This window comes from Dendropsophus ebraccatus, chromosome 1 (genome assembly GCF_027789765.1).
Source record: "Dendropsophus ebraccatus isolate aDenEbr1 chromosome 1, aDenEbr1.pat, whole genome shotgun sequence".
Classification (NCBI taxonomy): Eukaryota; Metazoa; Chordata; class Amphibia; order Anura; family Hylidae; genus Dendropsophus; species Dendropsophus ebraccatus.
The window spans coordinates 17,464,164-17,608,342 of NC_091454.1; the positions used below are offsets into that span (position 1 = coordinate 17,464,164).

General features: G+C 42.7%; 2 protein-coding genes and 1 long non-coding RNA gene across 4 annotated transcripts in view; 1 reads left to right on the forward strand and 2 right to left on the reverse strand.

Moving 5' to 3' along the window:
- The first annotated feature begins 1,089 nt into the window (after positions 1-1,089).
- LOC138772423 (uncharacterized) lies at positions 1,090-61,027 on the forward strand. Its single transcript, XR_011359767.1, has 3 exons — positions 1,090-1,309; positions 2,007-2,131; positions 60,881-61,027. It is a non-coding gene; the product is annotated as an uncharacterized lncRNA (long non-coding RNA).
- A 13,390-nt stretch (positions 61,028-74,417) lies between these two features.
- Positions 74,418-76,026, reverse strand: LOC138772429 (potassium voltage-gated channel subfamily A member 1). The gene has a single exon (XM_069952816.1). It carries the CDS (start codon positions 76,024-76,026, stop codon positions 74,557-74,559), a length of 1,470 nt encoding a protein of 489 aa, XP_069808917.1. The 3' UTR covers positions 74,418-74,556.
- A 61,860-nt stretch (positions 76,027-137,886) lies between these two features.
- The window catches only part of LOC138789600 (potassium voltage-gated channel subfamily A member 2-like), a 38,351-nt gene continuing 32,058 nt past the window's right edge, over positions 137,887-144,179 (reverse strand). Inside the window, exon 2 of one of the 2 annotated variants that reach the window (XR_011362741.1) lies at positions 137,887-138,061. The gene's annotated coding sequence lies outside the window, so the exon portion shown is untranslated. The remainder of the gene's footprint in view (positions 138,062-144,179) is intronic. The other variant, XM_069968330.1, reaches the window with a different exon arrangement.

The window sequence follows — 144,179 nt, forward strand, 5'->3', positions numbered from 1 at the left end:
GAGAGGGAAGCAGGGAAGACCCTCTGTACACTTACACATACAGGTACACAGTGTACACGTTAAGCCCCCCACCCCCACTTCCTGTATTGTCTTGCCGAGGCTGTTACAAGAGACTTTTTCAACCTAACAACAGGCAGTGGGCAGCAGATTTTTTTTGGGGGGGGAGGGGTTTACAAATATGTAAGGAATCTCATAGGCTATGAAATGGGGGGAGGTTATTTGAACACTTCCGGGTTCAGTGCTCAGAGGGGTTTGGGGGCCTCATAAAGAATGAATGGAGTGCAGGCCACATTGGCCATGCAGGTATAGTAAGTACTCCATTCATTGCAGGGACAATTGTGTCCCCATTCTTAGGATCGGTGGGGGTCCTGGCATTTGGACCGCCACTAATCAGGTTGTTAAGCCACCCAATACACAATGGATGCCAAACTCCTTAAGTGGACACTAAACTCCAGCATTCAGCCAATGGACCCATATGGATATGATCCGCATATGTATAATCCCTATATGACATACATGTTAAACATAGGACAAGTGCGTGAGTGTAGCCTGATATAATTCTGACAGCATGCCGCCACCACTAGGGGGAGCTACGAACATCCGCGTTCCCTTAGAAGCCTCTATTGCAGATTCCTATAAAAATCCCAATCCCAGTAAAAGGCTTGTTGCTGAGCAGAGTTGGTTACTGACCATATTTTAGCAGGCAGCGGAAAGCTAGACACGATTCCATAACAACCCGTAACCTAAATTGGTTGCTATGGACAAATCGTCCAATTTTCCTTTTAATAGTTTTGTTAAATCTCCTTAATATGCAGCCACTTAATAACAAGCAGAATGACTTGTCGTTGTGTGGATATAGTAATGGTAATAACAATATCTACTGTGATGACATACAAATCCTGTAAAAAAAAAAAAAAAGTTGAAAGCCGTAATTAGACCCCATTGTAATGATGGCGCAGCGCCGTATTCCCGGGATGCAGCTAATGCTCGTCTGTGATCATTTACAGCATTTACTTATTGTGGTTTCCATGGTAACGCATTTCAACTCCAGACAGGCATGGGCATGTGGGGAAGTCGTGTAGGCCTCGTTCTGCACTGGCAGCATGTATGGGCACAACTCCCAACGTTTCAGATGGTTATAGAGGGAACATATGGTCCTTTGTATGAACGATTCACAATGCCATGTCGAAACATTACAGTAATCTCCTGGGCCTCAATACAGAATCTGTAACATGCCCCCACCCCAGCTACTTCTAACATGGCAGGGGGGCTTTTGGGCCCTCTTGATACCAAGACCCTGGTGCACATGGTACCTATGTATTTCCTACAGCCACATCTATACACCGATCAGCAATAACATTAAGGCTCCATTCATACGTCTGTAGTGCAGTTGGTACATCTACGGATGTCCATTTGTAGCTGTCTACAATGACCCATTCATTAGTGAACAGTGATCTGTGCCACAATTACAGTCCGTATGCATCACGGTCCCGTAACATATACGAATGTGTGAATGGGGACATTCAAACATATGGGTCCGTAGTCTGATGGAGGACAGATTTCACCGGTGTATGAATGCAGCCTAAATATACCTAGCGAATAATATGTAGAAGGTCCATCAAGACCTGGACTCCACAAGATCTCTGAAAGAGTCCTGTGGTATCCAGCAGTAGATCCTTTAAAGGGGTTATCAAGCGCTACAAAAACATGGCCACTTTTCCCCCTCTCTTGTCTCCAGATTGGGTGGGGTTTCAAACTCAGTTCCATTGACGTAAATGGAGCTTAATTGCAAACCAAATCGCCTGAACTGGAGACAAGAGAGGGGGAAAAGTGGCCGTGTTTTTGTAGCGCTGGATAACCCCTTTAAGTCTCCTTCACAGATGATCCATCGGATCAGATCTGAGGTCACTATTTTGGTAGGCAATATGCACTGTATGACAGTCCTATGGGGTTAACCGAAACTACTGTATAAACCTAAAAAATATTTTTTTTTTTTTTACTTTTAGACTTCCGATGCCTATATATAGAAGAGCCCCTATAACAACAAATTACTGCTTGTATGGTATGTCCCGATCCTTGCCGCCTCCGTGGAGTCGCCTCCCCATCATTACAAAGATGTGCAGTGAAACAGGTCAGCGCACAATCTACTTCATCACTTTCCTAATCCTAAAACAGCTTGATGTTTTATGCGCGGCGCTCATTCAGAGCTCACAGATAGTGTAGTTTCAGTTTAAGCTCTTCGACTTCCGGATGGTGATTCCAATTGAATGTTTCGTGCTCGTGAGGATTAAACGCATAGTCAGTGGCAAATCACAGAAACATCTGTATAAGCATCCTCCTTCCATCCAGGGCTAATCCAGCGGAGGGGGGCCGGAAATAATGAATTAATTCAACATGTATGATATATTTCGCAGGCAGAGCACACAAAAAAAAAATGCATTGGGGGTCTATGAAAAACATACTGGGATATGTCTGTGATTTCAATGGTGGTCGTCCTATCATATCAATCACTTTTACTATGTTCCATAAGGACAGGGATGGGGTAAGAATAGAACTCCTGGTGGACGTGGCTGTTTGGTGGACGTGGACGTTCTGCTGCCACTAGTGGCTGTATGAGGAACTGCAGGGCTGCTCAAGCCCCGGTCCGGAAAGAGTTACATATGCATGCTTAGGATGCCCATTGTTAAAGGGGTTATCCAGCGCTACAAAAACATGGTCACTCCCCCCCCCCCCCCCCCCCCCTCTTGTCTCCAGGTTGGGTCGGGTTTTAAACTCCGTTCCATTGAAGTAAATAGAGCTTAATTGCAAACCGCACCTGAACTGGAGACAAGGGGGGGGGGGGGGGGGGAAGAAGTGGCCATGTTTTTGTATCGCTGAATAACCCCTTTAAGCTAAGTGTGCACATATGGGGGGTCCAGAGAGATAGCTGTCAGTGTCTGGCTTAGGGCTACGATCAGCTTTACCTAAAAATTCCAGTAACAAGGTTAAAGGGGTTATCCAGCGCTAGTAAAACATGGCCACTTTTCCCCCTCTCTTGTCTCCAGTTCAGGTGTGGTTTGCAATTAAGCTCCATTTACTTCAATGGAACGGAGACAAGAGAGGGGGAAAAGTGGCCATGTTTTTGAAGCTCTGGATAACCCCTTTAATTGTTGGCTATATATTGCGGTGCACAGAAGACGCTATGACTCTCTCCATGTATAATTTAGGACTCACTAATCCTCTTGATCCCACTGTGTATGAAGTCATAAGCAACCCCCTGGAATGTTAATGCATTTATCTCTAAGCATCTTCCCGTTGTGTAGACCCGGACACCCCCTGTCACCATTGTTGACTAGATCAAGAGTCTAATAGACTAAAAAAAACGAGAGCGTTTAAGATTCCATGGTAAAAATTTGCTTTACTCAACTTGTCCTTCCTAATTCAATGACCTTTTAGAGATGAGGAGACGTCTAGGCTATGTATATGCAAATTTCAGCTGATGAGTTAAACCCAATGTTTTGCTTTTTTTTTTTTTATATATATATATATATATATTTTTTTTTTTTTTAAACTTTTTTTTATTTCAGTGATTTTTTTTTTATCTTTCAAACTTGTCTCAGAAATGTATCTGTAATTTACGTCTATTTAAAAATCTGAAGTCTTCCAGTACTTATCAGCTGCTGTATGTCCTGCAGGAAGTGATGTATTCTTTCCAGTCTGCTGCCACCTCTGTCCATGTCAGGAACTGTCCAGAGCAGGGGAGGTTTTCTATAGGGATTTGTTACTGCTCTGGGCAGTTCCTGACATGGACAGAGGTGGCAGCAGACTGGAAAGAATACACCCCTTACTGCAGGACATACAGCAGCTGATAAGTACTGGAAGACTTGAGATTTTGAAATAGAAGTTAATAACAAATCTGTGTAACTTTGTGACACCTGTTGATTTTTTTCGCCGGGTAAATAGGAGTTGAGCTGCAGTAACCCGCTGCCACCACTGCACAGTAGATGGCGCATTGCTTCAGCACAGTCCACTGGAAGAAGTGCTGGGCCGGAAGGGGTGTGGGGGTCAACACCTCAATAATCAGACATTGACGGCCATCCCTGTGGGTAGGTCAGCAATGTTATAACCCCAGAGAACCCTGGTGTCCAGCAATGTATGTATTGGCAGGAAATCCCATTCATGGCCCCTATATCAGTGCTCATATGGACGTGCAGTCAAGTGCAGAAATTGCATCTGCCACTGATTTCTAATTAGGCTTTTGCTGTCAGGTTCATCGCTAGAAATATTCATTGTTGCTTAGCAAATCCTACATGCCTGGAATACCATGGAACCTTGCACCTTGTTACAGGATGAAGTCATCTGTTTTGCTGGAATCTCAGTTCTGCTTTAAAATGCGACTTTCGTCTACACTGCAGAAAGGCGTCATCCGCAGGGTGCTAGAGATGTGATGAGAGGCATGCGTAATTTCTGTACTCTCTAAAAGGCGCCCACATAAAGGCATTGTATATTGGGGGGCATAGGACACTGGGGTGTTGGCCTCGGGCACAATTCTTAAATGGGGGATAAATCTGATCATTTAGGTACATGGAAGATTGTCTGCAAGGTAAGTATTGCATCACCTAACTCTGCTCCACTGTAAAGTCATTAACGGGGAATAACTAAAGGGGGTGCAAAAGTAGCAGCTGCACCCAGGACTTGGTGTTGGAGGCCCATTGAATTGCAATCAGTAAGGTGGATACTATGTACTCTGCTGCCACCTAGTGGTAATTAAGTAACATGGTCAGAGCAAGTCACTTGCAATGGTTAGATGCCGACATGGGGATAGAAAGCTTAAAGAGACTCTGTCAGGTCAGCGCTCACTTGCTCCTTGTTCCCCGCTTGCTGCCGTCGCTATTACATGTGTCGGCAGGGAGCGGGTAAGAGCCGGGGGAGCTGCCTGGCCTAGATTGTCCTTGCAGCCCATAGAAGATAGCGGCGGTCTATCCTGGCCGTTTCTTTTTCAACATGTTGAAAGAAACCGATCAGCCGGCTGATTGTTGGCTTCTATAACACAAAGCGATAATGGGCCTTAACGGTCGGTATCGTTCGTATACGGCCGATAATTTCTTTGTGTAATAGGGCCTTAAGGGTAGCATAAATTAGTGACAGAGAAGCTGAACAGAATGATGTATCACTTACATTGTTCTGTGCAGAGATCTCCTCCTGGACAACATGGACAATAACTAGAGCTCTCCATTATGTGCATAAGCTCAGTAGTCCTGGATATTCATGAGAAGTGGAAAACTCCGCCCACCAACTGCTGATTGGCAGTTATCTATCCATGCTGTGTATAGGCAGTCAACTGTCAAGCAGCAGCTGGAGGGCGGGGGGAGGGGTGTGGCAAGAATCCTATTCTGCATATTAGGAGAACGGCTGAACAAAATGATGTAAGTATTACACCGATATGTTCAGTATTTCTGTCATTAGTTTATGCTGCCTTAGATCACATGGGGCATCAGCTGTTAGCCCAGGGATACCAGTCCTATCCAAGGGGGTTCTATAAATACTTCTCAAGGGGTAGCCCACACGGCCATATTTTCAAGTATCCCTTGAAAGGCCACATCACGATTGTCTAGCCAGTAAGGAGGAGTTATACACTGGGTCTTACTGCATTTCAGGACCAGTTGGGGCTTCAGGCCAGGCCTGTTCATCAGGGTAGTTGAAGTAGCTACAACTAGTCACCTGTATCCCATTGTTGGATATTGCAGAACATTAGTCTAACTCAGGGGTGTTAAACTCGCAACCCTCGAGCTGTTGCAAAACTACAATTCCTATCATGCAGAGACAGTGTTAATTTTTCTTAAGGAGAGCTAATTTGCATACCTTTTCCCATAATGCATTGCATGTGTGTCTCTTCAATGAGAACCAGCATCCTCCATAACAGAGGGTGAAAAGCAATGACTTGTATGTTCATCTGATACTGCAGGAAAGTTTTCATGAATAAAACCTTAATAATAATTTGTTGGTTGTCGCCAATAAATTTTATCCTGGATATTCGGAAAAAGCAAATAAATTACGATTGTGAATTTCCGTTTTGAGGGATGTTTTATTAATAAGAGCAGAATGAGAGACGATGAAAACCTCAGGTGTCAATAACCTTAGCGCTATGGTCTGCCGGCGGTAACAGGAAACTGCAGGCTCATTTTTCTGCATTCTGTTCCTATTAATAAAACATTTCACGTTGGGCAGAGACTCCAGATTATACAAATAAGAGGCGGAAGGAATATTACCGGAAAGAGAAGATGTCCGATTACTGTTTACATGGAACATAATACTTGTCTTCATTGTCAGAGCACACAGTGATGTCACAGTACTGCAATAATACTGACAGTGATGTCACAGTACTGCAATAATACTCACAGTGATGTCACAGTACTGCAATAATATCCACAGTGATGTCACAGTACTGCAATAATACCCACAGTGATGTCACAGTATAGGAATAATGGACACAGTCATGTCAAAGTGTAGAGTCTCACTACGTGTTTTCTTCTTACACCTTGGTAAGAGTGTATCGCTCTTGTGTCACAGGTTAGGACAGGTCGGCTGCTGTTCCTTACTCCAACCACTAGATGTCCCACTTTCACAGCACTGCTGCAGATAACCTTAGCTCTAGCTACACACACACACTTCTATTCTCTAGTAACCACTTCCTGTAGTCTTTAGCTATGGACATCGGAGCCAAGGGAGATCTCACCCTTGCCTATGCTGAGGACAGACTAACTGAATAGGACAGTCGACCACCTTACAAAAGGGACGGACAAGCTCAAGACTGATCCTACAGTAGAGCACAGTGAAAGTTCAGCCGCTCTTTACTGACAAGCGCTCAGGGAAGCACACTACAAGCCAGCTCCACCCAGAGCAGAGACCTGGGACTCGTACTACCCCAGAGGACGGGTCACCTTGCACTGTGGGGCAGAAGGTTAGGTGAGATAACTAGACTAAATTTCTTCAAACACTTCTCAACACTTCACCACATCCCGGCAGAATGCAAAGCACATTAGGCAAGAGGCCCTTCTATTCGCTCCCTATATCCTGTTGTTGTTTCCTGAGCACTGTTTGTAACTGTTTGCACTAAGATACCTTTTTCAAGTAAAGTTTACAAGTTGTTTAAAGTGGGACTCATTCTGTGTCATCTCTGCCACCGCACTTGTACCAACACCTTGCACCTCACACCTGTCCGAACCAAGATCCGGTTACCACGTGTCCGGGGGTGGGTGTTACCGCTCCTGCCTGCCGTGACAAGTAGCCTCCAAAATGCCAGAACCCACCAGCAGGCCCAACATCAGTACCAGCTACCCGGGCCACGGCAACAGTACAGGGATAATAGACACAGGTATGTCACAGTTGTAGGATAACGGACACAGTGATGTGACAGTACGGGCATAATGCACACAGTGATGTCACAGTTGCACACATAAAGTTATATTATAAGAACAGTGTGTACAGTGATGTCACAGCATAGGAATAATGGACACAGTGATGTCACAGTCCAGGGATAATACACACAGTGATGTCACAGCATAGGAATAATGGACACAGTGATGTCACAGTACAGGGATAATACACAGTGATGTCACAGTACAGGGATAATACACACAGTGATGTCACAGTACAGGGATAATACACACAGTGAGGTCACAGTACAGGGATAATACACACAGTGATGTCACAGTCCAGGGATAATACACACAATGATGTCACAGTACAGGGATAATACTCACAGTGATGTCACAGTACAGGGATAATACACAATGATGTCACAGTACAGGGATAATACACAGTGATGTCACAGTACAGGGATCCTACACAGTGATGTCACAGTACAGGGGGGATAATACACACAATGATGTCACGGTACAGGGATAATACACACAGTGATGTCACAGTACAGGGATAATACACAGAGTGATGTCACAGTACAGGGATAATACACACAGTGATGTCACAGTACAGGGGGGATAATACACACAGTGATGTCACAGTACAGGGGTAATACACACAGTGATGTCACAGTACAGGGATAATACACACAGTGATGCCACAGTACAGGGATAATATACACAGTGATGTCACAGTACAGGGATAATACACACAGTGATGTCACAGTACAGGGATAATACACCCAGTGATGTCACAGTACAGGGATACTACACAGAGTGATGTCACAGTACAGGAATTATGCAGACTATGATATCACAGCTCACCTGCAGACATTATAATGCCACAGTACATGATTGGTGCAGTGATTTCATAGCCTAGGAACAAGGCAAGAAGTATTATAGGGATGATGCACACAGCAAGGGTTAATATGGGGCTCTATAGAGATACTTACGTTAAATATGCTGCAGAGTTTTGGTGTGGAATTCGCACCGAAAATCCGTGACAGTCCGTGTACACATACACACTTATCCATAGATCCTGATCCGGCTTTGTTTGGCATATGCATTGTACAGGAATCCAGGATAATGTAAATAGTCCCTCTCCCCAGTCACTGTTTCGGGAGACAGAATTACTAGAAGTCAGTCCTCTTCTGCCGCTAGAATAGAGCGAGTGTATACCGTACAGGGCTACACAGTTTGGACAATCCCTTTAAATTAGAAGGGTCTCCAGAATAAATAATGATCACAGAGATCCCAGATATTAGGAGCCACCAAGATCTGCTGTAATTTACAGAGAAAAAAGAGGTTCCGTTTCCCTGCAGCACCACCGCAGGAGAACTGAAGCATTACATGTTGTCCACTAATATAAATAGGCTGTGTAATACATGGATAGGCTGGGTCCTCCAGAGAGAGAGACACTCTTTGCAGCTGAGCTGCAGTAACTAGACCACTACACACTAAACAGAGACAACTACTTCCAGCCCTGTACAATATGTAATGCCAAACAACTGATCGGAAGTGGCAACTAATTTGTACTGGGGTACCTAAGGCCCACCACTAGAACTAATTCTGGGGGCCTATGTTAAAGGGAGGGTATTTTGGGGTATCACGCCAAGATATATAACTTACTAATATAGTGGTTCACCCCTGACAGGAAGTTGAAAATAGAAGAACTACAGAAGGTGTATTGTCTCCAACTCCTCCTTTTTCTGTAGGCAACACATTATCCTCTAATGTCAAAGGAGGCGTAGCTGGATTTTGTCCCTAAGCCCTAGCTCCACCCCCTTAGTGATGTCACCATCTCTGACCAGCCCCTCCATCCTACATCACTATCTCTCCTAAATAAATATAAATATATATATATATATATATATATATATATATATATATATATATATATATATATATCTTTAAAGAGACATTTAGGGAGAGTGTGGTGTGATTATAGCCTGCTGTCTTGTACTGAATGATGCTACAGAAAGATCAGACAGGGAGTGAATGCAGCAGGTGCTGTAACCTCACTAGTGGGCAGTAGTTTGCAGTGAAATTAGATGTTCTTTCACAACTCTGGGCAGGAAACTGGCAGGAGTGCTTGGGGAGGGGAATAGGCAGGGTGGGAGGATAATGATGTACAGCCAGGGGAAGGCAATGCATTCTGGGAATAAAAGTACTGACACAGGAAGTACAGAACTAAAACTGCCCAAAACAAATAGAGTTTTGGTGATTTCAGATGTGAGGCAAACAGGTAAGCAAGGATATATATATATATATATATATATATATATATATTTGTGTCTGATATCTGAGTACTCCTTTATCACATAGAGTCAAACAAGAAGAACCCTAGAACACTGGTCTCTTCTCATATGGCCTTTGGGCTTCCTCAGGCACTAGGACCAGGTGTCACTTTAATATCAGCACCCCTAGAGTTACCCCGCTGAAAATAGCCATGAGGGTGCACAAGGTGCGGAGTCCATACATTCTCCATGCAGAGGGCCCTGCCTGTCACACTATTCCTGGCCTCGTGCTCCCGGGGAAGTGACACCGCTATTAAAATAGTTTTTATAATCCTGTTTACTCTCAAACACAGCGCTAGAAAGACTGTGGTGTTTCCTGTGTCAGATGTCAGCATCAAATTGTGCGATGACTGATATATTCTTGGAATCAAAGCATCGTTACATAGAATGTGCCGGCAGCTTGCTTCATGTAGGAATAAAGAAGATTGGAGGGTGTGAATCACATTATAGGGATTATATATGGGGGGGGGGCAACATTACACAAACCCCAAGGACACTGAGGGATAGAAACAAACATCAGGAGGAGCAACACTCAATCTCTACCCTAAATGTGACCCACCTCCACTGTGCCTATACTAGTAATAATGCTCCCCCAGAGTGTGTACACTAGTAATGGTGCCTCCATAGTAATAATGCTCCACCAGTGTGTGCCCCCATAGTAATAATGCTCCCCCAGAGTGTGTACACCAGTAATGGTGCCGCCACAGTAGTAATGCTACACCAGAGTGTGTACACTAGTAATGCTGCCCCCATAGTAATAATGCCCCTCATAGTGCCTACATTAGTAATGGTGTCCCCATCCTAATAATACTCCTCATAGTGCCTACACTAGTAATGGGGTCCCCATAGTAATAATATGCCTCATAGTGCCTACACTAGTAACATTGCCCCATAGTAATAATGCCCCTCATAGTGCCTACACTAGTAATAGTGCCCCATAGTAATAATGCGCCTCATAGTGCCTACACTAGTAACATTGCCCCATAATAATAATACTTCTCATATTGCCTACACTAGTAATAGTGCCCCATAGTAATAATGCGCCTCATAGTGCCTACACTAGTAATAGTGCCCCATAATAATAATGCTCTTCATAGTGCCGCCACTAGAAATAGTGCCTCATAATAATAATGCTCCTCATAGTGCCTACACTAGTAATAGTGCCCCATAATAATAATGCTCTTCATAGTGCCTACTCTAGTAATAGTGCCACATAGTTATAATGCTCTCCCAGAGTGTGTACACTAGTAATGGTGCCCCATAGTAACAATACTCCTCATAGTGCCTACTTTAGTAATGGTGCCCCCATAGTAATAATACTTCTTAATTGTGCCAACAATAACAATAGTGCCCTATAGTAATAATGCTCCCTCAGAGTGCCTACATTAGTAATAGTGCCCCCATAATAATAATTCTCCTCATAGTACCTACACTAGTAAGAGTGTCCTCATTGTAATAATATTCCTCATAGTTCCTACACTAGTAACAGTGCCCCATAGTAATCATACTCCCCATAGTGCCTACAATAGTAATGGTGCCCCCATAGTAATATTACTCATCATAGTGCCTACACTAGTAATAGTGCCCCCATACTAATAATACTTCTCATCGTGCCAACAATAACAATAGTGCCCTATAGAGATAATACTCCCTCAGAGTGCCTACATTAGTAACAGTGCCCCATAGTAATAATTCTCCTCATATTGCCTACATTAGTAATAGTGCCCCATAGTAATAATGCCCCTCGTAGTTCCTACATTAGTAATAATGCCCCACAATGTCTACAATACTAATAGTAACTAATATAGTAAAAATGCTCCTCGGAGTACCTAAACCAGTAATGGTGCCATATAGTAATGATCCTCCTCATAGTGTCTACACCAGTAACATTGCCCCATAGTAATAATCCTCCTCAAAGGGCCTACATTAGTAATAGTGCCCTATAGTCATAATACTCCTCATGGTGCCTACACTAGTATAGTGCCACATAATTATAATACTCCTCATAGGGCCTACACTGGTAATAGTGCCCCATAGTAATAATTATCCTCATAGTGCCGACACTAGTATAGTGTCACATAATAATAATACTCCTCATAGGGCCTACACTGGTAATAGTGCCCCATAGTAATAATTCCCCTCATCGTGCCTACACTAGTATAGTGCCACATAATAATAATACTCCTCATAGGGCCTATACTGGTAATAGTGCCCCATAGTAATAATTACCCTCATAGTGCCTACACTAGTATAGTGTCACATAATAATAAAACTCCTCATAGGGCCTACACTGGTAATAGTGCCCCATAGTAATAATTCCCCTCATCGTGCCTACACTAGTATAGTGCCACATAATAATAATACTCCTCATAGGGCCTACACTGGTAATAGTGCCCCATAGTAATAATTATCCTCATAGTGCCGACACTAGTATAGTGTCACATAATAATAATACTCCTCATAGGGCCTACACTGGTAATAGTGCCCCATAGTAATAATTCCCCTCATCGTGCCTACACTAGTATAGTGCCACATAATAATAATACTCCTCATAGGGCCTATACTGGTAATAGTGCCCCATAGTAATAATTACCCTCATAGTGCCTACACTAGTATAGTGTCACATAATAATAAAACTCCTCATAGGGCCTACACTGGTAATAGTGCCCCATAGTAATAATTCCCCTCATCGTGCCTACACTAGTATAGTGCCACATAATAATAATACTCCTCATAGTGCCTACACAAAAAAAAAACTAAGAATAAAAAAAGAAATCCCATTACTCACCAAACTCCTCTGCATCACTTGCTGCCGAGACATTAGACAGGATGACTTTTTCGGTAGTTCTGATCTCATTTCCAGTGAAGCTGTACATCTATAGAGGAGAACCTGACTCTACGAAGAAGGTAAATTAAACTGTTACACATGTCCGCCATTCTTCCATGTCATTTCACTGATGTCTTAAGAATCTTATAGAACTCACCCGCTATTCATCGTCTTCACAGCCATCTCTGTTGTCAGACAGCTTTGATCAATGACCACTGAAATCTACCATGCTTTACACTGCAGCTCCACTCAGACAGCTAAACAACCAGTGAGAGAGAATAAAACATATCTACTGCTTTGCAGATAATAGGAAAAGTCAATGTAGGAAAGTCAGTGGGCTTATGACTCAATAATAATAATAATAATAATAATAATATTCATATACTATAGATACTGCATACATTCAGGAGAACAATGTACTGTATAACTATAAGGCTATGGCAACACGTGGCTTTGTCATTTTCCTTCTCTAAGCTGTCACCTTCACGTCTAGTGCCCATTCATATCCTTAAAATACTCAAATAAAACCTTTTGTATCCAGTAAAGATATAGAATTGATAAAACGAAATCTCTCTGCTGCCCTCTGCTGGTGGCTACTGGTACTGATACAAATCTGATAGACAAACAAGATGTAGATTTAAAGGGGAACTCCATTAAAAGTTTGTTTCTCTTCTATAAGTATTTAATATAGAAATATTTTCTAAGCATTCTTGGGGGGATAAGTCTACATTGCTGCGGAGATCCAGAGTTTTTACAATAATTGACACTAATAATGCAGATAATCTTCATTAGTTGAGATGTTGGCTGCAGAGGTTGTATTATTGCTTCTTGAACAATCCTATGTCTTGCCTTTTTTTCCCAGTTTTAAGGGTTAACCAAAGATTAAAAGTTGCCCCTAGAAACCAATCAGATTCCACCTTTCATTCCTCACAGACTCTTTCCTGCCCTTTCACCTGTTTAAAGGAGAAGTCCAGTGAAAATTTTTATACAAATCCCCAATATACACTTATTATGGGAAGTGCTTATAAAGTTCTTTTTTCCCTGCACTTACTACGGCATCAAGGCTTCACTTCCTGGATAACATGGTGATGTCACTTCCTGGATAACATGGTGATGTCACTTCCTGGATAACATGGTGATGTCACTTCCTGGATAACATGGTGATGTCACGACCCGACTCTCAGAGCTGTGTGGGCTGTGGCTGCTGGAGAGGATGATGGCAGGGGGACACTGAGGGACACAGGGCACTGGAGGGACACTGAGCATCCCTCTGCCATCATCTTGTCCAGCAGCCACAGCCCGCACAGCTCTGGGAGTCGGGTCGTGATATCACCATGTCATCCAGGAAGTGACATCACCATGTTATCCAGGAAGTGACATCACCGTGTTATCCAGGAAGTGACATCACCATGTTATCCTGGAAGTGACATCACCATGTTATCCTGGAAGTGACATCACCATGTTATTCAGGAAGTGACATCACCATGTTATCCAGGAAGTGACATCACCGTGTTATCCAGGAAGTGACATCACCATGTTATCCTGGAAGTGACATCACCATGTTATTCAGGAAGTGACATCACCATTTTATCCAGGAAGTGACACCACCATTTTATCCAGGAAGTGACATCACCATGTTATCCAGGAAGTGACATCACCATGTTATCCAGGAAGTGAAGCCTTGATGCAGTAGTAAGTACAGGGTAAAAAGCACTTTATAAGCATTTCCCATAATAAGTGTATATTGGGGATTTGTATAACTTTTGGGGGGCAATACAATACTTTAATAAAAAATTTTGCCAGACTTCTCCTTTAACTACGATACCCATCTCATCCCTGGTACTGCTTACTCTTCCGCTGACAACTCGGCCTGCTGACTATGATTACCTGGCCTGTTAAACTCCCTAATTCCCTCCAGATGGTTGCCAAGCCAAAGACCAGCTGTTTTATGCAGTTTGTGTAACTCCCATAGATGTTAATGGGAGCTATGTAAACAACATAACACCACAAGCTACACTGTTATGGTAAAGCGTAGCGTGTGGTGTTATGCAATTCCCATTAAGTCTATTGGCGTTAAGCACATTTCATATATCAGTCTTTATCTGTTATATAGTGAGCGTTCAGTGAAAACAATGCCGTATTAAAGACCACTAGATTATATGTACTGAAAATTTGTAAAAGGAAAAAGAAACCATTGGGGTTTACTAGCTGACTATTTGAATTTGCTCAGTGTTTTCAGATGGAGGCCTTTACAATCACACTTTGGATATATATATATATATATATATATATATATATATATATATATATATATATATAGTTGAAAGAAGACAAGAGTCCATCAAGTTCAACCTAGGGAAATACTACTGTGTTGATCCAGAGGGAGGCAAAAACCTCTATGAGACAGATGACAACTGCCCCATCACAGAGATGGGAGGCAGACTAGATGGAGCAGGGGCGGCTTTTTCTGCTGACAATCATCTATGTTTCTATCTGTTACGCGATTTCCATCCAATCTATGACAGGTAACATTACATATCTCAGTCTTTATCTGTTTTCCGCTTCTTGTCCAATGGCTGCAACCAGACCAGAGGAGGATAGGGGGCCATTGACTCACATCTATAAGACATGGATGGAATAGCCCTTTAAAAGGGTTTTCCACTTAAACATAACTTTTGATATGTTGCTGCCAATGGTGAGACTAACAATTCCTTTCATACTTGTCATTATCTATTCAGTCTCCTTCCCACAGTTCTCAGCTGCTGCTTTCTGCTGAAGACACAAACATCTGTATGTGAGCTATTCTCTGTCTTCCTCTCATCCCCCCTTCCTTCTGAGACGGCTGATGTAAACAAGTCTCTGTCAGGCTTTATCTGCAACTTTGTTGCTTCTATGTAATGCTGGGAGGGTTAATCTGAGGTCAAATTGATGATGAACTCATTGTGATTAATCCTCCCAGCATTACAAAGAAGCTAAAATGTTGCAGATAAAGCCAGTCAGGGATTTGTTTACATCAGTCGTCTCAGAAGGGAGGGGGGAGACAGAGAAAAGCTCACACACAGATTTTTGCATCTTCAGCAGAAAGCAGCAGCTCAGAACTGGGGGAAGGAGACTGAATAGATAATAACAAGTATGGATGGAATTGTTAGTCTGACCATGGGCAGCAACATATCAAAAATTCTGTTTGAGTGGAATATCCCTTTAAGTGCAAAATAGCCATTTACAGAACTTTTTACAGAAATGATTTAGTCCTGTAAGGAAAGATATTCATTCATCCATCCTTCTCACACCTACACATGAGTTATTCTTTCATACTGTTATGGAAACCTGTGTGTTCTCCTCCGATCACTGTAGCCGGGTCTATTTGATATTATGTCCATGTAGAATGTGTTTTCATACTTGTGGTAACAACCTCTAGGACTGTACAAGACCTGCTCTGTTTTCTTTCAGCCGTCTTGGCCACGGACCACAGGCTACTGTACATAGGGATGTGGACACAGACATTATGTGGAAAGTTCTGGAAACTTCCCCGAATGTTTTCTTTCATGTCTGGCTGCCTCCTGCCCTTATAAATGGGGCCCATTATGTCTAATGGAGAAGGACTCAGACTCATCCACATTATATATATATATATATATATATATATATATATATATATATACACACACAAAAGTAGGTGGAAAGTATGTGTAATAGGGTTATGAAGGGGGGAGATTTATCAAACATGGTGTAAGGTGAAACTGGCTCAGTCGCCCCTAGCAACCAATCAGATTCCACCTTTCATTTTCCAAAGAGTCTGTGAGGAATGAAAGGTGGAATCTGATTGGTTGCTAGGGGCAACTGAGCCAGTTTCACTTTACACCATGTTTAATAAATTCCCCCCATTGTGTAAAGTGAAACTGACTCAGTTGCCCCTAGCAACCAATCAGATTCCACCTTTCATTCCTCACAGACTTTTTGGAACATGAAAGGTGGAATCTGATTGGTTGCTAGGGGCAACTGAGCTGGTTTCATTTTACACCATGTTTAATAAATCTCCCCCTTCATAACCCTATAACCACCCTGTACACACACACACATATAACCACATATACTATTCACCCTGGTTCCTTACCCTATTACCATCTTTCCTTTGTTATTGCTGTGTGACAGCTGCTTATCTTGGTTCAGGCAGCACAATAGAGCTGGCTGTGACATTGATCAGCAGTTAATCACTTGATCGTTGTGCAGCTCGTGTACATAATCGATTGAGCCTTCTAATGGCTCTGCAAACAAGCTCATCTGCTGCCTACATTGGGCTATGTAGAAGTTTATTGACTTAAAGGGTTAGTTCACAGAAGAAAAAAAATCTTTCAAAATCAACCAGAAAGTGCCAGAGATTTGTAATTTACTTCTATTGAAAAATCTCCGGTCTTCCAGTACTTATTAGCTTCTGTATGCTCTGCAGGAGGTGTTGTATTCTCTCCAGTCTGACACAGTGCTCTCTGCTGCCACCTCTGTCCATGTCAGGAACTGTCCAGAGCAGTAGCAAATCCCCATAAAAAACCTCTCCTGCTCTCCAGACTGAAAAGAATACACCACTTCCCGCAGGACATACAGATGCTAATAAGTACTGGAAGACTGGAGATTTTTTTTAGTAGAAGTAAATACAAATCTCTGGCACTTTCTGGCACCAGTTGATATGAAAGAAAAACATTTTGGTGAACAACCCCTTTAACGACATTAGACTTTGGCCTCTTGTCTACTGTTTGCTTGGTGGCATTCTTGTGCAGTGTTCATTGTTTACCGGGCACAGTGCCATACTTTTAGTAGTGGCTGTGCCTGGTATTGCATCTCATCTACTGGATGAGACTGAGCTGCAGTACCAGCTACAGCCACTACTAGAAGTTTGGAGCTGTGTCTCTTAAAATGTAGGGGGATCGCCCTTGCTTAAAGGGGTTCTTAAAGGGAATCTAACTTGCTGATATGTCCCTAAGGATAAAGGTAAGTTTCTATTTCCATGCAGTTTGTAGTTAAATCCCTAGGTGGATGGCCTATCTGAAGCATAGTCATCAATTTTATATAAGCTGAGAACTTGTTTTTAACGTACCTCTAAAAAACTAGCTTTGGATTCTGATTGGTTGCTATGGGCAAGTGATTTCCTTTGTACCAATTTCAATACATCTCCAACATTTGTCAGCTGAAATGTTGGAATTGGTCTACCCTTTAGGTAGATTACTAACATAACCAACTGTATTGTACTGCCTGGACCAAGATAAGCAGCTGTCACACAGCAATATCAAAGGAAAGACTGCACTAAGCTGAGGAACTATATCCAGTATAGCCATTATTAATTTATTTTAATTATTTCTTACAATAGACCAATTGCTCAGCAGCCGGGCAAGGAAGAGGCCTACGGTGATATATTGTGTGGTCTGAGCATTTAGGTACCCTTCAGTGTTAACTGAGTTGCTTGTAAATTAAAGGGGTATTCCACGTCGATGCCCATGGAGAGACCAACAATTCATTCCACACTTGTTATTATCTATTCAGTCTCCTTCCCTCAGTTCTGAGCTGCTGCTTTCTGCTGAAAACACAAAAATCTGTGTGTGAGCTTTTCTCTCTATATCCTCCCTTCTGAGACGGCTGATGTAAACAAGTCTCCAACTTGCTTTATTTGCAACATTGCATCTTCTTTGTAATGCTTTGAGGGTTAATCACAGGGAGTTAATAAGTAAGTTGACCTTGGAATAACCCTCCCAGCATTTCAAAGAAGCTACAATGTTGCAGATAAAGCCCGCCAGGGACTTGCTCACATCAGCCGTCTCATAAAGAAGGGGGAGAAGGAGGAGACAGAGAGAAAAGCTCACACACAGATTTTTGTATTTTCAGCAGAAAGCAGCATCTCAGAACTGGGGGAAGGAAACTGAATAGATAATAACAAGTATGGAGGGAATTGTTAGTCTCATCATGGGGAGCAACATATCAAAAGTTATTTAAGTTTATTTATTGTATTTACAAAAAAAAAGTATTATATTGTAAATATTTAATTATTGGACAATGCTTCACAGAGCTGAGGTTTTGCTACAATGTATCAGTGAAGTCAGCATCTTTATAAGCTAGTTCAGATCCTACCGATACACAAGATTTCAATTCACTGTCAGCAAGCGGAGATATATATCAGGTTAAAAATAAGAAATTCAGAAAGTGGCAGATCCCTTTGTATTGCGTTTGCTTTGTACGGTGTAATTTCTCTTAGTGTCCACTAGAGGGCGCTGATGTTCCATTACTGTAATATTACTCGGCGTCTTCTTGTTTCCTATTTGGCCGGGTCACGTCTTAGCGCACATTTAAAGTGATTATTCTTGGTCATACAATGTGACCTTGTGCTTACACTGACACGTGAACATACAAGAGCAGCACTGTCGTCAGTCCATGGAAGGCCAAATGCTCAACGCTTCTCCTATTACGCATTGGTGGATAATAAAAAGGTTTCTGACTCTTGTCCGCTGGGTTCACTTTTTACAACTCTGAGGTTTGGCAATGACAAGCTTTGCTTCTTATTAGTTTGGTAATTATTGTGTAAGGATGGTGCTGCCCCCTAGCTGTCGTATGGGTGTATCAAACATGGAGCAAAGTGAAACTGGCTCAGTTGCCCCTAGCAACCAATCAGATTCCACCTTTCATTCTCCAAAGAGTCTGTGAGGAATGAAAGGTGGAATCTGATTGGTTGCTAGGGGCAACTGAGCCAACTCTACTTTCCACTATGTTTGATAAATCTCCCCCATGGTCTATAGTGAGACTGGCTCAGTTGCCCCTGGCAACCAATCAGATTCCACCTTTCATTACTCACAGACTCTGTAGAGAAAGAAAGGTGGAATCTGATTGGTTTCTAGGGACGAGATGCAGCCCATATTAGATGGAGTTCTTTCAACTGTTGGGTTGCAGCTGTGGCCACTTGTGGGTCGCATCTCAACCCCATACAGGTACCTTAACGCTTAAAGGGGTAGTTCACAATTTTTCTTTCTTTCAGATCAACTGGTTCCAGCAAGTGCCAGAGATCTGTAATTTATTTTTTTTTTTTTTGTAGTCCCTGGCAGCTGGTGGGGGTGGTGGGGGGGGGTTAAGGTCAAGAGGAGAGGAATAATTAAGGTGATTACTGTCAAAGTTATATAGCCCAAGGATTGGCGTGGTAAAGGAATTACTACGTATTTTTGAAGGTTGTGACCGGCGGGGTACGCGCGGGGCACCGATCTTTGTCCACTTAGATATGGGGTAGATATGGGGGGTGGCCGCGTGGGGGTGGCGCTTGGGTCCGTTCGGGTGGGGGTCGCTCCCCGGGTTGGGCCGAGTCGGATCGATAAGTATGTTACGTGTGTGTTTATTTGTGGGTATGTATATTCATGTATTGTAGAGATCTGTAATTTACTTCTATAAAAAAAAAATCTCAAATTTTCCAGTACTTATCAGCTGCTGTATATCCTGCAGGAAGTGATGTATTCTTTTCAGTCGGACCCAGTGCTCTCTGCTGCCACCTCTGTCCATGTCAGGAACTGTCCAGAGCAGCAGCAAATCCCTATAGAAAACCTCTCCTGCTCTGGACAGTTCCTGACATGGACAGAGGTGGCAGCAGAGAGCACTGTGTCAGACTGGAAATAATACACCACTTCCTGCAGGACATACATCAGCTGATAAGTACTGGAAAATTTTAGATTTTTAATAGAAGTAAATTTATAGAAGTGATTTAAAAGGAAAAAATATTGGTGAACTACCCCTTTTTAATACAGCACAATCACTGCAGTGTGACAAAGAAATTATTATTATTATTTTTTTTTTGCTTAATTTTAGTGAATAATAACCTTTTGTACAGAGATATAGAATGTGTTTTGTATTATATTTAAAGGGGTATTCCAGTGATCATAGCGATGACTTGGTGGACCCCAAAGGTTCCAAAGATCAAAAAAGTTCAAAATTCTGTAAAAAAAATAAAAATAAAAAAATTCAATATTGGAATCAGCATGTTGTTGTCGGAGACCTATAAAGATTTTAAAAAATAAAAAATAAAATTATGAAGTATTCACATCTCTCGTTCTTCAGATTATTGTTGGCCGATATCGCCCCATGTAGTTGGGTCAGAGAGCAGCCGATGAATGAGCAAACACTCCTGCATTGTCCGATCGTTTTTGTCCTGCTTAAAAATCAGCTGTCAGCTACACATCTGCCCTGTAATAGGGAACGTGCGGGCAATGCACACAGCAAAAACAGCGCCACCCCTGTCCTCAGGTTGTATGTGGTATTACAATTCAGCTCCATTCACTTCAATGGAACTGAGGGCAGAGCTAGCTGATTACTGATTGGGTGAAATATTAATGTATATTAAAGGGGAACTCCGGTGAAATAAAATTCTTTTAAATCAACTGGTGTTAAAAAGTTATACAGTTTTGTAAATTACTTCTATTTAAATATCTTCAGTCTTCCAGTACTTATCAGCTGCTGTATGTCTTGCAGGAAGTGATGTATTCTTTTTAGTCTGATACAGTGCTCTCTGCTGCCACCTCTGTCCATGTCAGGAACTGTCCCCATAGAAAACCTCTCCTGCTCTGGACAGAGGTGGCAGCAGAGAGCACTGTGTCAGATTGGAAAGAATACACCACTTCCTGCAGGACATACAGCAGCTGATAAGTACTGGAAGGCTTGAAAATAAGAAATAACTTATTCTTCTTATAACACTATATAACATGTACAGTGTATAATCTGCCATTTACATGTATTAGATGTGGAATGTTTGATGAGGCTTTAAGTAGGAATCCTCCACCAAATCCTGATGGTGTGAACAGACCCTGAATGCGTCATTGAACTTCTGTATAGCTTCACATGACACTGAACATAAACCACTCACCAGCATTAGCAATGGGAGGAACTCCGCAGATCAATGGTAATACCGACCATTCTTCATCTCCTCCATTCTTAGCAGCTCAGTATTTGTAGAATGCAAACCAGACATTCTGTGCGGGGGAATCCTGCGCCACGGTGACAAATCGCCTGACAGTTTCAGCAGATGCTACATCAACACTCCGGCTAATATCGCGTTTCAAACACAAAATATCTAATGTGATAATCTGGAAACTAAAAGACAAAACACAAAACTGACAGCCTACACAGGAGCCACAAAACGGAGAGCGGGGGAGGCACGTGTATAGGGGGCGATGGATGGAGAGATAAGAGATAGATAGATAGATTTCTCTCTGTCTCCCCCTTCTCCCCCCTCCCTTCTGAGACGGATGATGTAAACAAGTCCCTGGCAGGCTTTATCTGCAACTTTGTAGCTTCTTTGAATGTTGGAGGGATTTTTCCCAGTAATTAAACACACTACAAAGTTATATAACTGTGTAATATGCGTCAATCACCTATCTGCCCCACTTCCCTATCTCCCCCCCCCCCCCTCAATCCCCCACCAGGAAGTGAAGTAAACTCACTCTTACCTAATGACTGTTGACCCCAGGCTTTTCTGTGGCAGCCATTTTGTGACAATGACATCATCAAAAGGGAGGCGGGTCTAAGCAATGTTAAGCCAGACTCAGATTGCTCAGCTCTGATTGGCTGAGCAAGATGTAAGCAATCTAACAGTTTTACAGAGTCAGTTAGACATCATAGGAGACAAAATGCATCATGGGAAAGCCTAAACCAGGAAGTAAAGAAAAAAAAAAGACACCAACTGGAGCTTCAGGGGCCTGCAAACAGCGGGAAATTCAAATGGAGACAGACTCAGGAGGGATGGTAAGTGTAAAAAATATGTTTATGATTGATTTTTTTTAATCAGCACTGGAGTACCCCTTTAATCTGAGGATAAGCTGCTGATGAACTCACTGTGATTAACCCTCCCAGCATTTCAAATAAGCTACAAAGTTGCAGATAGGGACTTGTTCAGAAGGGGGGGGGGGGAGGGGGAGATTACCACACCAAGAGGGAGTCTTATTGGCTATGCACTGCTTTCTGGGAAAAATATATGCAAAGTAGCTCTACTCCCCAAATACAAGAGTTTGTGTTAATGCTCAAAATCATAAGATAATGTTATTCAAATCCTATTTGCAATTAGAAAATGTTTGGAGGAGTGAATGTGAATGTATAGATTATTAGATATATTTTTCACTTACCTTTACTCCCTGCACTGTGGATGTTTACTCAGCTCACTCAGTGGAAGAAATGAACGTTATAACTACTTGTGTGTTATTAGTTTAGTTACCTAGATAAGAAACTTCAGGTAATTCATGTTATTAGAAGGGTTCATTTACTTTAACTTAGCTTTAGATATGAGATAGATAGATAGATAGATAGATAGATAGATAGATAGATAGATAGATAGATAGATAGGAGATAGATAGATAGATAGATAGATAGATAGATAGGAGATAGATAGGAGATAGATAGATAGGAGATAGATAGATAGATAGATAGATAGGAGATAGATAGGAGATAGATAGATAGATAGATAGATAGATAGATAGATAGGAGATAGATAGATAGATAGATAGATAGATAGATAGGAGATAGATAGATAGATAGATAGATAGATAGATAGATAGGAGATAGATAGGAGATAGATAGATAGGAGATAGATAGATAGATAGATAGATAGATAGGAGATAGATAGATAGATAGATAGATAGATAGATAGATAGATAGATAGATAGGAGATAGATAGATAGATAGATAGATAGATAGATAGGAGATAGATAGGAGATAGATAGATAGGAGATAGATAGATAGATAGGAGATAGATAGGAGATAGATAGATAGATAGATAGATAGATAGATAGATAGATAGATAGGAGATAGATAGATAGATAGATAGATAGATAGATAGATAGGAGATAGATAGATAGATAGATAGATAGATAGATAGATAGATAGGAGATAGATAGGAGATAGATAGATAGGAGATAGATAGATAGATAGATAGATAGGAGATAGATAGATAGATAGATAGATAGATAGATAGATAGATAGATAGATAGATAGATAGGAGATAGTTAGGAGATAGATAGATAGGAGATAGATAGATAGATAGATAGATAGATAGATAGATAGATAGATAGATAGGAGATAGATAGGAGATAGATAGATAGATAGATAGATAGATAGATAGGAGATAGATAGATAGATAGATAGATAGGAGATAGATAGATAGATAGATAGATAGATAGATAGATAGATAGATAGATAGAAGAGAGCTAGATAGATAGATAGATAGATAGATAGGAGATAGATAGATAGATAGATAGATAGATAGATAGGAGATAGATAGGAGATAGATAGATAGGAGATAGATAGATAGATAGATAGATAGATAGATAGATAGATGATAGATAGGAGATAGATAGATAGATAGGAGATAGATAGATAGATAGATAGATAGATAGATAGATAGATAGAAGAGAGCTAGATAGATAGATAGATAGATAGATAGGAGATAGATAGATAGATAGATAGATAGATAGATAGGAGATAGATAGATAGATAGATAGATAGATAGATAGATAGATAGAAGATAGATAGGAGATAGATAGATAGGAGATAGATAGATAGATAGATAGATAGATAGATAGGAGATAGATAGATAGATAGATAGATAGATAGATAGATAGATAGATAGATAGATAGATAGGAGATAGATAGGAGATAGATAGGAGATAGATAGATAGATAGGAGATAGATAGATAGATAGATAGATAGGAGATAGATAGATAGATAGATAGATAGATAGATAGATAGATAGATAGATAGGAGATAGATAGATAGATAGATAGATAGATAGATAGAAGAGAGCTAGATAGATAGATAGATAGGAGATAGATAGATAGATAATAGATAGATAGGAGATAGATAGATAGATAGATAGATAGATAGGAGATAGATAGATAGATAGATAGATAGATAGATAGATAGATAGATAGGTAGATAGATAGATAGATAGGAGATAGATAGGAGATAGATAGATAGATAGATAGATAGATAGATAGATAGATAGATAGGAGATAGATAGATAGATAGATAGATAGATAGATAGATAGATAGATGGGAGAAAGATATATTTACTTTATAGACCACAGGCTGATTCACCTTGGTCTCCCTTGTTTCAGGGATACTCTGATCCCATTTAGCCAAGAAGACATAGGGAAGCCGTCTCATTTGGTGGTGCCACTCTAACGTATGTCTTCGTAACTTCCATAGACTTCAGTAGAGAGGGCCACGTGGCTGTCATGACTCCCATATGTGGTTGCAGTAGAGTCGCTTGGGGCCTGGGCTTTCAGAGGTGAGATGGCGGTCCCCATCAACCTTAATCCAGTCTTAGACAAGACTAAAAATATGTTGTCGGCATTCATTCAGCCCTGTATTTGGGTTTCCATCTTCACACCCAGTCATAAACTGAAGTGGATTTTTCCATTCCTTACCCATAGACAATAACGTACAGTTTGACTAATGTCCGTCTTCTTGAATATTTGCCGGTCAAAATATGCGAAATGCGTAAAAGCTGGCATTCTGCTGAGCGCAAGGCTGCTGGAAAAAGGCCAGTTCTGAGGTAAAAATAATCATGAATAAAGCAGCCTGTCAGCATTGGGCTGCTGGGTGGATGAGTCGATGGGGATCCAGATGTCTTGGATCATGGTCGGCTGTGTGTTTGTGTAGTTGAGGAGTGGGGGGTGGGGGTGACGAAAACATCACTATGAGATATCTGTTTCGCCTGGTCCAGGTTTTTTCTTGTCTCATGAGGCAACGATGAAATAATATTGTGAAAATACTGGAAGCAATAACAGGGCTGTGGGGTGGCATATGTACTGGAAAACAAGATGAGGGAACAAATATACAAAAAGTGGGACTGGAGACTGGAGAAAGCGGGTTATCACAAGATTTAGGCCCTCTTCTTGTGTCAGGAATACATAGATTTCCTGACCCATACTATTCTATTGGGCACGGACACCTTTCAGAATGAAGGGTGTCCATGCCAGAAAATAGGACAGGAATATATAGGACATGTCCTATAATTGTCCAGAATTCCAGCACTGATTCCACACAGAACCCTATAGAGACATTTAGAATTTTAGACAGCTCTGCATTCACATCTGGAAACTGGACTGCTAAGCAGCAAGGTCCAGAGCAGGTGCCGCCGGTTGGTGACACTGGCTACCTAACCAGGAGCACATACAGTTAAATGTGTTGCAGTGTTTGACAGGGCAAGGAGCCATTGGCTTCCAGCCCTGTCAAACACACTTGTGGCCAGAAAAAGAAAAAAAAATACATATATACATATGGCTTCTATACTACAAGAGGCAGATCTATATTAGACATTGAATATACCAACCATGGGATATTATTGATAATTACCATACAACCAATGCAGGAAGACATGGCAGCTGCTATAGGGCCCCTGAAGGAAGGGGGCAGGGCCATGGTAGTGTTACACCCCAGTTAAAGGGAACCTGTTTCATGCTGGCATCAGAAAGTTAACTATTCTTTAAATTGAGTTTTATGTTAAACATATAAGTTAATCCTTTTTAGTGTTTGTTTTTTTTTCATTCCAATTTTTCAATTTGTTATCTATATTTAATTTTAAAATAATTGAGCAGTTTCCCTTCTGGCCACTAGGCCTAAAAGCTAAGACTTCCTGTTCTGTGTAGTGTCCTTCTTATCATCAAAGAAAGGAGTACAGTGAGAGGTGAGACCAGTCTATAGATAACAGAGGTATACAAAAAAGCTCTTACTTACAACTCAGCCCCCTGCCCAAGTAGAATTACATCTATAAAGGTCACTGAGAATGCCCAGAAGCCTTTTATTATTCTTTATGTGGCAGGTCCTATCTATTGTTGCCTATGGTCCATGTTGCTTGCTGTAAAACATATTATGAAAACTAAATGCTGGTAAATATCCCATAGCCTCTATAATAATGTACAAAAAAATTAAAGGGAATCTTTCAGCAAGACAATGCCATCAAATCTATCCCCATCATGGTATAGAGGAGGAAGAGCTGAGCAGATTGATATATATCTTTGTTGGAAAAGATTCAGTATAACTTGTAGCATGTTGATTGAAATCCCTGATCATTCTGTGTTAAGGAGTCCAGTGGGCGGTGTCACTCTATGGCAGGACTCTTTAGCATGGAAACAATCAATAAATTACTAGTTATACTGAATCTTTTCCTATAAACATATATATCAATCCGCTCAGCTCCTTCTCCTCTATAACATGATGATGATAGCTTAGGTAACATTTTCTTGGTGACAGGTTCCCTTTAACCCCTTAACGACAAAGGGCGTATAGGTACGCCCTATTGCCGGTAAGGGCGTTCAGAGCGGGGCCACACGGCGACCCCGCTCTGAACCGCGGCGGTCCCGGGTGCCGCTTGTAGCCCGGGACCGTAGGTATTAGCGGACACGGTCCGATCGCCGTGCCCGCTAATACAGTAATCAGATGCAGCTGTCAAACATGACAGCTGCATCCGATTACCGGATCCAGCGTCTCCCTGGTGTCTAGTGGCAGAGATCGCTCCTCCGGGATGTTATCCCGGAGGAGCGATCTCCGTTTCTGAAGCCGGCCGGGGACCGCTCCAAGATGGCGGCGTCCCCGACTCGGCACTCGTTTACTTCCGGCTGCAGCAGCCGAAAGCAAACGAGTGCCTATCTCATGGATCTCTGCAGCATATCTATGCTGCAGAGATCTTAATGAGAGATCAAAGTGTATATACTAGAAGTCCCCCAGGGGGGAATAACCCTAACCGCAGGGGGGAATAACCCTAACCCCAGGGGGGAATAACCCTAACCGCAGGGGGGAATAACCCTAACCCCAGGGGGGAATAACCCTAACCCCAGGGGGAATAACCCTAACCGCAGGGGGGAATAACCCTAACCCCAGGGGGGAATAACCCTAACCCCAGGGGGAATAACCCTAACCCCAGGGGGGCTTCTAGTATATGTGTAAAAAAAAAAATATATAGTGTTGTTGTCAATAAAAAGCCCCCTCCCCTAATAAAAGTCTGAATCACCCCCCTTTTCCCAGGTTATAAATAAAAGTAAACAAATAAATAAATAAACAAACATGTTTGCTATCGCCGTGTGCGTAATCGCCCAAACTATTAGTTAATCACATTCCTGATCTCGCACGGTAAACGGCGTAAGCGCAAAAAAATCCCAAAGTGCAAAATTGCGCATTTTTGGTCGCATCAAATCAAGAAAAATTGTAATAAAAAGCGATTAAAAAGTCGTATATGCGCAATCAAGGTACCGATAGAAAGAACACATCATGGCGCAAAGAATGACACCTCATACAGCCCCATAGACCAAAGGATAAAAGCGCTATAAGCCTGGGAATGGAGCGATTTTAAGTGACGTATATTTGTTGACAATGGTTTGAATTTTTTACAGGCCATCAGATACAATATAGTTATACATGTTATATATCGTTTTAATCGTAACGACTTGAGGAACGTGCATAACAAGTCAATTTTACCCCAGGGCGAATGGCGTAAAAACACATTTCCCCCAAATAAACAAAATGCGTTGTTTTTTTTCAATTTCACCACACTTTTAATTTTTTTCTGGTTTCGCAGTGTACTTTATGCAAAAATTCAGCCTGTCATTGCAAAGTACAATTAGTGACGCAAAAAATAAGGGCTCATGTGGGTTTCTAGGTGGAAAAATGCAAGTGCTATGGCCTTTTAAGCACAAGGAGGAAAAAACGAAAACGCAAAAATCGAAATTGGCTCTGTCCTTAAGGGGTTAAATACAAATTACAATAATAAAATAGAAAAAAATTTGAAATATAAGAACCTTTCAGTATGTGTTCTAATCCTGTCAGTGTGAGCATTCTCCAACCCATTAAAAAAGAAGACACTGTGCAAGAATGTCCCGATATCAGGAATGATGATGTCATGGAGGGGTAAGGACCCAGCAGGGCCCTAAAGAGATACTGTATGTCTGTGAGAATCAATAGAGCCTGAACTCTAATAAATAAGCGGTAAGGCAATAAGTGATCAATGTCTTTTCTAGTAAACAGTGATGACTCCATCCCCTCCCCCTCCTCCTTACCTGTTACTTACAGCACTGGGTCATCTTGTCTTGTTTAACCCTTCAGATCCTTGATCCATCATGGACAGCAGCCGACTTCAGGGACCATGTGTATGTGAATTCTTCATAGTGTGGACATTTTTTTTTCTTTTTCTTTTTTCAAAGTTGAAATAATTATATACTTTATATACAACCTCTGTATTCAGTGTATGTGTGTGCAAAAAGAACCCATACATACCAGTGTTGGGCCATCCCCCAACCCCCTGCATCTTAATATTGGTTGTTACCATTGTACACAGAGGACAGTGGACGGAGACATGAACCAAAACCAATAGGGGACCTTGGCACCCCCAATGCTTTATTCACATTTGGTCCTGAGTAGTCAACTTTTTGGGTTGTGGATCTATCGAGCAACTAGGACTGTAAAAAAGTCTAACTTTGGCTCTGGAGGTCTATAATATCTGGTCCAATTTGGTTGAAAGGTAGAGAAGTTTTTCTAGCCAATGGTCATATTGAGGTGTGAGGCAGCGACGGGTGACAACAACATTGTATGTGCGGAACCATCAACGATTTAGGCGTATACCTTCTTTAGAGGCTGAAATTGGAGGCAGTTTATTGACAGGGACTGGCACAGACAAGCAGACACGGACAGGTGAACCCTACGTTGGAACCTGCCCCCTGTCCCTGCCTACTTACTTCTATCTGCCCTATGCGGTAATGGGGAACTGGGCGACAGTCCCTAACCTGAAACACAGAGTAAAACAATAAGAAATGGTAAACAGATGGGGTCATAACTTACAGTACCAAATCAGAACCCAAAAAGCAGAGACCAGTGTCAGGCAAGAAGGTCAAGGCAGGCGGAAAACAGGAATGGGTCGCACAACGTTATCCAAGGACTACGCCAAGATCCCGGCATAGTCCTAACAGTTATAGAGCAGGAATAGCTGAACAGATTATTATATAAAGATTCAGTATGAACTGTAGTTTATTCATTTAAATCTCTGGAGTCTAGTGGGTGGGGCTAATCAGTGATTGACAGTCTTCTATGTAAAACCCACTTGACTCCCAAGCTCAATGAGAAGTCTAAATTAATAAATTACAAGTTATACTGAATATTTTTCCCACAAAACTATATATCAATGTACTCAGTTCATCCTGTTCTAGAACATGGTGCCCACAGACTGAATCAGATGTTCAGGGTGACAGGTTCCGTCCTTTTATCACGGTGTAAACATCCCAGACAGCTTTTGTGTTTACTGAACATTTGTCAGCTCCGCCGAAAAGACTGGGGCAACGTGAGCAGTCATTTAATTTCCCATTTTCTGCAACTCACTTTATAGCTTTGCTATACAGACTGGGACAAAATTAGCAGAGCCAGCTCATTTCATGTTTTCTGCAGCTTATTTGTCAGCTTTGCTATATAAACCGGGGCAAAACTAGCCAAGCCATCTCAATGAATGTTTTCAATACCTCATTTTCTAGCTCCGCTGTATGGACTAATGCAAAACAAAAAGAGCCATCCCTTCATTGTAGAGTGCCATAAAGCACATAACCCAATACAGGAAGAAAGTGTGTATCTCCAATATGGCCGCCCTCAAATCATTTTTTTAAATAAAACATTTAGAAAAAAAAGGATCAAACCCACTATTTTCCATGACTTGTATTAAATTAGTAAACCTAAAATGAACATATAGGACATCCCCTTTAAGGCGTTCCCTTTACATTGGCACCGGTCTTGCATGGGTTAACTGGGAACCAATTTCGCCGGCGCTGCATTACATTCTTAGCTTGACTACTATTTATTCTGTGCATGTTATCTGAGTTTATTGTCAGGAATATAAACACTCTCACCAGGCATGAGTGGCTCCACAGGGATTTGTTTCATGTTTGAAAGCAACTTATCAAGGGTATCAAAAGGATAAAAGAAGCTTTTAATTACTGAAATTGCTGCAGAATTTAACATTCTCAATGGCAGGATTTGTTCTACGGTCGGAATTCGTCAACTGTTCCAGACGGTTTCACCTCGGATCCGCCATCACTAAGTTGTGCAAGTAAAACTTAATGAAATTCCCAAAGGGGTTGTCTTTTTTTGTTAGAATGGTCCTCCAAAATACGCTGATCAAATTGGGACCTCCAGTGATCAGCTAAAATCTGCTGGTTTAACTTGCGCTGCAGCACCCCCACAGGCAATAAGAGGAATTGCATTGTAATCAAATGCATAGATCTGCCAGGTCTTACAAAAGTAGACACTCTTTGTAGCTACTCTCTAGTCTAACAAATAGACACAGATCCAGAATGAGCATGTTTTTCTGTCGACTACTACAAAAGCTATATATATATATATTTTTTTTATTTATTTATTTTTTTTTCTCATAAAGGCTACGTTCACACAGAGCAAAAGGAGCGGATTACGCAAGGAAATATTTCCGCCTGAAATCAACTGACGCTGAATTCCGAGCAGAATATAAGCAGAATGTAAGCAGAATCCCTGCGTATTCAGCTAGGAAAGTGTTCAGCTCGTAATCAGCTCTTGACAAATTCAGCGCGGAATACTCGAGGAATCCGCGCTGAATCCGCATGCATTCAGCGCTGAAATTCAGCGAGTATTTGGCGAGTAAACTAGACTATACCAGAACATATACTAGAATCCTCCTCCCCCCCTTTTCCCCATTTCCGCGCTGATTCAGCGAGTAATTTCCGCTTGTATTACGCTTGTATTCCGCGCTGAATACGCGCGTATTCTGCGCTGAAACAGAAAATCAGAGCCCCATTGATTTGTATAGGCTTCCGCTAGCGGAAGAATGAACATGTTCATTCTTCTGGCGGAAAGCGGATTAGTTCAGTGCGGAAATTCCACTGTGTGAACTGCAGAGCAGAATTTCCATTCAACACAATGGAAATTAGCTCTGCACCTATTTTAACGGCTGAAATTTCAGCGCTGATTCAGCGCAGAAATTCAGCTGCTTTTGCTCAGTGGGAACGAGCCCAAACACCATCACTTTTGTCTATGAGGCCTGTTTGATACTGCAGCTTAACCTCATTAACATGAATGTTATAATATCAGATATAGCCTATAGCAATTTTCACCAAATGAATAAAAAAAAACTTTTTCCAATCCCGGACGAGCCCCCATTTTAAAGGGAATCTGTCACCAAGACAATATTATCTAATCTATCACCATCCTGTTACAGAGCAGGAAGAGCTGAGCAGATTGATATATAACTTTATGGGAAAAGATTCTGTATAACTTCAAATTTGTTGATTGAAATCCCTGATCATTCTGTGATAAGGAGTCCAGTGGGCGGTGTAACTCATTGGCAGGACTCCTTAGGATGGAAACATCAGAGATTTCAATCAATAAATTACAAGTTATACTGAATCTGTTGTCATAGATATATATATATGTATCTGCTCAGATCTTCCTTCTCTGTAACCTTATGCTGATAGCTGAGGTAGCATTTTCATAGTGACGGGATCCCTTTAAGTCCAGTTGACAGCAGAGTACTAAGACCTAAACAGATGACACAGTGAATGTGTCAGTTTGCTTAGTAATGTTCCACAAGCTGTGTGCCAGCACTCAGACTCCACTTAAAAAAAAAAATTCTAAAGGCAGAGGAACCCCTTAAAGAGACAGTGTTCATATATATATATATATATATATATATATATATATATATATATATATATTTTATATACGTTTTTGTAAAATGTGTTAGTGTCGTCCATCGGTTGTAATAAGCGAGCAGTAGCAATGAGATCTGCCGTATCATAATATTAAGAAAAACCACGGCGTCTTTCAAAGCGGAGTGCTGGTCATTCTCTATAAAGGCTCCGCCCCCATATTTACCACTTAAAATGCTTTATAGATCGCACCGAATGTGCTGCACTTTACAAAGTACAGCTGACTTGTATTATTCAGCACAAGCAACTGAGCACTTAGAGAATGAACTGAGGTCAGACAGGAAGACGGAGCCAGCAAATGCTTCCGAATTACTGGAAAAGACTGACAAGACGATGGCCGGACACCAATTACCTTCAATGGACTGAGCAAATTGAAGAAGTGAGCGATACATAGAGAGAGTGCACGGATTATGCAGGACGTTTAGAAGGAGTCAACTAAACCTGCAGTGTCAGCAAAGATGGGAGACCATGGGAATTAGCGGACATGTAAACAGCGATTATGACACACCCCACAGATATAATGAATGTAATGCTGTAAGTGCAGTGAAGACTGACACAAAGGTATAACTAATGATAGGTAGACAGATAGATAGATAGATAGATAGATAGATAGATAGATAGATAGGAGATAGATAGTAGATAGATAGATAGATAGATAGATAGATAGATAGATAGATAGATAGATAATAGAAGATAGATAGATAGATAGATAGATAGATAGATAGATAGATAGATAGATAGTAGATAGATAGATAGATAGATAGATAGATAGGAGATAGATAGATAGATAGATAGATAGATAGATAGATAGATAGAAGATAGATAGATAATAGATAGATAGATAGATAGATAGATAGATAATAGATAGATAGGAGATAGATAGATAGATAGGAGATAGATAGATAGATAGATAGATAGATAGATAGATAGATAGGAGATAGATAGATAGATAAATAGGATGATAGATAGATAGGAGATAGATAGATAGATAGATAGATAGATAGATAGATAGGAGATAGATAGATAGATAGATAGATAGATAGATAGATAGATAGGAGATAGATAGATAGATAGATAGATAGATAAATAGGAGATAGATAGATAGGTAGATAGATAGATAGATAGATAGATAGGAGATAGATAGATAGATAGATAGATAGATAGATAGGAGATAGATAGATAGATAGATAGATAGATAGATAGATAGATAGGAGATAGATAGGATGATAGATAGATAGATAGATAGATAGATAGATAGATAGATAGATAGATAAATAGGATGATAGATAGATGGATAGATAGATAGATAGATAGATAGATAGATAGATAGATAGATAGATAAATAGGATGATAGATAGATAGATAGATAGATAGATAGGAGATAGATAAATAGGATGATAGATAGATAGGAGACAGATAGATAACATTACATACTGTAAAATCCATTAGATGGGTCACCACTTTTAATGCTGTGTTCGCACTGAGCAGTTGTTGCAGTTTTATCACACATCTTTTGCATTGTTGAACTTGCTAAGATACAAGGGTGTTCGGCAATTAAAAACAGAAACACATGTTAAAAACACAACAAAATGTTCATAAAAAAGGGGGCACATGTGCCAGTCATAAACATTGGGCAGTCGGCACGGTGCCTAAATAAGCGGTCAGCATGTGTCCTGTCCGGGTAAGACGGATGAGCTACAACTGCTGGCTGAGAAACCAATATCAGGACTAATTTGAACTCTAGTGAGATCTAGTTCAACAGCAGGAATCCTAAAATTCTTCACCTTTGTGACATAGGAAACTGAACCCTCCCAGTGACCCCTCCACCCGCCTGATGCTGGACTTCCAGTCTGGTTACTGCTTGGGGTTTAGACAATCAATATACAATACATTTCTGCATATAAAAATTCATAAAAAGTGAAAAACTATTTTGCTTAAGGGATTGTCACCTCCCTCCACAATTCACACTCAGTAGGGGGCAGCAGAGAGCATAAGAAAAAGTTCTTCCTAGGGCCCAGAGAATATGAACTCTCTACTCCACCCTGGGGCATTAAGGGAGTTTAGTAACTAATACACTCTACATTTATGTGCTCTAACCTGGGGCATTAAGGAAGTTTAGTAGCTAATACACTCTATACCTAGGCGCAGAGTGTACTTTTTACTTAACCTTAATGCCCCATGATAAAGCACATATGTGCTCCACCCTGGGGCATTAAGGGAGTTTAATAACAAATAAACTCTATACCTATTTGCTCTATCCTGGGGCATTAAGGGAGTTTGGTAACAAGTACACAGTACACCTATGTCCTCCACCCTCAGGCATTAAGGAAGTTTAGCAACAAATACACTCGGCAGCTATGTGCTCTATCCTGGTGCATTAGTGAGTGTAGTAACAAATATGCTATACCCCTGTGTGCTTCACCCTTTAGTTTAGTAACAAATTCACTCTACACCTATGTGCTCCACACCGGGGCATTAAGAGAGTTTAGTAACAAATACGTTCTACACCTATGTACTTCACCCTGGGGCATTAATGGAGTTTAGTAACAAATACATTCTACACTTATGTGTTCCAATCTGGGGCATTAAGATAGTTTAGTAAAAAATACACTCTACACCTATGTGCTTCACCCTGGGGCATTAAGGGAGTTTAGTAACAAATACATTCTACACCTATGTGCTTCACCCTAGGGCATTAAGGGAGTTTAGTTACAAATAATATAGTAACTATAATGTAAAATCACAACGACAGCTGGGCCCCATCTCTTATATGAACAGTGTCATCCAGGCAAGGCTTCACGGCAGTTGGGCTCCATCTTCCAGGTGGGTAGAGTGCCCGACTGCCATAAAGCCCTGCCCTGCTGCCACTGTCCACCAACAAAATAAAGGACAGACAAGTGTTATATAGGTATATATTGAATGTGCAGCATCTAAGCTTGTGGATAGTGTGTGTGTGTGTGTGTGTGTGTGTGGAGGGGGGGGTAGACAATATCATTTTAAAAACCCAAAATACAGCATAACTATCATCTTAAGCAAACATTATGATGTTTCCGTTCCAATGTTTCTAAAATATCCGTGACCCCTTCCACCGCCCCTGGACAACCAGCACTTTCACCCCGTTTGGTCATTGCTATTTCCATTCCAGCTTTACAACGGCTCGAAATGTCAGGGTCACACGTCAGATGGGAAGGTGAGAATGGCACGTGCATGTATGCATCCCCTCTAAACACTGTTCACTATAGTGCGGTATTATATATATATATTTTTCTTTTATATTACACAAAGAGCACATCAAGTCCAACAGGCGGAAGATTTCACAGGACTGAAGGCGGAATCTATAATTGATGACTGTAGTGAGGGAAAGTGGTTCTAGAAAGGTTTTTAATAAAACTACTATAAAAAAAATGACGGATGAAAAAAAAATTTTGGGTTTTTTTTTTGCATTTTAGCAGTGAAATTGCCAGAAATTGTGGGTGTTGTGATGTCACTATTCACAACCTGTGTCACAACTATTCATCAACCTGTGCAGTTACGGTCACAACTAGACCACCAGGGATCATAACACTGTCCCCAACGTTCAGGATCAATCTTCTACATACAAGAGATACTGTAATAAAGCTTATGGTTGCTATTGTGTTATTAGTTAGATTGTGCAATGTACCAGCATCTACCACTAGCCCACCAGGGATCAGGACTCTAGTTGTATGACTAGAACATTAGCCATTGAATAGCTTTTTGTACTACTAGTTCTATAAGTATCACAACCTTCACACCACTAGTCCACCAGGGATCAGGACACTTTGTGTTTTTAGACCAGAAAATAGTGAGGATGTACAGTATTTCTACCATTAGTACAATTAGAATGAGGATGTTTGTTCCACTAGCCTCAATGGATCAGGACCCTGCAGTTTTAAGCTATGTTCACACAACGTGAGAGACCGGCCGTTCCAGGACCCCGGCGGATCACGGAGCGGTCGGTCTCTGCACGGATCATCATCTTCTGGCCGCAGGGATCTGATACGGGCGCTCGCATCGCGTGCTAGCATCAGAACCTAACACAGCACACAATGAAGCAAGCCGCGGCGCCGCACAGGATCCCGGCTGGAGCGTATACTATGTGTATACGCTCTGGCTGGGATCCCATACGGGGCCGCAAAGAACTGACATGTCAGTTTTCTGTGGCCGCGATTTAATGAATTGCGGCCGTAGGAAACCCTTTCAGTTCACACAATGAAGCAAGCGGCTCCGGCCGCTTGCTTCATTGTGTGCTGTGGGAGGCTCTGATGCGGGCGGGCGCACGCTGCTGCACCCGCATTAGAAACCTGCAGCCAGAAGATCATCCGGCCGGTACTGCAGGATGATCCGTGCAGAGACCGACCGTTCTGTGACCTGGCCGGTCTCTTCACGTTGTGTGAACATAGCCTTAAAAGGATCAGAAAATTTGTACAGCTAGCCCACCAGGGATCAGGACACTGTTTGTGTCACTAGGGTATCATCCAGTAAATAACTAATTGTACCACTAGTCCAATAAATAACAGAACTTTTGTAACACTAGTAATAAATTAATAATATTTGTACCACTAGTTCAATAAGGATCAGGTCATTTTACCTCTCTAGACCACCAGGAATTGGACCACACTCTGTAACACTAGGCCACAAGACATTGGAAAATTGTTCCATTGACCTCTGGGCAGATATACAGGTTTTAATGGAAAATTGCTATATATGCATGTTGTACTATTAGACTGGTCAGGATGAGACCACTAGATTACCAGGGATAATGGGCTATTAGATAGATATAGATAATAGATAGATAGATAGATAGATAGATAGATAGATAGATAGATAGGAGATAGATAGATAGATAGATAGATAGATGATAGATAGATAGATAGATAGATAGATAGATAGATAGATAGATAGGAGATAGATAGGAGATAGATAGATAGATAGATAGATAGATAGATAGATAGATAGATAGATAGATATCAAAAGGAAAAGAAGCAGCACAAGACGTTGTAGGTGCCAGCAGGCGAGACTTGACCAGACCTCGTAATAAATATATCAGGAAATCCCACGGCACTCTGTAGATTCAGGTGAATCAAAGTGAATTTATTGTAGTAGTAAATCACAGCATACCATGTGCGCAACGTTTCGGCAGCTTCTCGCCGCCATTCTCACGCTTGAGAATGGCGGCGAGAAGCTGCCGAAACGTTGCGCACATGGTATGCTGTGATTTACTACTACAATAAATTCACTTTGATTCACCTGAATCTACAGAGTGCCGTGGGATTTCCTGATATATAGATAGATAGATAGATAGATAGATAGATAGATAGATAGATAGGAGATAGATAGATAGATAGATAGATAGATAGATAGGAGATAGATAGATAGATAGATAGATAGGAGATAGATAGGAGATAGATAGATAGATAGATAGATAGATAGATAGATAGATAGATAGATAGATAGATAGATAGATAGAAGATAGATAGATAGATAGATACAGTGTCGGACTGGGGTACCTTGGCCCACCAGGGAAATTTGATTCTTGGGGCCCACCCAATATATAAAGACATAATTAGCGCCAAACCTTTCACGTTAGTACAGCAACTTTGCATAGAGCTGTGTATGTGACCAGCAACGCTAGTGCACTGCCAGTCACTTATACAGTTGTTACTGATTTATGCAGTTGTGGTAAAACTGCACCACTTATGTAGAAACTTTAATGAAATTCCAACAATATTGCTGTAAAAACACATAAAAAATGTCATGTGTGAACACAGCCTCAGAAGATGAAGGAAAAAATGACCATCTAGTCTGCTCCTCTATTACAATCTCCAGCAGAGGAGACCCATGACTGTTTATTCTAGCCTCACCATAAGGTGTTGGGCTGGAATAAGACTTTAAAGGACCATCATGAAAGGCATATCAGTGGTCAGCGTGTAAACCTGGCTTTAAAATGTAATCTGCCATTTTATACATCTACTAGTAGAAGAGAGAGAACACCATGCGGCGCACATAGCTTATTACTGCAGAACAAATGTGTGCAAGTGGCTAAACTTGCTGCTCACCTTGGGCGGTCATGCTACAAGCCCAACACCGCCAATCACTTTAGCGGTGGTTTATACACCTTGATGCCGCTTGCAGCCCTTTCAACAGAACCAGGAGACTTGGACAATAATTCAGCAGCGAAGATAGCACCAAAGTAGTAAAAAATCTTGTGACTTTATTAACTCCCTCTTGTGCAATGTTTTGCCTTACTCAGAGCTAAAACGAAACATCGCGCTAGAGGGTGTGAATAAAATCACAAGAATTTTTACTACTTTAGTGCTGCCTCTGCTGCTGCTCCGGAGGGGGTGCAGTCTGGTGAGGGGGGGGGGTATTATCCTACCTATCACTGATACTACTGCTACGGAGGGGGTGCAGTCAGATGAGGGGGGGCATAATCCTACCTATCACTGATACTGCTGCTCCGGAGGGGGTGCAGTCAGATGAGGGGGGCATAATCCTACCTGTCACTGATACTGCTGCTGCTCCGGAGGGGTGCAGTCTGGTGAGGGGGTATTATCCTACCTATCACTGATACTACTGCTCCGGAGGGGGTGCAGTCAGATGAGGGGGGCATAATCCTACCTGTCACTGATACTGATGCTCTGGAGGGGGTGCAGTCAGATGAGGGGGGGCATAATCCTACCTATCACTGATACTGCTGCTGCTCCAGAGGGGGTGCAGGCAGATGAGGGGGGGCATAATCCTACCTATCACTGATACTGCTGCTGCTCCGGAAGGGGTGCAGTCAGATGAGGGGGGCATAATCCTACCTTTCACTGATACTGCTGCTCCGGAGGGGGTGCAGTCAGATGAGGGGGGCATAATCCTACCTATCACTGATACTGCTGCTCCGGAAGGGGTGCAGTCAGATGAGGGGTGCATAATGCTACCTATCACTGATACTGCTGCTGCTCCGGAGGGGGTGCAGTCAGATGAGGGGTGCATAATCTTACCTATCACTGATACTGCTGCTGCTCCGGAGGGGGTGCAGGCAGATGAGGGGTGCATAATCCTACCTATCACTGATACTACTGCTGCGGAGGGGGTGCAGTCTGGTGAGGGGGCATAACCCTACCTATCACTGATACTGCTGCTCCGGAGGGGGTGCAGGCAGATGAGGGGGGGGGGGGGGGTGCATAATCCTCCCTATCACTGATACTGCTGCTCCGGAGGGGGTGCAGGTAGATGAGGGGGGGCATAATCCTACCTATCACTGATACTGCTGCTGCTCCGGAGGGGGTGCAGTCAGATGAGGGGTGCATAATCCTACCTATCACTGATACTGCTGCTGCTGCTCCGGAGGGGTGCAGTCAGATGAGGGGGGGCATAATCCTACCTATCACTGATACTGCTGCTCCGGAGGGGGTGCAGTCAGATGAGGGGGGCATAATCCTACCTATCACTGATACTGCTGCTGCTCCAGAGGGGGTGCAGTCAGATGAGGGGGGCATAATCCTACCTATCACTGATACTGCTGCTGCTCCGGAGGGGGTGCAGTCAGATGAGGGGGGCATTATCCTACCTATCACTGATACTGCTGCTCCGGAGGGGGTGCAGTCAGATGAGGGGGGCATTATCCTACCTATCACTGATACTGCTGCTCCGGAGGGGGTGCAGTCAGATGAGGGGGGCATTATCCTACCTATCACTGATACTGCTGCTCCGGAGGGGGTGCAGTCTGGTGAGGGGGGCATAATCCTACCTATCACTGATACTGCTGCTGCTCCGGAGGGGGTGCAGTCAGATGAGGGGGGCATAATCCTACCTATCACTGATACTGCTGCTGCTCCGGAGGGGGTGCAGTCAGATGAGGGGGGCATAATCCTACCTATCACTGATACTGCTGCTGCTCCGGAGGGGGTGCAGTCAGATGAGGGGGGCATAATCCTACCTATCACTGATACTGATGCTCCGGAGGGGGTGCAGTCAGATGAGGGGAGGCATAATCCTACCTATCACTGATACTGCTGCTCCGGAGGGGGTGCAGGCAGATGAGGGGGGGGGGTGCATAATCCTCCCTATCACTGATACTGCTGCTCCGGAGGGGGTGCAGTCAGATGAGGGGTGCATAATCCTCCCTATCACTGATACTACTGCTGCTCCGGAGGGGGTGCAGTCTGGTGAGGGGGACATAATCCTACCTATCAGTGATACTGCTTCTGCTGCTCCGGAGGGGGTGCAGTCTGGTGAGGGGGGCATTATCCCACTTGTGTCTGTGTCTGCTGCTTATATCTTTATTTTTGATACAATCGGTACAATAGTTGAGAAGAAGTTTGCACTCTGGAGGTCCCAGTTGTGCAGGAGATCCGTGAGGCTTGGGCAATGATCAGCTGAGTCAGGATTCTCACATCACAGATGATAGGAGTTGTAGTAGACGTAGGAGTAAGACAAATCAATGGATAATGTGTTTCTAAGGGAATCCTCAATAGATCTGATGATCTCATCTGATGAAACACGTCATCCATTGATTAAAGTATTACTGTTATATCAACTACAACACCTATCATCTGTGATGTGAGAATCCTCAGCTGATCAGAGCCCAAGCCTCACGGATCTCCGGCACAACTGGACCTCCAAAGTGTGAACTTCTCATCACATACATACAGTATACATATATACACAAATAGACATACTGCAGACATACATACAGTATACATATATACACAAATAGACATACTGCAGACATACATACAGTATACATATATACACAAATAGACATACTGCAGACATACACACGGTATATATATATACACAAATAGACATACTGCAGACATACACACAGTATACATATATACACAAATAGACATACTGCAGACATACATACTGTATACATATATACACAAGCAGACATACATACTGTATACATATATACACAAATAGACATACTGCAGACATACATACAGTATACATATATACACAAATAGACATACTGCAGACATACATACTGTATACATATATACACAAATAGACATACTGCAGCCATACACACTGTATACATATATACACAAATAGACATACTGCAGACATACACATGGTATACATATATACACAAATAGACATACTGCAGACATACACACTGTATACATATATACACAAATAGACATACTGCAGACATACACAAACATGCAGACACAACACACCTTACATATATACATCTAATCATACTAACACACACAGACTCACCAACATGGATACACAGATACAAAAGCATGCAGATTACACATATAAACCATCTATAGAACTACATTACATAATATACACTATATACATGATAGAAAACACACACACACACACATATATCACTCACATGCATAAACACATGACACATGTACAGACACACACTGATGACAAAGATAGACAAGAATATACACACACACTCACATGTTTAGCAGGGCAGGAAGCTTCAGTCTTCTTGTCTCCATCTTCTCTTCTCCCAGCCAGGCCGGGCAGCCTGCAGCCTCTCCCCCTTGTCCTGTGCACCGACTGCACACAGCAACAGGAGAGTCACATGATTGCAGAGGGGAGGGGGGACAGGGGCCCTGCTGCTGCTGCTGCTCTCGGCATCTTGTGACAGGCAGGAAGAGGGCAGCGCTGAGGATGGGAGCAGATGTAAGGGAGTCAGGTGAGCAGGGGGGAGGGGAGGGCCCATGATTGCAGAAAGAACGGGCCCTGATACGGTGCTTAACTTACCCAGCAGTGTGGGAGCTCCCGATACCAGGCAGCTCCCAAACGGGAGGCCCCTCTCTGGCTTAGGGGAAGGGCCCTGCAAGAGGGAGGAGGGGGTGGGGCCCACCGGGGGATCCCCCGGCTCCCCGGTGGCCCAGTCCGACCCTGGATAGATAGATAGATAGATAGATAGGTAGATAGATAGGTAGATAGATAGGAGATAGATAGATAATAGATAGATAGGAGATAGATAGATAGATAGATAGATAGATAGATAGATAGATAGAAGATAGATAGATAGGAGATAGATAGATAGATAGATAGATAGATAGATAGAAAGATAGATAGATAGGAGATAGATAGATAGATAGATAGATAGATAGATAGATAATAGATAGATAGGAGATAGATAGATAGGCTATAGATAGAGTGTAACATAAGCAGCTTGTACCAAGAAAGGGAGTCAGGTCCTAGACACCAGCGACTGACATAACTTGTGAGGTCACATTACGAGGCCTCCGTTTTGTTCTGTCACTTGAAAGCAGTGAAATGACATAGTGGTGCGAGTTCATCGGGGTAACCCTGATACGGTTTTGTCAGCTATCTATTTCAGGAACTGTCCAGTACATAAGTCAATACACGGCTGCCCTGCATCAGACTCATTACCGCCTGTCTCGGGTAACGCTTAAATCCATTTTACCTAGGTGACAGAGCTTCACTTTAAGTTACGGAAAAGACCGAGCAGTAACACAACCGACTGCAGAGGAGAGTGTAAGGTGAATGCAGGAAGCTCAAACATGTTCACCAGGCCCTGAATAAGATCGGTTATCCAGGATGAGAAAGAAACATTGCAGCTTTATTACAAACACAGCGCCACACCTGTCCTCAGGTTGTGTGTGGTATTACAATATAACCCTACCAATCAGATTCCACCTTTCATTCCTCACAGACTCTTTGGAAAATGAAAGGTGGAATCTGATTGGTTGCTAGGGGCAACTGAGCCAGTTTTACTTTACACCATGTTTGATAAATCTCCCCCCAATTTCCAAGTTTCCCCACAGATTAGACTTTATTACTGGGGGTCCCAGCAGACGTGACTGCTTATGTCAAGGGACTTGTTTAATAAGCAGTGTTTGTCCAATATGGAGAACCGCTTTAAGGCTATGTTCACACGTCGTATTAGACTGGCCGCTCCGTGACCCGGCCAGGTCATGGAACGGCTGGTCTCTGCCCGGATGATCTTTCCGGCCGCAGGGTTCTGATGCGGGCGCATCAGCACATGCCCGCATCAGAACCTCCCACAGCACACTATGAAGCAAGCGGCCGGAGCCACACACTTCATTGTGTGAACTGACAGGGTTTCCTACATGTCAGTTATTTGCGGCGCCGCTCGGGATCCCGGTCGGAGCCTATATGATGTGTATACGCTCCGGCCGGGATCCCATAGGCAATGTTCAACACTACATAAAGTACAGCCATTGTTGCCAATGGCAACAGTGGCCGTACTTTTATGTAGTGTGAACATAGCCTAAGGTTGATAAACTGTGTCCATGGATATTTTTTTTTTTTAGAAGCAGCAAGCAGCAATACAGTTTATCAGTGTTTATTTATATGGGTGTGGTGCTGTGTCTGGAGGAAAGCAGCCATGTTTTTCTAATCCTGGGCAGCCCTTTGTACAGAAGACTAGTCATGGGAGAGCATAGTAAAGGGGTACTCCATGAAAAAAAAAAATCTTTCAAATCAACTGGTGAGATTTGTAATTCACTTTTATTAAAAAATCTCCAGTCTTCCAGTACTTATCAACTGCTGTATGTCCGATAGAAAGTGGTGTATTCTTTCCAGTGTGACGCAGTGTTCTCTGCTGCCACCTTTGACCTGCCATCTGCTGCCACCTTAACCCTTTGAGGACCAGGCCCAAAATGACCCAGTGGACCGCGCAAATTTTGATCTTTGCACTTTCATTTTTCCCTCCCCCCCTTCTAAGAGCTCTAGCACTTTCCGTTTTCTATCTACAAGGCCATGTGGGGGCTTGTTTGTTACAGAAATAGGTGTACTGTGTAATGGCATCTTTCATTCTCCCATAACATGTATGACGGAACCCCAAATATATTATTTATGAAGATATAAATTGGTGAAATGGTGAAAAAAAAGTTGCAATATGATAACGTTTGGGGGGTTCCTGTGTCTACGTAATGCGCTATATGGTAAAAGCGACATGATACCATTACTCTATACGTCAGTCCGAACACAACCATATGCAGGTTACACAGATTCTCTAATGTTATATATATTTTTTTAATTAAATCCATTTTTTTGCAATTAATTATTAATAAAGTGGCCCTATTGTGACGCTTATAACAGTTTGATTTTTTCACCTATGGGGCTGTATGGGGTGTCATTTCCGCCATGATCTCTAGTTTTTATTAATACCATATTTGTGAAGATCGGACGTTTTGATCACTTTTTATAAATTTTTTAATATATAATGTAACATAAAATCGGTAATCCGCGCACTTTTTCCCCTCTTTTCGTGTACGCAGTTGGCAATGACGCTTGTTATATTTTAATAGATCGGACAATTACGCACGCTACGGTATATCATATGTTTATTTATTTTTATATGTTTTATTTATATAATGAGAAAGGGGGGTGGTTTGAACTTTTATTGGGGGAGGGGCTTTGGGGTAGTGAAATAATGTTTTTTACTTTTTTTTTTATTTTTTTTTACACATTTTAAGTCCCTTTGGGGTCCGTCCGTCCCTGTGGGGGTCCCGATCGGTAAGTGACAGGGGACTCCCCCTGTCACTTAAACGCCGCGGCCGCCCCGTGATCACAGCGTTTAAGGATTTAATGTCACGCTGCAGCCTGTCATTAATGGTGAGGCACGCTTCCAAGCCCAGGATGTACCGGTACGCCCAGGGTCGTCTAGGCACAGACTTCCAGGGTGTACCGGTACATCCTAGGTCGTTTAAGGGTTAAAGGGGTTATCCATCGAAAATCTTTTTCTTTCAAATCAACTGATATCAGAAAGTTATATAAATTTGTAATTTTCTTCTATTTAAAAAATATCAAGTCTTCCCATACATATCAGCTGCTGTATGTCCTGCAGGAAAGGGTGTTTTCTTTTCAGTCTGACACAGTGCTCTCTGCTGCCACCTCTGTCCATGTCAGGAACTGTCCAGAGCAGTAGCAAATCCCTATAGAAAACCTCTCCTGCTCTGGACAGTTCCTGACATGGACAGAGGTGGCAGCAGAGAGCACTGTGTCAGACTGGAAAAAATACATCACTTCCTGCAGGACATACAGCAGCTGATAAGTACTGGAAGACGATATTTAAAAGAAGTAAATTACAAATCCATATAACTTTTTGAAACCCGTTAATATGAAAGAAAAAGATTTTCGCTGGATAACCCCTTTAAGCGTTCTTCTATTATGGACAGCCATCTCCATCCCTCTGGATGTAATATTAGTTAGCACGTTCTCCCCATTGCCTTGTTCTCTCCCGGTAGCTTCTGTCTCTGCTATTAATAATGTTCTGTTCCGCTGTTTTTCTGTAACACACATGCTGTCATCTCTGATGGTTACGCAGCCCCTTGGCTGGAGATCTGTGCTTCCTAGCTCTGTTCTAGGAAAAGGCACTGCCAAAAAGCACGGACTGTGTGAGTGCCGCAGCACAGCCAGCTGATTCCTAGTATTCCGTCTATAGATGCTTCTCTTGTATATTACTGCTATTTGTAGAATTGTGGTCAGCTATGATTCTTCGGGGGTTCCATCCATCTTGTATCCAGCAGCCACTGAGAGGTAAACACTGGGGTATCTGGGGCCCACCAGAGGAAATGATCATGGGGCCCACCAATGAAGAACCAGTGAAAAAATTACTTCAGTAAGTATTACTGCAGGTTCTAAAGCTGGGGGCCCACCGGAGGATTGTCCGCTCCTCTGGTGGGCCAGTCCGGCACTGGGGGCAAATGAGGTAATCGTCCCTTGGTCTCCACTATGTAAAGACCTCCAGCAAGGTGTCCAAGGCAGAGTATCTACTAATAAAATGCTTTGATGTGGTTGTTGCCATAGGTTGCCTGCGGAGGTCGGCACTTTGTAGAGCTCATTGAATGTTACTGCTTTTAAAGGGAACCTGCCATGCTAAAAATACAGTTCAATCTGCAGCCACCATGTTATAGAGCAGGAGGAGCTGAACAGATAGATATATAGTTTTGTGGGAAAATTTTCAGTATAACGTGTGATTTAGTTATGTCAACCTCTGTTTAGTAGTCAAATGGGCAGTCCTACTCTGTGATGGATAACATCTCTGTGCCTATCCTGTAACTTTTTTTTCTCAAAACTATATGTCAATCTGCTCAGCTCCTCCTGCTCTATAATTTGATGACTGAAGATTGGATTTGATATCCAAAGTGACCGCTTCCCTTTAAGGTCCCATTTTATATTATATTTTATATTATATATTTATACTATATTATTTGTGCTCTGTATAGGGGATGGGCAAAGATCCAGCGCACATTAGGGTCCTTTTACATGGTAAGGCTTATTGCCAAACATCGTCAGGATTGATCGTGCATTGTGAAGTGGAAGGCTTGCTTGTCCGTGTGACTAACTAGTACTGGGCGGATCAGTCTAAATGTCCCGGTTCGGCAATGTTCTCTGAACCCGAACACTTGGCGTTTGGTTCCCTGAGGGTGCAGAAGTTGAATGAAGGCCAAGGGCTGCCAGGAAAAATGGATGTTCTAGGACTCCCCATGGCGGCAACCAAATTCTCCAGCTGCAGGAAACCAAAAAGCCAAGTGTTCGGGTTCGAAAAACGTTGCAAAAAAACAAACAGTTTGCAGATTGGCTCAACACTAGTGCTAATCTTTCTCTCCACCAACATTATCTGTCTGTGGAGAGTCAGGAGGAACCAATGCAACTTAGGGTCCTATTCAACGGGCCGAGCAGAGCCCGATCAACATGTAAACGAGCGCCGATCTGCTAGATTGGCGCTCGTTTACTGGGCCTATTCCACGGCCCGACAATCGATTAGCGAGAGCTGCGCGGTTATCGTTACCGATGTCCTTGCAGCCCTTGTTTCATACATTACCTGTCCAGACAGCAGGTCTTCTTCTCCCAGTCCCGCGCCGCAGCAGCTTCGGAACGTCCTGTCTGAACTGACAGACCGCTCAGCCAATCACTGGCCGCGGCGGTCCCGGACAGTGATTGGCTGAGCGGTCTGTCAGGTCAGACAGGCCGCTCCAAAGCTGCTGTGGCGCGGGACTGGGAGAAGGAGAAGACTTGCAGCCTGGACAGGTAATGTATGATGCTTGTGAAATCGATGCGCGATGCGCGGGTGGCAACCGATTTTAGGTTTGAACCTAAATTAATGATCAGCCGATGACACAATCATAGGCTGATCGTTCTCTCTATTTCACGGAGTGATAATTGGCCGAATCGGGCCGATTCGGCCGATTATCGCTCCGTGGAATAGGCCCCTTAGTCAACCAAACCCATCGAAGGTGGCTGCTTTGGCCAATTCTAGCCTAAGATGTATGGAGGTTTTGGGTATCGTAGCAAACTGGGAAAAGTGGTCTTGGCTTCTAGCACCATTGGTCTTGGCATCACCTCAGACTGCCCTTCCCATTTGGAAGCATTGAAGACCTTCAAAAAGGGATGGCAAAGTTGGATGATCTTTGCTGTTCACCATTGGTACCTTGAGTCTCTACGTGAACATATATGTGTTTATGGGAAGAGTTCTCATTGGAAAGGACATTATTTCTATCATTGCCATCAAGTAGAAGGAACCAGATTTGAATATTCATTGGAGGATTCCATAAGTTAATATAGGAATGTTTGTGTTGTCCGGGTGCCAAGAACATTGCAGCCCCCAACCACCTCCCGTTTACAGCAGAACCCCCTCGCGGACACGTTTGATATTCCAGCCGGTGGTATTTCTCATTGGACCAAAGTTAGAGAATCTCATAAGCCTCTTCAATTAGGATCCTAAGTCTTCATTCATAAGATGATGGTATATATAGCTTGTGTTGTCCAAACAGGACGGGGCTGCTAGGCATAAAGACAGGAGTTATAGGGGCAGGGGATATTTTTAACCCTCCATGAATAACACAATAAATTAACCGTGACAGCACATTCCCAATGAAAGGGCACCTAGAGGACTTCAAGGCTGGTCCATCACATTGGAGGGGGACAGACGTTATGTCAGGGCCGGGGCCCCAGTGGTATTGTGTTACCAGAAGCCAACGCAGTCTGTGGGAAAAATCTCTGGAAAAACTGGACGGCTTCCCCGTTTTCATGAACTTTTTTGAACTTTAATGTAACGATGGTCTCGGCCTAGTTCCCTATGGGAAATTCTCATCCAGATGTTGTAACCTACCCGCATTGTGACAACAGATGAATGCCGACATCAGTCCGTGGCAATCTCTGACCGTTATGGCTGGAGCATGGACACATGAAAAGATAGATAGATAGATAGATAGATAGATAGATAGATAGATAGATAGATAGGAGATAGATAGATAGATAGATAGGAGATAGATAGATAGATAGATAGATAGATAGATAGATAGATAGATAGATAATAGAGAGATAGGAGATAGATAGATAGGAGATAGATAGATAGGAGATAGATAGATAGATAGATAGATAGATAGATAGATAGATAGATAGATAGATAGATAATAGAGAGATAGGAGATAGATAGATAGATAGATAGATAGATAGATAGATAGATAGATAGATAATAGATGATAGATAGATAGATAGATAATAGATGATAGATAATAGATGATAGATAGATAGATAGATAGATAGATAGATAGATAGATAGATAGATAGATAGGAGATAGATAGATATGAGGCAGATAATAGTAAGTGTAGCCATATAACCAGTCTGGTTCCTCCCCCTGTTGTTGAGGAGTGCGGCACCAGGCTCGGCCCAGACCTTGGCTGGCAGAGAATGCAGCAGTATTGATCACCGGTGAAATGGAAGGGATAATGATACCCAAGGGCGTTCTCTTCTAGCTGCCTTAGCAGAACACCCTCTGTAGCCCTCAGGAAATTGCTGGATCACTGTACCTAATAGAAATCTCATTCTGCTTGACGGTGCAGTTTCTGGGAGGACGGCAGTAAGGAATAACCCTAAAGTTTAGTCAGAATACGTCACCGCCTTCCATGTGAGGTTGCCACCCATCCCGATACTGGTTATAGTCTGATCCCCCCGCTGCCTTCTCTCTGATAGCTGATCACTCCTAATCTCCTCGCTTCCTTCCTCGTGTTATAGGTGTCATCCTGAACTCATATAACTTCTCTTGCTTTCTGTTGTATTAGTTGTGGAGGCCTGAAACAAGTCTATGCCGCATATAATGCAGTATACTGTATAGCAGCTTATCATAGTGCCCATAGGCCTCAATGCAAAATCTATAGCAGGGTCCTCACCTTCTATATGGCATTTATAGTACTGGCGTCTGCTTTAAAGAGTCACTGTCGTATTTTTTTTTTTTGCAGAAATCAATAGTCCAGGCGATTTTAAGAAACTTTGTAATTGGGTTTATTAGCTAAATCTGCCATTATCTGCATGTAAAAAGCCTTTTCCCAGGTCTCCCCCTCCTTCCTCTTTTTCATCCACTCTGAAAAATCTGAAAATTGTGACTTGTTGCAGGAGTCGTACTCTGTCTGCTCTAGGGAGAGGGGAGGGGGGAGGAGGAAGGAGGGAGTTAGCCGGCAGCAGAAAGCAGATAACAGAGGATTACAGGCATGGAGCTGGGTGACAGCTGTAATCCAGCTCAGACAGGTCACTGGTGATGGTCAGAACAGATAACGGGTGAGGGATTTGTAGATTAACTCTTTGTTGTCCTGTTTTGGTATTTTCTTTAGCTCTCTCCATAGGAGAACAATGAAGACAGGGGGGAGAGCTTCAAACTGCTTTTTCATGATAAAAATGCATTTTTCGGATAATAAACCCAATTACAAAGTTTCTTAAAATCGCCTGGACTATTGATTTCTGCAAAAAAAAATTCACGACAGTGACACTTTAAGGGATACTCTGGTGAATTTTTTTTCAACTGGTATCAGAAAGCTTTGTAAATATATATAGATTTAAATACCTTCAGTCTTCCCATACTTATAAGCTGCTGTATGTCCTGCAGGAAGTGGTGTATTCTTTCCAGTCTGACACAGTGCTCTCTGCTGCCACCTCTGTCTATGTCAGGAACTGTCCAGAGCAGCAGCAAATTCTTTTCTGCTCTGGAAAGTTCCTGACATGGACAGAGGTGGCAGCAGAGAGCACTGTGTCAGACTGGAAAGAATACACCACTTTCTGTAGGGCATACAGCAGCTGATAAGTACTGGAAAATTTTTAAATGGAAGTAAATTACACATCTCTATTAGTGATGAGCGAATACTGTTCGTATAAGCGTTCAAATCCCCCAGCTTCCGGTTTCACACTTCAAATGGTCAAATAGATGTTTTTCACTAATCGAATAATTGTTCCCATAGACTTTAATGGGATCGGATATTCGATCGAATATTCGAATATCTCACTATCACTAATCTCTATAATGGTGGTTTTACACGGAGCGATAATTCGCCCGATCGCACGATTAACGATTTTGAATGAACGATTTTTTTTTTTTATAACGATCAGCGTTTAGACGGAACGATACATCGTACGGAAAAATCGTTTTGCGATCGCTTAAGCCTATCTCATACATAGGTGAAATCCTTGAAAGACTGTTTACATGGAACGATCTGCGAATTTTTTGCGAACGATCAATGACGATTTGAGAAGTTGTTGAAAGATCAAAATGAACAATTCTCGCTCGTCGCTTGATCGTTCGCTGCATTTACGCTGCTACGATTATCGTTCGAATTCGACCGTTATCGTGCTAATTCGAACGATAAATCGTTCCGTGTAAAACCACCATAACTTTTTAAATCCAGTTGATATGAAAGATTTTTTTTGTTGTTGTTTTTTTGCTGTAGTACCCCTTTAAGTGTTTAATTTTAAAGGAGAAATTAAGCATTACACTGTTTTATTTCAAATCTATGGGTGTTCCATGGTGGAGGACAGGACAGGTCTGAACAGAGGACCTTCTATGAACCCTGAATTCACCAATTGGGTGTATAAAAAGTGTTGCTAATGTAGACCTTTCATCATATCCAAAAGTTTACTCCAAACAATCCATAGACATTCGCGGAGAATGACATCATCTTCTTAACCACTATCAGGATCAGAGATGGGCCAACCTATGATGTAAGATTAGGCTACTATGATATAAGATTAGGCTAATTCATTCCAGACATAGCGCCGCACCTGGCTATAGGATGTGTCTGGTACTGCAGCACAGCTTTATTGAAGTGAATGAGGCTGAGCTGTGATACCATAAATAACCTGTGGATGAGTGTGGCGCTGTTTCAACAATTTGGTTTTGCCCTCCACACAACCCCTTTAACTATATCCAATGAATCAGCTACTTAGAATAATCCTATTAATATCATATAAGAATCTATTGCCCATGATCGATAGCTTCATTCTATGACGGACCATGGGAATTTATATGATGACGTGTCTCATATAACGCCAATGGTCTGATCCAGTTACTATGCGGAGACTAATGTCCGGCTTCCCTATGAATAGTGATTCAGCAGCCGTCTCATTTTGACCCCATTCTGTCTGATCACAGCCCGCAGATGATGTACGTGATCTGCGTGGTTTACGAGACGTAATTTATGTCCAGAAAGGGGAAGCGGATTCAGAAGGTTGTGCAATACGTCAATACTGGAAGGCAAGTCAGGTCGCCGAATGCAGATTTAGCCGCGTATTCCCGCTAACGTCTGCGCGGTACAACTAATGCTGCATGGTTCTATTCGTCTGCATTACGTCCAAAACCAAGCGGGCCGCATTTGATTACCTGTGGCTGAAGAAGTTGGAGGCCGCCCTAAGGCTGCCTGGAAAACATGGATACAGCCATAGGCAATAGACTGTATCCATGTTTTCCAGGACTCCAACTTCTTCAGCAACTGGTAATCAAATGCCGCCCGTTCGGGTTCAGACGGAACTGAGCATGCTGATATTCCGCATTTTCCCTCCCATTGTTGATAGCTCTAGGTTATCGACCACGGCTCTGCTGTAAAAGCAGTGGTCTGGCTGATGTATATGTCGCTATTGTATATATATATATATATATATATATATATATATATATATATATATATATATATATTACAGTGTATATATATATATACACTGTGGGGGAGGTTTATCAAACATGGTGTAAAGTGAAACTGGCTCAGTTGCCCCTAGCAACCAATCAGATTCCACCTATCATTTTCCAAAGAATCTGTGAGGAATAAAAGGTGGAATCTAATTGGTTGCTAGGGGCAACTGAGCCAGGTCTAATTTACACCATGTTTGATAAATCTCCCCCTATATATCTAAACATCTACATTATAGCTATATGTACACACACACTCCATCCAGACCACTGCTTTTAGAGCAGAGCTGTGGCCGGTAACCTAGACAAGGCGCTGTCAGTTATGGGAGGTAAAGAGCAGCATATCAGGAGAAGGAGGCAAGTTTGCTAAATGAATTTATTTGCAAAAATTAAAAAGGTCCTAGAGGCAATAATAACTTTTGATATGTTGCTTCCCATTATGAGACTAACAATTCCTTCCATACTTGGTATTATCTATTAGCTCTCCTTCCCCCAGTTCTGAGCTGCTGCTTTCTGCTGAGGACACAAAAATCTGTGTGAGCTAATCTCTCTGTTTCCCCCTTCTCCCTTCTGAGACGGCTGATGTACACAAGTCCCTGGCAGACTTTATCTGCAACATTGTAGCTTCTTTGTAATGCTGGGAGGGTTAATCTGAGGTCAAGTTACTGATGAACTCCTTGTAGTTAACCCTCCCGGCATTGCAAAGAAAGCTGCAGATAAAGCTTGCCAGTGGCTTGTGTACATCAACTGTCTAAGAAGAAAGGGGGAGGAAGGGGAGACAGAGAGAAAAGCTCACACACATATTTTTGTGTCTTCAGCAGCAGCTCAGAACTGGTGGAAGGGGAGCGAATAGATATTAAAGTATAAAATGAAATGTTAGCCTCACCATAGGCAGCAACATATGAAAAGTTATGTTTGAGCAAAATATCCCTTTAGCTATGTAAGTTGAGGTGGGAATATCCCTTTAAGGCCCTATTACACAGGCCAAATATGTCAGGCTGATATTAGACCATGTAATAGGGCCAGCAACCATACTATGAACATTTCCTAACGCTCGGGTCTTCAGTACTACAACAATATTGCAACCATGCTGCCATCTTGGAGAGTTGCACTTACAATAGTGAAATAGTGAAAATCTCTCCCGCTCTGTAGCCCAGGGGTAGATTCATGTAAATAGAATTTGCTGGAAATTATGCAGAAGAAGAATGGAACCCTCCAACCCACCAGTAAATCAGTCCTGGAATAACTGCGTGGTCCATATCTAAGGATCAATACCCAGCATGCACGTGAATCCATACCAGAGCTCAGATAAATGAATTACTACAGAGTAGTTACCCCATCCCCCACTTATAACCGTGTGAGCTAAAAAAAAGTGCAAAACCCGTCGACTGGATTATATTTTTTCCTTATTCTATTATGAGGGTTTAATGGCGAGACATTTTTAGTGCTTTAATTGTACTAACAGGGGCAGAATTTATATGTTATTGCATATATATATATATATATATATATATATATATATATATATGGAGATTTATCAAACATGGTATAAAGTGAAACTGGCCCTAGCAACCAATCAGATTCCACCTTTCATTTTCCAAAGAGTCTGTGAGGAATGAAAGGTGGAATCTGATTGGTTGCTAGGGGCAACTGAGCCAGTTTCACTTTACACCATTTTTGATAAATCTCCCCCATGGTGTAAAGTAAAACTGGCTCAGTTGCCCCTAGCAACCAATCAGATTCCACTTTTCATTCCTCACAGACTCTTTGGAAAGTGAAAGGTTGAATCTGATTGGTTGTTAGGGGCAACTGAGCCAGTTTCACAGATAGATCTCCCCCTTCATAACCCTACTACACATACTGTCCACCTTCTTTTGGACCACCGTATATATGTTATACTTTCCCTTTAAGAGGCAGAATCTCGCACTAAACAGTCATTTTTACCTTCATTCTTTTCGTCTGAAAATTTTCCTGTTCCCGGTTTAGTCATCCTTCATGCTCGGGAAGCGTTTTTTCCTGTCAATCTCCTGTCAAAAGTTCTTTTCACGGCGGCTCCTGTTCTTATCGCTAATAGGGATTTGTCTATATATAAAGAGGAACATTTCTAATCACCTATCATTTCTTGTAAGCACAATAGCACCAGCCATCTTCTTCTAGAAGGAGCATCAGTCTGCTCTCAAACCATTGTGTGCTCACGTCTCTGGTAAACTACAAAGAATCAGAAGAGTGAAAAACAATATGGCCGCCATGGTGTCTTATAGGGGTTAGCGCCCACCTAAGTTTTTTTCTATACTTTTCTAAGACACCTTTAAGGGGTACTCAGGCGAAAATCTTTCTCAAATCAACTGGTGTCAGAAAGTTATATTGATTTTTAATCTACTTCTATTTAAAAATCTCAAGCCTTCCAGTACTGATCAGCTGCTGTATGTCCTGCATTCTTTCCAGTCTGACACAGTGTTCTCTGCTGCCATCGCTGTCCATGTCAGGAACTGTCCAAAGCAGGAGATGTTTTCTATGTGGATTTGCTACTACTTTGGACAGTTCCTGACATGGACAGAGGGGGCAGCAGAGGGCACTGTGTGAGACTGGAAAGAATACATCGCTTCCTGCAGGACATACAGCAGCTGATAAGTACTGAAAGACTGGAGATTTTTAAATAGTAGTAATTTACAAATTAGTGAAACACCAATTTTACCTAAACTCCCCCCCCCCCCCCCAAAGTGTTCTTATAACTCAATAGTTAAACCTACAAAAATCCCATGCGAAGCCTAAAACGCAGCCCTTCCTGTTTGCAGACACATGCACAATCTCAAACTGCAGACTCTTTCCAAGGACTGTAACAGTCTTAATGTTTCTCTTCCTTTTACATTTTTAATGAGGCCATTTGTTAGGCCAGATTTTTCATTTTAATATCTCTGCAAGACAGGAGACGTATACTATAGCTTCCTGCCTATATATCACCGCTATCTAAAAGAGCATTAAGGGGTCTAGAGGGAGAGGAGGAGCGGGGGGCCTAGCTAGAGGGTGTACACCAGTTGTAGTTGTAACCGATGGTGTAGAAACCTCAGAGTAAGCATTTAATTTCCCTGCAGTGCCGCCACAGGTGAGATGAATTATTACACAGGCCCTGTTCAATTCTATAGGTGGTCTGTTCAATGCAGGACGGGACAGGTCCTCCAGAACAGGAGACACTCTTGGATCCTCAGCACAAGCCTCCATCTATTGCCTCAAAATGTCATAATGGGGGGTAAAACATTGTTTTTTCTAAAAAAGGACAACTTCTATGGGGATATTTCAACGACAGATATTTATGCAATATTTGTAGGACAGGCCCTAAATCTTGAATATTTGAGGGTCCAGCTGGGTTAAGCCCCCTAGAACCCAAAACAAAAAAAAAAGTGGATGGGTGGTCAGCTAGCAGAGACCAATCTCAATTTGCCGTGAGCCGTACCAGGGTATGTCAGGTACGTTGAACCTGATGGACTCTTGTCTTCTTTCAGCCTTATTAACTATGTCACTATGTTACTGTGGTGTGCTAGGAGTATATATTTACAGGAATGGCGGGTAACAACTAGAGATGAGCGATTGATTTGATTACCAGTGGCTGAAGAAGTTGGATGCAGCCCTAGAGGGTCCTGGAAAACACGGATACAGTCTGTGGACTATATAGGGGGAGATTTATCAAACATGGTGTAAAGTGAAACTGGCCCAGTTGCCCCTAGCAACCAATCAGATTCCACCTTTCATTTTCCAAAGAGTCTGTGAGGAATGAAAGGTGGAATCTGATTGGTTGCTAGGGGCAACTGAGCCAGTTTCACTTTACACCATGTTTGATAAATCTCCCCCTATGTGTATTAGCATGTATCGAACATGGTGTAAAGTGAAACTGGCTCAGTTGCCCCTAGCAACCAATCAGATTCCACCTTTCATTCCTCACAGACTCTTTGGAAAATGAAAGGTGGAATCTGATTGGTTGCTAGGGGCAACTGAGCCAGTTTCACTTTACAACATGTTTGATAAATCTCCCCCTATGGCTGTATCCATGTTTTCCAAGCAGCTTTAGACTATATTCACACTCTAAAAAAGACCGGCCTTTCCGTGACCCCGGCAGCACCGTCCGGATGATCTTTATGACCGTTGTGTTCTGATGCGGGTGCAACAGCGCGCGCCCGCACCAGAACACTCCACAGGACACAATGTAGCAAGCGGCCGGAGCCGCTTGCTTTATTGTGTGAACCAACAGGGTTTCCTACGGCTGCAATTCACTGAATTGCGGCCGCAGAAAACTGACATGTCAGTTATTTGCGGGTCCGCATGGGATCCCGGCTGGAGTGTATACAATGTGTATACGCTCCGGCCGGGATCCCATAGCAGATAGGGCAGTGTTCACAGGCGCATAAAGTACGGCCGTTGTTGCCATACTTTTATGTAGTGTGAACATAGCCTTAGGCTGCATCCAACTTCTTCAGTCACCGGTAATCAAATACAGAGCGTTTTGATTCATCCGAACCAGAGCGCACTCGAGGTTTACTCATCTCTAGTGACAACTAATATGGCTGCCATCACAGCTCCCACGGCAGTTGTCATCCAGTCCTGAATGGTATATACCTTAGGTATGCATATGGACGAGTATAAAAAAAAATGTGCACATTTTTGTGCAAAATTTAGCTTTTCAGCCTAGAAATCTGGCAGGCAAATCTTGATCAATTTCTCCCATAGAGAATACATTGTTACGTACATAACCAGACAGACTGGCTGGTTCAATAACTAGGAAAGGCAAGTGCCGGCCTAGAGCTGTCATGACAGCCGCATAAACAGCCGTCCAGCCTGCCCAGGATGGAGTGTGCTGCATTATTTATTATGTACAATATATGAAGCTCTCTCCTCGTATGCAACAAAGGGCTGAAAGGGCAAGAAAACACAGGAGTGAACTAGGCCCTTAAAGGGATATTCCTATCCCTGTTTGCAGTCTCCAGGGTAATTGGGGGGGGGGGGGGGGCAGCTGAAGCTGAAGACGTTACACAACTTGCTGCTATAGAACCAGTAATGGTTAGTAAGAAACCTGCTGTAATACACTATGGGGGTGAAAAAACTGGTGTAAAGTAGAATTCTTAGTTGCCCCTAGCCCCTAGGTTCAACCATTTGGACTCCCGCTGATCATGATTGATCAGATTGACGGTCTATCCACAGATAATAGTACGATCACTATCACTGATTGGGGTCGAAAGCAATTGGCTCCGTTCACTCCGTGTAGTGGTCGGACCTGGTACTGGTGCCATTCATTTGAACAGAAGTTAACCTGCAGTTACACATTGATACCACTAAACAGCAAATAGAGCTACCTGCTTATGGCCCCATTACCTGTGTAGTGAGAACAAAAACACCAGAATGCTCTGCACATGCCTGGTCAACACTCTCATTCCCCATGTGGCTTTTGAAAATTGCCAAGCGGGAACAATTTTCTCAGTATCGGCAAGGGGTTCCAGTAATCATCAGGAACCTGTGTTCTGTCTTGCTGTGACTGTTACTAGAGACAGATTTCCCCTAACAACAGGCAGATAAGTAGAATGCAGATAAGGAGACACCTAGTGGCCAAAACTTTAGGGCTGTTTTTACTAGAAGTTTTTTCTCAGTATCGGCAGGGGTTCCAGTAATCAGACCCCCACCAATCACTTTGTTATCAATCGGATAGGGGATAATTTTAAGATGGGAAAATCCTTTTAGGTATTTATAGCACCCATAGTATGCTAGGGGTCTTCACAGTATGTCTGATTTCATATTGGGACCATCCACAAATGGAAAGCACCCTTATAGCCAAGATAAAAAAAAATCAGACCCCTTTCAGCAGCTGCCTGACACCAGCACTCTTGGAGAAGTAGGTCCTGCTCCCCCATCTCAATTTCATTACACTTTTCAGTACCTTATTTGTTCAAATGAGAGCACTTACTGGCCACATCCCGGTGCAGGCCTCAACACCTATGACAATGGGGACAACCCAGAATGGGCCCCTCTGTGTCTCTCTATGGGCTACCTCTGTAGTACATAGACCACTACAAAGCTATGTACCCCCATATAGAGAATTAGTATTGATAGGGTCAAGTTAACCCCCCAGTGGCCAGACTGTGCTCTGTTGAAGGGGTTGAAATTATACTTACCGCTCTGGTCTTCTATCTTAACTAACCGATTTTCTCGAGACTCTACTCGAGACTCTAGCTAATCAGTAGCTGGGGCGGAACACCGCTGCAGCCGCTGATCTGATTGGCTTAGTAGAAGACCTGAGCGGTAAGTATAAATTCTCGATCGAGCACTCTGATGTTCAGGTAAGTATAATTTCTCGATTGTGCACCCTGATGTTAAGGTATGTATAATCTCTTGATCAAGCACCCTGATGTTCAGATAAGTATAAATTCTCGATTAAGCACCAGATGTTCAGGTAAGTATAATTTCACAATTGAGCATTCTGATGTTCGGGTAAGTATAATTTCTCGATCAAGCACCCTAATGTTCGGGTAGGTATAATTTCTTAATCGAGCACCCTGATGTTCGGGTAGGTATAATTTCTTAATCGAGCACCCTGATGTTCAGGTAAGTATAATTTCTCGATCAAGCACCCAAATGTTCGGGTAGGTATAATTTCTTGATCGAGCACCCTGATGTTCTTGTGAGTATAATTCCTCGATCAAGCACCTTAATGTTCAGGTAAGTATAATTTCTCGATCGGGCACCATGCTTGACCGAGCATGCTCGCTCAACTCTACAGAGAATACCAGCCAAAATTGGAACGACTAACAGAACACACATTTTTAAATTGTTTTTTTTTTTCTGTACAATTTGCACAATGGTCCCTCTAAAATTGTGAATGTTGGCAAGTATGATGGAGGCGCCATACAGCGACAAATGGAATGCTATAATACTACCCTTAAAAAAAAAAAAAAAAAGTACAACATGACTACATACTACAAAGACTACTTGTAACAAAGCCAATAGTAATTTCGCCAGACAACCAAATATAATAAAAACAGGGCTGGTTCCTAGCACTAAATACAAACCTGTCAAGCAGAGCTCCCTATTATCTCCGTCCTCAGTGTGTGCTGAATGTTGTGTCAAGTGTGAATTGTATCCTTGTGTTCCACATTTGTACAGCAAACTATTATAACAGCCCGAGCTCTTGTGCTGCTGTTTGCTGTTACATTGTACTTTCTGATACATAATACCCGTCCAGCAACTTTCGAGTGACATCAGATACACAGTGTCTGGTCTCCTTTCCTTATTTATATAGCACATAATAAGTGGGATACAATGTCGTATGCTGACATTCTATGAAACCATCATGGCAGTAGTGACTGTGCCAAGTCAGTCCTATGTGAGTAGCGGGATGAACATCGAACATAGGACATAGATAACTGTTCCATTTGAATTCAGATTTATTTAGAGCCTACCTATCATTTACCTGCATGGGTGGCATGTGGATGGAAAAGAGGGCGACTGCCATACTGGCTATGAGCAAAAAAGGAAAGAATCAGCAACAGCACAGCCAGGAAGGGTTAAGCTAAGCACTTAGGAAGCCTTGATTTACCTTTCAGAGACAGTGAAGATGCTCTGGGGGATAGGGGAAGCCTTAGCTTCCAGGTACACATCCCAAAACCATTTCCCTCTCCTGCACAGATCAGTAGCTAAGCCCCGCCCCAATACCTGTGTCTGTCTTGCTGTGACTGTTACTAGAGACAGATTTCCCCTAACAACAGGCAAAGGACAGTAGAATGCAGATTAGGTACACATCCCAAAATTATTTCCCTCTCCTGCACAGATTAGGTACACATCCCAAAAACATTTCCCTCTCCTGCACAGATCAGCAGCTGAGCCCTGCCCTATTTCCTGTGTTCTGTCTTGCTGTGACTGTTACTAGAGACAGATTTCCCCTAACAACAGGCAGTGGACAGTAGAATGCAGATAAGAGAGACACCCTTTACGCTGGGCTTACAAATGTCCCCGCAGCTCCTGAGCTCAGAGGATTTATTCAGAGACACGGACAGGCTCCGTGCAAAAATTTTTAAACTGGTGTAGGTTTCAGTATCATTTTTACATGGAAAAAATGATAAATGCGGAGCACGCAGAGGCCGCGCCCCCTCTGCGTGCTGCCGCACGCCCCATAAGGCCCCCTCTCCGCTCCACTGGTGAAGGTGGCGCAGATGGGGCAAAAATACCATTTGCGAATATTTTTACGCCGATCTGCCCCATCTGCACCTAAAAAAGGCATTTACGCCTTTTTATACTTGTCCCCCATAGTGGCCAACACTTTAGGGCTGTTTTTACTGGGAGTTTTTGGTGAATTAAGTATAGTATATGTTAGGAATCAAATCAATAGGATTGCAGGATGGAGATGATTGCTAATAGGGAAGTGAAGAACTCTATTGAGTGCTTCTCCCCCACTTGTTCTTCTGATCAGTGAGACCCCAACCAATTATTTGAAAAGTTATTCTGAATGACAGGTAAACTTTAAGTATGCAAACAAGAGGTTGAATCCTAGTCATAGAGGCGTATCTGACAAAAAACTTTACTTTTGCAGCCCTACATACAGCATTCCCACTTTTATGTTAGCAATGTCCCCAATCATGTGCTGACCTTTCCTCCTGTTGGGACCCCCACCAATCAGCTGCAATCTGCAGGAGGACCTGCTTATAGGTGTTTTATTCTCCTGCAGTGCCCCCACAGGCGAAATGAAGCATTACATGGTGCCTATTGAAGTTAAGTGACTGATGATATAGCTGGATGTGATGGATCCTCCAATAACAGAGACACTCTTTGCAATGGGAATCTGGAGTACAACGGACAGCCATTGGTAAGACTGAGCATCCAACTTTTTATAGGTGCCCAAAAAGCCGCTAACCTGCTTGTTTACGGTCTCCATGTACTAAATGTATGTATACTATAAATAGACTGAACATTACCTTGGGCGATGATGATGTGAGTGATCATTTCACTTATAGTAACAATATTAATAGAGATGAAGAATGCCTCATCCGCAGATGCTATAATCTCATACACAATGTTCTTTATAAATCATCTCAGCAGCAAAGTGTCCCTGGAAATTATTTCAAAGCGTTGGCAGGTCGGCACAATTCAGTATCCTGCCACATGACAATGATTTTATATGAAATGCTTGAAAATTTTCTCATAGATCAGCAGGATTAAATGTTCTGTGCATGATTTATAACACATAATATATACACTAAACACCTTTTTTTATACTATACTATACAGCACTATGCTGTAAGATACCTTACTATAAGATACCTTACTATAAGATACCTTACCAAACTAAACTATGTTGTAAGTAACCTTACTATATAAAACAGCACTACACTATATAATACTACACTAAACAATGCTATACTATACAGCAGTGTAATAAAAATAATAATATTGTATTATACTAAACTATACTACACAGCACTATGTTGTAGGGTATCTTACTATATAAAATACCTTACTAAACTAAACTATTCTGTAAGGTATCTTACTATATGAAAGGGTACCACACTATATAATATAATACTGTATTAAACAATGCTATACTACACAGCAGTGTAATAAAAAATAATATTGTACTATACTAAACTATACTACACAACACTATGATGTAAATTACCTTAAAAAACTGAACTAAACTTTATTATGCTGTAAGGTACCTTACTATATAAAACAGCACTACACTATAAATTACTATAATAAACAATGCTATACTATACAACAGTGTAATAAAATATAATACTATAATACTGTACACTAAACTGAGCTTTACTATCTAAGAATCTACTAAACAGTACTATACAATACTATATCATAGTAAACTAAAAATACAATGCTAGTACCAGCTGGGTGAATATCACTTCCTTTTAATTGGAATGAGGGTATATTCGGGTGTGCCCGCACTCCAATTAGCCATAGCAGACAATGTAAAGTACGGCCTGAGCCACACTTTACATTGTCTGCACAGTCTATTTCTTGTGGCCGCTATTCAATGAATAGCAGCCACACAAAATAGACATAGCAGTTTTCTGTGCGGCCACATGCTTATACACTCCAGACGGGATTCCAAAGTAGTTAATGCTATCGGCTGCTGCGAATAAACAATGGCCGTTGTTGCTGACCTGCAACAATGGCTGTTGTTTAAAAAAAATACAGTGTGTGAACTAGACCTTACTTTACTATACTATGTAAGATTATACTAAGCAATACAATAGTGCCCTAAAAACACAATACTAGGCTATGTTCCCACAACATTAGAACAATGGCTGTCTATCGGTAATGACGACTGCAAATATTACTCATGATCATTATTTACGGCCGCCATTACCAAAAGAAGGCCATCATTCTAACGTTTTGGGAACATAGCCCTATACTAAACAATACCTAATTCAATAGTTTACTAAAACATACAAAACTATACCTAACCAGTACTACACTGTACCAACTACACTATACCAACATGATTTGAGTTTAGGTTGAATGATGGCCACTTTTGGGTGTGACTATTTTTAAATGTCTATTTAATTTTGTTGAAAAGACGGCCAAAAAAAAAAGTGCAAGTAAATAACTTAAAATAACGTCCGACAATAAATGTCCTGAACACTAATTTGACAACCGCTGCGAATAACGCCTGTTATTTTATGCACTGTGCGAACTAATGGCCGTTGTTTCCATAGACCTCAATGGAAATAATTGAAGACTGAAAATAATGGCCGTTATTTTACTAAAAAGACAGTGAGTGAACATGGCCTGGAACAAACAAACAATACTTTACTAAATAGTACTACACCATACAATACTATAATGGTAGTGTAAACAACACTGTACTATGCTAAACTAAACAACTCTATACCATACAACAGTACTATACTAGACAATAGTTAACTATACAATATTAGGCCAGTGTCACATGGTGTAAGACACTGGCCGTTCTGTGACCCTGCCAGGTCACAGAACGGCTGGTGTCAGAGAAGATCATCATTTGATCTTCATTTCTGATGAATTGGGATGCGGGCGCATCAGTGTGCTCCCGCATCCCAATTTGCCAATGCACACAATGGAGCGTGCGGCCGGAGCCGGACGCTCCATTGTGTGAACTGACATGTTCTGTGCAATGAATAGCGGCTGCAGAAAACTGGCATGTAAGTTTTTCGCAGATGGAATCCCGGCCGGCGCGTATACTATGTGTATATTCTCTGGCCGGGATTCCATTCATTCAAATGCAACATATGTTTTGCATAAATTACGGCCTCGATTTATGCAAAACATATGTTCTGTAAACATGGCCTATTACGACACAGTACAATGTTCTAATACTTCAGCACTATACTATACAAATTAGCACAAATATTTATTACTGTGATGTAAAGGTGCGGCTTACCCACCCCCTACCCATAGACAACACGGCCGAGCGCTCCATGTAAGGGGAGGACAGCTGGTGGGGGTGGGAGATTTAACTGATGGTCATCTTGAGCTCTACAATACATCCTCCACCTGAAACCCACATTTCAAGGGGTTATCCAGGCGTAAATTTTTATAAACATATATATATATATATATATATATATATATATATATATATATTCCTTTACTGTTGGTAAACATAATAAACATGTTAAGTTTACCTCTCTGTGCTCCCCCGGTGTCCCGATGTGGCCTCTCTGGTGTCCACAGCTGACTGCGGCTCCACTACTTCCAACCCAAACTTGCCTTGGGAATGACAGCCTGCTCAGCCAATGACTGGCCATGGCAATGTCCCGTCTCAGTCAGTGATTGGCTGAGCGGGCAGTCACAAATTCGTCTCAGAGCAGAGCTGCAGTCAGCGGGGGACACCAGCAACACTGCATCGGGATACGGAGAGGTAAGCATAACATATTTACTATGTTGACCAACAGGGTAACAATATATAAAAAAAAAAATTTTAATGCCAGAAAACCCCTGCCTTTCTACCGTTTAACGCCCAAATCTGGTGTGACCTGCCTAATAAACATAGGCCGCCATCCATTAGAAAGTTCTCCATTTCTGTGACCGTTATAGTCTATACACTTTCACATACCAAGAAACCACAGACCCGTTTTACTTAGAGAATTTTTGAACTTTACATAACGTCACCGATATCTCCGGAAACAAAAGCTACATTGAAATCTCTCTGCCCACGTGAAATTCTAGCACCATATTTGTTGGCAGAAATAGACAAGCAAATAGGAATCTGGAAGGCTAAATCCCTTCACCAACATCTTACAAATGTTACATAGAAATGAAGCTGCCTACATGAAATCGCAGCACAGTATTCCCTGGCAGAAATAGCGGGACATAGTAAGAAGTCACAGGCCTTCCCTTGTCTCTTTTTTTTTTTTGCTCGTTTTTGGTAATTATTCACATAATTATTATGTAGCCCTCAAAGAAAAAAAAAACTGACCCTCAATGGTATGGATGCAAACTTTAAGGTCAAGGCCAATAACCAACAAGGGCATAAGAGGGTCCTCGCCATGTTTCTACCTCTAGAAAATTGGAGAAATCTGGATTATAGAGAAGAAGAGAGGGTGAGGGAGAATAAGCTGAGTGTTGGGAGGCCAATGAAGAGTGGAAGACACAGGAGAATAGGTGAACACTAGCGTTGAGTGGGCTTGACGAAGTGTTCGTATTCGGCAACGTTCTCCGAACCCTCTGGATTTGAAGAAGTTGGATAGCACCCTAAGGATAGGCATAGGCTGTATCCATGTTTTTCTGGTAGCTCTAGGGCATTCAACTTCTCCAGTTGAATATTCAGGTTCGGAGAATGTTGCCTGAACAGTTCAGCGACTCAGCTGAACACTTTTATAGGGCCACATTTCGATGGTGGCCCTATAAGAATGACACCCCATTCTCAGGTCCTATGGTCAACCTCAACAATTCAAGTTACATTTGTGGGTCAGGATTCTAACTTAAAGGTGTTATACCCTATCCACAGGATGGTGGGATCCCCACCATTCAAGAAAAAAGAGGTGAACTGCCTCCCCAAGTGAACAAAGATGCAGCACAAATTGTGTAAGTCTATGGCACTTCCAAACCTGGTCAAGTGTTCGGCCGCTGCTTCATTCATTTATGTACAACTGACCTCTTTTCTCGTGATTGGTCAGACCCTCACCAATCCCACCTAAACTGTGCATCGAGACAACTTTTGATCCCAGGATTACCCCTTTAATAAAAAGTTCCAGCCACACCATCACTTTTAATACACGGCAGAGGATAACCCCAACAGTCGATCACAATAGAGAGCAGCCACAGAGTTTTAATATGAACTATGTAAAGCTTTTTGTCCCCTTAGTTGGCGCCGCAAGGGAAATCAATACTCGCGTCTTGGCTCGTGCACAGTGGATCACTTGTGATCCTAATCGGAAGACCTTCTAAATAAACAGTGACTGTCCAACCCAGCATTGGAAAAAAAAACGTCAAAAATACACAAAAACACATATACATGGTCGCTGCTTTCATTTTCAAGAGCCCCTCTACTAAACAAAGCAGGAGCAGATTAGTTGCTATGGGCAACCAATCCCTGCTTAGCTTTAATTTCTCTTATTAATCTTGTAAGATGAAAGCTGAGCTGCGATTGGTTGCTATGGGCAACAAGGAGAATCTTACTATAAGAAAAGGCGTTAAATCTCCCCCACAGTTCTGTCTTGGTCACTATAGTCCCCATCATCTCCTCTCAGGAAGTAGTTTACAGTGGGACATGCATTACATACTGTGAACAATTCAACTAACTTTATTTATAAAAAAAAACCTGAAGCAACCGCTTTAAATATCATTGGTAAAAACCTAGAGCACCCTCTTAAATATCACTGGTAAAAACTTGGAGCCCCCCTTTAAATATCCTTGGCCTTGATATACTTTGGACACTTCCACCGTGTGAAAAATATAAAGTTAAGTCAAGACGACTGCTGTTTCTCCTCACTGTACGCAGCTCTTGGACATTGTGATGCGTCATGGACTATTTTAGGAAATAGTGGGAGCTTCAAATTGAGACACGGGAATTCCTAGTCATCTGTGTAAGGCCGAAGAAAGAAAAAAGTTGTGTCTATGTAATGGAAACCATTTGTTAACACAAACACAAAAACAGAGAGTGCCAGACAGTGAAAATGACCCATATGCTTATTCAGGAATTAAAGGGATTTACTTAAAGGGGTATACCAATCAGAGACGCTTATGGTATATCCACAGGATATGACAAAGTTGTCCCCTAGATTGGTCTAGGGCAGGGATGGGGAACCTCCGGCCCTTCAACTGTTGCAAAACTACAATTCCCATCATGCCTGAACAGCCATCATGCCTGAACGCGCATGGATCAGAACTTTACACTGCACGCTATGGAGCATGTGGCTGGATCCGCTTGCTCCACATTGTGAACTGACATGGTTTGTGAACTGACATGGGTTGTGAGCTGACATGGGTGAACTGACATGGTTTGTGAACTGACATGGGTTGTGAACTGACATGTCAGTTGTTTGCGTCGCCGCTAGGGATCCCGGCCGGAGTGTATACCATGTGTATACGTTCCGGCCAGGATCCCATAGACAGCAATGCAACGTATATTCTCGGAATAATCAGGCCGTTGTACAACGGCCCTCTATTTACAAAAATATACGTTGTGTGAACATAGCCTAATATGGAATGCATGAGTATAAGGACCAAGACCATTACATAAATGCTGCATTGAAAAAAAAAAATACCCTACCCAGCGGAATGTTTATATAGTCGTTCCCTTGCTTAATTGGCATACATATCGGAAAAACTAGTGCAACAATATTTTTGCTCATCCTGATCTTCTTGGTTCATGAACAGAACTGCTAGAAAGACCGAACAATAGTAGAACAATAGTAAAGAATAAATAGATTACTCCAGCAGGGAAGAAAGCTAAGAAAAAACTACCTAGGTATTGTTATAGCTGATGTTATCCACTAAAGCCACTATTTCATAGGCCTAGGTAGTGACCCTAGGGGGGTCACCCTCTTTCTCGTTCATGAGCGTTCATTGGCTCATCAACACTGACTTCAGCCATGTCTACTTAACAGGCAGAAATGTTGTCTGACATCATAGTTATTCAAACAAATCTACGTCAACTTAATGCATGGACCTGACAAAAAGCAAGAGCCGATTTTAACGTTCCAGTACAGAGAAGACCAGGTCCAGAGAGTGAGACCCCCCACACTCCATAACACACCATAGGGATGGAACAAACCCTTAGAGCTGTGCTCTTCCTCTCACATCCTAGAATCGACTACTCTATGAAGTACATGGGGCATAAATTATGTATAAAGTGCATTAGTGAGTGTTCACTAGTACTAAAAAGCCATAAAGAAGCAATCCAATAAATACAGTGGACAAATACACTACTACTAAAAGGGGCACTATGTAACAATAAGTGGGGACTCCCATTCCATTCGCCCTTCTGAACCATAATGTTTGCCGAGAAACAACACCAAAGACCATGCGGTATATGCCTTCAACAATGACGATCCCTTCAACCAATAATGAGAAATATTGATTACGACTGTAGACTGAGGGGGCTAATAGTAGAATTTCTCTTTGTTCCTCACAATAGTGTTCCTTTAATATACTTTACAACATGACAAAATATATTGGTCGATTGAGCGAAAATAACTGTAAACCCATAAAAAAAAAAAGAAAAAAAACATGTTCTCTAAAAATTTTTATATGAAGAGCCATTAGAATTTCAACACTATGATCTCTAACCAGTTAGTCTACAGGGGTTGAGGCCAGGTTGTCATATGTTGATGGTTGTCATATTAAAAATTACAGGTCTACTGTATGTCGGTAATTTAATACTTCTACCCTTCAGCCAACGGTTAACACCATTAATTTACGTAACCTTTCCACAATTTTCCATACATGGCTACTGAATGGATAGTTCGCCATAGATGGACAATATATGGTGGACTTAGTGAGTTAGTTAGAAGACCCCAAGAGCCAGTTTGAGCTCTAGAAGACCCCAAGAGCCAGTTTGAGCTCTAGAAGACCCCAAGAGCCAGTTTGAGCCTTAGAAGACCCCAAGAGCTAGTTTGAGTTCTAGAAGACCCCAAGAGCCAGTTTGAGCCTTAGAAGACCCCAAGAGCCAGTTTGAGTTCTAGAAGACCCCAAGAGCCAGTTTGAGTTATAGAAGACCCCAAGAGCCAGTTTGAGTTCTAGAAGGCTCCAAGAGCCAGTTTGAGTTCTAGAAGACCCCAAAAGCCAGTTTGACTTTTTTAAATAGCGATTTCCGTAGAAAACTATACAAAACAACCCAAAAAGTGTGACCTTTTTAGAAACATATATAGCTGAAAGAGATTAATAAAAATAAGGAAGATGATGAGAAGCATAGGGAATAGTTATAGGGTAGCAGTTGAATGTAGGCCTAAGGGGGGCCCAAAGGAAAAACAAGACACAAATAACACATGATGAGTAGCGTTGAGCGGAGATGCAGAATTGTTCGGGTTCGGCAACTTTTTTAAAACCCTAATGCTCGGCATTTGACTCCCTATGGCTGCAAAAGTTGGATGCAACCTTAGGGAGCCCTGGAAAACATGGATACACCCTATGGTCAAAAATTTTTGAACCTGAACAGTTCGACATCTCTGCTCAACACTTATGGCGAGGTGGTGGCCCTACTACAGAAGCTTCAAGATACACATCTGGACCAGCCAAAAGATCAATGGAGACAATGAAAGAAATCATGGGAAATCTCAAGACCCCAAACAGAAGACAAGACGATCTCGAAAAACTATTCACACCATCGAAACTGACTACACATAATAATACCACGGACATCTTGCATACACGTATCACACACTAAAACCAACACAAATTTCATTGGTTGACCTCATCGATGGTCTATCCAATTTGGATTAAAAAAATTTTATTAAAAAAAAACGATAACATGATTTCTATCATTCAAATTTTAACGGTTTGCAATAGGATCCTAACGTGAAAACATTGTGTAAAACTAAAACAATTATTTTGCCCTTGGCAGCCATTCAAGTCTCAGATGTTATTTTCAAGACATCTTGACTGGTTGGAATAATTCTAGCTTGTTGACACGGTTGCAAAAGGTACAACTTTTTTTTTTTTTTTTTTTTTAAAGAGCATAAAATTCTACAATAACAACAACATACCAATCTGCTGACCCCCTGGAAACATACATGTAAGGCCCCATTCACGTATTTTGTTCATCCATTGGAGGTATGCATCTGCATATGTAGAAAAAGGCATGCCAGCGTATGCAGTGGCTAACTCATGGCAGTATACGTTGGCATATACATCTAAAGTGTCAGCAAAAACTGATTAATTTTTATTGGTTGAGGTCTGAGTGCTTACACGAAAGAGTCTGGTTCCTGTGACTTGGGCGGACTCATAATGTAGACACAGAGCGGAGAGAGGAGCACATGGCAGTCCTTATTCTACTACTCTGTTGGGATTGGAAACCTCAGACCCTGACCATTAAAAAAAAAAACTTTAAAAATATTTTTTTCTTTGACAGTTACAGTTTAAATGTTTGAAGATCACTTTTAAAAAATATTCAAAACACGAATACCTGAACAAAAAAAATAATTTTTTTTTTCTCAGAAGAAGCAACAAATAAACCAAGTACTAACCACATTCTTTAAAAAAAGAAATAAGTTTCAAAAACACGAGGCAAGTTTCATTGTTATTAAAGCATTTTTTTTTTAAATTACAAATAAAAATTCAGAAGTGACCAAAATTTGTAAAAAAAATTATATTTATTTAGTATTTTTTTTTTAAATAACAAGCAATTTGTCAAGTGCACGTTCAGGTCTACAAAGACATTTGAGCGCATTTGAAAAAGGTAAGAGATTCGTCAGACTTGTAATTTTGCAGATCTGCATGCCTAGGCTATGAGACTTTATCCCTGTACTTCAAACATAGGATTATCCAAATGGGCTGAGTTACAATGAGAAAAGCATCATTCACACACCCCAGACCGCACCCCCCCAAGTAATGTACCCCTAACCTTTTCCAAAACAAAAATAAATAAAAAAAATCAAAAAAATCAAAAAAAAAAATCAATTCATGCAGCACTTTTTTTTGTACTCATGCAGAAGTCCTTAAAAATAAATAAATATGGGAACCCCCCAAATCCTATAAACCAAGTTGCCAATTGAGCCTTTGTCTGATGTTACTTGAACCACTTTATTCAGCTTCACACAAAGAACATTTTATTGCAACTTTACTGAATGCAGCAGTAAAAATGTCATTTGGAAAAATAAAAAATAAAAATTCCAAAAAAGCTTTTTTCTTTTTTTTTTTTTGTGTTGTGTTCTACCGTAGGATGGAGAAATCAACTGACATTTTTGTTTTGCGCTTTTTGCGTTGCTTTGTATTCGCAAGCTTAATGCCCTGTGTCATGATTTGCAAATTTGTTGAGTAATTTTTGAAAAAAAAAAAAAACAGTCCATCCATGAGTGCAACTTCGTCCAAAGACTCCCACGTTAGAGAGTTACCAGGTCTTTGTTATTTCCTTTATATGGATCAACTGTGGTGGAAGATTTTATTCTATTTTGTTTTTCTACCTATATTTAGTAGGGTTGTTGTTGTTTTTTTATTTTATTTTTTTTATTTTTTTTTCAATTTGGCATAAAAATATAAACACCTTCCAAAGATAATTTTGGATTGATTGAAATATTTATAATATCTAGCTAACGCGGATTTCTCGAATCTCAAACTAAGATCCTTCCAGTGATTTAACAACCCCTGATAAAGTGGACGGATCATTTGCCCTCTTTGTAAGAATATCATATGGAAAGGGGGTTGCACTGAAGGGTTAAAAGTCTTTGAAGGGGTATTCCCACCTGAAGATAGGATAGGGGATAACAAGCTGATCAATGGAGGTCCAAACACTGTGACTGTGAATGGGGCAAATTTGTTTGTTTGGAATGAATGGGGCCCACAGTTACTCATTCTATATAGGTCCGAGATCAATCCAGAGGCAATTTTTTTCCCCATTTTTGGGATCAGTGAGGATCACAGCAAATAACCCCCTACTGATCTCAAAAATGAGACAAATTTGTCCCTGGAATGAATGGGCCCCGTAGTTATTTATTCTCTATAGGGCCAAGTTACATCTGGGGAAATTTTGGCCCCATTTTAAGGATCAGTGAGGGTCACAGTGGTCAAACCCCTGGTGATCTGGGGAACAGGGACAATTTTTCCCCCCGGAATGAATAGAGCCCATAGCTACTTATTCTCTATGGTGCCAAGTTCAATCCAGGGGCATTTTTGTCCCCATTCTTGGGATCATTGAGGGTCTCCGCAATGGAACCTCCACTGATCCAGAGAACAGGGACAAACTTGTCTCTGGAATGAATGGGAACAGTTTTTAATTCCGTATGGGGCCAAGTTCGACCATTCAGCGAGGGTCACAGCAGTCTAACTCCACTCATCTCGAGAATGGGTACAAATCTGTCCCTGGAATTAATGGGGCCCACAGCTATTTATTCTCTATGGGGCTGAGTTCAACCCCTGGCCACTTTTGTCCCCATTATTGGGATCAGCGAGAGTTAGAGAAGTCAAACTTCAACTGATCTTCAGAATGGGGACAAATTCGTGTCTGGAATGAATAGGACCAGAGGTATTCATCCTGTATGGGGTCAAGTTTGAGCTAGGAGCAATGTTGCCCAAGATCAGTGAGGGCTACAGAGGTGTAACTCCTCTTATCCCAAGAATGGGGACAAATTTGTCCCTGGAATGAATGGAGGCCATGGCTATTTTTTCTCTATGGGCCCGAGTTTGATCAAGGGACAATTTTGCACCCATTCTCGGGATCAGTAGAGGTCCCAGTGGTGAGACTCCCACCGATCAGCTTATTATCCCCAATCCTGTGGACAGGTTAAAAATTCTTCACATGCAAATACCCCTTTAATGCACCACTAGCCCACCAGCTCTGGAATTACATCCTCCTGAGTCTTTTTATTTTTATATATATTTTTTTTACATTGGGTACAAAAGATTTTTTTCTCCAAAAATGTTGGCAGTGTGCGTATAAATCATAGGATTTTGCAGCATAGCATTGCATATGTATTGGTGGATACTGGTGGAAGCCCAACTGAGGAATGACTGAATAGGAAAAAATAATGGCGGCTTGTTAAGTGCATAACTTTTCCTTTTTCAAAAGTTTCAAAATTTTTCCATACGGCACATTCACAATATAAAAGGGTTTTGTACCTCATTGCTAAACAAATAAAAAGCAATAGTAATACAAATGGTCTTTCAAGAGAAGAAACATCCAAGCAAACACTGGCCCTTTTTGCTTTATACATCATTGAGTTCCCTTTATTTGAACAGAAGGGAATAGCACGCCCCCTAGGGATTCGTCACCTACATTTTTTTTTTTTTTTAATTTTTGTGTTTTTTTTTTCTTTAACTCTACAGTTCCTGTCCATTTTTTTTTTAGCTCTGTTCACGGAGGCACTTTCAGCAAGTCAGTGAAGAAAGAATAAAGGCACTAGCAACTATCTAGATCATTCTGTTCTCTAGAGTTTCCTTAGCAAATTCTAGAGGAATACAAAAAAAAAAGTCTATGGACGTCAAATCATAAAAAGCTAAGGAGATGTCTGCAATTTTTTTTGTTGCTTTTTTTGACATTTTTTAATGCATACGGTTAATGATAAATTACATTCTGAGGTTGTAGCAATATACATGCATCTGCACCAATTCAGTAAGTCTATACTTTGCATTGAATTTCTTCGGTATCATTACATACTGTTTGTTTCGACTTTTAAGAAGTCGTATCGTAACGCTAGGATTTTATTATTATTTTTTACATCTTTTTTTATTTTTAATTATGCCTGGAGATAAGTTAGCATATTTCCCTGAGATATACTACAGGAAAAAAATTCATTAGGCCCTTAAATTCCATCTGGCTCCTAATCCAATAAGAACATTGACTTTTTAATTTTTTTTTGTTTTTTTTGTTCTATAATACTGATATCATGCATAAATTACTTCAGATTACACCTTAGTCAAGTAGGCCATAACGCTGAATACTTTATTTTTTTTATTTAACATGCGTGGTCTTCAGTAAAAGGTTATTGTCTCCGTTTCGACTTACTATGCATTTACATACAGTACTGTAAATTACTAATTTAAAATTGTAAATGTTTTTTCTTTAAATTTTTTTTTAAATTTTTGAATTTTTATCAATTTTTTTTTTTTCTGAAATCAGGAGTGCACTTTTGGTGAATGCAAATAATAAGACGGAAATAAATAAATGTTTATAAAAAAAAATAAAAAAATAAAACCATGACATGTTTTTCATTTACAGATTAAGGCCGCCACGTCTTGCGTCGCGGCCTGTTGCATTTCACACAGAAAGCCGACGAGTTTGAAAAAAATAAAAAAAATTAAAAATTAAAATAAAAAAAAAATTAAAACTTATCCCCCATATTGGTTGAGGTAACATTTCAGGCATGCTAGATTACCAAATAAATACAATAGGTATCAAATTGAAAAAACATGCTAATGATTAATACCATTGTGCTGTATTGCAACAAGAATGGGGGGGTTATGGGAGAGGGTAAAAACATTAGGGCGTTGCATCCAAGTTTTGTGAACCAAATAGAAATAAAAAGTTGAGATCATCTGCATATAAGAAAGAAAACTCTAGCAGCAATTGCAGATGTATGTCTTTTTTGTTTGTTTGTTTTGTTTTCCATTTAAATGACTTAGTATTTGTATAAGTCCCTGTCCCTTTAAGATGAAGCAAAGTCATGGATTGATTCCTAAGGTGCTTTATGAATCAGTAGGTCATCGGTAAGTGCATATTATTTCATTGGATAGTAATACACTTCTTCAGATCAAAGTGTTTTTGCATACTTCACGGTTAACCCTTTCCTTTAGATGCACTTCCTCGGATGCTCTACGTAGTCGTCTTTGAGAATCTACTGTAAATCCATGCATATCTCTTTAAATCAATGGTTGCCATTTGAATTTTTTTTTTTTAATTTTTGACAAGCAAGGGGGCGGGGGGGTTGAAAGTGTTAATCACTCGCTGTCCTGTAACCCTTTCACTAGTACAACCGGTTTGGGAGATACTCTCCCTCCCCCTACTCCCACTCCCCTCCCAACTCATCGACCCGGTGGGAAGAAGGAAAGAAGAACCAAAAATATCCCATTTAAAAAATAAATGATTAATAAGTTATCTTTCACGGATCCTGAAAGCTTCTTTGTTCGCTGAGCACAAATTCGCAATGCAACAATGCATTGGCGATGAAAAAGGTAAAGCATTCAAAGACTAGTTTTAAAGCATCTACAGAAAGTGGCCAGAGCCATTGACATCCTGCAGCTGTGGACCTCCATCTACACATCTGTCAGTAGCTTGCTTTTGTTAACACAGTTCTGATTGGCTACGGTGCAGTTGCCAGTTCTGAGATTTGCCTCTCTAAAATTATCTATGCTATTGTTCAGATCCTCTTCGATCTCCATGTACTCAGATTTGCTCATAGTCGAAGAGCTGCGTCGACTCAGATCACTGTCAGAGGCTAAATTGGGGGAACTAACATGAAGTAACTGAGCCTGTTCCTCCCCTTCAGTTTCTCGGTGGTAGAAGTAGTTGAAGTTGGACACGATGACAGGTACAGGCAGGGCAATTGTCAGGACACCAGCAATGGCACACAAGGAGCCCACGATTTTGCCTCCAATTGTCACAGGGTACATGTCACCATAGCCCACAGTGGTCATGGATACCACCGCCCACCAGAAAGCATCAGGGATACTTGTAAAATGAGAGTCATCCTCTTCCGCCTCAGCAAAGTACACTGCGCTGGAGAACAAGATGACCCCAATGAATAGAAAAAAGATTAGCAACCCTAGTTCTCTCATGCTAGCTTTCAAGGTTTGTCCCAAAATCTGGAGGCCCTTAGAATGTCTGGAGAGTTTGAAGATTCTAAAGACTCTTACCAGTCTGATGACCCTCAGGATGGCCAAAGATGTTGCCTGCTCCCCTTTTTGGGGACCCTCTTGCTCGGCCATTTCAGTCCCCAAGGTGATAAAGTATGGGATGATGGCCACTATGTCAATAAAGTTCATGATGTTCTTGAAGAACTTGGGTTTGCTGGGACAAGCAAAGAACCTTACCACCAACTCAAAGGAGAACCAGATGATACAGAGGGTTTCCACCACAAAGAAGGGATCCGTGAAGATGTTGGATTTGAAGAAAACTGTACTGTTGTCCACCCTGCGACTGAAGATCCGTTCTTCTTTCAACTCTGGCAAAGTCTCCAAGCAGAAAATAACAATAGAGATGAGGATGACCATGACCGAAATGATGGCAATGATCCTGGCGGGTCCTGAGCTCTCGGGGTACTCAAACAAAAGCCACACCTGTCGTTGGAACTCTCTCTCAGGCAAAGGGCGCTCCTCCTCTCTGATAAAGCCCTCGTCCTCCCGAAATTTCTCCATCGCTTCTTCCCCTAGTTCGTAAAACTTGATCTCTTCCGAAAACATGTCCAGCGGTACGTTGACTGGCCTGCGGAGCCTGCCCCCAGACTGGTAGTAATACAATATGGCGTCAAAACTGGGCCTGTTGCGATCAAAAAAGTACTCATTCCTAAGAGGGTCAAAATAGCGCATCCTCTTTTTTGGGTTCCCAAGCAAAGTATTGGGGAATTGAGCTAAAGTCTTTAACTGGGTCTCAAAGCGTAGCCCAGCCACGTTGATGACCACCCTCTCGCAGCACTCATGATCATCATGGTCTGGCTGGTAGCTGTCTTGAGGGTGCCCAGGCAGGGCTGAGGTCTCGTCCATGTTCTCCCCGGCAATCACGGTCATTTTTCTTCAGGGGAGGAGGGGTGGGGGAGGAGGAGCTGCTGGGAATAACCACTTTGATGCTGCAGCACCCTCCTTCTACCCCTTGACTTTGTTCTTTATAGACTTCCAGGTCCCTGGGGGTCTTTGAAGCAAAACAAACGGGATAAGGGATGTAGATGTTTTGTGACCCCCCAACACCCCTCCCGCAAAAAAAACAAAAAAATTGCAAAAACAAAAAACAAGATCCTTCCTTGCTTTTCCTCTTATTGCAGCAGGTCAGTTCTCCTATCTGAATCTACCATTGCTGTAATGCTGTCACAGCTCCCCAAACATGAAAATGCTGGAGGATGGATGCTAAGGTCTTTGCCAACTCAGCAGATTTTTTTTTCCTCTTGCTTTCCCCTCCTTTCCTTTCCTTTTTTTTTTTTTTTTTTGTATTCACAGTTAGGTAAACCAGAAGATCACGCCAGTGCGGTAGATGAATGCTGCAGAGGAATATAGAAGAAAAAAAAAAAAAAGAAGAAGAAAAAAACAAAAAGTACTAAAAAGGAGGTAAAGACACAACAAGGCACAACACAGACGGACGTGTATATATGTATGGAAAAAAAAAAAAAAAAACATGCAGAGTGCCTACCGCAGGCAATAGGAGCTCTATGCACATTCCTTTACTATGGCACTAAGTTAAGTTCACAACACAAACACCAGACAAATCACATTGCTGCAGTGCATAGATTGCAGAGGGTGGGGGGGTTGGGGGGGAGGTAAAGCCGGCAATGATCCCCTTACCTTGTGTGGGTGCTGCTGCAGCAGGATGAGAAGTAGTAATAGCAGGCTGGGAATGCGTCAAGCCTTGCAGTATACAGGGAGGCACATGCAAAGGCAAGCTCCTGTGCTCCTTAAATGCACAATAAAGCCCATGTTAGTCCAGCCATTCTGCATTGGAAAGCATAGAGAGTCATCCAAAAAAAACAAAAAAATAAAAATAAAAAAAATGATGCTCCTTTTTTTTTTTTTTTTTTTTTTAATCCTTACTCCTTGCTCTGCTTTTATTCCGTAGGGTAGAGGAGAGCGGTCCCAGGGCTAGGCAGAGCAGCTGCATCATAGGAGCATCAGCCCTCTCTATAGCAGCAGCAATGAGCCCGCTATGGCTAAGTCTGAATACATTAAGAGGCAATAGCAAACTCTAACCATTTATTGACGTTGCAGTATCAGCAGAAACATGAGAGCTGTTTGGTGCAGGCAGGATCAGATCCTCCCTGGGTAGCACAAGTCCAGCCATTCAAAATACTACATCCTTATAGGCTTTTACTGCTAAGAGAAAGGGGAAAAACAAGGCTGGGTTTTTTTTTCTCCTTCTAAGGGGATTCACATTGAGACGCAATGCAGGCAGCATGCAATGCAAGCAACAGACCCCCCCTCCCCTTCCTCCTACTCCATGTGGGCATCTAGCAAATGATCTATTAGCCATGATCACCCCCCAACAATGTGAACATGATGTGGGAGGAGAGAGACGGCTTCACGTGTATAAGCACAAGCAGCAAACAGTCCACAAGAGGCAGTGCCAGGTGCCAGCTGCAGAGCCCTCGCCACTTACATGCAAGTGTCAATCCCATTCGTCACAGTGTGGCTATAGCAGTGCGCACTCATCCATGCACTGCGCACCTGCTGGTCCCAGCTAGCCCCCAACCCCCACCCCAGGATCAAGATCAATACCTCTGCTGCCTGTGACCAATGAAAACTGCAATGCCAATGCCTGATCGCTATGGTGAGAGCACAATGTCTACACAGCCCGTCATCTGCAATGTGGTCCTCCCCCAGAAGTAGCAGGAATCAGAGGACTCTGTTACTGTACCAGTCATCCAGTGCACCCCGCTACTGTACCAGTCATCCAGTGCACCCCGCTACTGTACCAGTCATCCAGTGCACCCCGCTACTGTACCAGTCATACAGTGCAACCTGCTACTCTACCTGTCATACTGTGCACCCCGCTACTGTACCAGTCATCCAGTGCACCCCGCTACTGTACCAGTCATACAGTGCACCCCGCTACTGTACCAGTCATCCAGTGCACCCTGCTACTGTACCAGTCATCCAGTGCACCCCGCTACTGTACCAGTCATCCAGTGCACCCCGCTACTGTACCAGTCATCCAGTGCACCCCGCTACTGTACCAGTCATCCAGTGCACCCGCTACTGTACCAGTCATCCAGTGCACCCTGCTACTGTACCAGTCATCCAGTGCACCCCGCTACTGTACCAGTCATCCAGTGCACCCGCTACTGTACCAGTCATCCAGTGCACCCCGCTACTGTACCAGTCATCCAGTGCACCCCGCTACTGTACCTGTCATACAGTGCACCCCGCTATTGTACCAGTCATTCAGTGCACCCCGCTACTGTACCAGTCATCCAGTGCACCCCGCTACTGTACCAGTCATCCAGTGCACCCCACTATTGTACCAGTCATACAGTGCACCCTGCTACTCTACCTGTCATACAGTGCACCCCGCTACTGTACCAGTCATACAGTGCACCCCGCTACTGTACCAGTCATCCAGTGCACCCCGCTACTGTACCAGTCATCCAGTGCACCCTGCTACTCTACCTGTCATCCAGTGCACCCCGCTACTCTACCTGTCATCCAGTGCACCCCGCTACTGTACCAGTCATCCAGTGCACCCTGCTACTGTACCAGTCATACAATGCACCCCGCTACTGTACCAGTCATACAGTGCACCCCGCTACTGTACCAGTCATCCAGTGCACCCTGCTACTATACCAGTCATACAGTGCACCCCGCTACTGTACCAGTCATACAGTGCAACCTGCTACTCTACCTGTCATACTGTGCACCCCGCTACTGTACCAGTCATCCAGTGCACCCCGCTACTGTACCAGTCATACAGTGCACCCCGCTACTGTACCAGTCATCCAGTGCACCCTGCTACTATACCAGTCATCCAGTGCACCCCGCTACTCTACCTGTCATACAGTGCACCCTGCTACTATGCCAGTCATACAGTGCACCCCGCTACTGTACCAGCCATACTGTGCACCCCGCTACTGTACCAGTCATACAGTGCACCCTGCTACTATACCAGTCATACAGTGCACCCTGCTACTCTACCTGTCATACAGTGAACCCCGCTACTGTACCAGTCATACAGTGCACCCCGCTACTGTACCAGTCATCCAGTGAACCCCGCTACTGTACCAGTCATCCAGTGCACCCTGCTACTCTACCTGTCATCCAGTGCACCCCGCTACTCTACCTGTCATCCAGTGCACCCCGCTACTCTACCTGTCATCCAGTGCACCCTGCTACTATACCAGTCATCCAGTGCACCCCGCTACTGTACCAGTCATCCAGTGCACCCCGCTACTGTACCAGTCATACAATGCACCCCGCTACTGTACCAGTCATACAGTGCACCCCGCTAATGTACCAGTCATCCAGTGCACCCTGCTACTATACCAGTCATACAGTGCACCCCGCTACTGTACCAGTCATACTGTGCACCCTGCTACTCTACCTGTCATACTGTGCACCCCGCTACTGTACCAGTCATACAGTGCACCCCGCTACTCTACCTGTCATACAGTGCACCCCGCTACTGTACCAGTCATCCAGTGCACCCCGCTACTGTACCAGTCATACAGTGCACCCCGCTACTGTACCAGTCATCCAGTGCACCCTGCTACTATACCAGTCATACAGTGCACCCCGCTACTGTACCCGTCATCCAGTGCACCCCGCTACTCTACCTGTCATACAGTGCACCCTGCTACTATACCAGTCATACAGTGCACCCCGCTACTGTACCAGTCATACAGTGCACCCTGCTACTCTACCTGTCATACTGTGCACCCCGCTACTGTACCAGTCATACAGTGCACCCTGCTACTCTACCTGTCATACTGTGCACCCCGCTACTGTACAAGTCATACAGTGCACCCCGCTACTCTACCTGTCATACAGTGCACCCGGTTACTTTATCTGTCATACAGTGCACCCTGCTACTGTGCCAGTCATCCAGTCTACCCCCCCTCTACTGTACCAGTCATACAGTGCACCCCGCTACTATATCAGTCATATAGTGCACCCCGATACTGTACTAGTCATCCAGTGCACCCCGCTACTGTACCAGTCATACAGTGCACACCGCTACTTTACCTGTCATACGGTGCACCTTGCTACTGTGCCCGTCATCCAGTCTACCCCCCCTCTACTGTACCAGTCATACAGTTCACCCCACTACTATACCAGTCATCCCGCTACTGTACAGTGCACCCCACTACTATACCAGTCATCCCGCTACTGTACAGTGCACCCCACTACTATACCAGTCATCCCGCTACTGTACAGTGCACCCCGCTACTTTACCTGTTTTACAGTGTACCCCTCTACTGTACCAATCATCCAGTGCACCCCGCTACTGTACATGTCATACAGTGCACCCCGCTACTCTACCTGTCATCCAGTGCACCCTGCTACTGTACCATTAATCTAGTGCATCCTGCTATTGTACCTGTTATCCAGTGCACCCCGCTACTGTACCCCTCTACATTACCTGTCATCTAGTGTACCCTCTACTGTACCAGTCATCCAGTGCACGCCTCTATTGTGCCCATCATCCAGTGCACCCCGCTACTCTACCTGTCATCCAGTGCATCCCTTTACTGTACCTGTCTTCCAAATCTATTGCCCAGTCTGCAATACAGACGTATGAACCCTAGGATTCTCTACCTGCAATGATCAGTGCCCCCTTCTATTCTACTAGTATCAATGCCAAGCCTGTAATAGAGCCTACACAGTTCACAATCCCAATGCTAAGTACCTGACTACTTAGCCAGGCACCCAGTGCACCTCTTTGCTTAGCTGGTCACTCAGCGCACCACTTTACTCCACTATTCAATGCCAAGGCTGCAATAGTGCCAACTTAGCTTTTAAATACAATGACTAATACCGACCTGTTCCAGTTACCCAGTGCACCCATTACTCCACTAGTCACCCGGTGCACCCTTTACCACCCTAATCACCCAATTTGCCCATTACCCCTCTCATCACCCAGTGCACCCATTACTCCACTAGTCAACCAGTGCACCCATTACCACTCTCATCACCCAGTGCACCCATTACCCCTCTCATCACCCAGTGCACCCATTACCCCTCTCATCACCCAGTGCACCCATTACCCCTCTGATCACCCAGTGCACCCATTACCACTCTCATCACCCAGTGCACCCATTACCCCTCTCATCACCCAGTGCACCCATTACCCCTCTCATCACCTAGTGCACCCATTACTCCATTAGTCATCCAGTGCACCCTTTACTGCTCTCATCACCCAGTGCACCCTTTACCACCCTAGACACCCAGTGCACCCATTACTCCACTAGTCACCCAGTGCACCCTTTACCCCTCTCATCACCCAGTACACCCATTACCCCTCTCATCACCCAGTGCACTCTTTACTATCCTAGTCACCCAGTGCACCCATTACTCCACTAGTCACCCAGTGCAACCATTACCCCTCTCATCACCCAGTACACCCATTACCCCTCTCATCACCCAGTGCACTCTTTACTATCCTAGTCACCCAGTGCACCCATTTCTCCACTAGTCACCCAGTGCACCCATTACCCCTCTCATCACCCAGTGCACCCATTACTCCATTAGTCACCCAGTGCACCCTTTACTGCTCTCATCACCCAGTGCACCCTTTACCACCCTAGACACCCAGTGCACCCATTATTCCACTAGTCACCCAGTGCACCCATTACCCCTCTCATCACCCAGTGCACCCTTTACGACCCTAGACACCCAGTGCACCCTTTACTATCCTAGTCACCCAGTGCACCCATTACTCCACTAGTCACCCGGTGCACCCCTTACTCCTCTCATCACCCAGTGCACCCATTACTCTACTAGTCAACCAGTGCACCCATTACTCCACTAGTCACCCAGTGCACCCATTACCCCTTTCATCACCCAGTGCACCCATTACCCCTCTCATCACCCAGTGCACCCTTTACCACCCTAGACATCCAGTGCACCCATTACCCCTTTCATCACCCAGTGCACCCATTACCCCTCTCATCACCCAGTGCACCCTTTACCACCCTAGACATCTAGTGCACCCTTTAACCCTTTCTGCACTCTTTATTCCACTAGTCACCCAGTGCACTCTTTACCTGTTTTCCTATAGCTACCCTGTGCCCCCCTGTATTACTCTAGTCTACCAGTGCAACCTTTTTTTACCAGTCACCCAGGGCACCCTTTACCCTTGTGGTCATCCAGTGCACCAATTATTCCACTAGCCGCCCAGAACACCCTTTAATCTGTCACCCAATAGACCCTTTACTTACCCAGTGCACCCTTTCTTCCTCCGGCCACCCTGTGCACCCTTCCCTCAACTATTCCCCCAGTGAATCTCTGACTGCATTAGTCAGTCGGTGCGCCTTTCACTGCTCTAGTCACCCAGGGCACCCTTTCCTACACCCGTCACCCAGTGCGCCTTTCATTCCTCTAGTCACCCAACCTGTCACCCAGATCAGAAATTCACCATCACCCCCTGACAATGCAACAAAGACAAGTTGTTCCCAATGCACCCTCTAAATCAATCACCCTGCAATATAGAGTGGTCAATCCCAATGATCCCAGCACCCCTTTACTTGCAGACAGTGCACCCCTCTACTCCACCAATGTTTGCAATACAGGCAAGGCAAGCAATTCCCAGGCTCAGTCCCCCCCCCCCCCCCCCCCCCCAGTATAGTGCTGCAGTCACGACACAGCCTCTGCTTGCCCGACAATTGATTTTAGGTTAGTAGATCAAGAGTCACCTACCATGGTCCATGATCAGGACAAGGCTCAGAAGTCAGGCTTTACATGATGGGCTTGTCAGCTGCCCAGGGCTTCCCTGCCATCCACATTGCGATGCAGTAGAATGAAGCAAGATGCCAGCACTGCTGCCTGCTGCTGCTGACTACTGCTGCTCCTGTGTGTCTCTCATTCCCCCTTCCAGTGGGCTCTGCAGCATTTTGCACAGGCTGCATACTATCCTCTCGCTGGATTCCCAGCTGTGGCTATAAAATGCTAATGGCCAGACTGGGAAGGCTGCACCCAGCGCGGGATCCTGTACAGAGCAGCCATGCCTGCAGCCTGGGTGTCATGGATCAGCCTGCTGCGCTACTCATCAGGATTACTGTCATAGTGTCACCAGGGTTGGCTGCGGCAGCTCCTCTACTCCACACCTCTTACATGTCACTACTGTCCCGGCTGCTGCAGAACATCTCGAACATCTATACCTCCCATTGCATCATAAAGGAGAAGGGAATGTATTATTTAATAACTAGGTAGATTGCCATTCAAGAGACCAGGAAAGTTGGGTGACCATACCTGGTTGGAGGTTTTAAAGGGAACCTGTCAGGGGTGGATTAACTTACCAAAAGGCCCCCCACCCTACTGTAACTATAGCCGCACTAGCGTGGTGTTCATAGTACAGGATAGATAATATCATGATGCCCTGATTTGTGTAAAATCACACTAAAAAAGTAGCAATTTTTGTATTGTTTCTGTCTGTTACCCCCTTTCTCTTGTATAGCGCTTTGGAATTAAGGGCACGCTATAAATAAATAATAATAATAACTGTAGCCTGGAAACAATACACCATGGAAAGTACAATTATTGGGGGAGATTTATCAAACATGGTGTAAAGTGAAACAGGCCCAGTTGCCCCTAGCAACCAATCAGATTCCACCTTTCATTCCTCACAGACTCTTTGGAAAATGAAAGGTGGAATCTGATTGGTTGCTAGGGACAACTTGGCCTGTTTCACTTTACACCATGTTTGATAAATCTCCCCCTATATCCCAAATGCAAATGAAATGAAATGAAAATATTCAATATAATTAGATATTTCTCATCTAAATCTCTGCCCTATGGCTGTGTCCATGTTTTCCAGGACTCCCTAGGGCGACATCCAAATTCTCCAGATGCTGGGAGTCAAATAGCAAGCGTTTGGGTTCGGATGAACATTGCAGAACCAAAACTTTTGGCAAATTTGCTCATCACTATCCGATATACATGTAAACTTATGGGCACTTTGTTGGGGACTGGTTTTGCTCCTCAGAGGGTTTATTAATTTTATATTTTTTAACTCCAAACATGGTGTAAACAAAAACTGGCTCAGTTGCCCCTAGCAACCAATCAGATTCCACTTTTCATTCCTCACAGACTCTTTGGAAAACGAAAGGTGGAATCTGATTGGTTGCTAGGGGCAACTGAGCCAGTTTCACTTTACACCATTTTTGATAAATCTCCCCCAATATGTTTCAGTGGCCTTGGGCCCCCCAAGTGCTCAGGGCCACGGGCTTCCGCCCAAATCTGACCTATTATAATCCGCTACTGACCTGTCTCTAAGACATGCTATCTAGTCTATCACCATCATGTTATAGAGCAGGAAGGACTGAGTAGATTGATATAACTTTATGGGAAAAGATTCAGTGTAAGGGTGGGTTCACATTACGGAATCTGCGCAGATACATTCTGGCGGATTCGCGCCACGCGCCTTTCCGCCGGCTGCATAGACACCATTCTATAGGTGGGTCAATTCCGCTATCTGACGAAAGAATTCACATGTCAATTCTTTCTGCGGAATGCGGAATCTGCTCGTGCATAGAACGGTGCCTAAGAAGCGCGTAAAGGAAAGGCACGCGGCCGTGAGCGTGTGCTGGCGACGGAATCCGCCGGAATTTATTCGCACGGATTCCGTAATGTGAACCCACCCTTAGGGAACAAACACACTCTACGAATCCGCTGCGGCGGGGCAGTACACTGATTGGCTCAGCGGGGCGTCTAGCCAGGAACCCCCAAAGCAAGCCGGATCGCAGAGCAGGCGATGTATAAGCTCCGGCCGACGGGGGGTTAACGGGGCGGTCTCCTGACATGATGTCAATCCCGCTGCAAGTATGTCTGCCCATAGACATTACAGGGCAGGGATCCGCAGCGGTTCAGTCATGTGTGTTTGTACCCTAACTTGTAATGTATTGATTGAAATCTGTGTTAAGGAGTCCAGTGGGCAGTGCCATTCAATGGCTGGACTCTTAAGCATGGAAACAGCAGAGATTTCAATAAAAAAAAAAATTACAAGGTATACAGAATCTTTTCCCAAAAAGTTATATATCAATTCTCTCAGCTTCTTCTCCTCTGTAACATGATGCCGATAGCTTAGCTAGGATGTTCATGGTGACGGGTTCCCTTTAAGGTGTGTTTGTGTGTGCTGAGGGTTAATCCTCTATTGTTTTCTAAAATGAAATACTAGACGTAACCTATAGGCAGGAGGGGCGCTGTTTCTGAAGAAAAGAGCTAATGGTTTTTCAAGAATTATCATCTTTTTTTGTTGTTGTTTTTTTTTTTGCTTAAATAGGTGCCACCCTCTGTCTTCAGGTTGTGTTTGGTATTACAATTCAGCTCCAGTCACATCAGTGGAGCTGAGTGGCAAAACTCCACACCCAAACTGAGAACAAGTGCGGTGCTGCCACTGGAAGAGAGTGGCCATGTTTTTCTAAGCCTAGATAACCACAGTAATGTTTTCCATCAATATACATAAGCTCAGTTAGTGACGGACTATCGGATGCTGAGTCCTAGAGAGGGCGCCAGCAAGCCAGGGTATTTATAGAAAGAAAATCTGCCTCACAGCATGGAAATGCTCCTCAGGGGCGGGGCCAGCTGAGGGGCTTCTCCTCATTGGTCCCTTACGTTCAGCATGCTACTGTTTGTCCCATCTCTAACACTCTTACTCAACTATGTTACTAACATTATTCATTGTGTTAGGGTGGGATCTGTATCACAGGGACGCTATATAAGTAGAACCATTTATAACATACAATATACCCAAATTTATACCAATTTTGTATTTGCCATTGTTAATGGGCAGCATTGCCATCACAACAACACTATGATGGATCAATCCACTTCATCATACTGTAAGCACGTACCCATCCAAGGTGGCCAAATCTATCTGCCCCTTAGGGCCTCTTCTGCCTTTTTCTCGAACCGAACTTCTATGCTCCTCAGGGCAAGTGACAATGTAGACAGCAGGTAAACTGGAAAGCCTGGCCTTGCTTTTAGGCACTAGACCTGTAGGGGGCAGCAGAGATCACCTAGTCACTTAGCATAATTTTGGATGATTTAGCATAAATAGCTGATATACGCAGTAGTGTGCGTATATTCTGCAAAATCTTAAAGTGCACCCCCCCCCATATAAGCCTCCTCCTCTGATCTATTATTCTATTCAGACTGAAACTATCCACTAATGTCAGTCATTAACATGACAATAAGGATTGTCATAGGCACAAAGGTTTTCCCAGATCATGAATAGCCTATTGAACTCTTTTTCTTTTCCCCCCCCTAACCTTGCTGTAGCAGCATGACAGTCAGATGCATACAGTTGCTATAGGGGATGCACTGCCCCTAGGCTCTGGTGCCTAAGGGGGGCTCAAAGGTCACCGAGGAAGACGCCAGTGTTATAAATGGCACATGATGGGGCTGGGTTCTGTTACAATTTTTGCATCGGATTCAGGAGCTTCAGGTTACACTGCTGGTGTCAGTCTTCACTGCCCATTTGCATTATATTCAATAGCTGGAAAGATCACTACAGGGGCAATTTCTAGCAGATGTGGAAAAAAAAAATATTTGAACAGTACACAGCGGCGTATCAAGTTTGCTAAATGAATATATATAGAAAAATATCTAACTTAACAAGTCCTATATTAGTTGAGATGGAAATACCCTTTTAGGCTCCATTCACACTATGTAAAAACAACGGCCGTATTTCATAATATAATAATAATAATTTTTACGTAGTGTGAACATAGCCTTAGGAGGTATTCCATTCAAAAACAAATCAGCTTTCCATAGGGGTCCTGCAGCCAGGATGGGAAATGAGCAAATTGATTAAGGGTGCCTTCACACCTACCGGATCCGCAGCGGGTCTCAATTCTGCGGATTCGTAGCGAGAACCGCTGCGGATCCGGCACCATTCACCCCTATGATAGCACATACTCGCAGCGGGATTAACATCCCGCTGTGAATATGTGTTTTAACCCCCCGCTGTACGCAGCCCCAACATCGCATCCCCCATCCCCGGCCGCATCAGCCCATCCCCGGCGCATCCCCCCATCCCCAGCCGCATCCCCCCATCCCCGGCCGCATCCTGCAGCCCGCTGCCACCCGCATCCCCCATCCCCGGCCGCATCCTGCAGCCCGCTGCCGAGAGCATACATTACCTGCTCGGCGGCTGCAGTGTGGCAGCCGGCAGCCTCACTGCAGCCGAACAGGTACTGTATGCTCTCGGCGGCCGGCTGCAGGATGCGGCCGGGGATGGGGGATGTGGGCTGCGGGATGCGGCCGAGGATGGGCTGATGCGACCGGGGATGCGGCGGCGGGGCTGCGGACAGCGGAGGGTTAAAGCACATATTCACAGTGGGATGTCAATCCTGCTGCGAGTATGTGCTATCATAGGGGTGAATTGATACTGGATCCGCAGCTGATCTCGCTGCGAATCCGCAGAAGTGAGATCCACTGCGGATCCGGTAGGTGTGAAGGCACCCTAAGGATTAATAAATTTTTTTCAAAATTTTACAAAGAAATCTGATTTGCTCCAGGGAATTGGTACAGAAACAGGGACTCTTTTCAAAGATAGGAGTCCCTGCTCATGTATTATTGACTAGCAGAGCATATACTGTATACTGCTACTGCTAGTCTGCTACTCAACTCAAATTTCATAGTGTCAATGCTGAATCCCTTACATTTCCATGGTAGTCAAGCAAAATATGTATAGGAGCAGGGACACCTGTCTTGGACAGGAGTCCCTGCTCCACTATAGTAAGCATTGATGCTCTCTGCATCATTGTTTACTTTCCTAGGCCAAAAGGCAAGTTAGGCTGGGTTTACATATATAAGTTGGCATCAGTTGCGTTTTTTGCCTAAAAACTGACCACAACTGATGCCAAAAATGCATCAGTTGTCATCAGTTTTTCTATCCTTTTTTCCATCAGTTGCCATCAGTTGCCATCAGTTGTCATCAGTTGCCATCAGTTGTCAAAATTTGCTCTCATAAAGTTGACATTTCTTTTCCCTATAGGTTTTCCTGTCATTTTCAAAGTGATTTTAAGGTACTTGCAGTATAGTATAGTGGCAGACCCCTTGGGTATGTTCACATCTCATTTTTGCCTGCTATATGGGAGGGGGTAGAGCTCACAGGGGGGGCTATATGGGAGGGGGGAGAGCATACAGGGGGGCTATATAGGAGGGGGGGAGAGCTCACAGGGGGGCTATATAGGAGGGGGGGAGAGCTCACAGGGGGGCTATATGGGAGGGGGGAGAGCACACAGGGGGGCTATATAGGAGGAGGGAGAGCTCACAGGGGGGCTATATGGGAGGGGGGAGAGCACACTGGGGGGATATAAATGATTTTTAAAAGGTTTTATTTACACTGTTATACACAGCCCCGTTGGGTGGGCTTTCACAGGACCCCCGGGCGCTGCAAAGGCAATCCTCTTCGCCTGAACGCCGGATGACGGTGCCGTACGGGATGCGTCCTGCCCGGCCAGGCATCCGGCGTTCTATTCGTTATAATGAGTGCGGCGCCGCATCGCCGGAGCAGTGGTCCGTCAGGACGCTGCAAGACACGTCCTGACGCACCGACGGTCCGGCGATGCGGCGGCCACTAGTTCACCGCTGCATATTTTGAACGATCCCATTGAAAACAATGGGATCAGTTCAAAGATGCGTTTCCCTCCGGGGCTTTTCTCCTGACATATGTAAACCCGGCCTTACACTCCATGGCTCAGCAAGCACAAGACTGAACCTAATATGAATCAAAATGACAGTTTTGATTGGTCTAACACATGCTTGGCCATGCCTCCTTTCCGACCCCTCCTTGTCTTATATGCTGTGTAGCTAGAGAGGACAGGAAAATAGGGTCCCCCATACTTGTGATCTATGAATCTAACTATATTTATACATTATATTATACCTAGTGTAGGCCCCTAGGGGGCGGAGCCTGGCAAAGAGACTCAAATACAAAAGCCAGGCACCTCCCCCTAAGGGCCTGCATTAACAAAATATATGTATTTTTATTGTACTGTTCCTTTAAAGCTTGTTAGCAATATAGTGATATCATCCTGGCCAAACAATTTTCAATGGTGTTTTGAGCCTCTTCTCCCCCTCCCCGTTCACCGTGCCTCACCCCATAGGCGATCGCTTCCGAGAGGCTTTTAACACAGTGTGTAGTCTCTGAGCAGTATCTCTATGTCCTGTCACATGAATAATTCAACAAAACAGAATACCTGCAGTGGCACAAGGCCGAATACTTTTGCCCTTTCCAATTAGGCTTCCCACTGACACGCGTTTCGAGTTAATCTTTTATTATCCTCCTTTGTGTTCCCTGGGTTCAGCTTTAGGTTTTAAAAAAAAAAAAATTAGTACATTAAACGTTACTTTTCTCGTTTTTTTTTTTTTTGTTTGTTTTTTCGACAATGGAGGGGAAGAAAGATTCCGGCCCCCTGGTAAAGGTGGGGTGGGGGGGGGGGACAGATGGTCGCTCGGCTCTGTCACTCTCTTCATCTTATTTTATTCCAGAAATTTGATCGTAAACAATAGAGTAGGGATTTCCTGTTTCCTGTCCTCGTAGTGAACTTACCATTATGGCGATGCAGTATTTATAATAAGACGCTGGTGACGGCGAGTTTATCCCGTGCGTTGCGCTACATAGAGGAAGGTTTACGTGACTTTGCTGTTTTCTTGATGAATTGGTGACCTGAAAAGTCGGGGAGTGATTAATGGCAAAACGCATAGGAAAGCATTGAGTTGGCAAGGGTCTCCGAAATGCATTTTGCAGTGTTGTTGGCGCTTGTCTCTTACGGTCCGTTGCTGAATTTGCTAAACCCTGTAATTGCCATGATAAATATTCAGCAAAATTATTTGCATCCTTGCATTTGGGATATAGGGGGAGATTTATCAAACATGGTGTAAAGTGAAACTGGCTCATTTGCCCCTAGCAACCAATCAGATTCCACCTTTCATTTTCCAAAGAGTCTGTGAGGAATAAAAGGTGGAATCTGATTGGTTGCTAGGGGCAACTGAGCCAGTTTCACTGTACACCATGTTTGATAAATCACCCCCAAAGTTTTTGTTGTATTTGGAGAACTTTATTCACTAGGCCGTGGTAGGAACGTAACAATGTCACGGAAAGGTAGTGGTAGACTGGTGGTGGCCATAGATGGTAGTGTCTTCCACAATGCATGCATGATAGTAGGCCTGGGGTCAGGAGCTCAACCACAAAGTCCAGGATATCCTAGGTGGTGCCACCTAAAGAAGAAGAGGACTTGGGAGTAATTTTAGGGGTAAGAATTAATTTTTGGAGACTGAATAATTCAAAGGTCTTGTCTGGGGCCTGTAAAAAATTTCAGGGGATGGTCCGCGGTTTGATTGATTTTAGAGGTCAAGTTTAAAGCCCATATTACACGGGGCAATTAGAAGGAGCAAGCGAGCGCCTGTCAGGTCAGCGCTCACTTGCTCCTCATTCCCCGCTCGCTGACTGCGCTGTTACATGCGCCAACAGTGAGCAGGTAAGTGGGGGGGGGGGGCAAGGAGCTGCGGGGAGGGGGCTCACAGGTGTAAAGGGTAAATTCAGCGGTTTTCATATCTTATTTTATATCATACGTCTTAATGCTTGTTCCAGTAAAAAGTGTTCTTTTATCATTTGTGAAGAGCCACTTAGCCCCGCCCACAACGCCACCATTGGCTCTGCCCCTGTGACGTAATCGGCGCCCCTCAATGACCATTGGTATAGGACGACCTAGAGGGGATGGGGCCTAGAGAATTTTCGGGTCTTGTCTGAGGTCTGACAAATTTAAAAGTCTAATTTGGCCTCTAAAATAATTTTAGAGGGCTGGCGTCTTTGATCTTAGGGGTATGCTGTACGGTCTGATTAATTGTAGGGGTATGACTTAATATTAGGGGTTTGGTCTGGTCTACTATACACAGAGCTCCATTGCTGTTACTTCTGAGGCAAACAACAGTACTCCGCTTACTCCTGTCTGCTATGTCTTACACAGTACATTACTATAGATGATAGGGGAGAAGGGATTATTGATGCACTGGCTCTGGAAGGTACTGTGTGAGCAGAATTTAAAGGAGAAGTCAGGCGAAAATTTTTATTAAAGTATTGTATTGCCCCCTAAAAGATATACAAATCACCAATATACACTTATTATGGTAAATGCTTATAAAGTGCTTTTTTCCCTGCACTTACAAATGCATCAAGGCTTCACTTCCTGGATAACATGGTGATGTCACTTCCTGGATAACATGGTGATGTCACTTCCTGGATAACATGGTGATGTCATGACCCGACTCCCAGAGCTGTGCGGGCTGTGGCTGCTGGAGAGGATGATGGCAGAGGGATGCTCAGTATCCCTCCAGTGCCCTGTGTCCCTCAGTGTCCCTCTGCCATCATCCTCTCCAACAGCCAAAGCCTGCACAGCTCTGGAAGTCGGGTCATGACATCACCATTTTATCCAGGAAGTGACATCACAATGTTAACCAGGAAGTGACATCACCATTTTATCCAGGAAGGGAAGCCTTGATGCAGTAGTAAGTGCAGGAAAAAAGCACTTTATAAGCATTTCCCGTAATGAGTGTATATTGGTGATTTGTATAAATTTTGGGGGACAATACAATACTTTATTAAAAATTTGCGTTGGACTTCTCCTAGACTCCTGGACTAGAAGAAGCACAACAAGGATGGTGTTACACTAAGCACTGAACTACTAATTCTGCTGAGAAGCCATAAGGAAGGGAGGAATCAATTATCCTTGATTTACCTTTGAGGGACTGTGTGGATCATCTTAAGTAGGAAGACTGGAAAAGTTTGCAGGTACACAGCCCAGGTTTTCCCAAGCTCTCTACTACTCTCCTGAAGCCCTGCTCCCACTTCCAGTGTTCTGGCCTAATCTAGCTGTCACTAGGGACAGATTTCAACAGGCAGTGGACAGTAGACTGCATGGAAGTAAGACATCTAGTGGCCAAGACTTAAGAACTGTGTTTCTGAGGTTTCTGTTACATGAATCGGGCTGTTTGCCTGCAGCACATCCTGACTCACACCCTGAAGCTGCTGAAAACCTGCACTTCCTGGTCCACTCTGTCTCCACTCCTCTGTCATCCCCCTACCTTCTGAGACAGAGATCACATAATCTCTGTCTCTTCCTTTGCCAGGCAAGCTGTAACACCTCATCTGAAACAACAGAACAGTGACAACCTCCTGAGCAGTATAGGGGAAAGGAAACACTGTTGTTTTATCTCTCTCTTTCTAAGATAGATAGATAGATAGATAGATAGATAGATAGATAGACAGATAGATAGATATCCAACAAATAGTCCGTAGCACACCAGCTCAGGAGGTAAAAAAGTGGATTTATTAAAAAAAAGTGCATAAAACACAAGATGCGACGTTTCGGATCCCTCACGGATCCGTTCTCAAGCATCCGTGAGTGATCCGAAACGTCACACCTTGTGTTTTATGCACTTTTTTGAATTAAACCACTTTTTTACCACCTGAGCTGGTGTGCTACGGACTATTTGTTGGATATTTGGGGAATCCCCAGCCTGAGGACTTGTTTCCTGCAGCACCTGGGATTTGGATGTGTGGCTTTTTTCTAGATAGATAGATAGATAGATAGATAGATAGATGGATAGATGATAGATAGATAGATAGATAGATAGATAGATAGATAGATAGATAGGAGATAGATAGATAGATACGAGACAGATAGATATTTTGTTTGCAATGTGAGGGTGCGTGCACACTACGGAATTCCCGCATATGACCCGCGGCGAATTCCGTCGCTCATCTCCGCCCGTGCCATAGACACTATTCTATGCATGGGCGGATTCCACATTCCGCTGAAAGAATTGACATGTCACTTCTTTTGACAGAATGGGGAATCCGCCCGTGCATAGAATAGTGTCTATTGGCACGGGCGGAGATGCGCGCCGCCGCGTGCGGGTACGAGCGACGGATTCCGCCACGGATCATACATGGGAATTCCGTAGTGTGCACGCACCCTAAAGCACAAGCAAATTGAGCCAGCGATGTGAAGTCTACAAGATGATGCTTGGCAGTTGGCTCTGAGGTGCAATGCATGCTGGGAAATTAAGTTTCCCATCCGACGCCATTTTGCATGTAGACCAGCTTTTAGAAAAACTTGTAACTCAGGAACTGTAGCAGCTAGAAATACTGGAGATGACTTAAAATACTCGGGGTGACTTGGTGAGTAAGATCAGCTAGGTTTGGGAGCATTTCATTTTTTTAGCTCTTGGATGGAGTACCTCTTTCATTATTAAACAACTGGTGATATCAGGAGCGAGGTTAAATACATTTTAAAATTTCTTGTTTGTGTCTATTTTTCTCTTAAATTTAAATATTTGCTAAAAAAATTATCAATTGTCTTTCCCATAGGTCACTTAAAACACAATCTGCATTGCAAACACCGAGCGGTGAGAGACAAGATGCTCTGTCACATAGGGCAAAGGTGCCAAATCACCAACCGGCGCCATCTGTCCTGGCCTCCGCATGGTGGATTGTCTCAAACATATGGTTTTATTTTTTTTTTTAAACTACATTATTACAGACTAAACCCTGTCCTCCGCTTCCCCCACTGTTGCCCTAGCTATTTCTATCTACTCTAAGTACCACCCTTCCTGGTGCAGAAAAGGACACCAAATATTGGCAGTGCCCACTTGTCGATGTCTGGACAGACTCTTGATTTCCAATCTGAAGCTGGTTTTTTTTTTTTTTAGAATATTTTGCCTGTTCTCGGTTCCATGGTGCAAGTATTTACAGGGCTACTCCAACAAAAATCTTTTTCTTTCAAAACAACTGGTGTCAGAAAGTTATATAGATCTGTAGTTTACTTCTATTTAAAAATCCCAAGTCTTCCAGTACTTATCAGTTGCTGTATGTATTGCAGTAAATTATGTTTTCTTTCCAGTCTGACACAGTGCTCTCTGCTGCCACCTCTGTCCATGTCAGGAACTGTCCAGAGCAGGATAAGTTTTCTATTGGGATTTGCTACTGCTCTGGACAGTTCCTGGCATGAACAGAGGTGGCAGCAGAGAGCACTGTGTCAGACTGGAAAGAATACATCACTTCCTGCATGACATATAGCAGCTGATAAGTACTGGAAGACTGGAGATTTTTAAATAAAAGTAAATTACAAATCTATATAACTTTCTGACACCAGCTGATTTGAAAGAAAATGATTTTACCTGGATAACTCCTTTAATTTTCCTGCAGCGCCACTACAGGGAAAATTAAAGGAGAACTTTTTATTAAAGTATTGCCCCCCAGAAGTTATGCAAAATATCAATATCAATATACACTTATTATAGGAAATGCTTATAAAGTCCTTTTTTCTCTGCACTTAATACTGCATCAAGGCTTCACTTCCTAGATAACATGGTGATGTCACTTCCTGGATAACATGGTGATGTCACTTCCTGAATAACATGGTGATGTCACTTCCTGGATAACATGGTGATGTCACTTCCTGGATAACATGGTGATGTCACTTCCTGGATAACATGGTGATGTCACTTCCTGGATAACATGGTGATGCCACTTCCTGGATAACATGGTGATGTCACTTCCTGGATAACATGGTGATGTCACTTCCTGGATAACATGGTGATGTCACTTCCTGGATAACATGGTGATGTCACTTCCTGGATAACATGGTGATGTCACTTCCTGGATAAAATGTGATGTCACGCCCCGACTCCCAGAGCTGTGCGAGCTGTGGCTGCTGGAGAGGATGATGGCAGAGGAATGCTCAGTGTCCCTCCAGTGCCCTGTGTCCCTCAGTGTCCCCCGGCTATCATCCTCTCCAGCAGCCACAGCCCGCACAGCTCTGAGAGTCGGGGCGTGACATGACATTTTATCCAGGAAGTGACATCACCATGTTATCCAGGAAGTGACATCACCATGTTATCCAGGAAGTGACATCACCGTTTTATCCAGGAAGTAAAGCCTTGATGCAGTAGTAAGTGCAGGGGAAAAAAGCACTTTATGTGCATTTTCCGTAATAAGTGTATATTGGTGATTTGTATAACTTTTGGGGGGCAATACAATACTTTAATAAAAAAAAATTTTGCCAGACTTCTCCTTTAAGTACTACACTGTGCCCATTCAAATCTGCGTGTAGTGAAGGATAGCACATGTCCTCCAAAGCGAGAGACGCTATTTATAATGCTACTAGGTGGTCTTTATAATAGAAAATAGTGGCTGCCTCTTAGAATAACATGGTGACTGTCACTAATATATCATAATGAATCATACCTCAATGTAAGAGGTTCCTCCATTAGTCTTTGAACGTGACTGCGTTATTGGTCCAGTAAGTTGAGGATGATAATGTGCTGCTTTAAACGCTATAATAAGTCTCCTATTATATGAGGCCATTGTCAGATGTATGTAAAGGAATGGTGGGTGGCCCTCTGAGAAATATTATACTCTGTGGGGTCAGAGAAGTATGTAAACCCTTTACATTCATTCCTGTGCCTAAGGTTCTCCTCATGTAGTCACGGCAGGTTGTGGCACCTTGGCGGATACAATTACAGAACATGGCATGCTTTAAGGTTTATTTATGGGGGCTCCACCTCTGCCTAAAACGTTCTAATGTTGGCGGCGCCCTTTAACAGATGCAATGATGTAACGTTGTGCTGTACTTATATGGGAGATATAATTTTTTATACTATTGAAGATACACTAGAAGTTTTGAGTTCTTTTTTTGTTTGCTTGTTTTTTTTGCCCATATATTGCAAACATACCATTCCTAGTCCAGAAGTGCCACCTGTTTCATTCCAGCACAGATTTTTTTTATTATTGGAACTGGGTCATGTGATCACCAGCCCGACCTAAAGAAAATCACAGTGCTTAAAGGAGAAGTCTGGCGAAAAATTTTATTTAAGTATTTTATTGCCCCCACACACACACACACACACACACACACACACACACACACTAAAAAATTATACAAATCCCCAATAGACACTTATTACGGGAAATGCTTATAAAGTGCTTTTTCCCCTTCACTTACTACTGCATCAAGGCTTCACTTCCTGGATAACATGGTGATGTCACTTCCTAAATAAAACGGTGATGTCACTTCCTGGATAAAACAGTGATGTCACTTCCTGGATAAAACAGTGATGTCACTTCCTGGATAAAAATGGTGATGTCACTTCCTGGAGAAAATGGTGATGTCACTTCCTAAATAAAATGGTGATGTCACTTCCTGAATACATGGTGATGTCACTTCCTGGATATCATGGTGATGTCACTTCCTGGATAACATGGTTATGTCACGACCTGACTCCCAGAGCTGTGCGGGCTGTGGCTGCTGGAGAGGATGATGGCAGGGAGACACTGAGGGACACAGGGCACTGGAGGGACACTGAGCATCCCTCTGCCATCATCCTCTCCAGCAGCCACAGCCCGCACAGCTCTGGAAGTCGGGTCCTGACATCACCATGTTATCCAGGAAGTGACATCACCATGTTATCCAGGAAGTGAAGCCTTGATGCAGTAGTAAGTCCAGGGAAAAAGCACTTTATAAGCATTTCCCATAATAAGTGTATATTTGTGATTTGTATAACTTTTGGGGGGCAATACAATATTTCAATGAAAATTTTCGCCGGACTTTTCCTTTAATGTGTCAGAGGAAGTCGTCTCTCCTGGGTCAGCTGACTGAGAACTACAGGATGACATCACCACATATCAGACTTTTTCCCACCCAGCTATGTATGCTCCCGCTGCTATCTGTATGGAATCAGGATGTATAGTAGTATAGTATACACCTCTCAAGGCTGCGTTCACACAGTTTTTGCCATGTTTTCCCCCCAAAAAAAACATAACGCACATAATATGAACTGATATCAGTGGCGTAGTTACCATAATGGCAGACCACGTCACTGCTATGGGGCCCGTACACTTTGGAGGCCCGCAGGCCTGAACCAGCATCTGGCCCTTCAACTGTGAGAGTTCTTGAAAACACTCTCTGTCAAGCCAAAGGCTTTATGGGAAATGTAGGCCGCATTAGAAAATCATTTTAGTGGGCAAATACAAATCAATATGGCTGAAAACCCACACCTACCATATTAACTAAACCAGCTAGGCCCATACACACTTGGGAAATGTTTTTATTTTAGTTTTAGACTGGTTATACTGGTTATAAAAGTGAGTTTACTGGTGGTCTGGCCATTGAGATTCCACCATTGCCAAGTTATTGTTCTTGGCTGGTCAGCCTATGGTCATCCACTAGTAAAGCTTTTCCTGATCTAGAGCTGAGAACTGGTATTAGGAGTTGCCACAAATTTTACTATTATACTTAAAGGGGTTTTCCAAAATGAGGAAAAACACTGCTACTTTCTTGAAAAAACACCAACCCTGTCCCCAGGTGGTGTGTGAGTGCTGCTGTTTCTGAAAGAAAGCAGACATGTTTTTCTAAGTCTGAATAACCCCTTTAAATTTATACAGTCTTTTTTATTATTATTATTATTATTATTATATTATTATTATTATCATCATTATTTCTCTGTAGTCCCTCTAATTTGATCTCTCTGTAGTCCCTCTTTCTTTGACTGCTGATTCCCTGTTCTGTTCAGAAAATCTCAGTTTCATTTGAAGGGAGGAGGTAGAGATATCTGCAGTTTCTCTCTCTCTTAGATAAGTGAACCAGCAGACATCTGATTGGCTCAGACCACAAAGCATAGCTATGACATCACTCACTAGACAGGGCCACGCCCACCCAGCAGGTAGAGAGAGAGAATATGCACTTTAAAGGGAACCCGTCACCATGAAAATACTACCTAATCTATAGACATCATATTATAGAGCAGGAAGAGCTGAGCAGATTGATATATATCTTTTTGGGAAAAGATTCATTATTGATTGAAATCACTGATGTTTCCATGCTAAAGAGTCCAGTCTATTGAGTGACCCCGCCCACTGGACTCCTAACACAGAATGATCAGGGATTTCAATCAAGATGTTACAAGTTATACTGAATCTTTTCCCACAAAGATATATATCAATCTGCTCAGCTCTTCCTGCTCTATAACATGATGGCTATAGATTAGATAGCATTGTCTTGGTGACAGGATCCCTTTAAGAAGGTATAGTGATAGAATCCAAAAACACAGACTGCACTTACAACGTTCCAAGGCTAAATGGAGCGATTGTAATGATGAAGTTTCGTAACTCATGCGTTTCCGTATGCAAATCTCCTAAGCATATCAAAAGGATAGAATGCCCCTTTAAGCCGATGCACTGAACCTATTAAGTGATATCAAGAGTCAAAATTTACTCAAAAAAAAAAACAAAAAAAACATTGCTAGTAAATTGGATGTCACAGGTAGAGGTTATAAATAGATTTGTGATTAATGACACCATTTTAAAAGTGTACGTTAGGCATTTATGTGCTGAGCATTGCCCTTTCCGATGCCTTCCCGGTTTTTGCCTAGTATACAGAAACCGTCCGGAGCATGTTTCACTCCGGCGAGGCGATTTATTATAAAGGAGAACGGATAAATAGAAAAATGAATGCCCTCACATCATCAAGGGTTAATTATAAGAAATGAATTTAAAAAAGAATTTTAACCCCTTTAAAACCAGGCAAGTCATAAAGGGCTAGTAAAAAAAAAAAGAATTCTAGGCTTTGGCTGCCAGGAAGAATAACAATAGGTTGTACTCACCTGCACCTGCTCCTCTGCTGCCATCCTGATGCTGCTGCTCGATCAGCACATTCTGTTGAACAACTGCCAGGTCAGCCGATCAATGGCTGCAGATGTTTCCTGTCTCAGCAACTAATTGGCTGAGTGGACATTTCCTGTGTGTCGAGATGTCACCGTTGCGTTTTCGTTTTTTCCTCCTTGTGTTTAAAAGGCATATATGACTTTTTGATCGCTTTTTATTAGATTTTTTCTGGATTTGATGCGACCAAAAATGCGCAATTTTGCACTTTGGGATTTTTTTGCGCTGACGCCGTTTACCGTACGAGACCAGGAATGTGATTAGTTCATAGTTCAGGCGATTACGCACGCGGCGATAGCAAACATGTTTATTTATTTATTTACATTTATTTAAAACCTGGGAAAAGGGGGGTGATTCAGACTTTTATTAGGGGAGGGGATTTTTACTAATAACAATCCTTTTTTTTTTTTTTAATTTCCCCTTGGGTTAGGGTTATTCCCCCCTGGGGTGAGGGTTATTCCCCCCTGGGGTTAGGGTTATTCCCCCCTGGGGTTAGGGTTATTCCCCCTGGGGTTAGGGTTATTCCACCCTGGGGTTAGGGTTATTCCCCCCTGGGGTTAGGGTTATTCCTCCCTGGGGTTAGGGTAATTCCCCCCTGGGGTTAGGGTTATTCCCCCCTGGGGTTAGGGTTATTCCCCCTGGGGTTAGGGTTATTCCCCCTGGGGTTACGGTTATTCCCCCCTGGGGTTAGGGTTATTCCCCCTGGGATTAGGGTTATTCCCCTCTGGGGTTAGAGTTATTCCCCCCTAGGGTTAGGGTTATTCCCCCTGGGGTTAGGGTTATTCCCCCTGGGGTTAGGGTTATTCCCCCTGGGATTAGGGTTATTCCCCTCTGGGGTTAGAGTTATTCCCCCCTAGGGTTAGGGTTATTCCCCCTGGGGTTAGGGTTATTACCCCCTGGGGTTAGGGTTATTTCCCCTGGGGTTAGGGTTATTCCCCCCTGCGGTTAGGGTTATTCCCCCTGGGGGACTTCTAGTTTATACACTTTGATCTCTCATTGAGATCTTTGCTGTATAGATATACAGCAAAGATCAATGAGATCAGCACTCGTTTGCTTTCAGCTGCTGCAGCCGAAAACAAACGAGTGCCGAACCGGGGACGGCGCCATCTTGGAGCGGTTCCCGGCCGGTAGCAGGTACAGAGATCGCTCCTCTGGGACAACGTCCCGGAGGAGCGATCTCAGCCACTAGACACCAGAGAAATGCTGCATCCAGTAATCGGATGCAGCTGTCATGTTTGACAGCTGCATCTGATTACTGTATTAGCGGGCACGGCGATCGGACCGTGCCGGCTAATGCCCGCGGTCCCGGGCTACAAGTGGCACCCGGAACCGCGGCGGTTCATAGAGGGGTCGCCGCGCGGCCCCGCTCTGAACACCTCTTACGGGCGCATGATGTACGGGTACGTCATGCGTCCTTAAGAGGTTAATGTCCGAGTAAGACTGAAAAAATGTGGCTGTATAAAGGATCACTAGATTGGCCCTTTGCTTTAAAGGGGTATTCTACTTAAACATAACTTTTTATATGTTGCCGCCCATGGTGAGGCTAACAATTCCTTTTATACTTGTTATTATCTATTCAGTCTCCATCCCCAGTTCTGAGCTGCTGATTTCTGCTGAAGACACAAAAATCTGTGTTTGAGCTTTTCTCTCCGTGTCCCCCTCCTCCCCCTCCCTTCTGAGACGGCTGATGTAGACAAGTCCCTGGCAGGCTTTATCTGCAACATTTTAGTTTCTTTGTAATGCTGGGAGGGATAATCTGAGGTCAGGTTGCTGATGAACTCACTGTGATTAACTCTAACTAAAATGTTGCAGCTAAAGCCAGTCAGGGACTTGCTTAAATCAGCCATCTCAGAAGGGAGAGGGGAGGAGAGAGAGACAGAGAGAAAAGCTCATAGACAGATTTCTGTGTCTTCAGCAGAAATCAGCAGCTGAGAACTGGGGGAAGGAGACTGAATAGATAAAAAACAAGTATGGAATTAATTGTTAGTCTCACCATGGGCAGCAACATATCAAAAGTTATGTCTCTTACTGTATGTGCACAAAGCCATAGGCTGCATTACATGGGGATTGAGAGTTTAGCTGACAATTAAAGCAGATCCCTGGCTCTATTACATGGAGCGATATTGGCCTGTATTGACTGATAATCGGCCTATGTAATTGGGCCCTGAGGTCCACCGCTGCCATTGTACAACGGCCAAAAGACTCAAAAACTCACTAATGTGATGTTTGTGGGGTTGTACAGTGTTAAAAAGCACTGCCACACCTGTCCTTAGGTTGTGTCTGGTATTTCAGTTCAGTCCCATTAACTTCAATGGAGTTGAGCTACAATACTAGGAATAATATATGCACAGAAAAGAGCCATGTCTTTCTAGTTCTGTACAAACCCTGTAAGCTATAGTTATATTAGACTGGACAGCAATATTAGACTATTCAACTACAAGACATAGGGGATTTATCAAACTGGTGTAAAGTAGACCTGGCCCAGTTGCCCCTAGCAACCAATCAGATTCCACCTTTTATTTTCCAAAGAGTCTGTGAGGAATGAAAAGTGGAATCTGATTGGTTGCTAGGGGCAACTGAGCCAGTTTCACTTTACACCATGTTTGATAAATCTCCCCCATAGGTCTTTAATTGAGATCAGAAGTGGTGGTGATCAGCCAATGGTTTGCACTGGAAGACCCAAATTAACCCAATCTGGCATTGGGATTATTTCAGTTCAGTGTCAGGTTGTCAGGAATTCCAGACGATCAGATTCCTGGTTAATGGATCTTTCCATTATTCTTCCTGTTAGACGTCTCCGCTGCTGGATACGGTGCATGCATTAGCAGGGCGGCTGTCATATCGCTATATACCGATCACTTTTTCATAATTTCCTTTTAAAAACCTCAACATCAATACCTGTACATTCTGATTTTGCTATAAGTCAATGACAAGACATTCAAGCCATCAATGGCAGAACAGGAAATGGACACCGCTAAAGAGCAACTCCTGGAAGACACAGCAACAAAGGTTTACATCCAGATTACTAGCTATAGGGGCAGTAATAGAGCTGTGTATAGCAGAGATGGAGAACCCACCGGTATATCAGGAGCGGAGACTAAATCTATCATTTATCTATTTATCTATCTATCTATCTATCTATCTCCTATCTATCTATCTATCTCCTATCTATCTATCTCCTGTCTATCTTTCTATCTATCTATCTATCTATCTATCTATCTATCTCCTATCTATCTATCTCCTATCTATCTATCTCCTATCTATCTATCTATCTATCTATCTATCTATCTATCTATCTATCTCCTATCATCTATCTATCTATCTCCTATCTATTATCTATCTATTTATTTATCTATCTACCTATCTCCTATCTATCTATCTATCTATCTATCTATCTATCTATCTATCTATCTCCTACCTATCTATTTATCTATCTATCGATCTATCTATCTATCTCCTATCTATCTATCTCCTATCTATCTATCTATCTATCTATCTATCTATCTATCTATCTATCTATCTATATGTAGAAATTCCCACAGCACTCCAATGTGGCAAATCAAACGTGATTTATTGCATGGTGGAAAACAGCACACAAAGTCAAGGCAACGTTTCAACGACCACCGTCGTCTTTTTCAAGCGTGAAAAAGACGACGGTGGTCGTTGAAACGTTGCCTTGACTTTGTGTGCTGTTTTCCACCATGCAATAAATCACGTTTGATTTGCCACATTGGAGTGCTGTGGGAATTTCTACATATAGCTAATTGGAAGCCGTGGTCGCGGCCACCCGCTGGCACCCACTTCAAGACCGCAAGTAGTGCTGCTCCAAGATACAAGCTTCTCTATCTATCTATCTATCTATCTCCTATCTATCTATCTATCTATCTATCTATCTATCTCCTATCTATCTATCTATCTATCTATCTCCTATCTATCTATCTATCTATCTATCTATTTCCTATCTATCTTCTATCTATCTATCTCTTATCTATCTACCTATCTATCTATCTATCTATCTATCTATTATCTATCTATTTATCTATCTATCTATCTATCTATCTATCTATCTCCTATCTATCTATCTATCTATCTATCTATCTATCTCCTATCTATCTATCTCCTATCTATCTATCTCCTATCTATCTATCTATCTATCTATCTATCTATCTATCTATCTATCTCCTATCTATCTATCTCCTATCTATCTATCTATCTATCTATCTATCTATCTATCTATCTATCTCCTATCTATCTATCTATCTATCTATCTATCTATCTCCTATCTATCTATCTATCTATCTATCTATCTATCTATCTATCTCCTATCTATCTATTATCTATCTATCTATCTATCTTCTATCTATCTATCTATCTATCTATCTATCTATCTATCTATCTATATATCTATCTATATCCTATCTATCTATCTATCTATCTATCTATCTATCTATCTCCTATCTATCTATCTATCTCCTACCTATCTATCTATCTATCTATCTATCTATCTATCTATCTATCCATCTCCTATCTATCTAGTTCCCAGCTAATCCTTGGAATAATGGGTTCTTGTTCAGCATAACTCCTGACTGTCATCTAAGCCCATATAAGAGAACCACAGCCATGGATATAAAAGTAAAATAAAAAAGATGTGCTGCTTAGTAAACTCAGATGTTCTCCAGGAAAGTTCTCAGGAACAGGTTAACCATTTACCAGGCAGGTTGTATTGCCATCCACCCTATTTCCCGATGCTGCAGAGTGATGGCAACACTGCTCTAAGGTCTGAGCAGAGTTAACACAGACCCCTCTGATGTTATAATATTCTTGTTTATAGAATTATTCTTGTGAAGTTCTTTCAAATAAACTGGTGCCAAAGATTTGTAATTTAATTCTATTTAAAATAAAAATCTCAATCCTTTCAGTACTTATCAGCTGCTGTATGTCCTACAGGAAGTGGTGTATTTTTTCCAGTCCGTAGAGCAGGAAAGGTTTTCTATGGGGATTTTCTTCTGCTTTGGACAGTTCCTGACACGGACAGAGGTGGCAGCAGAGAGCGCCGTGTCAGACTAGAAAGAATACACCACTTGCTGCAGGATATACAGCAGCTGATAAGTATGGGAAGGCTTTAGTTTTTTTAATAGACATAAATTACAAATCTCTGTCACTTTCTGGCACCAGTTGATTGGAAAAAAAAATATTTTTGGTACGACCATTGGAGTTTACCAGTGTGTTCTGTCGCTCTGTCAGCCTATGTGTGTTAGTGTGTGTGGCTTAGATACCTTGTATCACATCATAGGATTGATAGCAGCAGGAGAGAAGTGTGCTGACCTTGTGCGGGGAAGTGACCTGTCCACTTACATGATTATATTATATAGGATATCGATGGATGGGACAAGGCCAAAGATACTATGCATAAAGGCAATGCCTACAGCACACAGCTTCACATAGCACCACATTACTACATAGTCATTGGGGATTTTCTTATTTGCGTGACCCCCTATCCACATGGATGTCATCGGGGGGCCGCCACTCTATGAGCATGATATACTTGGCTACCTATCATTCTAATAGTGGCTTCTAGAAGGGGAACCTAGCCTCCCTCATGTTCCACTAAACCGCATTGTCTAGTTACACCTATTGTAAAGTGAGTCTATGCCTTAAGTTATATTATAATGGAATGGGCCATAATGTAGATTAAAGGGGTATTCCACTCATATTCAACTCACTTCAAACAAATGTTGATATGTTGCTGCGCATGGTGAGACTAACAATTCCTTCCATACCATTGTTATTATCTATTCTGTCTCCTTCCCCCAGTTCTGAGCTGCTGCTTTCTGCGGAAGACACAAAAATCTGTGTGTGAGCTTTTCTCTCCGTCTCCCCCTTCCCTTCTGAGACAGATTATATAATCAAATCCCTGGCAGGCTTTATCTGCAACATTATAGCTTCTTTGTAATGCTGAGATGATTAATCACAGTGAATTCATAAGCAACTTGACCTCAGAATAACCCTCTTAGCGTTACAAAGAAGCTACAATGTTGCAGATGAAGCCTGCTAGGGATTTGTTTACATCAGCCATCTCAAAAGGGAGGAGGGGGAGACAGAGAGAAAAGCTCACACACAGATTTTTGTGTCTTCAGCCGAAAGCAGCAGCTTAGAACTGTGGGAAGGAGACTGAATAGATAATACTAAGTATGGAAGGAATTGTTAGTCTCACCATGGGCAGCAACATATCAAAAGTTATGTTTGAGTGGAATACCCCTTTAAAGGGGGTTTCTAGTTTTATGTAAATTATTCTATATTGTTGTATAGCTTTCTAATATACTTTATTATTCACCATTCTTAGGGATTACCGTCTCATTTTTAGTGAATAGAATTATTGTGACCTTATTCTTCCAACATATCACAGACTCAATATCCTAAGGTAGAACAATGTCTGACACCTGCCCGTAGTATGTTCAGCATTAAAAAAAAAAAAAAAAAAAAAACTTCATATACCACCATGTATTTATACAGCTATATGCATCGCCTGTTGTGAAACAGCAGTCAAAGGTGATGGTGTGATTGTAGTACCACTTCTGGCCAACAGATGGGGATAGCGAGCCCTATCAAATTTATTGGAGCTATAATAGTGATGATTTAAGCAGAATGGCTAAATTCTTCAACCCTTTCATTCTCATCCACCATGAGGATAAGGATAGATAGACTGCATATACGGATGAATGCATAGATTAAAATTTCAACCCTAAAATCATAAACACAGTATAGCAGTAATACTTCTGCACCCCTATATGCAATTGTATTAGCTCAGTGACATAAATCATGATGTTTTCCAGTAAAGAGCAAATGACAAGTTTCTTTCAACCTTTTATAGTATTAAAGGGAACCATTCACCCCGTGGCCCCGGCAGAAACTGACATACAGTGACATAAAGGTCAATATACTTACCACATCGCTCCCGGTCCCATCCCGGATCCCGGAGAAATCGCCGATTCTTCTTCCCGCGCCCATTATGGTAATGAGCGCCGCCGAGCCCGAAGTCCAGCCTTCTCCCCGCCTCCGACACTTGATTGACGCCGGGTCTTCTTCCTCCTCGTCTTTTTTCTTCTCGCCGGATCCCGCGCTGGCGCCGTGACAGTCGTTTTTGGCGCATGCGCAGTTCAAAATTGAAGCCGCTCCGCAGCTTCACTGTTTACTGCGCGTGCGCCGATTGTCTCGAGCACGTATCCTGTTTACCGCGCAGGCGCAGAAGAGCTGACGAGACCATCGCAACGGCAGAAGACTGAAGACGTCAATCAAGTTCCAGGAGGCGTGGATGGGCGGCGACGAGAAGAGTACCTCATGAATAAGTTGGACTCGTCCGTCGTTTCCTATGGATGTTGGACTCATCTCAGCTCATTACCATAATGGGCGGAAGAAGAAGAATCAGCGATTCCTCTGTGTCAACAACGGGATCCGGGACGGGACCGGGAGCGATGTGGTAAGTATATTGACCTTTATGTCACTGTATGTCAGTTTCTGCCGGGGGCCACGGGGTGAATGGTTCCCTTTAAAAGAATTAGTCACTGCTCTGACGTCAAAATGGCAGCTATAGTGGTCAGTTATTTAGAGCTGCCACCCTCTAACCCCTATTTAAGGGATTGTTCACATACATACATACAGAAATACGTTGCAAAGGGCTACTCCGCTTTCAATCATTCCTATTTGTAAAAAAAAAGGTGCCAATTGATCAGCTACAATCCCTGTAAGTAGGTGTTCCATATCCCTGCAGTGCCTCCGCAGGAGAAAAGAAGTATTACACTGTGGCCATTCAAAGGCATGGGTTGCTTATTTCATGCAGGAGAGGATGGGTCATCAAAGTATTCATCTGCTATGATGAGGATCCTTCTCGGATGACCTTCTCTACTCAATACTCCCTACTAGGATATGAGAATGAGTTATGTAACCTGGACGGGACGTCACTAATATGGTTAACTTATATATTGTGTGTTTTGAGCAACAGTGGGAAAATTCCTTTAAAAAAACAGGAACACCACTCTAATGGGGGCGACCCATCTTGCCACCCCATTCTCTAAAGAATGTTGTTCAACTGGATATTGCCAGAAGAAGCTGCCACCTACAGCTGGACAAATGTGTTATTACATGGTCGCCCCTTTCTAATGTATGGGATATTTCGGGGTGCGCCAACTCTCCCTGGATGGACGGTGTTAGAGAGGGAAGGATCAGACATGTTGACTTTCAATATCCATTCCTTTTGTCCTGAAGAGAGATGAGGAAATGCCAGAAGGGTCGGACCTCATTGGAAACACAAAGGCACTAAACATGCACGTGTATGGGGAATAGCATATGTGTATAATGTATATGAGGAGGAAGGGAAGAATAGGACAGCTACTGAAAGTGCATGAGCATCTTATTATAAGAAGAGGGAGAAGAGTGGTCAATTGGAGTCTTAGGTGATGTATAATACAGATTATTACCATGCAATTTACTAATCTTTATATACAGGGTGGTCCAAAAGTGGGTGGACAAATAACAGACACAAGTTTACACACATTTAACTAGATCTGTAAAACAGGCCCAGTTGCCCTTAGCAACCAATCAGATTCCACCTTTCATTTTCCAAAGAGTCTGTGAGGAATGAAAGGTGGAATCTGATTGGTTGCTAGGGGCAACTGGGCCTGTTTCACTTTACACCATATTTGATAAATTTCCCCTTTTCATAACCCTATTACATATACTGTCCACCTACTTTTGGACCACCTTTAGTGTATATATATCACAGTTTTTCAAAATTGTAACTTGGTTTAAGAGCTCCCAGTACTGGGTGGTAGGGAAAGTCAGGGATGGGACATGGTCTGCATAGCGGGGTCTACAGCACTGTACTCTGACCCAGGAAGTCTCCCTCACCTTCCAAATCATAGCAGATCCACTTCAGGCTGGGGCTTACATCAGGGGACAGGACTGTGGAGGTAATCTCTCCGTAGCTGTAACCCCTCTCTCCCCGGACAGAGAGTGCTGCATGTATGTGCCCACATCTGCCCTGCTCATTTCTTCATGCTCCCTGCAGTCTCTTCAAGCCCTTGTGTTTCCTATCCTCTCTATTCCTGCTATAATGTGCCTGCACTCACATTCAGCTATACACACTGCTGCTATAATGTGCCTACACTTACACTCTGCTATACACACTGCTGCTATAATGTGCCTGCACTCACACTCAGCTAAACACTCTACTGCTATAATGTGCCTGCACTCACACTCAGCTATACACTCTACTGCTATAATGTGCCTGCACTCACACACAGCTATACACACTGCTGCTATAATGTGCCTGCGCTCACACTCAGCTATACGCTCTACTGCTATAATGTGCCTGCACTCACACTCAGCTATACACTCTACTGCTATAATTTGCCTGCACTCACACTCAGCTATACACTCTACTGCTATAATGTGCCTGCACTCACACACAGCTATACACACTGCTGCTATAATGTGCCTGCGCTCACACTCAGCTATACACTCTACTGCTATAATCTGCCTGCACTCACACTCAGCTTTACACTCTACTGCTATAATGTGCCTGCACTCACACTCAGCTTTACACTCTACTGCTATAATGTGCCTGCACTCACACTCAGCTATACACTCTACTGCTATAATGTACCTGTACTTACACTCAGCTATACACTCTACTGCTATATTGTGCCTGCACTTACACTCAGCCATAGAAAAGCTTCTGTCACTGTCCTCCTACACAGCTCTGTGAGTTTCACTTCCTCCATTGCAGTCATGTGACCACACAGACCTCTAACAGCAGCCTTGCTTTTCTATTCTAGCTAGGATGGGGATCTGTAGTTCCATCCTGTATCTACAAACTGCTGCTGTTTTTCAGGTTTATGCTCTTACTATACATTATACACCACATGCTGATTGCTGTACTGTACAGTAACGTATAATATCACATATCCAGATTTCTTAATGTTTATTTTACTTGTTAATCAGAATAAAAAAAATAATTAGTTTTGGGGTGTGGAACCAATTGTCTGCATTTCAATGAACCCTTATGGGAAAATTTGCTTTGGTTTAAGTGATTTGGATTACAAGCGCGGTCCCGGAACCAATTATGCTCGTAATCCAAGGCACCACTGTATAGTTATCTATCTATCTCCTATCTATCACCTATGTATCTATCTATCTCCTATCTATCTATCTATCTATCTATCTATCTATCTATCTATCTATCTATCTATCTATCTCCTATCTATCTATCTCCTATCTATCACCTATGTATCTATCTATCTCCTATCTATCTATCTCCTATCTATCTATCTATCTCCTATCTATCTATCTCCTATCTATCTATCTATCTCCTATCTATCTATCTATCTATCTATCTATCTATCTATCTATCTATCTCCTATCTATCTATCTATCTATCTATCTTTCTCCCATCTATTTTCTATTATCTATCTATCTATCTTCTATCTATCTATCTATCTATCTATCTATCTATCTCCTATCTATCTATCTATCTTCTATCTATCTATCTATCTATCTATCTATCTCCTATCTATCTATCTCCTATCTATCTATCTATCTATCTATCTATCTATCTATCTATCTATCTATCTATCTATCTATCTCCTATCTATCTATCTCCTATCTATCTATCTTCTATCTATCTATCTATCTCCTATCTATCTATCTAGCTATCTATCTTCTATCTATCTATCTATCTCCTATCTATCTTCTATCTATCTATCTATCTATCTATCTATCTATCTATCTATCTATCTATCTATCTATCTATCTCCTATCTATCTATCTCCTATCTATCTATCTATCTATCTCCTATCTATCTCCTATCTATCTATCTATCTATCTATCTCCTATCTATCTATCTTCTATCTATCTATCTATCTATCTCCTATCTATCTATCTATCTATCTATTTATACTGTATATATATTCCCGTGTTTTGAGACTCGTAACTGAGGCTCCACGGACCCCTTTTTTGCATATATATATATATGCGATTGGTATAGACCTGTGGCAGCCTATGGGTTAACCGAGCACTGCAATCCTTCAGCGAGCCTGTGACTTGCAGCCACAACAAATGAGCTAATGTGCAGGTTGCTTTCTTGCGGCAAACGGGAGGTTGTACCATTGCCGGAATTGCAGTAAAGGGGAAGGGGGGGATGGGATATCGTGGTACTGTAAACAGTCTATACAAACCCTATGCATTGGGGTGAATTTAAACCTATAAATTGCATAAGATTAGGAAGAGAAGCCAAGCGTTCATCGCTACCACTAGCAACCTAAAGGGAAATCCTCATTGTTCTCTACGCCCAGCCCCCCCCCCCCCCCCTTTTGTCGCGTAGGATTTGTCGTAGTCTGACCCTCCGTAAGGTCTGTTTAAAAATAGCTCCTGGAGACCCAAGGGAGAAGCCGCCGCCTATAAATAGCAGCAAGGTTGTGGGATCATTTGCTCTCAGTAATGACATCATTAATTTTCTCTGAAGAGCTGTGGGGTTTCCTTGTCAGATGGATGTGCCCTTTGAAATCGCATCTTTTCTGCAATGCTGCATTTAACCCTCGCAGCCCGGAAGAGAAGACGCCATTTTTTTAAATCAACGCATAAAACCCTATAAGACGTCAATAGTATAGGCATAGAAAATTTTTTTTTAAAAAATAGTATAAAATCCCCCCTCCCCCTGCTGCCAGTGGTCGATGGAGGCGTTTAACATTTATCGCTTGGCTGGATCCTGAGCATTCATCATGTAGAGAGTCCTATAATATGCTTTACCAACCATCCTTAAAGAGGTGCTTTATCATAGACGTGAGGGTGTAGATGGTATTAACGCCATATGGGTGGCCTTGTTTATCCTTACGCTCCGCACCTGCTGTACGGGGACTGTAAGATGCATTTATCATGTATACAAATAGTCTGCTACTTTATGGAAATAATTTAAAGGGGAACTCCTCCTGTTGAAACTGCAGTCTGATCTGTGTACATCATGGTATAGAGCAGGAGATGCTGGGAAGATTGATATATAGCATTGTGGGAAAAGATATCATTAGTGACAGCCTTCCATGTATATAGAAATAACTGTCAATCACTAATTAGGACCGCCCACTGGACTCCTAAGTCAGTGGTTTAACCCCTTAAGGACACAGGGCGTAAATGTACACCCTGGCGTCCCTCGGGGCATTCTGAGGGGCGCCACGCGGCGATCCTGCTCTGAATCACCACGATCCAGGGTGCTATCTGCAGCCCGGGACCACGGCTATTAGCGGGCGCAGTCTGATCGCCATGTCTGCTAATTAGCCTTTTAACGCTATTTTACCCCATACCTGGTCTAGTGGGGGGATCGCCCCCTGCAACGTGATCGTGGATGAGTAACGGCGCTGATCCCGGCTCGGTAATGTATTGCTCTCGGCTGTAGCAGCCGAGATCAATAGAACACTGATCTCATGGATCTATGCAGTATGAGAGATCAGAGCAGTGATACTAGAAGTCCCCCAGGGGAATAAGCTTAACCTCTAGGGGGGAATAACCCTAACCCCAGGGGGAATAACCCTAACCCCAGGGGGACTTCTAGTATGTGTGTTAAAAAATAAAAAATAAAAGTTTTTTTTATTAAAAAGAAATCCCCTCCCCTAATAAAAGTAATAAATAAATAAACATATTTGCTATCGCCGCGTGTGTAACTATTAATTAATCACATTCCTGATCTTGCACGTTAAACGGCGTAAAAAAACGACAACAAAATTCCAAAGTGCAAAATTGCGCATTTTTGGTCGCATCAAATCCAGAAAAGTTGTAATAAAAAGCGATCAAAAAGTCGCACATGCGCAATCAAGGTACCGATAGAAAGTACAGATCATAGCGCAAAAAATTACACCTGAAACAGCCCCATAGACCAAAGGATAAAAGCGCTATAGGCATGGGAATAGAGCGATTTTAAGGAACATTTATTTTTCAGAAAAGGTTTTAATTTTTTAAAAGCCATCAAATAAAATAAAAGTTATGCAACTTACATATCGTTGCAATCATACTAACTTAAGAAACATGTATAACAAGTCAGTTTTACCCTATGACAAACGGCGTAAACACAAACCCCCCCAAAATAAAAAAAATGTGGGTTTTATTTTTAATTTCATCACACATATAATTTTTTTCTGGTTTTGCAGCGTATGTTATGCAAAAAAAATCATCCCGTCATTGCAAAGTACAATTAGTGGCGTAAAGAATAAGGGCTCATGTGGGTCTAGGTATTTATTTTTTCCGTTAGGACCTTAAGGTATGACCCCACCTTTTTCCAATTGTTGTGCAGCCAGGGGTAGACACTTTAGAAAACTATTGGCCTAGAGAACACAGAGATTGTAATACATGGACTGTCAGATTTAGAGAACCCTTAGGTCCATTCAGGACCCTCATGTATTAGCCATAGTGGAAGGTGGTTACAAAGAGTTTTTGTTGCCCTGGAAGACTCAGACAGTCTATTGATTTAAATAAAAACAGTGTAATACTTTATTATATCGATAGGTGGCACTGTTGGGGAATTGAAAACTTGTTGTCTAGTTCTTCTATGGCTTAAAGCTGCTAAGGCTGGGTTCACACTGTGTTTTCAGCATATGTTTAATTGATCCGTTTTTTTAACGGACAAAAGAATAGTGTCAGCAATGCTTTTGTGTCCGTCAAAAAAAACGGATCCGTTTTGATCCGGTTATTTGGAAGTCAATGGAAAAACGGATCAAAACGGATGCACACAAATGCATCCGTTTTTTTGCAATCCGTTTTTCATCCGTTTTTTTGCAAAAAACGGATTGCAAAAACGCAGTGTGAACCCAGCCTAAGGGTGGGTTCATACTACGGAATTCTCGCGGATAAACTCTGTGGAATTCCGTTGGATGTCCGCGCGCACGGCCGCACGCCTTTCCGCCGGCTCCATAGACACCATTCTAAGGGGCGGCGTATTCCGCTATCGGAATACACCGGCCAATAGAACGGTGTCTATGGCGCCGGCAGAAAGGTGCGCGAACATACTGCGGAATTCCGCGGGAATTCCTCAATATGAACCCTCCCTAATGATGTAATCTGCTAATGATCAGTATATTGATTTTAGTTAATACTCTGTAATCCTTTATTTCTCCTGTGGGGGCACTGTTAGCCACTTGTTGCCTGTGATAAAAACCCACCATTGCACTTAAAGGGGTTGTCCTCCTGACATTAATTTGTAATATTTAGCCCCCACCAGTGGTCCACCAAGGGGTTTCATGTTTCAGGGTGGTCCCATATAAGCAATCTCTCCTTATGTATAAATCACTGCAGTGATCAGATGATCGCTGTGGGCCCAGTGGCTTTCCATCATCAGTGGTGTCCAATAGAGATGTGTAAATCTGGAGTATGTTTGAATTTGGTCAACCGTGGAATCAGCAACTGTGGAAACTTGGAGATCAAGATCCCTGACTGAAGAACATCAACATTGGACACTAGAGATCAGTGGATCTGGAGTATGCTTGGGTTCATCCATTTGTTTACCGGAGGATGAAGAAGTTAGATGTAGCCCTAAGGCTGCCTGGAAAAAATGGATACAGCTGTGGTGTGTGCTCGACCGGTCACTACTGTGTGATGCCACTACTGTGGTGGTTGGTCGGTGAAGTATAGCTCAGCCGGATGGTAGCTTGTCGTGACACCAGTGCCGATCCAGCACATAGGTATGAGGGCACACCTGCTTTTAGTTTTTGAGGCTGGCTATACCCTTTCCCCAATGGATGGTAACCTGTGGGTTGTGATGGGTTATGACTCACCCGGACTGTCGTACTGCCACCCACAGAAAGGGGAGACGACGCAAGAACGGTGTAACTGCGGTGTCGGTGCTTGTGCAATAACCACTGAGTCCCGGTAGAATAAATAAACTCTTCTTTACTGAAGGAACACTTTAGCATACGCGCAGACGATAGACTTTTGACTTGACTGGACTAGATCTGTGCTGTGAACTATAGAGGCAGAATAGCAGTTCTGACTTGGTTGCGTGCTGAGAAGGTATAGTGAGTTAAGAGTAGTGGAGAGGAGTAGGTTGTGAAAGTTCAGAGTAGTGAAGAGGAGTTTGTCTTAAAAGTCCCAACCCAATTTAGTACTGTGCTCTGCTGGAACATTAGAAGAAGTAGAAGAAGAATACTTGGGAATTTGTTACCTGAGTTGAGCAAACTGTCCAAGCATTTTCCAGTGTCACCTGCCTTGTGAGATAGAGTACGTAGGCTTGTAGCAACTTTGCTCTATCTGGATCAGTTCCTCTGCTATAGGATGCCGTCCTGCACCTTTAGAGATGTTTATGGCGTAGGTTGGGGTGATCCCTGACTTGTCCTCTCTTGAGTTGTTTAGCACTGCATAGTATAAAATAAGTGTTGCTTTAAAGAAAAGAGCCTCTGTGTTTCCCATGAGTGTCTGTCCACTACCACACTCCAGACTAGACGACCTCGGACTGACTACACGTGAGACTACCCTTCCTCTCCCCATAAGACAACTTCTTACAAGGTGTGTAACAGCTCCTGTGAGTGGTGGAGAAGAGAGTGCAAAGATAAAAGAGGATAGAGATAGGTGAAACGAAAGAATAGCTCTCTTTGGTGCACTGATCACAAAAACATTAACCCTTTGTTCCCTACAGCTGTGCAATATACAAATACAAATATACATACTAGCGACACCTAGTGGCAAAACTGAGACATGACTTCATTACCACTTTGCTTTAAGTACAGGCATTTGTGAGGGGTGTTTAGACTAGTAACACCCATGGTGGGATGCCACACAACCATACTCACTAGAGCTGAATCCAACTTCTTTAGCCACTGATAAACAAATGCAGAGCGTTCAGGTTTGGACAAAGCCAAGCATGCTCCAGATCCCCTGATCTCTAGTGTCCAATATCAATGTTCTCCAGTTAAGGATCTTGATCTCCAAGGTCTTCACTTCACTCTTCCACGATTGATCAAATTCTACGCGTTCTAGTTCTGATGAACATGCTCAAGATTTACACATCTCTATTGGACACCACTGATGATGGAAAGCCACCGGGCCCTCAGTGATCAGCTGATCACTCCAGTTATTTATATATAAGGAGAAGCTGCCCAGATGGAACCATCCTGAAACATGGAACCCCTTGGTGGACCACTGGACGCTAAATAAAATTGGACACCAATTAATATTTTGGAAGGAACAAACTTTCTTGGTGCCCATTTGATCCAGATTGTTCGACTCAACACCCTCGATTTCTAAGGTTATCATTTGTGATACATACTCAATCTTTCCCTTCGCATGTGTACAGTACCTACTGCAAGCCTAGTAAAGGGGTCTTCTCTCTTGCAATGCCTCACCTATGTAGTTATGTTTTAATAAATATCTAAATTGTGGCTCCTCTCTCAACGATGCCGCCATAGGTGTTTGCCTTCATAGTCTACCACTTCTCCTACCCCCCAGGCTGATGATTTCCAAGGTTAGCAGTCACCAAGATCAGGGAGTAAACACCCAGGGTTCATCCTCTCTAAGGTTGGGGCTCTCCAAGGTCTGTAACCTCCATGGTTGGTCATCTCCAAGGTCAGTAACATCTAAAGTTTATAACCTAGCAGTCACCAAGATGAAGGAGTAACACCCAAGGTTCATCATCTCCAAGGTCGGAGATCTCCAAGGTCTGTAACCTCCATGGTTGGTCATCTCCAAGGTCAGTAACATCTAAAGTTTATAACCTAGCAGTCACCAAGATGAAGGAGTAACACCCAAGGTTCATCATCTCCAAGGTCGGAGATCTCCAAGGTCTGTAACCTACATGGTTGGTCATCTCCAAGGTCAGTAACATCTTAAGTTTATAACCTTCAAGGTTGATGACCTCCTAGGCCAAAGATCTCCAAGGTCAGTGACCTTAGTGACGTCAACAACCTAAATATAAGCAGAAACGGAGTAATGTGAGCCCTGAGACAAATCCTCAAGACGTAAACACTGCTAAATTATTCTCTTAGTAACATGGCTGGTCGCCGTCACTCATCCCGCCGTGATCTCACGGTATCTATAGTAACAGGAGATATAACTAATTTAACAGTCAGATGTGTTTGGGAACATTTTTTGCACACTTATTCCAGTGCCGGAGCCCTAATTTACTTAATGAATTGGCTGTTTACCTTGACGTCTGTAGTAGGTTCATTTGCGGCATGTTTATTTCGGTTACAATCTGTTCACGACACACTCATTCTTTTTGGAAACACGTCGCTTTTTATAGTTTTACATATGAGTCAGATGGAATTTGCCAAAATATACAAAGCGTAGAGTTCTTGTAAACTTCTAAATTTTCAATTCAAAATGACATCTATGTCAACTGAGCAACACCTACGTTTTACCTTGACCCTAAAAAATACAAAAACCCAAATAATGCTGCCATACAGTCTTTACCAAGTACGGTACTTAAAGGGTTACTCCGGCGGGGAAAAAATGTTTTCAAATCAACTGGTGTCAGAAAGTTATTTAGGTTAGTAAAAATTATTTTTAAAGTATTCCGGTACTTATCAGCTGCTGTATGTCCTGCAGGAAGTGGTGTATTATTTCCAGTATGACAGAGTGCTCTCTGCTGCCACCTCTGTCCAGAGCAGGAAAGGTTTTCTATGGGGATTTGCTACTGCTCTGGACAGTTCCTGACATGGACAGAGGTGGCAGCAGAGAGCACTGTGTCAAACTGGAAATAATACACCACTTCCTGCAGGATATACAGCAGATGATAAGTACTGGAAGACTTGAGATTTTTAAATAGAAGTAATTTACAAATCTAAATAACTTTTTGACACCCATTGATTTGAAATTGTTTTTTTCACCAGAGTACCCCTTTAAATTCCCATAGTAAAAATATGCTATCATACAAATTTAAAGGAAATATGGTGTCTTTAGGTTTAAGGGACTTGGTGCCCATTGAAAGAGTCTTTACATGCCTCGATGATCGTGCAGGCTTCCATCATTTGTATGCCTCACAGAAAATATTACACATCCCTTATTTCATGACCCATTTTAATTTTTAACCTTCTAAATTGATATGATTAGCTAATAATTATCCATCAATATTAGATCTAAGGGGTCTTTTTCCCAGTATATCCACCAATCACCTGATTAAAGAGTCTGCAGGACCAGGTACAGCTCCATATATTTGATAGTGGCTGTGTCTGGTATTGCAGGCACATCCATGTTTATGCAGTATGCTGCAAAACCAGTCACAGCCACTTCAAAAAGTACAGAACTGCTTCTAGTAAATGATGAAGAGTCCATCACTAAATGAATTTTGCATGACTTAAGGGGGTATTCCAAGCCTTAAAAATAAATAAATAAAATAATAGGTATGCTGCTGGGGCTAGGGGGGCAATAGAAAAAATTATATATACTTACCTAGCCCAAGCCCCATTCCCTAGTGGCTATTATGGCCAGTGATTGGCTGAGGCAGCAGGTCCTTTTCCTGTAAGCTTACCTTGGAAGCAGGAAGTGAAGAAAGGACCAGACACTGCCTGGCCGAGGGGGCTGGAGCTAGGTAACTACAGTATATTTTTTAATTCTAATTCCCTAGCATCATTTTTTTTTTTTTTTTCAAAAGAGCTGGAATACTGCTTTAACATTGATGAAGTCCTCTTAGGCGAGTCCATCAATATATAGTGCATTGCCTGACAGAGACACTGAATAGCTGAATGACTTACAATGACTGGCTGACTCAGACACTGACACACAGCACTTACAGTTTAGTCTTCTCCCTCTTCCTCTCTGTCCGGTTTCTCTCCTCACTGTAAAGTTGAGGACCTATGGGTCATGTGATCAGGTCCTTCACTCCTTTCTCTTTCTGCAGGTCCTGCTCCTTTTTCCTGTGTCTTCTGACGTTCAACACTTACCCTGCATTACAGTGAGCAGGCTGAACATTAGAACACCAGGCCCCCTGTCCCTCTCTAGGCACCTAGAGGTGTTGTGGACCCCTGCAATTGCCCAGGTAAGCCCTGTGCTGACGCCGGCTCTATGTACCTTCTTACTAAAACGGGAGAAACTCAGCATCACCTTCCTACCAATCATTGGGGGTCCGAAGGATCGTCCCAATCATTGAAAATCTATGGTAAGGATGGACTATTACTCTAAAATCCAGTAAAACACCTTTAAATACATAATTAAAAACACATAATAGACACATCACGTTATAGTCATAAAACATAGAAAAAAAAACTCTCCACCTTAATAAAATCCTACATCCAACAAAATAATAAATAAAGCCATTAAGACATAAACAAGCGTTATATAACTGTAACATGGATCCCGCTCACTTCTGTCACAATGACAATTCCCAGATAGTGTTGGAGGTTTCCTTGGTGATAGACTCTCTACAACAGACCTCTACGACAGACGTTCCCAAGATGGGAGAGATCAAAAACAGTCTGGAAAACCAGTTTCCCAGAGATCCCTGACTGAACAGAAGTAGCAATAGAAAGAAGAAGAAAAAAACCATCCATACCTAAAAATAGACCAATATATTTATAGTGGGATATGAGGAGATACAGGTTTCTTGTGGATAGATAGTAGAATACGTGTGGATACGGGAAAGTCGGGAATATTAAAGGGGTTGTTTAGGATTTAAAAAATTGATAGCCCATCCACAGGCTGTAAATAGTTGATCGGAGAGCGATTTATTTTCATTGTAGTGCAGGTGCCGAATCTCGAGCACTCTCTGGTTTGTCCAAACTTCTGCATCCAACTTCTTCAGCGTGCTCATAAAATTGAGTGGATGGCCATCATTTAATGGCAAAGAACGGCCATTATTTCAAATCAACGGTATCATTGATGGAATCTGTATTGGCAGGGCCGGACTGGCCTACCAGAGAACCGGAGAATGCTCCGGTGGGCCCCCAGCTTTAGAACCTGTACAAACACTGACTGACATGTTGTTTCTTACTGGTTCTTCACTGGTGGGCCCCCAGGATCATTTCCTCTTGCCTTGCCTTAACAAAGGCACGACAAGCCTGAAGAAGTATCCGCCTAGTATCCGCTCGAGCTCAGTGTTGTGGTAACATCTCCAGCCCCCGTTAATGCGCTTTGTATTTGTGATGAAATTACTTCTGTATCTAATGCAGTTGCAATCAATAAAAGACTCTTTGAAAATACGTGAAGAAATTACTCATGAAACAAATCATGCTCAGCCAGCACGTTCTTCCATTTTCCTAAAAGGTCTTGTGCAAGATGACAGGCCGGGGAGAGATTACATCACCTCTTCCTTCCTTGCCTGCGCAAGATGTAATCTTCCTCAGAACCAGTGACTCTTTAAGACCTTCGTAGTAAACGTCTAGATCGATGGGCAGGCATAAAGAGATATGGTATCTGTAGAAATTAATAAAAAGGATTGGTAGACGACTCATAAATCTAGTTGGAGTCAAACCTGTAATACGACGTAATAAAGCCACAACACAAAAAGACTCAAAAACATAAAAAAAAGGGGTCAAATGTTTTTGACTTTACTATGACTTACCACTGCCGGAAGGAACACAACCATAAAGTTTATGAATAAGTGAACAATAGAGTCCATAGACTTGGTAGTGAGGTCTTGACTAGGTTATCTACCCTCTTACCAGTTCCATTGCCGAAGTGAAGCATATCCTCCTCTTGGTATCTTCTTCTTTGTATCTTCTTCTTCTTCTTCTTCCAAGTATGGATTCGAAATTTATACTAAGACCCTCTGACCATCACATGGGGTATATTCATCTTACATATCCGCCTCTGTGACCTTCATCTACTAAGATGTGTTTTTTTCAGGTGTTTTTTTTTTTTAGAATAGGTTGTTATTTGTGTATATATAAGGAGTAGCAATTTCTGGCCGTTATGTCATTTGTTCACCAGTTTTCTCCTCTGTGGGCTTCATCTTTAATGTTCAGCTCATCTATACCTCTATTGCACACTCCCAGAAGTAAGAGACTAGCTGCTATGATGTCCACTATTCATTGGACACACAGAAGAAGGCGTCCTACTCTTTTATATGACTATAGAACACCCTCAGAAGAAGCAGCAGCACAGAGGACTTCATAGAGCAGTGAAGAATAGTGTAAGCTGTGAAGATATAACTTACTAGAAAATCAATGTTTCTCTCTGCTTCTGTCTCACTCTAGTTACTCTTCCTCCTCCTCTCTTCATTGACTTGAGCAGCTGTAACCTGATCTTTCAATGAACTGATCAGTCTTAAAAGAGATTTGAGCATAGATTTACTGTGAATGATGAGTTTGGCGGGAGAAGCAGGAAAGAAGACTGATATGTTAAAAAAAGAGGCATTTTTCTCTAGTAAGATATCACAAAGTTTGTTATATTTGCCTGTACTTCTGATTTATCCAGAGTTTGTGGAAAACACCATGACCACTTAAAATCCACTGAAACCTCTAGCTGATACAGTGCTTCGGCCAAGGCTGACCTTTGACTTCAGGGGGGCGGCACCATTTTCCTGATAGGCTAGGGTCCTTCACCTTTTAGGTGTCTAAGGCATACCCTGTGAATGTGCAATACATGTGTAAAATAATAATACCCCTATTGTTTCAATCAAGTTTTATGTTAAACATATTTTTTAGGAATTTATATATATTTTTTTTTTTAGATAATTTTTTCATTTTACTATGTATATTATAAAATATTCTTGAAATCTGGTTTTCTGTCCTGACCACTAGACCTAATAATAAGCTGAGTCTTCCTGTCCTGTAGGGAAAACTCTTTAACAGTCTCCTTCCTATCATCACAGACACCAGTGTATAGATAAGATGGGGATCAGGCAATAGTTGATGGTCACAGCTTAGCTCCTCCCCCTCCCAACACAATGATATCTGCACAGGTCATGGAGTATGCCTAGAAAACATTTAATTAAAGTCAATGAGTACTCTCCAGTCTATTGTTTGCACTTAGCTGCTGTAAAGCATGTCTTTAAATGGTGTTAACAGAACACAGTGCAATATCAAGCAATATGGCTGCCCCCATTATAAGGTATAAAAGTTGGAATATAAATAATAATAACAATAGTACTAAAATTCTGATTATATATTTATATATATATATATATATATATATATATATATATATATATACAGTATATATATATATATATATATATATATATATATATATATATATATATATATATATATATATAAAATCAGGATATAGATTAAAGAAAAAGAACTTTTAATCCAGTCAACAAAATCCCTTTAAGGTTTGAAGTACCTAATGGGAAATGGACCAGTTCTTGACATGTCTGATTCACCGACCCTATATATATATATATATATATATATATATATATATATATCCAAAAGTAGGTGAACAGTATGTGTAATAGGGTTATGAATCGGGGGAGATTTATCAAACATGGTGTAAAGTGAAATTGGCTCAGTTGCCCCTAGCAACCAATCAGATTCCACCTTTCATTCCTCACAGACTCTTTGGAAAATGAAAGGTGGAATCTGATTGGTTGCTAGGGGCAACTGGGCCTCACTTTACTTTCACTTTACACCATGTTTGATAAATTTCCCATTCATAACCCTATTACACATACTGTCCACCTACTTTTTGACCACCCTGTTTGTGTGTGTGTATATATATATATATATATATATATATATATATATATATATACTGTATACCTCTGTTGAGTGTTAAAATACACTTAAAGGCTTAATGCATTTAGCATTTCTTGACATGATTGTATTTACTGAATAACGATTATTATCTTAAGAGTTCTCCCCTCGGAGACTGATTGTAATAGGGTCCTAATGGTCACCGGCCTCTTGTCCTAAATGAGGGGTTGCGGAGATAGTCCTTAATAAGTGCTCGGCTCTGGTACATTTACTGTTTCGCTCATCATTCTCCCCCTGGACGCTGACATTGATTCCACAATGAGACTAATAATTCATCTGAAACTTGCACTTGTGCATAAATTAACTATTTAATAAGCTTCCCTTACCTCAAAATCCATTACTCCTGCATTAAAACGATGAGCCTTGCATAATTTCTGCTTGGTTGTAGTTGACACGCATATTGTTACTGTAATATGGCAGGCAAGTTATTTCTAAAGATTTAAAGGGGAAGTCTAGAGGAAATAATAGATAATGGGGAGATTATCTAGACGCGATAGAACATTAGGACCCAGAGCTATCAGGAGCTATTAGGAGACAGGATACACGTTGGGTCATTGAATGTGTGTAGACGTGGAAACGTGTACATGTCTCTCTACAGTCGAGGCAGAAGACTTACAAAAATGTATCTGTCATTCGGGTGTTTTTACAGAAGAAAAAGCACTATTTTTGGCCATTATAAAAATTCTATATGTCATTTTTCACCAGTTTTCCCTTCTTCAGGCTTCATCTCTAATGTTCAGTTTTCCCTGCGATAGTGGGTAGAGTATAGCCTCTATGATGGCTCCCATACATTGCACACACACAGAATAGGATACTGCCCTTCTATGTCTTATCATTACACCCTAAAAGCAGCAGCAGCATGGGGGCATTATAGAGCAGAAGTGAGCAGTTTAAGTTAATAATCAAGCCCTGCTGTTAGATTTATGACTTATAATTCGATTGTGTAGTCTCTTTAAAGTCTCAATGTGTCTCTGTTCTCTGAAATCACTCTCCCATCTCCCTCCTTACCTTTCCTCTCTGCACAGACTTACATTGGCAGCATGTAACCTGATCTTTCAGTGAACTAGATTATCTTGTTTAAAAAAAAGAAGGTCAAATTAAACTGTTTTTGGAGTAATAAAATTTAAGCAGAGCGGGGAGAGAAAAAAACTTGATGAAAAACAAGCAGTTTTCTCTGATAAGATATATTACAGAGATCCTTTTATTAAACTAATGATTTACGCAAATAATTAGCGTCCGTGTTAAAGTCTGTAAGAAACCCCTTTCACCCTGCTATAGGACTATGTATCATGTGTGGTGAATGATAAAATAAAAAGGGATAATGGGAAGACTATCCACACACAACTTTGAGATCCCTAGCTATCTAGTGAATGGATACTTTGGGCCTACATTTGCACAGCTTTTCTTTCTAGTTTGTAGAACTTCATTTATGTTGTATATGTTACCATTTACCCTGCTATAAGATCACCGGCTACAAGATCTTCATATAAAATGGGGAAAAAAACGTATCTGAGGAGCGAACCTAGTCCCCAACAAGGTGCCCATAATTGCAAATGTATAAAATACAGATAAAGAGCTCAGGAGTGATATATTTCCCAGATATTTCTCCCAAGGAACCCATGCGGCAAAAATAGGGTTCACATATGTATTACATCAATGTCTGCCTAACCTGTCAATTTTAGCAGGACTGGCCAATCATTTATTGTGCATGGGGGTCTTCTGACTCTCTCCATAAACAATATTAAAGTATTGTATTGCCACCCAAAAGTTATACAAATCACCAATATACACTTATTATGGGAAATGCTTATAAAGGGTGTTTTTTCCCTGCACTTACTACTGCATCAAGACTTCACTTCCTGGATAACATAGTAATGTCACTTCCTGGATAACATGTTGATGTCACTTCCTGGATAACATGGTGATGTCACTTCCTGGATAACATGGTGATGTCACGACCCGACTCCCAGAGCTGTGCGGGCTGTGGCTGCTGGAGAGGATGATGGCAGAGGGATGCTCAGTGTCCCTCCAGTGCCCTGTGTCCCTCAGTGTCCCCCTGCCATCATCCTCTCCAGCAGCCACAGCCCGCACAGCTCTGGGAGTCGGGTCATGACATCACCATGTTATCCAGGAAGTGACATCACCATGTTATCCAGGAAGTGACATCACCATGTTATCCAGGAAGTGAAGCCTTGATTCAGTAGTAAGTGCAGGGAAAAAAGCACTTTATAAGCATTTCCCGTAATAAGTGTAATTGGTGATTTGTATAACTTTTGGGGGGCAATACGATACTTTAATAAAAATTTCCGCCGGACTTCTCCTTTAAGGGCCTAGTATTAGGCATAGGTAGATGAGTTTCAACATTCAAGATTGTTTTGTTCTGAAAGGTGACAAGTCACTGTCTAGCAGAGGGATGGGAAGAGGAGGCTGTCAGCCAAGGCCTAGTGTTGAGCGAGCATGCTTGGTCAAGCATAGTGCTCGCTCCAGCATCGCGGTGCTTGATCAAGCTTGATGCTTGACCGAGTACCTTGTGGTGCTCGGGTAAATGTGGCCATACACCTTCAGTTATTGACTTCCATCAGTTACATCTCCTGCCCGCCACAGTAATGTTTTGTTGAAGGTGAACCAGGCAATCTCTGGGGTACCTGGTTAAATGCTTTAGTCTCCCATTGATTTCAATGGGTTTCATGTCGAGCACTTGACTCGAGTAACAAGACATGTGTTAGCCAAACTGGCCAAAGTCAGTGGAACTGGCAAACCACCATGTGTATGGGGGCCTTTTTCTCAACAGTACTTGTTGGAGGGAAGAGAAGGATCGGGCATGTTAAATTTTAACTGCCTGATCCTTTTGTTCTTGGGGAAACATTAGGCATAGCTGTCTGTCGACAGCTGTGTAATGTGTATGGCCAGCTTAAGAAGGCATGTACCCAACCAACACCGTCACAGTTCTATGCACTGTATGCCATTACGTTAAAGCAATGACCCTGGCCGATGAACAGTAAAAGGTTTAAAGGCCGTGAGGGAATGTTATCGTATCAGACAAGCACAGGGTTAAAATATTTAGCAGGGAAGCCAGGAACAGATTTTAAAATGCATGCATTATATAGCCGGAAACATACTGACTTACGAAGGCATCTTAATTATCCCATGTGAGTTCCTTAGCGAACAGGACAGGTGCATTAGGTTTACCATGCTCAGCAGTAAAAGCTCTTTAGCATGCACTGAGGCATTTGGGTGTCAGACTTTTCAGCTGATTTTAGATCTTAGGAAATAGATGAGAGGCTGGCAAATATCTAACAAGTCTTCATTTTTTAGCCTCGAAGTCTTAAGAAGGAAAACAAGAAGACAAACTCATGAAAATAGGGGAAAAAATTATGCCAGAATTCAGGTCATAGGGATGTCCTAAATAAGGACTTTCATCACTACTCCAATGGGGAGATTGTTGAAGTCTCATGGGTGGCAGGCCAGCCGTTGGGACCCTACGTATGTGAACATTAGAGATGAGCGAACCTCGAGCATGCGTTAGTCCGAACCCAAGCATGCGGTATTTGATTACCAGTGGCTGGAGAAGTTGGAGTCCTGAAAAACATGGATATAGCCTATGACCTATGGCTGTAGCCATGTTTTCAAGGCAGCCTTAGAGCTGCATCCAGCCACTGGTAGCAAAATGCAGCACACTTGTGTTCAGGCGAAGCCGAGCATGCTCAAGGCTCGCTCATATCTAGTAAAGAACAAAAGGATAGTCTCCTAGAGGTGACTTGGTCATTTGATTCTCGATGCCTTCCCATTCCGTGGGGAAGGTGAAGACAGCCCGAGGACCGCGTATTACCTAGGCTGTATCCCTGTTTTCCAGGCGATACTCGGGCTGTCTCCACCTTCCCCATGGAACGAGAAGGCATCGGGAATCAAATGACCAAGGTTCGAGAAGGTTCGAGTTCGATCGAACTTGAAAATTCCCGATGTTCGATCATCTCTAGTCTCCACTTGTAGTGACTAAGCAGCAATGTCTATTTGTACTGTTAGGGGGAGATTTATCAAAGGGTGTAAAACTTAGACTGGTGCAAACTACCCACAGCAACCAATCACAGCTCAGCTTTAGGCAGTGCTGAAAGGAAAGCTGAGCTGTGATTGGTTGCTGTGGGTAGTTTGCACCAGTCTAAATTTTACACCCTTTGATAAACCTCCCCCTTAGTGTCCTCCTCCCATTGCCATCCAACACCTACCAGCAGGCTAAAACCATGGCTTCCCTTCCCATCCTGTGGCCAAGTCCACTTCCTGTTGGTGCTCCTTCCAGTTCTGTAGTTGCCATAGGATGCACACCAAAGAATGGAGCACAAATATGAAGCACTTTCATCCTCAAGAATGAGCAGTAAGATTCCTATGACTATGAGTATGACTATGTGCTGCTCACCCTGACCTGATTACCCATCTTCTGACCATGTATAACAGGGGTCCCCAAACTTTTCACACAGGGGGCCAGTTCACTGTCCCTAAGACCGCCGGAGGGCCGGACTATAAAAAAAAAAAAAAAACTATAATCAAATCCCAGTGCAAAATGCCACAATGCCCCCCCCCCCCCCCAAAAGTAAAAGCATCCCTCTCTTTCCACCCCTCACCCAGCCCCCACTCAACCCCTCACTCCCCCCTCAACCAGCGTCCCCTAACTCCCCCTTCACACTCTCAACCAGCCCCCTCACCCCATATACTAATAATGTATCCCTGCATTGTCCCCCATATAGTTATATTGTCCCCTGCAATGTCCCCCATATAGTTATATTGTCCCCTGCAATGTCCCCCATGTAGTTATAATGACCCCCATATAGTTATAATGACCCCCTGCAATGTCCCCCATATAGTAATAATGTCCCCCATATAGTTATAATGACCCCCTGCAATGTCCCCCATATAGTTATAATGACCCCCATATAGTTATAATGACCCCCTGCAATGTCCCCCATATAGTAATAATGTCCCCCATATATATTGTCCCCCTGCAATGTCCCCCATATAGTTATAATGCCCCCCTGCAATGTTCCCCATATAGTTATAATGACTCCCTGCAATGTCCTTCATATAGTAATAATGTCCCCAATATAGTTATAATGACCCCCTGCAATGTCCCCCATATAGTTATATTGTCCCCCTGCAATGTCCCCCATATAGTTATATTGTCCCCCTGCAATGTCCCCCATATAGTTATATTGTCCCCATGCAATGTCCCCCATATAGTTATATTGTCCCCCTGCAATGTCCCCCATATAGTTATTATGCCCCCCTGCATTGCTACAACAAAAAAAAAAATTATACTCACCTAATACTGTGTTCATCTCCTCTAGCCTCTTCAGCCGGTCAGTCACCGGAGGGATCCCCCAGCAGGAGCAGCAACGTCATCACTGCCCCTGCCGGAGGGTCCCTCAGAGATCATTTCCAGGTTACATCCCAGGCGGGGGGGGGGGGGGGGTTGGTGGTCCGTGCGGCGCAGAGGAGGCTGGCGGCAGGGATAACATCTGACACTGCTCCGGGATCTGTGGTCCGTTGCACCAGACCGCAGATCCCGGAGCAGTGTGAGATGTTGCCCTGCCGCCAGCCTCCTCTGCGCCGCACAGACCACCAACGCCCCCCCCCCCCCCCCCCCGCCTGGGATGCAACCTGGAAATGATCTCTGAGGTATCCTCCGGCAGGGGCAGTGATGACGTCGCTGTACCTGCTGGGGGATCCCTTCGGCGGGGATGTCGGCAGCAGTGTGGATGCGGGGCAGGGGCTGGCATGATCCGGAAGGGGGAACTCTTTTATTGGTGGTCAGTGAGAGCAGTCTTCTCACTGACCAACAATGAAAGAGTTGTCCCTTCCGGAAGTGTGGCGGGGGCCGGATAAAACGCCTCGGGGGGCCGCATGCCATAGTTTGGGGACCCCTGATGTATAACCTTGACCTCTGCCAGTACTTGTACTCTTCTCTGCCTGTTCCATTGGCTTGTAATAACATCTCTTGGCCCACCGGGCCACCTGAACCTGGACCACACATAGAGGTAGCAACTGGTAACCACCAATAGCGAAGACCAGGTCTTTATAGAAGAGGGCTAAAGGGAGAACATCCGGGGACTTTTTAGACAACAGGTTTGTCTGAGATGAGCGCAACATGCTCAAGCATGCTCAAGTCTGATCGTTCAGCATTTGAATACCAGTGGCTAAAGAAGTTGGATGCAGCTCTAGGGAGTCTGGGAAAATATGGGTACAGTTTATGGCCTATGGCTGTGTCCATATTTAGAGATGATCGAACATCGGAAAATCTTAGGTTCTATAGAACTCGAACCTTGTCGAACCTTCCGCATTTGATTCCCGATGCCTTCCCGGTCCGTGAGGAAGGAGGAGACAGCCCAGGTACCGCCTAGGGTGAATCCCGGAATTCCAGACGGTACCCTGGCTGTCTCCTCTTTCCCCACGGACCGGGAAGGCATCGGGAATCAAATGGGGAAGGTTCGACAAGGTTCGAGTTCTATAGAACCTAAGATTTTCCTGATGTTTGATCATCTCTATCCATGTTTTCCAGGACTCCCTAGGGCTGCATCCAACTTCTTCAGCCACCGGTATTCAAATGCCAAATGACTGACTCAAAAGGGCTCGAGTTGAGCTCATCTCTAGTAAGAGATGTAAGAGTGTCAAATGGGGGGACCAGAAACATCACGTTCTTGACCCCAACTTCATAAAAAGTATTTTCCTTTAAAATCCATTTTTAAATGGTCCCCAGCAGTACTAGAGATGTTTTAGGAGTTGCTACCTTGGTGTAGACCCCCAAGAAGAACAAAGGTCCTCTTACCTGCTGATCTTGATGGGAAATTGAGCATTATATGACGATGCTCTAGAGGGTAATACACACTTTGTAGCTGCTTTTCGCTCTGGCTAGTTGATGGAATACACAAGTAAGGGACCTAATGGTGTTTTTCCAATGGGTTTTCTAAATTAGGCAATCCCTTTAAGTAGTCAGCCCTTTTAAAGGGAATCTGTCACCATAAAAAATGCATCAAGGTTTAGAGCAGTAGGAGACTGATAGAAAGTTTGGTGGGAAAATATTCAATATAATTAGTTATTTCTCATCTAAATCTCTGGCCTATGGCTGTATCCGTGTTTTCCAGGACTCCCTAGGGCAACATCCAAATTCTCCAGATGCCGGGAGTCAAATAGCAAGCGTTTGGGTTCGGATGAACATTGCAGAACCAAAACTTTTGGCAAATTCGCTCATCACTCTCCGATATACATGTAAACTTATGGGCACTTTGTCGGGGACTGGTTTTGCTCCTCAGAGGGTTTATTAATTTTATATTTTTTAACTCCAAACATGGTGTAAACGAAAACTGGCTCAGTCGCCCCTAGCAACCAATCAGATTCCACTTTTCATTCCTCACAGACTCTTTGGAAAATGAAAGGTGGAATCTGATTGGTTGCTAGGGGCGACTGAGACAGTTTCACTTTACACCATGTTTGATAAATCCCCCCAATATGCTTACTATTCCCAGTGCCCTTGCTGCACCACATCAGTGGGCTCCCAGACCGTGCCAGCTGTCATCCTCGCCCTGGTTCTGGGTCGCAACCCAGGGTCACAAGTCACAACCTGGGATTCAACGTCACAGACGGGTGGGATTTCACCCACTCAGCCAATCAGTGACTGCAGCGGTGTCCCACCCCAGTCACTGATTGGCTGAGTGGCACATCCATCAGCCGGGTTGTGACGTAGCCAGAGGGGAGCTCAGAAGACAGCCGGCTGGGGTCCAGGTAAGGGATGCGGTGCTGCACAGGCGATTGTAACTGCACAGGTGACTATAACTTCTTTTTTATTCCCCCGCCCCCCTGCCAGACTTCTCCTTTAAGTCTTATAGTTCATGCAACGCTCAGGGGAGTTACTTCCAATAGGTAGCGCCAGAGAGCGGGAGCTAATTTGTATACTTTTTCCCAGAGATGACTACATGGCCTTTACAACTTCCTTACACCACCTTTGTGGTCTCCCCAAGGGGATATATAACCTCCTCGGGTTCTATTGTATTAGAGGCCCCCTGTGGTGTCAGCGGAGTTACGGAAACACTGTAGCTAGAGCAAATGTAGGGCAGGAATCATCTATACATGTCCGAAAGCCGTATTTCCTAGAATGCTTATTCAGCATGTGTAGAGAGCATCCACTGCTGCGTGAACCAGAACCCGGTGCTCCATACTCTAGTGGTTACTGAACCTTGATCGTTGCCTTAGATGTGACTAGAGAAGACTGGTCGTGAATGCCAATGTTCTATACTTGTTAACCAGTTAATTATCGTACATCCCCGGTTTGTGTTGTAGGACGTCATATTGGGAATTAGAATTCAGATTGGTGAGTTAGCCGGGACACTGGGGGGGAGAGGTGCTCATATGTGCAGTTATTTCCAGAAATACACAAAACATTGAGGCATCAGCGAATAATCGCGAAATTAGACACCTGCTGTTCCCTTGTGTGATGAGCAACAATATAACCACAGATGTAATGAAGACAAAGCCGCGGAGGAGCTGCCATCTCGGGGGAGCGGGGAGCCGGGTCTATGGCTCTGCCAGCAGGATGATAGGAGTCCACGCTTGGCTTCAGGTCTTTGGTGTAAATCAGTATGACGTCCACTGTTTTTAAGGCTGAGAAGTTTTATTGCTAATCATTTCCTGCTGATCCATCTCTTAAAGGAGAAGTACGGCAAAAATGTTTTATTAAAGTATTGTATTGCCCCCAAAAGTTATACAAATCCTCAATATACATTTATTACAGGAAATGCTTATAAAGTGTTTTTTTCCCTGCACGTACTACTGCATCAAGGCTTCACTTCCTGGATAACATGGTGATGTCACTTCCTGGACAACATGGTGATGTCACTTCCTGGATAACATGGTGATGTCACTTCCTGGATAACATGGTGATGTCACTTCCTGGATAACATGGTGATGTAATTTCCTGGATAACCTGGTGATGTCACTTCCTGGATAAAAATGGTGATGTCACTTCCTGCATAACATGGTGATGTCACTTCCTGGATAATATAGTGATGTCACAACCTGACTCCCAGAGCTGTGTCGGCTGTGGCTGCTGGAGAGGATGATGGCAGGGGGACACTGAGGGACACAGGGCACTGGAGGGACACTGAGCATCCCCCTGCCATCATCCTCTCCAGCAGCCACAGCCCGCACAGCTCTGGGAGTCGGGACATGATATCACCATGTTATCCAGAAAGTGACATCACCATTTTATCCAGGAAGTGACATCACCATGTTATCCAGGAAGTGACATCACCATGTTATCCAGGAAGTGAAGCCTTGATGCAGTAGTAAGTGCAGGGAAAAAAGCACTTTATAAGCATTTCCTGTAATAAGTGTATATTGGGGATTTGTATAACTTTTGGGGGACAATACAATACTTCAATAAACATTTTCACCGGACTTCTCCTTTAGGGTGCGTTCACACCTACAGGATCTGCAGAAGATCTGCAGCAGATTTGATGCTGTGTTCAGTTATTTAAATGAAATCTGCTGCAGAAAATCAGCTGCAGATCCTGTAGGTGTGAACGCACCATTAAAGTGTAATTACAAAATATTTTTATTGAGCTCCTGAGAGTCCCTCCATTGTGCATGACTATTTCTGTACATTACAGAGGGCAGGACCGGAGCTGGGCTATTTGCCAGCAGTACACATACATGGACTTCCTTTCCCGTACTTCTCTGGCCAGTTATAGCACAGCACATACTTCTCTCTGCTATACCACGACAAAATGCACTGCACTAAACAAGCTGCAATGTGCTGCAGGATTATTAACACAGGGAAGTTGTACTATAGATAGCAAATGAATGGAGGGAGAGGGTTACAGATGCTATGTGAGCAGAATTGAAAGAAACAGCAGCAGCATAGCAAGGTAAGGATTATATTACACCCTGAACTGCTGCTGAGAAGCTAAACGGAGAGGGGAATGACATTGAAGGTCTTTGGACATACACTGTATGTGTGGTCAGATATGAGAAGGAAGCTGTGAATTACCTTTCAGGAGCAGTGTAGATCATCTTCAGCAAGCAGACTGGCTCGTCTAGCACATTGCACAAGCTAAGCCTCACCTCATGTCCTGTTTTTTTTGTCCTGGTCTCTCTCTGTTACTAAAGACACATTTTCCCCAACAACAAGCAGCGGACAGCAGATTGTGAGACACCTAGTGGCCAACACTTTATGGCTGTTTTTCTGGGGTAAGGAGGCAGTTTTGGTAAATAAAATGATATACAAATATATTAGGAATCACATACATTACTTCATGGAGGCAAGTAGTGAGTATATCTTTATAGCAGTCAGAACATTTTTATTTCACTTACAAAGTCCAAATCCTAACCTCAGTGTCCCTTTACTTATAAGCAACAACACTCTGATTGCTTGCAGCTGTCATTAGGGGGAGCTAAGAAGCTTACGAACCTTAAGAGACAAGAGACAGCGGTAAGAAGCTGCATCTCATAGGAATGCAGTGGACTGTTAGCACACAGCAGATAGCAGCGTAGGGGGCAGAAGTGTGAAGCTGCATCTTATAGGAATGCACTGGACTCCCAGCACACTACAGATAGCAGCATAGGGAGCAAAAGTGTGAAGCTGCATCTTGTAGGAATGCTTTGGACTTCCAGAACACAACAGATAGCAGCGTAAGGGGCAAGAGTGTGAAGCTGCATTTTATAGGAAGGCACTGGACTCTGAGCACACAGTCGATTCCAGAGACAGGGGTCAGCGACATGAAGCTGCATCTCATAGTTATGCATGGGAATTTCTACGCACAACAGGTACCAGAGACAGGCAATATGGAATATAACAAGGACATGCATTTTATGTCATTGAGTTTTGTCACTTGCTCTTCTTAGATATGACTTGCAAGGCAAATACTGCGTGATGAGACTTCCTCTGACAGAGGCATGGGGCTTTAGGGCTGCACATGAGACTGCAAAAGGGGAACCCCATTCAACAGGTAGAAGAAACTAAGATTGTGGACAGTCCATATGTGGTTCATAAACTGAGCTAGGTATACCCAAGAGCAGCAACTTTATTATTTATCAATTGCCCATGCTGCACCATATAAACTTCAATTAAACGTCCATTTTGATAGTTTATCTAAATTGATCTAAGTGTGTTCTGAATGATTTGAAAGGGGTTTTCCAGGATTATAAAAACGGCTTTCTTCCAGAAACATCACCCCTCCTGTTTGGATGGGGTATTGCAGCCTTTGAAATCTTTTCACCTATATTGCAATACCACACACAACCTGAGAACAGGTGTGGCGCTGTTGTTATAATAAAGCAGCTATGTTTTTCTAACCCAAGATAACTCTTTTAATTATAATTATTCAAGGATTGACATGTGTCCAGTGTAAGGAATTCATTCACACACATCTCTTTACCATGTAGTGAATAGACGTAATTAAAGGAGTTTTCAGGAATACCTATCCTTAAAGAAGTATTTAAGCAACAGGGATGGGAGGTAACTGGTTTATCAGTCGGGGTCCAACTAATGAGACCCCCACTGATTACTAGAACTGTTGACCCCAGTGTTTTTTTTTCCCCGTCAACCAACACATCTGTAGTGGAGTTGAGTTGATTGGAGTAGTAACTGAGCATGTGCACTGCCGCTCCATACAATCCTATGGGAGATACGGAAACAGCTGATGGACTCCCACTATATATCACCTCTCTTGTAGACAGCTGGAATACATCTTTAAGAGAATCCATTAGTATGTGATCCACGAAACCCTCGTATTCAGCAAAATAAAGGGCCGTGCTGCAGTACAAGCCAGATGCCGCACTATGGGGGAGATTTATCCAACATGGTGTAAAGTGAAACTGGCTCAGTTGCCCCTAGCAACCAATCAGATTCCACCTTTCATTCCTCATAGACTCTTTGGAAAATGAAAGGTGGTATCTGATTGGTTGCTAGGGGCAACTGAGCCAGTTTCACTTTACACCAGTTTGATAAATTTCCCCCTATGTCCATACAACATACCTCCCAAGTGTTCCTCTTTTGGAGGGACAGTCCCTACTTTTGACCCACATCCCTCTGTGCCTCTTTGCCCCTTACATGTCCCTCTTTTTTTTGATACAGACATAAGCTTTCTATGAAAATGTCTGGTTTCTTACTTTGTAATAGACCCAAACTTGCATATTATTCCATGACAAAGTCGGATCCTAAAAATTATATATAAAAGTTATATTCGAAAGAATCATGTGACATTATTATCCCCTATCCTATAGAAAGGTGGAAATACCCCCTTATTTTTATTGTTTTTAGAATTTAACCCTTCGCTTCATTTTACTAATCAGGGTTATGGGAATAGATGTTTAGTTGTGCAAATTGATGACCCATTGGCCATCAATGTGTATCCCTGAATCAACCCTTAAAGGGGTACTCCGGTGATTTATTATTATTATTTTTTTTCTTTCAAATCAACTGGTGTCAGAAGTAACTCACAAATCTATATAACTTTCTATTTAAAAATATCCAGTCTTACAGTACTTATCAGCTGCTGCATGTCCTGCAGGAAGTGATGTATCCTTTCCAGTCTGACACAGTGCTCTCTGCTGCCACCTCTGTCCATGTCAGGAACTGTCCGGAGCAGTAGCAAATTTCCATAGAAAACCTCTCTTCTCCTCTGTTTCCTATACAACTTCCCCCTCCCATGGTTCTGTTGGTTCCCCCCCCCCTCCCTCCCTCTCACCTAAGACCCTCTCTATATTTTATATCTAGAAAAGACTGTTATGACTCTGTAACTTATATCTACATTATATATTATAGTATGTACAGTTTTGAACTGAATCTATAATGGGGTCCCAACCCCTTTTTCCCGCCTCTTTTCTCTCTGTATTCCCTAAAGTATTGTTGTTAAAACTAAAAAACTTCAATAAATAAAGATTGAAAAGAAAACCCCTCTGGTGGTGGAAGTGGTGTATTCTTTCCAGTCTGATACAGTGCTCTCTGCTGCCACCTCTGTCCATGTCAGGAACTGTCCAGAGCAGGAGCAAATTCCTATAGAAAACCTCTCCTGCTCTGGACAGTTCCTGACATGGACAGAGGTGGCAGCAGAGAGCACTGTGTCAGACTGGAAAGAATACACCACTTCCTGCAGGACATACAGCAGCTGATAAGTACTAGAAAATTTGAGATTTTTAAATAGAAGTAAATTACAAATCTATATAACTTTCTGACACCAGTAGATTTGAAAGAGAAAAAAAATATGATGGAGTACCCCTTTAAAGAAACAGCTGCATAATTTTGTATTTGTATACTTACCTGAAATGATAGCGTTCCCACTGCGCGGCTTCATTCCGGTTATACGGCATCATTCTGACCCTCTTTTTTCATCAAGTCATGGTCTTCAATGCTCCTCTATGGCAGCGCTCTCAGCCTCCTAAGCTGCAGGTCAGCCGAAGAAGATGTCACGTGAACACCTGTGGGATTTAAATATGGCACCGAAATAATGCAGCACTGCAGGAAAGCGATCACCACAAGTGAGTATATATGCTATCCAGCAGCAGAGGGGAAAGAAAGGCAATAAAAATATTTGGGATACTGCTTCTTTAAAGGGGTTGGCCACTTTATATTACAATAATTCAGTGTACAGTGTTAGTAACTGTACTCATTGGGGAAGAATTATCAAACATGGTGTAAAAGGAAACTGGCTCAGTTGCCCCTAGCAACCAATCAGATTCCACCTTTCATTTTCCAAAGAGTCTGTGAGGAATGAAAGGTGGAATCTGATTGGTTGCTAGGGGCAACTGAGCCAGTTTCACTTTACACCATGTTTGATAAATCTTCCTCACAATACTTACTGACAGCAGCTCCTGTGTACTCACTGTATATACTGACAGCAGCTCCCTGTGTACTCACTGTATATACTGACAGCAGCTCCCTGTGTACACACTGTATATACTGACAGCAGCTCCCTGTGTACTCACTGTATATACTGACAGCAGCTCCCTGTGTACTCACTGTATATACTGACAGCAGCTCCCTGTGTACTCACTGTATATACTGACAGCAGCTCGCTGTGTACTCACTGTATATACTGACAGCAGCTCCCTGTGTACTCACTCTATATACTGACAGCAGCTCCCTGTGTACTCACTGTATATACTGACAGCAGCTCCCTGTGTACTCACTGTATATACTGACAGCAGCTCCCTGTGTACTCACTGAATATACTGACAGCAGCTCCCTGTGTACTCACTGTATATACTGACAGCAGCTCCCTGTGTACTCACTGTATATACTGACAGCAGCTCCCTGTGTACTCACTGTATATACTGACAGCAGCTCCCTGTGTACTCACTATATATACTGACAGCAGCTCCTGTGTACTCACTGTATATACTGACAGCAGCTCCTGTGTACTCACTGTATATACTGACAGCAGCTCCCTGTGTACCTCATAGAGCTAACATCAGGCTCTCCTCCTCCAGGCTGTGCTGTCCTGCTCTGTGGTGAGTCTGCCCATAAGATGGCTGACATGGAGGAGCATGTGACCATGCCCCACCCCCAGTGTTCTCCATAGGCATATATAGTCTCAGTGGTGGACACTTGGGGGCGTTGCATGATCACATGCTCCTCCGTGGTAGCAAGGCGCTGCTGCGCTGGGACCAGTCACTTGCTAGATGGTACTATGTGACTCCACTACTGTGGTGTGTGCTAACTCAGCACACAGGTACGGAGGTACACCTGCTTTTAGATTTTTTGTGGCTGGCTATACTTTTCCCCAATGGTTGGAGCCAGGTTGTGATGGGTCCCTTGGGCCCTTATCACGGTGGTCCGGAGTGAAGATGTGAGATGTCGGTACCGGCACCCACAGAAAGGGGAGAAGACTCAAGGATAGTGTAGCCTGTGTGTAGGTGCTGGTACAATGATCACTGTGTCCCGATAGAATAAATAAACTCTTTCTTTAGAGGAGTGGAGTACGTCATAAGAATCCCAACCCAATGTAGTACTGTGCTCTGCCGGAACTTTAGAAGAAGGAGAATACTTGGAAGAAAATACTTAAAGGAAGAAGAATACTTGTGCCAATGTTTGCGACCTTTGCTAACATGGGCAGTGTCCTGCAGTGTTGAGTTACCCGTCCTATCAGGGTGACACAAGCCCCAGTTCTAGTTACCTGAGTTGAACAAAGTGTCCAAAGTTATCCGGTATCACCTGCGCTGCGATATAGAGCACATAGGTTCTTGGCTGCTTTGCTCCATCCGGATCAGTTTCTCTGCTTTAGGATACTGTCCTGCACTTTTAGAGATGTTCACAGCGTTGGTTGGGGTGATCCCTGACTTGTTCTCTCTGTAGGTGTTTAGCACTGCATTGCAAGGATAAGTGTTGTTTTAGGAAAGAAAGTCTCTGTGTTCTCCATAAGTGTCTGTACACTACAGCTGGTGTGTCCCAGACAGGGAACCTGACAGAGCCATGCCTGATCTGTGTGTCTTGCTCCACTGAGAAACAAAGAAGAACTGACTAAGTGTGGGTCTACACTTCCTCTCCCCATGTGACAACTTCCTACAGGGTGTGTGTAACAGCTCCTGTTAGTGTTGGAGAAGAGAGTGCGAGAAGAAAGGAAGATAGAGATAGGCAGAAATAAAGACTCTCTCTCATTGGTGTACAGAATCATACAATACAGTAACCCTTACATGACTACAGCTGTGCAACATATATACATGAATATGCATACTACTGACATCTAGTGGCAAAACTTATACAATACTTCATCTCCACTTCACTTTAGAAGTACCAGGCTTTTGCAAGGGGTGTTCAAAGTAGAAACACCCGTGGTGGAACACCATACTTCCCTGTCGGCCATCTTATAGACAGACTCACCACAAAGCAGGGCAGCCCAGCCTGGAGGAGGGGAGTCTGATTGTAGCTCTATGAGGTACACAGGGAGCTGTTGTCAGTATATACAGTGAGTACAGGGAGCTGCTGTCAGTATATACAGTGAGTACACTTACTGATACTGTATACTGAACTATTTTACTATAAAGTGTTTAAGAATAGGCCATTATTTTATCATCCTGGAACACCCCTTAAAGAAACAGCTAATTTTCTTTTCATAGGACTGAGAATTTTTTTTATTTTTATATACTATTCCTTTAAGAATTGAATTGATATGACGCACAATTACCAATCAGATGTACCCCCAGGGGTTAGATCTTCGTGATGGAACATTCTTCACCCATTTTACCAATAGGCCATAGATAGCTACTTCTGAAACACCCCTTAAAATAAATTTTTTTGAACTTTTTTTTTTTTTTTTTGCTGCATTTAACACAAACAACAAACAAAACAATGAACACATAGTAATTTATTAACATGTAACAGTACAATATCGGAACGGACACATTGCGGACACCCAGCACCCCTCTTCTTCTTTTCCTCTTTCCATCGCTGCAGCTTATCCCGGGACAAAATTCCAAAAACAAAAAACAAAAACAGAGCAAAAATCTCTTCGGGAGGAGAACGTCTGGGGCAATCGTCACCCTGAGGATGAAAGACAGGTCATGAATAATAGCATCTCCTTGTCTTCTTTTCTATAGGATTCTAATGCTGCATTTAACTGCATAGTGTAAAACTCCACCCACTAACTATCCACAGCCCGCAACCGAATCCCATCCAAGATCCTGACACAGCGCATCGCTATAGAGCAGCTCAGCGTCCAACATATGAAGCTAAGGTGCTCGTCTGGTAGGTGCCATCACCCTAATAGCACGCTATCATCTACAATGCATGTATACGGCTGCAGCCCCCACTGTATATGCTTGTGCCAGGACAGGAGCACATGGGGCTGTGTGTGTTTAGTTGGACGAGAGACAACTTTAAATAAAATACTCATCATGGGTCCTAGTGCTGCAGATGCCATGTGCTGTATATACCCTATGCAGTATTTTCTATGACCGTGCGGACAGGCAGGAGATCTGGAAGCTGCTAATAGCTCCGTATAATCAGATTCCCTGTGATTGTCGATGACATGAGAAAGTCTTATGGAATCCGCAGCTTGCGTGCCAGATATATATATATATATATATATATATATATATATATATACAGTGTTTACTAGGCAATGAGTGTCAAATCCATCTATTGTATCTGATATGACCTGCTATTATGTATCTTGTAGGAGCTGTATTCTTATTCTATTTTGCATTGTTTTTAAATGTATAATAATAATAATAAATCATATATAGATGTATTATAAAATTGCAATTAATTAAAAATATTATTTTTATTAGTATTTTATTATTATTATTATTATTATTATTATTTAGTGTTGTTTAATATTATTATTATCATTATCAATATTATTACTATTATATGTTTATTATTAATATTATTTATTATTATTATTATTATTATTATTATTATTATTATTATTATTATTATTTAAGGCAGAACCCCCCCCCACCCCCCCACCACCAGAAGTTCTAATAATATTAGAAGTCACCTTAAAGTTTGCTGACTATATCAAAAACACTAGATAGAGTACTTCTGCAGCGGCTGAGGTGTATTATAACAATATGCAGCAGCTGAGGTGTATGATGATGTTCTGCAGCAGCTGAGGTGTATTATAATGTTCTGCAGCAGCTGAGGTGATTGATGAGGTTCTGCAGCAGCTGAGGTGTAATATGAGGTTCTGCAGCAGCTGAGGTGTATTATGAGGTTCTGCAGCAGCTGAGGTGTATGATGATGTTCTGCAGCAGCTCAGGTGTATTATGAGGTTCTGCAGCAGCTCAGGTGTATTATGAGGTTCTGCAGCAGCTCAGGTGTATTATGATGTTCTGCAGCAGCCCAGGTGTATTATGAGGTTCTGCAGCAGCTGAGGTGTAATATGATGTTCTGCAGCAGCTGAGGTGTATTATGAGGTTCTGCAGCAGGTGAGGTGTATAATGAGGTTCTGCAGCAGCTGAGGTATATTATGATGTTCTGCAGCAGCTGAGGTGTATTATGAGGTTCTGCAGCAGCTGAGGTGTATTATGAGGTTCTGCAGCAGCTGAGGGGTATTATGAGGTTCTGCAGCAGCTCAGGTGTATTATGAGGTTCTGCAGCAGCTCAGGTGTATTATGATGTTCTGCAGCAGCCCAGGTGTATTATGAGGTTCTGCAGCAGCTGAGGTGTAATATGATGTTCTGCAGCAGCTGAGGTGTATTATGAGGTTCTGCAGCAGGTGAGGTGTATAATGAGGTTCTGCAGCAGCTGAGGTATATTATGATGTTCTGCAGCAGCTGAGGTGTATTATGAGGTTCTGCAGCAGCTGAGGTGTATTATGAGGTTCTGCAGCAGCTGAGGTGTAGTATGATGTTCTGCAGCAGCTGAGGTATTATGAGGTTCTGCAGCAGCTGAGGTGTAGTATGATGTTCTGCAGCAGCTGAGGTGTATTAGGAGGTTCTGCAGCAGCTGAGGTGTATTATGATGTTCTGCAGCAGCTGAGGTGTATTAGGAGGTTCTGCAGCAGCTGAGGTGTAGTATAATGTTCTGCAGCAGCTGAGGTGTAGTATGATGTTCTGCAGCAGCTGAGGTGTATTATGAGGTTCTGCAGCAGCTGAGGTGTATTATGATGTTCTGCAGCAGCTGAGGTGTAGTATGATGTTCTGCAGCAGCTGAGGTGTATTATGATGTTCTGCAGCAGCTGAGGTGTATGATGATGTTCTGCAGCAGCTGAGGTGTATTATGAGGTTCTGCAGCAGCTGAGGTGTAGTATGATGTTCTGCAGCAGCTGAGGTGTAGTATGATGTTCTGCAGCAGCTGAGGTGTATGATGTTCTGCAGCAGCTGAGGTGTAGTATGATGTTCTGCAGCAGCTGAGGTGTATGATGATGTTCTGCAGCAGCTGAGGTGTAGTATGATGTTCTGCAGCAGCTGAGGTGTAGTATGATGTTCTGCAGCAGCTGAGGTGTATGATGATGTTCTGCAGCAGCTGAGGTGTAGTATGATGTTCTGCAGCAGCTGAGGTGTATTATGATGTTCTCCAGCAGCTGAGGTGTATTATGATGTTCTCCAGCAGCTGAGGTGTAGTATGATGTTCTGCAGCAGCTGAGGTGTATTATGATGTTCTCCAGCAGCTGAGGTGTAGTATGAGGCTCTGCAGCAGCTGAGGTGTAGTATGATGTTCTCCAGCAGCTGAGGTGTATTATGATGTTCTGCAGCAGCTGAGGTGTATTATGATGTTCTGCAGCAGCTGAGGTGTATTATGATGTTCTCCAGCACCTACCAGATGCATTTTGAGGTTCTGGAGGGTTTCCCCAGCATGGTAAGATCCCTGGTAAATAAAACCGACATTCTCTTTAGTGTCTGTCAGTCAGAAGGGGTGGGTGTAGGTGGCTGTGTTTCACTGATAAAGAGGATGTGGGCGGGACCTAACTGGACTCTTTAGCCTCATTTGCATAATGTAAAGGCCTATCACTCACCAATGGAGATGACTACTGACATAATAAAGATAGGCCTGGAATCCTGGTGACCAGTCCCATCAGGCCATGGACTTGTTTACACCTTTGTTTTCCTGCTAATAGGTCCCACTGTAATATATACGACTTTCTCCAAACAGCGCTTAAATAGATTGGATCCTTGTGTACAGATTGTGTTATATAGTACACCGAAACTTAAAGGGATTTCTGAGATCAGTTTAAAAAAAATAGGCCTTTCTCCATGGGTGACGGCATTAGAGCCTTGGGCAATCCAGAACTTGGGGCCACCAAGTAGGCTATTTAATGGGTAATCTTCATGGTGCCCATATTTTGACATTTTTTTCTTTGATGAGACTACCCCTTTAAATGTCACTTTTCAGAAATCAGTAAGTATCAATAGTACAAGCGATTTTAAGAAACTCTGTAATAGGTTTTTATTAAGCAAAAGAGTTTCCTTCTGTACTGAAAAAGCTGTTTTCCTACGCCCCCCCCCCCCCTCACCTCAGAAGAAGCAGAATTTCTGTGTCCATTATGGTCTATGGAGAGGGGGGGTGGAGGGCGATAAGTAAGCACAGAGAGGAGAAAAGGCAGCCCTGCACAACACTACATCCTGCAATCTTCTCTCACCAAGCTCCCAGATAAGCACTGACCTTTCTGACCTGTGAATCCAGCATTTTATGCACCCAGACAGTCTCCAAACTGTACAGCTGCTTGTCTGCTCTCCCTGCTCACTTATCCCCCTCCCCGCTCCATAGGATATAATGGACACAGCAAACCAGTCTTTACTTTGCTCCTCTGTAATGTAGACGGCCTTGCCTGATAATGAACAGATAAGAAGTGAGGGGGGGAGGCTGGAAAACAGCTTTTTGAGTACAGAACGAGGCTTTTTTTGCCTTATAAAACCTATTACAGAGTTTCCTACAATCACTTCTACTATTGATTTCTGCAAAAATATTTAAGTTGTAATGAACTGTACATAACAGCACACTTTCACAATCTGGACACAAGGACCCAATGGTAGAGTCTGGAGAGGTGCCCTTAATACAACTTTAATTGAAGAGATACGGACATATATGTGGTCTTACAGACAATGCATCATGGAAATAAACAGATGTAAATTACCTCTCCTAAATTAGCGCCACCTATAGGCATAAAATAACACATTCATATGAGAACTAGAATCTGTGCTAGTAATAAAATGTGCCACATCGCCACCTAGTGGTCATTAGTGGTACTGCACATTTTCCATATAGAACCTTTATTTTTATCAACTTAGAGGGGAAAATCCACTTTAAAAATGTTATGTCACTATGTGATATGTCAAAAGATGGTTTTATCTCTTTTATATGAGTAATAAGCGGCAAAGAAGAGGTACCCCACATTGGATTCACCATTAAGCCTATAAGAAAACAATCCATTTTCCTAGTTAAGACACTGTTATTGTCAGATGCTCAGTATTAATAATTCACGACGACTATTCATCCTTTATTATGAGGATTTCTTTTTTTTCTGCTGTGTCGTCAAGAAGATCGGAGTGCTTCCTAAATTAATAATGGAGATATTGATTCTACTCAGGGAAATGTTACTGTATCTCACTCCTCGCTTCTTGCTTTCACCATTGCTGCATAAGTGGGAACCCTGCCCGCCCTGAGGATGATGATGATGATGAGGAGGAGGATTCATTATATTGCTATGAGTCATGGTGGCTATAATAATGGTGCTGAGGGGTATCAATTCTAGCATAGTGTTGTATAGTGTTGCACTACCTACTACTTACCACCAGGTGGCAGCACTGAGGTTTGAGATTTCTGAGACTCCTGCATAAGGAACAAGAAAATTGAGGCTCCCATCTCCCCACTTACAATTAAAAGGGATGACCCCCCACCGCACAGGATGTATATACTGCCCTATGTATATTTTATACAGGAAGTAGTAGTTTACCTCTAATGTCATAATCCGCAGTGAGGCTTCAGGGATTTCCTTCTATATACTACTACAAGTGGAGAGCGTTAGTACTTAGCTCTTCCCATTAGAGTTCAGCTACGTATTGATGGACGTCCTCTCTGTGTTAAGGAGTCGGCTTAAAGTCTAGTGTCAGGGATAAAATACTTCAAAAGCTAAAAGCTGGGACTGGCTCCAGGGCTCCTGATGGGACCGCAGCCATCCATAATGGAGGAGGATGGACGTGACCTGTGACATGAGGCTCTTATCATGTGTTTATACAACATTAAACACCCACATGGATTATTCATTGGGATTTACTTGGCCTGTTTTATATGGTTCTCATGGGGCTGAGGTGCAATACCGGAGTCAGCCTGCAGGGGGCTGTCACACAGAATGGAAAGAAGGCAGAGTTTGGCTGAGCATGTATCCTGATTTTGGAGGGACAATTGTGATTAGTGGAGGTCCCAGTAGTGGAACCCCTTTAAAGGTTGCGCTTTGGAATTAAGGCCGATCTATAAATAAATAATAATAATAATAATAAATGTATTTAATTTATTATGGGGATTTTATCATATTTATTTTTTTCTATTTTGCGTAAAACATTTGGATTATAGGATTTTTTTTTTACTGCATAAATCGATACATTTGAATAGGTAATAATGGGATTCCTGTCTGGTGTAATGTACAGACTATACAGTTGGAATATAAGGTTAATACTCCCTCTGGTGGTGAGCAGTGGTATTACATGTTATTCCTTGCAGTTTTAAAGGAAAAAGCGCCACCCCTGTCCTCAGTTTGGGTGTGGGCTTTGCAGCACAATTCCATTAAAGTGAATGGAGCTGAATTGTAATACCACACACTACCAAAAGTGGCGCTGTTTCTAGAAGAAAACCTGGATAACCCCTTTAAATACATTCTTTCTGCACTCGTTCGTAAAAGATGTAAGATATTCAACGTCCGCTTTCAGTGAGAGTGGGAATAAGCCGCCTGATAATAACCTGACCAGCCATGTTGACATTAGCGAAAGATGGTTAACCTGTTCTGCTGAAAACCGCGGAGGCGACTATTGAAAACTAAAATTTCCTATGAAACGCAGCTTAAAAGCCCCATTTATGCTTCCTATACCTGGCTGTATACAGTGCTGCAAAATACTTGCTTGTGAGCGCCATCTAGTGGCCACTAGAGGAATTACTGTTATATTTACAGGATAGATTTGATACATTGTTACTGTAATATCCAAATACCATCATTTAAAGG

Bases quoted from the DNA above. Each gene is read 5' to 3' on its own strand.
- LOC138772429 (XM_069952816.1), bottom strand. From the start codon at position 76,026: ATGACCGTGATTGCCGGGGAGAACATGGACGAGACCTCAGCCCTGCCT.